Here is a 144,179-nt window from a genome sequence, read left to right as displayed (position 1 = left end):
TTTTTTGTCTCAAAAAAAAAAAACTCATTGGCGCCGAGCGTGAGGCCCCAATTGGTAGAAAAAAAACCCGCAACCCCTTGGGGTTATCCTGCACTTGGAAGAAGAAGTAGAAAAAGGAATAAATATAGTGATAATTTGATTCTTCATCGCCGTAGTAAATAAGAGAGAAAATCGAATTTGTTTCTTCGTCTTTACAAACAATAAAAATAGGAGGTAAATTCACTGTGGCACACTCATTAAAAAAAAATCCTTTTGTGGGAAACCAGGTCCAGTCCAGGGGACAAATCAATAAGAAATGCTATTTTCTTTGTAAGAAAAGAAGAAACTTGTATGAAAAGAGTTTCGCGGGAATTGTCTTGATCGTTGGATATCATTGAGAAATAGGAAGAAGTGTTATCGAACGATTTCCTAAAATTCTTCCCGAGTAAAAAAAAGTTCCTACAACAAACAAGTCTCGATCTATACAAAACGCACTGGGTTTTTGTCTTTGGTCGGGTCGTGTAGACGATCGCTGAGTATCAAATAATCGGGTGTCATTTAACGCACGCGCGCACTAGACGATTGTATAGCTTAACAAGCCTCATCACTTAGTTACTGATTATACGATAGCGAAGTAAATCGCGTGGTAAATCATTTACTTTTCGTGTGTTAAGCGATCGTTTAAACGATCATGCTTCACAACCTCATTGCCGTCTAAGCGATCGTTTAGCATTTGCGTCATCGTCTAGTGTGCGCTACACGATCGTTTACCTAGAGGCGTTTACTAAATGATAGAGCTTCGTCCGACGGTTCAAGACCCGGTTCGCCTATGAACTGGTTTACTCAGTGGAAAAATGTAATAAATGGTTTTTTTTTTCATTTTGGTTTTTGTGTTGGTTCATCCCGGTCCATTAATATGTTATATTATACATGAGATGTATGGTTTTAATTATATGTCATATGGTATGCACATATAGAAAAATCCAACTTTAGGTTATTGGTCATGCATCATCTCTTTATTATAAATGTTATGATTTAGAGAAGCATGATTTAAATTACGTAAGAGCATGCTCATGCATCATATAATATAAGAGTTATATTTATGCATGCATAAAGCATAGACATGCATCATCTTTATATTAAAATTGTTATAGTATAAGGGTGTATGAAAAGCATGTTTGCTTGGTTGTTGCTTGTATATAAAAGTTATGTATAGTAATAACCGGACATTGCATGAAGCATGACACATAGGTTAATTTATAAGCATTATAAATACCTTGTTATGTGGCAATGTGTTTTAGTTGTTTCTTTTTAAAGGTTAAAGATAAATTTGAACTAAAAGCTATAAGAAAGACATGCATGCTAACTTATGTTTAATTCATGGTTTTAAAATGTTTAAAACTTGGATGACATAGATCTAAGATCACGGTTCTAATGTGATTAGCAACCCTTAGGTTTTAATCTTTTAATTAGTTTAATAGGATTAAATTGACTAATAAAAGGTTAAAGTGTAGCAAATCTATCTATAAGGGACCTTTTGTCTAAGGCGGGTTCTGTCTAGGCTAGGGTATTTAAGTTGATGGAAATTTAACACCCCTACCTGGAAACCTACCTGGAAAGGTGAATTAGATAGATTTGATGTATGCATTCAATTTAAGGACAGTCCATTAAAGAGTTTAAATGTGACTACTTGAACTCATTCTATTTCAAAGACAAAAGTTGTTTTTTAGTGGATTTAATAAATGACTTAGACTAAAATCAGTAACCGGATTCTCTAGGTTAATGAACCCCTAGGTAGAACATTCAGTGGAAGGTACTTGAGGCATATGATGCTTCATTTAAACCTTTCACGTTTTTCCCTTATAGCCCACATCGTGAGATTTACCCTCGGCCTTGTGGCACCCTGGGAGTGTCCCCCACACGAACAACACGAACCCAACGAACAACCTCCAAACCTCGAACTCAGTCGAGTTGAGTGAGGACACCACCACAATGGTTACCTTGGTATTCTCAGTGTGAGAATTCAGGAGTTGCGGGCTCTATATGGACTTGGTTAGAGGAAGAGACTGGAGGAACAATTGTGTAGACGATTGAGCAAGTGGGAGATGACACAGTCTATCGTATAAACGATATGCTCAATTGTGTAGAAGATGGCAACCTATCATATAAACAATGCCCCGCGATCATTTAGCTACGACCAACTGATTGAACTATTGTATAGTGACACTCCACGATCTTTAGTCTCTCTATGAGCTATCGCTTAGTGAAACAATTTCACTTGATAGCATCACCGTGAGTTTCTTTCTGAAAGTAGCAACTCAAATTTTAGGAAAAACATTTTTTTTTATTTTACGGTTACCATAAAACCACCAATAACCTCCCACTCAATTGGTTATTAGAGAAAAAGAGATAATTATCAAATAATTAATATTATTATAAATAAATATGATAATCAACGTACCATTTTATATTTATAACCTATAGTTTTAATATTTCATCTCATGAAACATATAAACCATAGTTCTTTTTCTATTTTATGGTACTTAATGTAAATCATATTTACATTAATCCTCTACTTGATGTATCTCATACATCATACCAATTATATCATATATAATTGAATTTCCTCAATTTGAATATTTCAAATCAACTCTAAGAACTGATTCTCAACTTGAATCCACTGAGCTACAAAGAGGACCTTATGAACCTGTAGCTTGAAACTCCAACAGTACGTGAATAATTGACTAAACTCTTTAGTCATGGGATCCACCATCCGTTAACTACCAGGCACTCCACTAAAGACCGAAAACTGCACTCTTCTTACTACAAATATATTTTGTGTCCATACCAATCAATCAATAGCGTGATAACCCTTCACAGATCGCTCGTAAGTATAGCTGGCCAATTTACCGTTATGCCCCTATAGTTGCATCTAACTCCTTAAGTACCACTGATCCCTCTAATGAACATAAGTCATAGTTCTACTATGACAGAGTCCTCTCTTCCAAAAATCGGTTGTGGTCATTATGTTCAAGACCCAGAATCAGCCTTTAAGGGAGCAATCTATCAACTTACTTCTATTTCGGGGAAGGAGTGAATTCCATCTTGTTTAACTGAGTTCCCAGCTCCTCAATAAGATAAATCCTCAAAAAGGTAGGCTTGTTGAGTTGGCAATTTGGCCACTCTCACCCATACTAATCAAAGTACCGCCTTTAAAGGCAGGAGTTCCCAAAACACTTAGGATTAAGGTCATGTCACCTATGGTCGTTTAGGTGAGATGTAAGTTTCAAGTATCAACGACGTTATATAAAGAGACGAATCATCTCGTGATCCAGTCTTATACAAAATCTTTATATAAGACACCCCTACTAGCATATCTCTACATGAATGGTCAGGATCAACCATATGTAGTAGTTCACAATACTTGTAAACCTTTACAAAGCGAGCCATATCCGTAGTGTCACCAGGATCAGGTATCACTCCTTAATCTTTATGCTATAAACATTTTTAGGTTATCACTTAAGGCATGATCCACTTGTTTATTTCATATACATGCCTAAGTTTACATACAATAACCATGGAGCTTTGTTTATTGGATATGAGTTTACAAACTCATATCCAATAATCTCATATCATAGCAATGTGTACAGTTTACAAACTACGAGACTCCGAAAGAATTAGAACATTAATCCCAGCAATTTCCCACTTGTCCTAATGCCTCGGGAGACTAATGTACAATACATGAAAAATACAAGTACAATATACAATAAACTACGACATATTCTATACCCCAGTATCATTTCCCACTTGTGCTAGACAAGATACCGCATGTCCCGTAGACCCAAACTCTCCAAATGACCCTTAAACATTTTAGCCGTGAGAGCCTTTGTAAACGAATCAGCAATGTTGTGCTCCGACGTGATCTTCATGACTATCACATCATCATGATGCACAATCTCCCTGATTAAATGATATTTCTGTTCGATATGCTTATTGATAATGGGTAGAAATGCACGTTATTACAGCGCAAAGTTATAAAGCAATGCAGGATTGCAATGAAAAAAATATACAATATTGCGTCCAAAAGCATTAAATTCACAACATTGCGATCGCATGCGTTTATCACATTAAAACAGCTAACTTATGTATTTTTGTGCAGAAAATCTGTTGACGCAAGGTGGAAATGCAATCCAAAGAAATTAACGTCCAAGCGCGTTAAGAGATTGCATTAATGCAAGACTATGCGATCATTTGCCCTCGCGAATATATGCTCAAGAAGGTTGCCGCATAGAGCCGGTGCATCATGGTGGCGCATCTGGGTGAAAAGCGTAATAAATCACAATGGGATAGAAAGCTGATGACGGTTGATTCCGAATTAAGTTGACAAGCCGTTAACGACCTACTGTAGCAAGTACACTCACTTTTCAATGACAAATATTTGGTGCATCAGACAGAGAATTAATGTCATCTCATCAGTGCAATCATAAGAGAGAAGAAGCCTTTCACCCGAAAGCTCTATACATAACGAAGGCCACCTTCAGTAGAGGAGTTCAGTTAGTTCGTTCAATTAGTTAGTTTGCCCAGTCTTAGAGTTCTTGTTCTTAGTTTTCTTATACTTAGAAGGCGGAAGCGAGAGAGGGAAAAGACGCTGGAAGATCGTCTTGGTCAGCTCGAGAGAGAACCCAGGGGTGTGGAACAATAGAGAGAGGGTCGACTCTTGCGAGAGCAAGATTATCTTTTGAGCAAAGTAGAGAAGAATAATGTAACAACCTTGGGAAACAAGAAATTGCTACCAGGCTCTTTATTCTTATTTCGCATTATCATTATGTACTTCGATTATCTATTTATAAAATGGAACTTGCTTATCTATATCTGTTCACTCTCTTTAAAACACGCATGAGTAGCTAAATCCATCGAATGAGTTAAGAAGTACTTAGCTAACATGACCTAGGATCTTCATTGCATGCGATCATTTTGTTTTATGTTACGCCCAACACCCTTTAGAGCTACTTGAGAGAGAGTCTAAAGAAAGAACCTAAGACTTGAGAGAGCTAGGTTAGAATCTAGACTCGAGAGAGTAAGATTAGATCTGTATAAGCAAGAGATAGGGATTTAGAGATAAGCTCTCTTTGCCAACATGCATCACATACACCCTAGAGATAGGTTATGGTAATATGCGGTCGCCTTGTATGTGTGTGTGTCATTCGTCATCGCATAGACAAGAATAGAGGCTTATGTGTAAGTCCTATAGACATCATCGCATATATCACATGTGTTCTAAAGTTAGAAGACGTAGCATGCGCGTTGAGAGATGATTTGCTATTGTATGTGTGTAGCATGATCGCATAACATGAACACAATCCTAGAAAGTGTTAGCTACATCCCTTCTCAACCCGTTCCCCTGCATATTCATCGCATCTTCCGTATTATTAACTCTTTTCTCAAATCCGCCACATACATTTTTTACTGTAAATAACAAACCAACCAACTCTTTGATTTACTTGTTACCGCAAAGTGATCTAAAAATTACCATCGCATATTATTTTTCTTAGTCCCTGAGTACGACCCTGGGCGTACCAGGAAACTCAGTAGGATTTATACTTAGGTTTTGCAGAGAAAACTTGTTTGCATAATGCATTTTCCACCAACGCAATCCTTCCATTATTTCATCACATAAAACAACACATCATTTACCCCTATGATGACTCTGAGGTTCCTTTAAATTTGCCACAGCCCCATTGTTATCATAATAAAAAGTGATCGACAAATCCATATTTAGAACAACTTCCAAATCTGTAAGGAATTTCCTCAGCCAAACAGTCTTCTTATCTGCTTCACAAGCGGCTATGTATTCGGCTTCCATAGAGGAGTCTGTGATGCATCCTTGATTGATGCTTCGTCACACTACAACCCCTCCATTCAGAGTGAACACTGACCCTAATGTCGATTTACGAGAATCTCTATCAGTTCGAAAGTCAGAGTCTGTGTATCCTGTAAGGATCAAATCCTTATCTCCATACATGAGCATGTAGTCCCTCGTTCTCTAAAGATACTTAAGGATCATTTTGACCACCGTCTAGTGATCTAATCCTGGATTGGATTGATAATGACTGACAATCCCTACTGCATAGCAAATGTCGGGTCTGGTACACAACATTGCATACATTAAGCTCCCAACAGTTGAAGCATAGGGAATCGTCTCATCTCCTCAATCGCTTGAGGTGTCTTAGGACATTAATCCTTAGCCAATCTCTTGAACTCAATAGGTCTCTAATTTATAATCATCTCTAATCTACAAAAAATGCTTATAAGGGAAGGGGAGACCTTTAATTTCAACTTCCCTTTTTGCCCTTAAATATTTACATCATTCCCAATGATTAAGATATCATCCACACAGTACCAGGAAAGCTCTTGAGTTGTTGATGATCTTCTTGTAAACACAAGGCTCATCAACGTTCTGATTAAAGCCAAACAATTTGATTACACTGTCAAATCTAATGTTCCACGATCTAAACGCTTATTTCAGCCCATAAATGGACCTATTAAGCTTGCAAACTCTTTGCTCTTGATCTGGAACTACAAACCCCCCTGGTTGAGCCATGTATATGGTCTTCTCAAGCTTACCATTTAAGAAAGGTAGTATTGACATCCATTTTCCATATCTCATAATCATAAAATGTGGCTATGGACAAGAGTATCCTGATTGACTTCAACATGACAACAGGTAAGAAAGTTTCCTCATAGTCCACTTCTTCAACCAGGGTATAACCTTTTGCCACAAGTCTAGCCTTAAAGGTTTGCACATTTCCATCTACACCTCGTTTTCGCTTGTAGATCCACTACCCTATAGGTTTTATCCCATCAGGTTGATCCACAAGTTCCCAGACTTTATTGAAGTACATAGACTCTATTTCCTGGTTCATGGCCTTAATCAACTCATCTTTGTCAACATCCTTCATTGCTTGCTTAAAAGACAATGGATTCTCGACCCCATCATCAGAAATGATGTTCTGAACTTTAGTCAAACCCATGTAGTGTTCTGGTGGGTTCATAACCCTCCCACTATGTCGAGGCAGTCTCAACTTTTGAGATGGTTGACTAGATGAACCGACCTCAACAACTCTTGTTGATCTATCGGTCTGTTCAACAACTCTTGTTGAACCCTCAGTAGTCTTAGTCTCACTAGAAGTCTCACGTAAAACAAGCTTACTTCATGCTTTATGATCCCTGATGTGGACTTCTTCCAAGAAGATAGCATTTGTTGAAACAAACACTTTATTCTCACACGAATCATAGAGGTATCCACCCCTCGTTTCCCTGGGGTAGCCTACAAATAGGCAAACTTTCGAATGTGGTTCCAACTTCCTTGGGTTAGCCACAAACACATGGATCGGACACCCTCAAATTCTAAAATGGCATAAACTACCTTTACGGCCTCTCCACAGCTCAAAAGGTGTTTCAAAAACACTTTTTGAGGGAATATTGTTAAGAATGTTACATGTAGTCTCCACTGCAAAACCCTAAAACAAGTCTGAAAGATGAGCATAACTCATCGTCGACCGAACTATGTCCAACAAGGTTCTGTTTCTCCTTTTTGATACACCATTCTGCTGAGGTATACTTGGGGGCGAGAGTTGGGAAGTAATTCCATGTTCTATCATATAGTTCTGGAATTGGATGTCCATATACTCTCTATCACGATCAGATCGTAGTGTTTTTATCTTCTTACCTAATAAGTTTTCAACTTCAGCCTTATACTCCTTGAATTTGTCAAGGGCTTTAGACTTACGTTGCATTAGGTAGAGATACCTGTACCTTTAATAATCATCTATGACATAGATGAAATATTCATACCCATCTCAAGCCCTAACATTCATCGGACCACAAAGGTCTGAATGTACAAACTCCAAGGTTTCCTCGGCATTGTAACCTTTTCCAGTAAAAGGTTGTTTGGTCATCTTGCCTTCAACGATAGAGTTTTCTTCTAAACTCTTTAGATGTTCACACTTCACCAACTGCTCAATCCTATTGAGGTTGATGTGACCTAACCTTAGATGCCAAAGATGGGCGTTTTCCTTAGGAGAACCTTTGGTCTTTTAGCTGTTGTCGCCGTACTGAACATTTCAGTATTAAGTAAGGCTTTTATGACTAACGACCTTAGTACATACAAGTTATTTTCCATTGAACTAAAACTAATCTCCATACCATTCTTGAAATAAACACTTTACTCTCAGAAAAAGAGACGGTATAGCCTTGTTCAATGAGACAAGAAACCGAGATTAAGTTCCTCTTGATATGAGGAAGTACAAAAATATTATCTAGTAACAGATAACATTTCTTGTCCCAAAATAACTTTAGCTTGCTTACAACAATAGCTAAAACAACCTCACCAGTATCGACTTGAAGAGTCAACTCTCCCTGTGGCAACGTTTGCCAGTAACTAAATCCTTGGTAAAAGGAACTGACGTGGTTAGTAGCACCCGAATCAAGGATCCAGGCAGAATCATCATTCTCTACCAAACACGTCTCCAAGGCCAATAAATCACATTTACTGTCTTTAGACTTCCTTCTCTTTTGGAGAGTAGTGGGATAAGAATCAGAACCTAAATAAGCATGTTCTCAACCCTTCTCGTCTATAAACTTTAACAGAGTCAACAACACTGGCTTTCTCTTCTTGGAGATTAACTTGAGAACTGACACTAGTGGTTTCTTTGTCATCCATCCTTTTATGCTTGAAAAGTAAGAACTGACGTTCAAACAATTCTTGCAATGAGTCCATGATCTCATGTGCAATGACCATGTTCTTAACCCTTCTGGCCAAAGCATCAGGTATGCTAGCCAAAATGCGAAGTCAGGTCAATGAATTAGCCTTCATCCACAACTCATATGCATTATGAACACTTCACAGTGCATCAAGGGTTTGGACTTGAGGACACTCCTCAACCATGACAAACTCGAGGTCGTTTACTACGAAATACGTTTTAATGGACTCTTTCTACTATATGAAATCGGTCAAACTAGAGGCATTTAACGAAAAATCAAACATGTTGCTGAAAAAGAAACACATTGACATATGTTAGGTTTTAAGCAAATACTTGTTGAAAAACATACAACATCCAATACGGTTCAGCAAAAATAATATGAACCCCGTGTGACATTTAGTTTCACAATGATGCTTCAAAGGTTTAGGACAAAAAGCCGCCGAAGGGTGGTCTATTCATCCCTCCTCTGAATTGAGACATTCTCAACCATTCATTAATACCAAAACAACTCTTGCTTCTATAACGACTAGCCATCATTGATTTGGTCAAGAAATCATTTACTTACTTAACAATTATCCGTAAGTGTGACCCGTCATTTTAGACCCTAAAGTTCCACCCCAAACAGCCAATCCAAAGGGAAAACTTTGATTGGGGAAAAAACTAAAGTGGCCCTATCCATTTCTAGAGTCCACCTTGATATTGACCAACTGCACAAAACCCATCTGAAGGGGGATGCTCCCAGGACGCCACGAGGGAGTGCAAGAATGATCTCACGGTGCGAACCAATGAAGGAGACCGTAGGACATGTTGACACACACCCTTCACCCACTTACTATAAATACTCTCTCCGTCCACCTTGATATTGACTCATGCAAATACCATCTGAAGGGGGATGCTCCCAGGGCACCATGAGGCCAAGCATGAATCTCACGGCGTGAACATTCAGGGAGAAATGTGAGTGGAATCATTGACATATCATATATATCTCTTCCTCCCACTGAGTATTGTATAACCTAGGATTTTAACTAAGTGACTTTTTAGGTTTTCCCAAGAGTAACATTTACCTTGGAAAGTTGAACAACTTTTGATCATCATCCATTAAACTCTTTAACAAAGTCTTTGATCAATTGTCGCATGCTTGCAGAAAATTTATCTAATTCACCTTTCCAGGTAGGTTCCCAGGTAGGGGTGTTTCATTTCCGTTTGCTTGAATACTCCAGCCTAGACAGAACTCGCCTTAGACAAAAGGTCCATTATAGATAGATTTAATACAATTTTAATCTTTTATGTCAATTAATTTAATCCTATTAAACCGATTTAAAAAGATTAACTTAGGTTGCTAATCTCATTATAACCTTGAACTTAGGTCTATCTCAATTCAATTTTAAAACCCTTTTAAAACATGAGTTCGCCTAAGTCTGCATGCAACTTTTTCTTAATTTTAGTTCTAATTTCCATTATAATGCTTATAACAACCAAAACCATTCACAACGTGAAGTAAACACATACAAGGCATTCATAACTTTTACAAATTAGCCTAAATGTCATGCTCCATGCATTGTTTATTCGTTGTTACTTTTATATAACACTTATACAACCAAGCAATGAACCAAGCAAACATGAATATGCTTACTGCATGCATAAATATAACTCTTATTTCATGATACATGCACATGCTCTCTGGTAATTTCATCATGCCATATTATAACACTTATAATACATGATGCATAAATGATTGCATAACCTAAGGTGGGTTTCAAATCTATATGTCCCACACTATGATATATAAACCAAATACTTCTCATGTATATTAAACAAAAATTGATGAACCGGGATAATTAGCCTCAAATCCTCAAAAACAAAGCTAACAATTACAAATATCAAAGAGTCTCCGGTTCAAACAGGCGAACCGAGTCTTGAACTGTTCGGGCGAAGGAACGCGTCTCCACTGATCGTGTACCAAACTTCTTGTGATCCCCTACACGAAAGAGTAAACATTTTACTCAATCGTTTACCAACACTTCCTGAGCTAAACGATCATCTAGCAACGATCGTGTACCTTGACTATGCAATGAAGCATGAGGTATGTGATTGTGTAGCGCACAATGTACAATGAAAGCCTTAAACGATCATTTAAATGACAACGATGCGGTGAAGCACAATCGTTTAAACGATCGCTGAGCAAGCGTAAGGTATCGCATACCAGGTGATCGTGTAGTCAGTAACTATGCGATGAGGCATGCTAACTAATGATCATTAAGTGTGCATACCTTTTATTAAACGATGAACATCAAATGCTCCCACTCGATTGTTTACCTCTAGTGTCCACGCGATCGGGCAACCAACGCTATGAGATAAAGAAAACACTTTACCCGATCGTTTAGCTTTTGTTTAGTAAATACTACATGATTGCGTAAAAAAATCTACACGATCATTTAGCCAAATCTTAACAATCATTTTGTTGGGATTGGTGTCCTAATTCTCCCGGAGTCTCATAGTTTGTAATATATACACATTGTTATGAATAAAATAAGAGTTTTCATTCTGACATTTACTCATATCCAATAAACAAAGCTCCATGGTTATTGTATGTAAACTTAAACATGTATATGAGATATACAAGTGGATCATGCCTTAAGTGATAACCTAAATAGGTCTGTAGTATAAGGATTAAGGTGGTATACCTAATCCTTATGACACTACGAATACGACCTGCTTTATAGAGGTTTGCAAGTATTGTGAACTACTACATATGGTAGATCCTAATCATTCATGTGGAGACATGCGAGCGGGGGTGTCCTATACAAAGAATTTGTATAAGATCAAACCACAAGATAACTAGTCTCTGTATATAACGTCGCTGATACTTGAGACTTACATCTCACCTAAACGATCATAGGTGACATGACCTCAATCCTGAGTGTTTTGGGAACTTCTGCCTTTAAGGGCAATCCTTTGATTAGTATGGGTGAGAGTGGCTAAATTGCCACCTCAACAAGCCTAACTTTTCAGGGATTTATCTTATTGGGGAGCTGGGAACTCAGTTAAACAATATGGAATTCACGCATTCCTCGAAGCAGGAGTAAGTAGATAAATTGCTCCCTTAAGGGCTGATTCTGGGTCTTGAACATAGTGACCATAACCGATTTTTTGAAGAGAGGACTCAGTCATAGTAGATGTTCTTTAAAGGGATCAGTGGTACTTAAGGAGTTAGATGTAACTATAGGGGCATAACGGTAAATTGGCCCAGCTATACTTACGAGTGATCTGTGAAGGGTTATAGCGCTGTTGATTGATTGGTATGGACATAAAATATATCTATAGTAAGGAGAGTGCAGCTGTCGGTCTTTAGTAGAGTGTCCGACAGTTAACGGATGGTGGATCCCATGACTAAAGAGTTTAGTCAATTATTCACGTACTGTTGGAGCTTCAAGCTACAGGTTCATAAGGTCCCCTTGGTAGCTCAATGAATTCAAGTTGAGAATCAGTTCTTGGGGTTGATTTGAAATATTCAAATTGACAAGAGGAAATTCAATTATATATGATATAATTGGTATGATGTATGAGATACATCAAGTGGAGGATTAATGTAAATATGATTTACATTAAGTACCATAAAATAGAAAAAGAACTATGGTTTATATGTTTCATGAGATAAAATATTAAAACTATAGGTTATAAATATAATATGGTACGTTGATTATCTATTTATTTATAATAATATTAATTATTTGATAATTATCTGTTTTTCTCTAATAACTAATTGAGTGGGAGGTTATTGGTGATTTTATGGTAACCGTGAAATAAAAGAAAAAATATTTTTCCTAAAATTTGAGTTGCTACTTTCAGAAAGAAACTCACGGCGATGCTATCAAGTGAAATTGTTTAACTAAGCGATAGCTCATAGAGAGACTAAACGATCGTGGAATGTCACTATACAATAGTTCAATCAGTTGGTCGTAGCTAAACGATCACGGGGCATTGTTTATACGATAGGCTACCATCTTCTACACAATTGAGCATATCGTTTATACGATAAACTGTGTCATATCCCACTTGCTTAATTGTCTACACAATTGTTCCTCCAGTCTCTTCCTTTAACCAAGTCCATAGAGAGCCTGCAACTCCTGGATTCTCACACTGAGAATACCAAGGTAACCATTGTGGTGGTGTCCTCACTCAACTCGACTGAGTTTGAGGTTTGGAGGTTGTTCGTTGGGTTCATGTTATTCGTGTGGGGGACACTCCCAGGGTGCCATGAGGCCAAGGGTAGATCTCACGGTGTAGACTACAAGGGAAAAACGCGAAAGGTTTAAATGAAGCATCATATGCCTTAAGTACCTTCCACTGAATGTTCTACCTATGGGTTCATTAACCTAGACAATCCGGCTACTGATTTTAGTCTAAGTCATTTATTAAGTCCGCTAAAAAACAACTTTTGTCTTTGAAATAGAACGAGTTCAAGTAGTCACATTTAAATTCTTTAATGGACTGTCCTTAAATTGCATGCATGTATAATATCTATCTAATTCACCTTTCCAGGTAGGTTTTCAGGTAGGGGTGTTACGTTTTTGTCAACTTAAATACCCTAGCCTAGAAAGAACCCGCCTTAGACAAAAGGTCCCTTATAGATAGATTTGCTACACTTTAACCTTTTATTAGTCAATTTAATCCTATTAAACTGATTAAAAGATTAAAACCTAAAGGTTGCTAATCATATTAGAACCGTGATCTTAGGTCTATGTCATCCAAGTTTTAAACATTTTAAAATCATGAATTAAACCTAAGTTAATGTCTTTCTTATAGCTTTTAGTTCAAATTTCTCTTTAACCTTTCAGGGCGGTCTTTTGATTAATATGGGTGAGAGTGGCCAGATTGCCAACTCAACATACCTACCTTTTTTAGGATTTGTCTGATTTATGAGCTGGGAACTGAGTTACACAAGATGAAATTCACTCCTTCCTCGAAGCAGGGGTAAGTAGATACATTGTTCCCTCAAAGGCTGATTTTGGGTCTTGAACATAGTGGCCACAACTTCTCTTTGGAAGAGAGGACTCAGTTATAGTAGTACTATGACTTATGTTCATTAGAGAGATCAGTGGTACTTAAGAAGTTAGATGTAACTACAGGGGCATAACGGTTATTGGCCCAATTGTATTTACGAGAGATATGTGAAGGGTTATCGCATTGTTGATTAGCTGATATGGACACATAATATATCTTTAGTAAGGAGAGTTCAGCTGTCGTCTTTAGTGGAGTTCCTGGTAGTTAACGGATGGTGGATCTTCTGACTAAAGAGTTTAGTCAGTTATTCACATACCGTTGGAGCTTCGAGCTACAAGTCCATAAGGTCCCCTTGGTAGCTCAATGGGTTCAAGTTGAGAATCAGTTCTTGGTGTTGATTTGAAACTTCTATTCTCGGAAAGTTCTCACACAAATGCTTTCAAGTAAATACGATTTACTAAACGACAGCTGAAGAGAGACTAGCCGATCGTGGAGTGTTTCTATACAATAGTTACTCAGCTGGCCGATTAGCTAAACGATCGTACAGCTTTAGCTAAACGATCGCAAGACGTTTGTTAAACGATTGGACATTGTCTATACGATAGACTTGTCATCTCCCACTTGCTCAATCGTTTACATGATTGTTCCTCCAGTCTCTTCCTCTAACCAAGTCCACATAGAGCCCACACTTCTGGATTCTCACACCGAGAATACCAAGGTAGCCATTATAGTGGTGTCATTCTCAACTCGACATAGTCGAGGTTTTTTAAAGGTTGTTTGTTGAGTTCGTGGTGTTCGTGTGGTGGTTGTCGGGTGTTCGTGATCTTGGAGATCGCTGTGTTCGAGTTCGATATGATCGTGCAATGTTGCGGTCATGGTGTGCAAACATTCTTGTATTGTCATCTTGCTATGAATAAGTGTTCGTGATCAAGGATGTTGAAGATGAGTCTTCAAAGGTATGTTAATTTCTTCCCTTGATCTTAAGTAAAGCATATTGTAATTTCATTTTGTGCATAGCCTGTATGTTTCCGTTTGTGATTGTAATTGTGTTGTTCATATACGAATGAAATTTGGAACGATCATTCCGCTGCTCGTGGAAATCCCCATGTCCGATTTTCTTACGTTTACCTGAGGTTACAAGATACGACCAACCCTTGGTCTTCTTTCTCGCTGAGAACCGCATCTCCATGCTTCGAAACTTCATCACGAACGACTCAACCAACTCAAACACTTTGAATTACAGACTCGATGGTATGTTAATTATGCCCAAAATGTACAGATCCTTACAAATTAACACTTACAACTTCAAAGAAAGCTTTAAACAGAGGCAATTAACCCGTAAAAATTCATCAACATCCATCCATAAATGCATTTAACATTTAAATGCAATGTAGAAAACCCACCACGATTGTAAAAGATGTTCAAAACAGAAGTGAAATTTGGAATATCAAAACAACCTGACTCCGATACCAATTGAAGGAAATCAGACATGAGGATTTCTATGAGCAGCGTAAGGATCGTTCCAAATTTCATTCAAAATTGAACACAATCAATTACAGTACAAAACGGAAACTAACAGGTCATACAACAACACGATCAACAAGGAACACCACACGAACAACATGAACCCAACGAACGACCTCCAGAACCTCGAACTCAGTTGAGTTGAGTGAAGACACCACCATAATGGTTACCTTGGTATTCTCGGTGTGAGAATCCAGGAGTTGTGGGCTATGTATGAACTTGGTTAGAGGAAGAGACTGGAGGAATAATCATGTAGACGATTGAGTAAGTGGGAGATGACACAGTCTATCGTATAGACAATGTGCTCAATCGTGTAGAAGATGGCAACCTATCATATAGACAATGCCCTGCGATTGTTTAGCACCGACCAACTGAGTGAACTATCATATAGTGATACTCCACGATCGTTTAGTCTCTCTATGAGCTATCCCTTAGTGAAACAATTTCACTTGATAGCATCACCATGAGTTTCTTTCCGAATGTAGCAACTCAAATTTTAGGAAAAACATTTTTTCTTTTATCTCACAGTTACCATAAGACCACCAATAACCTCCCACTCAATTGGTTATTAGAGAAAAATATATAATTATCAAATAATTAATATTATTATAAATAAATATGATAACCAACGTACCATATTATATTTATAACCTATAGTTTTAATATTTCATCTCATGAAACATATAAATCATAGTTCTTTTTCTATTTTATGGTACTTAATGTAAATCATATTTACATAAATCTTCCATTTGATGTATCCCATACATCATACCAATTATATCATATATAATTGAATTTTCTCTTATCAATTTGAACATTTCAAATCAACCCCAAGAACTGATTCTTAACTTGAATCCATTGAACTACCAAGGGGACCTTATATGTTGGAACGTACCAATATGCAGCAGAAGCGACCAGGATTCATAAGCACTCTAATTCATTAATTTTGGCAGAAATAAAAACATGCTCTAGCAAAAATAGATTGGTTTCATGACATACCTTTCTAAAACTTCTTCAAAGCTTGAATCCAGCTGCAAATCTCCTCTGAATCTTGTTGTAGACCACCCCAAGATCTTTCCTACTATCTTCTTGATGCTCTAGATTGAGTTGTAGGACTCAAAATAAGTTGGAATCAAGGGAATTTGGAGACAAACTCACAGCAGCAACCTAATGAAGAACTCCTTCTTCTCACCAATTTTTCAGCAAAATTCTATCGGTTGCATTTCCTCAAAATCACTTCAATCTCTTCAATATATTGCAGATCATCATGCAACGAGTATGGCTACATGAGATGCAACTCATGCTTGGAGTAATTGAAGACCAAGATGGTTAGTTTAGTGTGAGCAACTTGAAGAAGACAATGGAAAAGCCAATTTTCCATTTTGTGTTTTTTCCTTCTTTTTCAACTTTTCATAAATTAATTTCATAAATCAATTTAATTTATAAAATTGAAAATATTATTAATTTTACAAAATTAATTTCATAAATTAATTTTCTCAATAAAAGTAATAAATAATTATTTAAACAATTTAAATAATTCTATTTAATTTAATATCAAATACTAAATTAATTTTACACAATTCCATCTTCATATATTTAAATTATATTTAAATATTAATTCTCCAATTTCGTTCAATCCTAATTTGAACGTTTCAAATTAACTTATCATGCTACTCTAGAGCTAATCCATTTATGAGCTAGTAGGGGGACCTTGCGGACCTACAGATCATGGGCTCCAACGATCCAAGATTAATCGACGAAACTCATTAGACCCAACTAACCCCCATTTGTCAACTAATGGGTGATTCCACTAAAGCCCATAGTTGAACTCCCCTCACTGTAGATATATTATGTCCACTTGATATAACCACGATTAGTAAGTTAACCCTTCACAGGTTGTTCGTAATAACGGTTGGGTCGAATCTCTGTTTTACCCTCGAAATTACCTCTTGTTTCTCGAGTCCCACTGATCCTCTGATGAACAATTGATTTGTGATCCAATCAACAAATCGAATCCTTCTTGGGCCAATGAGAGGGTGAGGCCTCTTGTTCAAGACCCAGAACCAGCACTTAAAGGTAACAACCTATCTACTAACCCTAATCGGGTAGGAATGGATTCTGTCTTGCACCCTATGTTCCCAGCTATCCATTCGGTTTTATCCCCAAAATGGGAGGCTTATTGAGCAGAGATGTTGGACTATTCTCACCGTTTACAGATTAAAGGATAATCCCGAATAAACAAGAGTTCATAGTTAGCTCAGGATTAAGGTCAAGTTACCTAGGTCATCGCTTTGAAATAGTCAGTCTTAAACAGTAAACAGCGTTATAAAGTAAGAATGACTAGTTCTGTGGTCTGATCTTGTACAAAACTCATTTGCACAGGACGCCCCCACTCCTCATGTCATAACATATACGAATTAGGATCACTTCGTTTGTAACATTTTACAACTCTTTGTAACAACTACAGAGTAGGCCGCATCCAATAGTATTACCAGAATAAGGCACCCAACCTTATTCATATGCTATAGATCATTTTTTACTATTTACTCAAACCTGATCCACTTGTATGTCTCCACATAAAGTTCAAGTACTCATGTAATAGTCAAGGGACTTTTAGGTTTATTGGATTTCTAAAAAAACAATATATTCAATAACAACTTATTGAATTTTCATAATAAGTTCTATTGTTTACAAATCACGAGTTTTAGGACATAAAACCCAACATCATATACATTCTTACAATAACCATGGAGTTTTGTTTATTGGATATGAGTAAATATAAAATAAAATAACTCTTATTTGATTCATAACAATGTGTACAGTTTTACAAGACTCCGGGAGAATTAGGACACCAATCCCAACAACACGACCATCCAAGCTCGATATGGAGCTGTCAATACTCTGCAGGTACGAATATATAAGAGGATCAACATTGGCTCCCTCACTGCGGCCCGAAACCTCAGGCTCAAAACGATCCTCCTCAGGGACAAAACGCTCCTTCGCAGGCTCAGGATGTGTGTCCCACCAGCACATCATGAAACATATCCTCACTGGGGGTGTAAGCAAACTGATGGATGTTTATGTCCTCATCAGATTCGTTGTCCCTCACACCGCCTTCTGAATTATCCTGCTCATCACCTTCCCCACCTTCAGAACTATCGTCTGAACTACTAGAGCTCTCTGAACTCTCGGTGTCGGAGTGTACTTGTCTTACAGCCCGTCTATTAATTGGAGTGTCTCGAAACTCCTTCTCAGCATCGCACATGACAAAACTCTCTTTGACTTTTGTCTGCATTAAGGATCCAACCTAGTAAGATGGTTAGAGTACATTTAATAACCGAATAAACATACTGTGGATAGATTACACTTACATTTTGAGACTAAAAAACGTCTCTCTCAAGTACTTTGAGTGACACCGAGTGGGAGCATGACCATCATAATATACGAGCCATAGTTACCTTGCTCTTTCGAGTGGCAACGTTCCGTGTTATCGACGATAGGATTTCATACATCCACACCTAAATATGAAACAACTCGTATTTATAACTACGTCAATGTTAAATCAAAGATAAAGTTAAGTTAAGTAACATCTATCTGGAATGCTTTGGGAAATCCACGGAGCAAGTACTTCACAACATAATTTTTATTTCCCCTCACCTTCTCCTTGTATAAACGAACCTTATCATTCAGTGCAGCCTTAAGGGTGTCGAGTGTCCTTTACCAAATATTATACCCCAGTCAAGACTGTTGTAATAGTCTATGTCTTCAACATCTTAAAAAAGAGTATGATCGACAACACTCCTTTGCTTATTTTTACCCATCATTAACCTTTGTGTAATATACTAGGGTGATTTTAACAGCATCATTGTCGTCTTCAAATACCACATTCTTGTATTCTTCTTCCAGTAAAATAGGGTGGAATGCATCTGAGGTCTACCGAATGCCAAAGTACCTCGTCACAAGTTCTTGTGAGGACTCCTCACTGTTGGATTTTATGTCCTAAAACTCGTAGTTTGTAATATCATATTCTTGTTCAATAAAGTTGTTATTGAAAATCTTTAGTAAATTTAAATTCTGTAATCTTGAATCCAATAAACTAAGGTTCTAAGGCTATTTAATGTACTTTGAACTTTATGTTGTGACATAAAGGTGGATCAAGTTCAAATATATAGCCAAAATGGTCTATAGTATATGAATAAGGTTGGACGCCTTATTCTGGGGACACTGTGGATGCAGCCCATTTTATAGTTAGTACAAACGATGTGGCCCTAAATCATTCATGTGGAGACATGAAAGTGGGGGCATCCTATGTAAAGAGTTTACATAAGATTGAACCATGAAATAGTCACTTTTTACGTTCTAAATGTCATTTTATGTATAAAACTGACTATTTCGTTATGACCTAGGTAACTTAATCTTAATCCTAAGCTAACTATGAACTCTTGTTCACTCGGAATTATTCTTAGATCTGCATCGGTAAGGGTAGCTCATTATCGCTGGCCCGATAAGCCTCCAATTTCAGGAGTAAGATCAGGTGAACAACTGGGAACATAGGGTGCAAGACGGAATTCACTCCTACCCGCTATAGGGATAGTAAATGGGTTATTCCCTTTAGTACTGAATCCAGGTCTTGAACAAGGGGCCCCACCCTCTCATTGGCCCAAGAGGGTTTGGTTTAAAGGTTGGACCTTAAACAAATTCTTTATTAGAGGATCAGTGGAACTTAAGGAACAAGATATAGTCTTGGGGGTAAAACGGTTTTTATGACCTAGCCGAGATTACGAACAACCTGTGAAGAATTAGCTTACCAATCATAGTTATATCATATGGCACAAATATATCTATAGTGAGGGGAGTGTAACTACGGGACTATAGTGGAATGACTTGTTAGTTAATGAATGTTGATTAGCTCCTCTAAAGAGTTTAGCTAGCTAATCTCGGATCTTTGGAGCCCATGATCTATAGGTCCATTAGGTTCCCCTACTAGCTCATATGGAATAAACTTAGAACAGTATGATAGAATGATTTGAATTGTTCGAATTAGGTAAAGAGAGAGAAGCCGACAAGTATATGTGATATAGTATTCGATTTTCAGTTAAGAGATACAGCTTTAATATTTAAATGTGATTTAAATATCAAGAATATGAATACATTTATTTTCAGATGCTCGGAAATAATGGAAATGGTCAAAGATGTAAAAAGTCAAAGAGTTGGCTTTTGACTTTGAAAAGTCAAACTTTGACCGACCTTATATTCAAATGTGATTTGAATTTCAAGAAAATGAATGCAGATTCATGCTTGAGAGTCAAAATTAGCCAATACGGAAAAGTCATAAAAAGTAAAATGTTGACTTTTCAGTGAAAGTTTGACTTTGACCAAATGACTATTTTGCCCTTTGACTAAAGTTAGTGGGAAAATCTAAACTTTTGTTGGATAATTTCACTAACAAAATAGTGGGCTAGGTGTTGGCTTATAGTGGAGACATTAAGCCCACTTAGATAGTGGATTCTAGTTGTTGGGTTTTTATGAAGTTATTTCATGCAATTTTGCATGGCCTTTTTCTATAAATATGGGCTTGTCATTTTGGATTAAAGACTTTTGAAAATTTTTCAAAATTAGTTTTTTAAAAATTGGGCTGAAAAAATCCAAACCCAACAAAAATTTCACTCTACTATTTCCTTCTTTTTTTCTCTCTCTCGGGTTCTTCATCCATCGAGTCCACAACCCGGTTCTGAGTCAAGAGGATAGTAGGTCAGCTCTAGTGGTTTTCCGGTTCGTGTTCGAGTGGAGATAGACGAATTTCGGGAGCTTCAAAGGTATTATTTCAAAATAACCCTAATTAATTCATTTGGGTTGCATGTTTAATTTGGGCAATTAGGGTAAAATCGATTCTCATATCTGTTGCGCATGCCGACTTTTCCATCATGTGGTATCAGAACATGTTTTAATTTTACTCAATTACATATAGTGGATATCAATTTATTAGATAAAATTGAGATTGGAAACTAAAATGGTTTTTAGGTTTTGGCAGTTAAATTAAGTTTTTTTTTTTGTAGTATTAATTTGTTATTGCTCACATGTTTATGAGCATTAATGTGTGAAAAAGGGTCTGTAAATTTGCTAGACTAGAGTTGAAATTAGGATGTAATTGCTCGATTCCAGGAAAGAGGACAACTTCAAAATGAAGGAAAAAAGCTCACAGACCCGTTTTTCCTTCCACACCTGACTCGGTTTCTTTACAACCTGCACGCGCTAGCTGTCAATGAGCATTTCGGCCCGCTCCGCGACCCGCCCATTTTTCGCACGACCCGCTCCACTTCGTATAACCTGCACGCCCGTGCACCCGCTCGCTCCAGCGCTTTCGTTGACTGCGCCAGCAAACGTTGACTAGCCGGTCCAGACGGTCTGGACCGGTTCAACCTGGTTTTTGGAGTTTTTTGGACCAGTTCAAGTGTTTGAAGCTGGTTCGAGAGCGGTTTTTTGTACTACACCAAATTATTATTGTAATAATTTAGTTGTTAGCTTAATTTAAGAGCCAAAACCAATCTATTTTAGGGTGTTTAATTAATTATGCATGTTGATGTATGTTTTAATTAAATTTTGAATCTTGTTGTGCATATAATATACAATATAAATTTAAAATCCCACCATAGGTAAACATGTACATGCATTTGATTTATGTTATAATTATTATAATGTATATAGTATGCATGTTATGTTTTTTTTTAATATAAAGAGTTATATTAAAGCATGATCATTAAGTATGAATGTATGTTATAGATGTATGATTCCAGGGTTATAATTGTTATAATTTTATTTTATAATTGTTATAAAATAACCTAGACTTTAAAATCTATAACAAAGGTAAAAGTTGCATGCTCACTTAGGATTAAATTGGTGTAATTTCAATCGGCTTTTCTAAAGAGTTAGAATAGATTGATTACTTGTTAAACAAAGAGTTATTTACTTACCCAGGGAGATCTTGTCTAAGGTTGGGGTGTTCTTAAGATGACGGTTTACGGAACACCTCCTACCTGGAGATCAAACTGGCGTCTAAGTCAAATAACCCTAGTTTTAATGAATATGCGTGAGAGATGTGAGGTAATAAAATTTGTTTATCACCTAGACATCATAGGTTAAAATCTAGTATAAGAGTTATACATGGATCTATCACTGTCACACCCCCTCCCAGATTACCCTTTTATTCTTGAAGAGGATATGATCGTGGTAGCTACTAGCCCTACTGCCAGCACTCACCACCCAAGCCTTCTAATCTAGATACCAACCTATTCATCTTATTAGTAATATACTCAAATAGCTAACCTCCCTTAAGTTCTTATGAAGGTTACATAATTACAAGCATACAGCCAAGACATTACTTTTATAGAAAAATATTCATAGGTGGCCCAAACATTCCTACAGAAACCCTAGTCCTTCACAAAACATGTGTACATAAACAAATTATCAACCTAAGTCTTTTAATAAGCCGAGTCTTTCGGTGGCAAGTAGCAGCAGGATCACCCTTGAGAAAACTGACCGCTACCTGAAAAGGAAAAACACAGAAATTCCGTGAGCTAAAAGCTCAGTGAGAGACTACAGAATCGTAAAGCAACAAGCGTAGCATCACTATAAACATGTAAATATACCAACGAGTAAACTCAAGCAATTGTCTCTATATATAGCTGTAAACCATTCTCAGACATCATTAAACATTATTATTCCCTAGTTGAGAACGAGCCTAAACGCTCTAGCTCCCAAATGTTTATTACCGACCAAGAAACCCATACTTCGGTCTCTCATTTATAACTACCTACGTGCACGTGGCCACACTAAGTACCATCATATTTTAGGTACTTTCGCTCAGATACCTTCTCAAATTTGTCCTTCAGTATCGAGCTACTATGATACCTTCTCATATGTCCTTCGGTATCAAATTGGCCAGATACATTCTCAAATGTCCTTCGGTATCAAATTGGCCAAGTACCTTCTCAAATGTCCTCCAGTACCTAATTAGTTAGATACCTTCTCAACGTCCTTCGATATCAAATTTGTATTTTGTAACATCAAATTAAGTTCCATTGCCTAGTATTTACACAAGAGTTGTTCCATTGCCATTCACTTACACAAGAACTCATTCTCTCATAGCCTTCCTCTAGGAAGCATATATCAAAATAAGAAACATAGCTTTTGTAATAGTTACACAACATACCTTGGCCTGTGTTATACACATACAAGCCGAAAAATATGCATTAAGTTATTCTCCAACCATTTGTTGCTTGAGGAAGTATAAATACTTCATTAATGTCACTATGCTTTACTTGATCATATATGCACGAGTATTGGAAACCTTAAGTTTATTGAGTCACTCACCGTTTGTCAAGCTCTTATTGGTTTATCCGCTTCCCCTAGCTCTTCTTGGCCTGAAAAGATATAATTCCCTATTAAACTTCTTAGAATTCCTAGTAAAATATCTCAAATAATTCATTTATTAAAGGAACTTCCATCAATACAGACAGCTTTACTGGCGAGATCCCCCTGAGCGATGCTAGCGAGATCCCCCCTGAGCGATGCTAGCGAGATCCTCTAGAGCGATGCTAGCGAGATCCTCTAGAGCGATGCAAGCGAGATCCTCTAGAGCGATACCAGCGAGATTCTCTAGAGCGAGATCAAGCTTTTCCTGTGAAATTCTTAGCGATACTCACCTCAATTCCTAGCGAGATTTCCCCCTAGAGCGAGATCTTCCTTACAAAATCAGCGAGATTTCCTTTATAAACGAGATCCTTATGACCAAATCTCGCTATAATTCTCCACGATGAACTGCTTGCTTGTTCCTCACAAGCAGTTGTTTGCTTATGCACCAATTCCCTATTATAACTTCAAAAATTCATAACTCAAAATCCAGAGCTCTTTTCAAAAAACTTCCTTCTACAAACTTGTTTAGATTTGAGTTAATTCCTTACTTTAAAATTTCAACCCATAATTCCTTATAGTTGGGTTTGGAACTTCCAAACTTCACCCCAGGCCCTGATTAATCTGTGGTTCTGCCTCTTCTGCAAATTCTCCACTTTAGTTCTTCTCCTCTTGCAATCTTTCTCCAGTAGGACAATCTTAAAAACTAGATTCTCCCAACTTTCAAATGGCATTGATTCGCTAAATTTGCTCTTGTAAAAACCATGCTTTTGAAATTTCACTTCCCTTTTTAATCTTTCTGCCGCTTCCTAAGTTCAAAGAATAAATTGCCACGTCACTCCACACTTAGTGCCTCCAGCCAGACTAATGATTGAGTTTTTTTGAATTTGATATATTTTCCTTCCCTTCCTTCATAATCCTATAAACAACATGAATTTATATTTAATAAATATGTAATATAACATTCCTTTGGCTAAACATGCTTATCTAGGGAACCTAAGTTCGGGGTTTACAATTACCTAGACTTAGGATATGTTTAATTTAGCTGAAATATATCTCTAATGCGCCTACATCGTGAGATTCCTATAATGCGCCTACATCTCTGCCCTGGAGCGACCTTTCCCTTTGGAGGGTTGTATTATAGGATTCGAAACACCGCGAACTCCAAATCTGGATAGGCTCTCTTATATCAATTTTCATATTGACTTTCCACTTTCGGAAGCATGTTGATTCTAGTTTCTGAAATCCAAAAATGGAAGATTACACTTACAAGAATTACTAAGATGTTAGTATATTCTCGACCAAAAAAGCAATAACTAAAGTGTTATAGGAATAAAGAGTTATTCTAGGGTTAACATCTAGTCAAGATTGTCTTGATTCAAAAGAGGAATAATCGACTGCCCTTCGGTGGAGGTTGCACTAAACTTTTGAAATATCGTTGCAAAATATAATAATAAAGGGTACATTATTAAGTTTTTGTTAAATTAAATTAGTTTCTTTGTGATTATAGATTTTTCTAAAAGAATATGTTTATCTTTTTCAGCATGAATAGCTCAATAATTCAACTTTTAGCTTCTGAGAAACTAAACGACGATAATTATTCGGCATGGAAATCAAATCTAAACACAATACTGATAGTTTACGATCTAAGATTTGTCTTAACTGAGGAAGGTCCTCAAGCCCAAGCCTCAAATGCTAATCGAACTATTCGGGAACATCAATGGGTCAAAGCTAATGAAAAGGCCCGTATTTACATTCTTGCCAGCATGTCTGATGTTTTGGCAAAGAAACATGAATCCTTAGCTACGACTAAAGAGATAATAGATTCATTAAGAGAAATATTTAGGCAACCTCATGGTCCCTTAGACACGAGGCAATTAAGCACATTTACACGGAGCGGATGAAGAAGGCGACCTCTGCTAAAGAACATGTCTTGGACATGATGATGTACTTCAATATCGCTGAAGTAAATGGCAGACCCATTGATGAGGCTAACCAAGTTAGCATTATCTTACAATCTCTTCCGAAGAGTTTTATACCTTTTGAGACAAATGCGTCTTTAAATAAGATAGAATTTAACCTCACTACCCTTCTTAACGAGCTCCAGCAATTCCAAAACCTTACTTTAGGTAAGGGAAAGGAAGTGGAAGCAAATGTTGCTACCACTAAAAAAAATTGTAAGAGGATCGTCCTCTAAAAATAAAGTTGGACCATCTAAAGCTCAAATGAAAAAGAAGGGAAAATGGCAGGCTCCTAAGATAAAAAAGGGAAAGAAGGATATAAATAAAGGAAAATGTTTCCACTGTAACCAAACACAGGCATTGAAAGAGAAATGATCTGAAGTACCTTGCAGAAAAGAAAGCTGAGGATACGACACAAGGTAAATATGATTTACTATTTGTTGAAACATGTTTAGTGGAATATGATACTTCAACCTAGATACTAGATTCAGGAGCCATTAATCATATTTGTTTCTCGTTTCAGGAAACTAGTTCTTGGAAAAAGCTTGAAAAAGGTGAGATAACCCTCAGAGTTGGAACATGAGAGGTTGTCTCAGCTGAAGCAGTGGGAGATCTGAAGTTGTTTTTTGAAGATAGATATCTAGTACTTAAAAATGTTTTGCATGCACCTCTTATGAAGAGGAATTTGATATCTATCGTTTGTATTATAGAAAAATTATATACAATATCTTTTAATATAAATGAAGCGTTCATTTTTTTGTAAAGGTATTCAAATTTATTCTGCTACACTTGAAGACAATTTATATAAGTTAAGACCAACTAGAGAAAATTTTGTTTTAAATACAGAAATGTTTAGAACATTAGAAACTCAAAATAAAAAACAAAAGGTTTCTTCCAACGTCTATCTATGGCACCTAAGACTTGGTCACATAAATCTCAATAGGATTGGAAGATTGGTAAAGAGTGGACTTTTAAGTCAGTTAGAAGATAACTCTTTACCTCCATGTGAATCTTGTCTTAAAGGAAAGATGACCAAGAGATCTTTTACTGGAAAAGGTCTCAGAGCCGAAGTACCTTTAGCTCGTACATGCGGACCTTTGTGGACCAATGAATGTCAAGGCTCAAGGTGGGTATGAATATTTCATCAGTTTTATTGATGATTATTCAAGGTATAGTCATGTTTACCTGTTTCATCACAAGTCTGATTCTCTTGAAAAGTTCAAAGAATATAAGGCTGAAGTTGAGAATGAATTAGGTAAAACAATAAAGATACTTCGATCAGATCGAGGTGGAGAGTATATGGACATACGATTCCAAGACTATTTGATAGAAAACGGGATCCAGTCACAACTCTATGCACCTAGTACGCCTCGACAGAACGGTGTATCAAAAAGAAGAAACCGAACCTTATTAGATATGGTTCGCTCTATGATGAGCTATGCTCAATTGCCTGATTCCTTTTGGGGATATGCACTTGAATCTGTTGTCCATATTTTGAACAACATTCCCTCTAAAAGTGTTTCAAAAACACCTTATGAGCTATGGAAAGGGCGTAAAAGTAGTTTACGTCACTTTAGAATTTGGGATTGTCCAGCACATGTATTGGTACAAAATCCCAAGAAATTGGAACATCGTTCAAAATTATGCCTATTTGTAGGTTATCCAAAGGAAACAAGGGGTGATCTGTTTTATCATCCTCAAGAGAATAAGGTATTTGTATCGATAAATGCCACATTTTTAGAGGAAGACCACATAAGAAATCATCAACCATGCAGTAAAATAGTGTTGAAAGAAATTTCAAAAGACGCTACAGATAGAGCTAGTTCATCTACTAAAATAGTAGATAAAACTAGTACATTTGGTCAGTCACACCCTTCCCAAGAGTTGAGAATGCCTCAACGTAGTGGGAGGGTTATTCATCAGCCTGACCGTTACTTGAGTTTAACAGAAACATAAGTCGTCATACTTGATGACGGCATAAAGGATCCATCAACCTATAAAAAGGCGATGAAAGATGTGAACCGTGATCGGTAGGTCAAAGCCATAGACCTCGAAATGGAGTTTATGTACTTCAATTCTATCTGGAAACTTGTAGATCAACCAAATGATATAAAACCAATTGGTTGTAAGTGGATCTACAAGAGAAAACGAGACCATGCCGATAAAGTACAGACTTTTAAGGCTCGACTTATGGCAAATGGTTATACCCAGAGAGAGAGCCCCTACAGGTATGGAATTATTTTGTCTAAGGAACAGCCTCCTAAGACACCTCAAGAGGTTGAGGAAATGAGATAGATTCCCTATGCTTCGGCTGTTGGAAGCCTTATGTATGCAATGTTATGTACTAGACCTAACATTTGTTACGCATTAGAGATTGTCAGTCGTTATTAGTCCAATCCAGGATTAGATCACTGGACGGCGGTCAAAATGATTCTCAAGTTTCTTCGGAGAACGAGAGACTATATGCTCATGTATGGAGATAAGGATTTAATCCTTACAGGATACACAGACTCTGACATAACCATATACTACAGACCATTTTGGTTTTCTCTTAAGACATGATCCACTTGTATGTCACCACATACATGCTTAAGTTACATAATGACAACCAGAGATTTTAGTTTATTGGTTTGTGATAAAGCAAATAAAACATCCAATATGCAAAGTCAAATAATGAAGAAAATATCATATATTATACATCACAAGAGTTCGTACAAACTTTGTTTACAAACTACAGGACATAAGACTTTAGGGCATCATCCCTAACAGTGGACGTAATGGAAGATGATCCAATCAACTTCCAACAAGCTCTACAAAGTTCTAACTCTCAAAAGTGCATAAATGCTGTGAAAGAGGAACTAAAATCCATGGAAGACAATGACGTTTGGGAACTTGTTTGTAAATGGATATTTAAAACCAAAAGGGATTAGCATGGTAATATCGAAAGACATAAGGCTCGTCTTGTTGCAAAAGATTTTACTCAAAAGGAAAGCATTGATTACAAAGAGACTTTTTCTTCTGGTTTCATCGTAAAGACTCTTCCAGGGTAATGAAAACGGGTAGAAATGCATGTTATTACAGCGCAAATAAGTAAAACAATGAAGGAATGCAACAGTAAAAATATATAAGATCATGTCCAAAAGCGTTAAACTGAGCATATTGTGATCGCATGCGCCCATCGCATAAAAACAGCTAATTTGCTTATTATGTGCAGGAAAAATGTGTTGGCGCAAGTAAAATTATGATCCAAGGAATTCGGCGTCCGCACGCATTGCAAGAGTGCAATCGCAAAATCATGGGATGAAAAGTTGATCGTATGCGCTCGCGAAAAGTTTCTCAAGAAGGTGGCCACATAAAGACGGCGCATCAAGGTGAAATCTTAATCAATCATGATGGGACGAAAAGTTGATGACGATCAAATCCGAATTTAGTTTGACAAGTCGTTAAGACACACTATAGCAAATACACTCAACTTTTCGGTGACCATTAATCGGCGCATCAGAGCATAAGACTTAATGATCGCCCACCATTGCAATCATTTAGAGAGAAAAGCTTCTTCACCTTGAGCTCTATAAATACCGAAGGTCATCATCACTAGAGGGTTTGCCATATATAGAAGATAAATCAAAAGTTGATGGTCGTTGGTCTATTATATTCTTATAATTAGAAGGCGGAGGCGAGCAAAGAGAAGAAGATGTCGAGAGGACTTTTCTGGACAACTCGAAAGACTGTCGAGAAGTGCTATAAAAGGAGAGAGGGCCAACACTTACAAAAGCAATGATATTCTTCTGGACAACGTTGGAGTGAAAAGACAGTGTAAAAGCCACGGGAAGTAAGACATTGCTACTGGGATTTTTATCCCTACTTTCCATTGTTGTTTTGTATTCTGCATTTTATTTATAGAAAATGGAATTCTCATTTCAATATCTGTTCAATCTCTGCACAATTCGCATGAGTAGCTAATTTTCTGAATGGGTTGACAAGTACTTAGCTAACATGATCTAAGTTTTTCACTTTATGCGATCATCTTGTCTTATGTATGCATTATTCGCCTTTTAGGGATACTTGAGAGAGTAGTCTAAAGAAAGAATCTAGACTTGAGAAAGTCATATTAGAATCTAGGCTTAAAAAAGTCAGATTAGAACTACATAAGCAAGAGATAGAAACTTAGACATAAGTTCTATTTGCTATTACGCATCGTATGCACCCTAGAAGTAGGATATGATAGCATGCGGTCACCTTGTGTATTTGCATATCATTCATCATCACATAGACAAGGATAGAGGCTTATACATAAGTCCTATCAACATTATCATATACATTGCATGCGTCCTAGAATTAGGAACTATGGCATTTGCATTGAGAGATGACAACGGCGATCTTGAAGAGAGTATCTATATGGCTCAACCAAAGGGGTTTATTGCACAGGGTCAAGAACAAAAGGTTTGTAAGCTTCAAAAATTCATTTATGGATTGAGAAAAGCTTCTAGATCTTGGAATATAAGGTTTGATACTGCGATCAAATCTTATGGCTTTGAACAGAATGTTGACGAGCCTTGTGTTTACAAGAAGATCGTCAATTCTACCATAGCATTCTTAGTTTTATATGTCGATGATATTCTACTCATTGGGAATGATGTAGGATATCTTACTGACGTCAAACAATGGCTAGATACACAAATCCAAATGAAAGATTTAGGAAATACGCAGTATATTCTTGGGATCCAAATTGTTCGAAATCGCAAGAATAGGACACTAGTCATGTCTCAAACATCTTATATAGACAAAATGTTGTCTAGATATAAAATGCAGAATTCCAAAAGGGGTCTGTTGCCTTTCGACATGGAATTTATCTGTCAAAAGGACAATGTCCTAAGACACCTCAAGAAATTGAGGATATGAGAAATATTCCCTATGCTTCCACAGTTGGAAGCCTGATGTATGCAATGTTATGTACTATACCTGACATATACTACTCAATAGGGATCGTCAATAGATACCAGTCTAATCCTGGACATGATCATTGGAGTGCCGTTAAGAACATCTTAAAGTATCTCAGGAGAACTAGGGACTACATGCTCGTGTATAGTGCTAAAGATCTGATCCTTACTGGATACACTGACTCTGATTTCCAAACTGATAAAGATGCTAGAAAATATACATCTGGATCAGTGTTCACACTTAACGGAGGAGTAGTAATGTGGAGAAGCGTAAAACATACTTGTATAGCTGACTCCACAATGGAAGCTGAATACGTAGCTGCTTGCGAAGCAGCAAAAGAAGCAGTATGGCTGAGGAAATTCTTGACAGATTTGGAAGTTGCTTCAAATATGTATCTACCCATCACCTTGTATTGTGACAACGGCGGTGCAGTTGCAAATTCAAAAGAACCTCGAAGCCACAAATGGGGAAAGCACATCAAACGCAAGTACCACCTTATCTGGGAAATCATATACCGTGGTGACGTTGTAGTGACCTAGATACCTTCTGAGCAAAACATTGCTGATCCTTTTACAAAAACCCTCACGGCTAAAGTTTTTTAGGGTCACCTACAGAGTTTAGGTCTACGGTGTTTGTAAACTAGGACAAGTGGGAGAACTTTTGGGTATATGCCCTAATTTATTGTATTCATATGTTTATTGTACTCATATGTAATATTAACTTCTCATAGTTAAATTCAACATCGTTTGATCCTACTAGGAGTTTTTGTCCAAGTGGGAGTTTGTTGGATTTTATGTCCTAAAACTCATTTGTAATATCATATTCTTGTTCAATAAAGCTGTTATTGAAAATCTTTAGTAAATTTAAATTCTGTAATCATGAATCCAATAAACTAAGGTCTTGAGGCTATTTAATGTAGTTTGAACTTTATGTTGTGACATAAAGGTGGATCAAGTTCAAATATATAGCCAAAATGGTCTATAGTATATGAATAAGGTTGGGCACCTTATTCTGGCGATATTATGGATGCGACCCATTTTGTAGTTAGTACTGTGATCCTAAATCGTTCGTGTGGAGACATGAAAGTTGGGGCATCCTATGTAAAGATTTTACATAAGACTGAACCATGAAATAGTCACTTTTTAGGTTCTAAATACTGTTTTATGTATAAAACTGACTATTTCGTTATTTGATGACCTAGGTAACTTAATCTTAATCCTGAGCTAACTATGAACTCTTGTTTATTCGGAATTATCCTTAGATCTGCATAGGTGAGGGCAACTCATTATCACTGGCCCGATAAGCCTCCCATTTTAGGGGTAAGATCAGGTGGATAGCTGAGAATATAGGGTGTAAGAAGAAATTCACTCCTATCCATTATAGGGATAATAGATAGGTTGTTCCCTTTAGTACTGAATTCAGGTCTTGAACAAGGGGCCCCACCCTCTCATTGGCCCGAGAGGGGTTCGGTTTAAAGGTTGGATCTTAAACCACTTCTTCATTAGAGGATCAATGGAACTTGAGGAACAAGATGTAGTCTCGGAGGTAAAATGGTTTTTATGACCCAGCCAAGATTACGAACAATCTGTGAAGGATTAGCTTACTAATCATGGTTATATCATATGGACACAAATATATCTATAGTGAGGGGAGTGCAACTACGGGACTATAGTGGAATGACCCATTAGTTAACGAATGTTGATTAGCTCCATCCAAAAAGTTTAGCTAGCTAATCTCGGATCGTTGGAGCCCATGATCTATAGGTCCATTAGGTTCTCCTACTAGCTCATATGGAATAAACTTAGAACAGTATGATAGAATGATTCTAATTGTTCGAATTAGGTGAAGAGAGAGAAACCGAGAAGTATATGTGATATAGTAGTCGGTTTTCAGTTTAGAGATACAGCTTTAATATTTAAATGTGATTTAAATATAAATAATATGAATACGTTCATATTCGGAGCTCGAAAATAATGGAAATGGTCAAAGATGTAAAAAGTCAAAGAGTTGACTTTTGACTTTGAAAAGTCAAACTTTGACCGACCTTATATTCAAATGTGATTTGAATTTCGAGAAAATGAATGCGGATTCATGCTCAGTAGGTCAAAATTAGTCAACACGAAAAAAATCATAAAAAAGTCAAAATGTTGACTTTTCAGTCAAAGTTTGACTTTGACAAAATAACTATTTTGCCCTTTGACTAAAGTTAGTGGGAAAATCCAAACTTTTGTTGGATAATTCCACTAACAAAATAGTGGGTTAGGTGTTGGCTTATAGTGGAGACATTAAGCCCAATTAGATAGTGGATTCTAGGTGTTGGGTTTTTATGAAGTTATTTCATACAATTTTGCATGGCCCTTTTCTATAAATATGGGCTTGTCATTTTAGATTAAAGACTTTTGAAAATTTTGCAAATTTAGTTTTTTAAAAATTGGGCTGAAAAAATCCAAACCCAATCCAAATTTCACTCTACTATTTCCATCTTTTTTCTCTCTCTCGGGTTCTTTATCCATCGGGTCCCACAACCCGGTTCTAAGTCCAGATGATAGTAGGTCAGCTCTAGTGGTTGTCTAGTTCGTGTTCGAGCGGAGATAGACGAATTTCGGGAGCTTCAAAGGTATTATTTCAAAATAACCCTAATTAATTCATTTGGGTTGCATGTTTAATTTGGGCAATTAGAGTAAAATCGATTCTCATTTTCGCTGCGCATGCCGACTTTTCCATCACTCATTCCGTACAACTCGCGTAGGGGACTGCCATAAACCAATGATCAATAAAAAATTGTCCTTCGAAAATGTGATGACCTTTCATCTGACAAGGAAACTAATCGAAGTTCGCTCCCTGCTTCTTCACTTCCCTTAATAACATATGATGGATAAGTGGGCTATTGAATACAAGTTCAATGTCTACAAATCGCCCAAAAACTGTTCTCTTGAACATCTCTAACTGCCTTTTGGTAAGCTTCTCCTTCACAATCTTGTTGACATTCGCAACGTGGGTCAAGCTCGTTACTTGCCTGGAAAACCTAACAGAATATTCAATTTATCAATTAACAGGTTCGTACTAAAAAATCACTAACAATACATACTGTTAAAGTCTTGCTCTCATCAATCTTGCTTAACTCGCTTATCTCGCTTTCGCCAATCTCGCTCATCTCACTCTCGCCAATCTTACTTATCTCGCTCTCGCAAAACTCGTTCTCTACCTTATCTAGCTCTAACTATACCTTCTTCATCCTCAACCAATGCAAAACACATCAAAACCCAAAATAAAAAATAGACGCGACCGATTAAACCTCGAAACCCACCTAAACAAACGAAGCCTAGAACTTCGCAAACGAAACCAACCTAAACAGACGCAACACTACATGCAAGACAAAAATTAAATTCACTTACCCAAGAACTTCGATTATGGCAGTAGATGGATGATGGTTTTGCAAAGCGATATTGAACGATACTACATGAGAATTTTGAGCAACTAGGACGACCATTGCGTTTGAGCACACAAGTATCGTATAGACTGGAGGGACATTTTTGTAATCTCATATCGACGTAAGCAGAAGGTCAATTGATAGTTTTTTATAAAAGTAGGTCAATTAGCCGCCGAAATATTAGGTCATCGGTCCAAATTTCTCCCTAAATTATGTATATAATCATTAACCTTTAAATAATAAGAAAAAAAAAACATCCATTCAATACAAAAGAAAAAAAGAAGTCTCCTTATTTGATTCGAATCCCATCTCTTTCCTCGTTTCTTCCACTGGTCTTCGGATTCCCGCCGCCGGACAGAGGTCCGAACTTCGAAGAAGATGACCGGAGGTTCCGAAAAACGCCGCTGATATTAGGAACTCGTCTTACAAATACGATTTACCAAGCTAAATTGCTTCAATATTCTCTACTGACCCTGACGTCGGAAATCAATCAATCTAGAGCGATTTCAAATAATCGTGTTTTAGCGTTTAGTAATAGAAGAGACGAACCGTGGGAGACGATTTTGTTCTGCTTCCGGAGTCCGATGTTCTTGATCTCATTGTGAATCTCTTCCCGCCAAAAAGTTTAATCATCCGAAAGTTTATCGGTAGATGTATAATTTTATTCCGTGTCCACAAATCTTCTTTCTCATTGTCTTGTTTCTGCATTGTGTAATTATCTGTTTTTTTTTTTTTTTGTCCTTTTTCTTTATCCTTCTAAGGAAACTAAATTTGTTTTTAGGATTTGAATTATCAATCAATGTTGTGATGGTTCATGGTTAATGGTCTGCAATAGATTTCGAGGACCCTTGGAAAAGCTTACAACAAGTTAATATTCAACTAGGGCATTTTAGGTGTATAGCCAATTGACTCAGACAGTGAGATAATATTTATTGTTGGGGTTTAGTTTAATATGCGTCCTGAAACTCTGCTGAAGATGAATCTGATTGGTTTGAATGCATGTGCTGAATTGTTTTAATTAAATTTATCATAACCTATCCACTTAAATTTTTGGATCAGTTGGTGATTCAATACGATTTCAGAACAGGAGATCATACGTTCAAATCCTTGTAACAATTTAAGTTTTTGGGTTAATCGGTAATTTAACAACATGAAAGGGACCCTTTGCTAAAGCAGTTTTGGTCCCAAGACTCTGAACTAAAAATGGTTTCAAACGAGCAAACTTTCGATTTGTTTAAGCTATTTGTGGCTGTAAGAGACAAGGGTGGTTATGATGTTGTATCGAGGAAGGATTTGTGGGATTTGGTAGCAGAAGAATCTGGTTTAGGTTCAATTATCTCCTCCACTCTGAAAGTGCTGTACGTTGAGTATTTGAATGTTTTAGAGAGATTGCTGGAAAGGGTTGTCGAGGATAGAGACTCCACAAATAGTTGCAGCAGTAATGGAGATGGTACAGGCTTTGGATTTAATGGCATGTCGCCGGATACTCAATTTTTGAAGAAGAATCGTGATTTGCACGAATCAAATTTTTTGGACTATGATGATATGATTGTGGTTCTGAAGATTGATAGGCACAAGAATATTGCTGGTTGTGAGGAAACTCTTTGCCAGTTAAATACGAGCCAGTGGGACATTTATGACACGAATGACTTGTATGAAGATGAAGACTCTAGCCTGGAATTAGCATCCAATGTGGCTGAGAATTTTGATGATTCTGAGAAATCCCATAGTCGAAACGTTCAAAAGGATGAAAGGGCGTTTGTGGACGGGGTAGAAAGCAATGTCGAGTTCTCTCACGACAGCGGAAAGTGCGATGGTTCTGATAGCAAGGAAGGAGTGATTACAGATTCCATCTCAGTTGAAGAAATTAATATTTGTCATGAGAAAAAGTGTGAATCCATGTCAGGAATGGTAAATTGGATAACAGAAATTGCAAAGAATCCATGTAACCCTGTTATTGGGTTATTACCTAAAAGTTCAAAGTGGAAGTCAAGTGGAAATGAAGAGATCTGGAAGCAAGTTCTGCTGACTCGAGAGGCAATGTTACTGAACGGACATATTAATTCTAAATTTGAACGGTCTGCTCAGCAGGTATATTTCTATGAAAACTCGGTCTTGCGAAAATCATTTACAAGAATATCATTCCATCCTACTTATAATCAAACATTCAGTCTGAAACAATTTTGTAAAAGTGATGTGCTGCATGTATAGTGTTGTGCACTCTCTTACGTATTTAAAAGTGTGAATATAGAATTCAGTGCTCTAGAACTTGTTGGCTGAGCTTTACAAGCACTTGGTTAGTTATATGTGAAAAATTAGCCGTGGAACAACCAACTGTGTAGTCCTTCCTTTCATTGTTTGAAATAATTGTTTGGCACATTTATTTAGTGTCTCTTCTGTTTTCTGCATTGGTAGATGTAAAATTTACAATAGAGGCTTATCGTTATGACTCGTGTCATCAACTGAGGCTATTAGATTTTATGGATAATCTTGTCTACCTGATGCAGCACCATCACATTCTCTGTTTGTGTTTGATTGCAATTAACGTTCTGACTTCTGTGTGACCATGAATATGCTAACGTATGAGATTGAAATACAAAGTTGTAGCAGGTAGCAGCTTAGCAATGCCTAATGTGAATCAAAATACATTTTATCTTGAGACTGCTAGTACGCTGAATCTTTTTTCTGCAATTTAGTATTCTGCATGTTTTGTTGGTATGACAATATGGCTTATGATGCTTGTGTTCTTCAAAGAATGCTTTTTTTATTTTAGTACATTAGATACGGAAATTCAAATTACACCTCTTGGTCGCTAACAAATCCACATGTCAGTTGAGCTATGTTCACTTTGGCTTCTTCAAAGAATGCTTAAAAATAGAAAAGTTGGCTACAGTAACTGATCTCTTTAGTTTGTAGTTATGCACGATAATGTTATTTTAAGCATTCGTCTTGTTATAATATCAGGGCATACATCCAAGCATGTTCGATGATCATCAAGGTTCCAGTTACAATCTAAGACAGAGGACAAAATCCAGTAAAATATTTCCTTGTGGGATGAGTCGTGGTCAAAGTCGTCTACCAAGTATGAAAGACCAACTAGACCAGGAGATTCTTGTAGCAACTGATTCCTGGATGCCAGATTACATGGGAAAATCTGCCTCAAAGCAAATACTTATAGGACCAGAATTTCAAGTTGAAGTACCAGAATGGAGCGGTATAACATCTGAAAGCGACTCTAAGTGGTTGGGGACCCTGGTTTGGCCTTTGGATAAAGAGAACAAAGCATTTCGCCGTAAACATGATCCCATTGGGAAGGGGCGGGACGATTTGTGTAAATGTCAGGTACGTGGTTCCATTGAATGCATTCAATATCATATTTTAAAGAAAAGATACAAAGTTAAGAGGGAAATAGGCTCTGCATTCTATAACTGGAAATTTGATAAAATGGGGGAGGAAGTAAGACTTCGTTGGACAGAGAAAGATGAGCAGAAGTTTAAGGGTGCTGTGAGGTCTAGTTCTGCGTCTTTTAAGCAGTCTTTTCGGACTCGTATTTACAAATATTTCCCTTATAAAAGCAGAGAAGATATACTATGCTACTACTTTAATGTCTTCTTATTGCATCATAGAGGATTTCAGAACAGATTCACTCCAGATAACATTTGCAGTGATGATGAATTGGAATATTTATGTAGGAGGAGAAAGCCTTATTGGTAGGCCCAGCATTGTGAGAGATGGGAATACCAGGAGGAGATTTTGTCTGTTTTTTTCTTTTCTTTTCCTTAGTTTCATATACACATTTGTTCACTTAAGGTTGGACACTGGATTCACTGCAAAATGCAGTCCATAATTTATACATCTGTGAAGTAATAACTGGAAGAGCTTTGTGTAGTTTTGGACATTCCTTTGGTGATTTTTGCTTGCATACATCACCACATTCATAGTTGCAACATTAAATTTCCTTGTTTTTAATAAGGAAAAAAAAAAACCAAAATTGAGTTAGTAAGAAAATATTTTTCTTATTATAGATTATTTGGAATATGACTTGTCTTAGTTGAATGTAAGCTTTTAGTGGCTAAAGCAAGCATAGCTTAGCTGGAGATTTGTGGTTCGAATCTTCCCCTCTCTATTGTACTTAACAAAAATAAAACGACGACAACTTTTAGTGGATTGTTGTGTATAATATTAGCATAGAATTATACTATTCTATGAAAAAAAAAAAATCTTTGTGAATGGTTGAGTTTCTTTTCATTTATATATATATTTTTGGGAGGATTTTCAAAAATAGAAAAATAAGAGAAATTATTTATACAAAATAGCAAAATTATAATCTTCTTTAATAAAGACTGATAGAGAGGAATAGAAGTCATCGGTATTTATCACAAATTTTTTTTTTTGTTATTTCTATAAATAGTTTGACATTTTTTTTATCTATAAAAAATTTTCATTCTTTCATTATTATTTATTAATTTATCCGCTTCCCTCATCTAAATCTGAAATAGGAATACTTTGGGTATCAAAGTAGGCTACTAGATCTCCACCGTCCATTCAATTTCTCTTGAAATTCTGGTTTTGAATTTCCATGTGCAACTTTCTTCATTTCCATCTTGAAATTTTCAAGAATTGGATGCTAAAAATATAGCTTTTGGCTAAAAAGCATCTGTTGCACCATTTCATTTATCTCAAAGTTCAACAATATAATGCATTTTTAAATTAATGATAAAAATGGAGTAGATGGGAAAGGATTTTTTAAAATAGGTGAGAATGAAAAGTATCGACAAAAATAGGGTAGTTTTTGGGAAGGGAAATCGTGTAACTCGTACACGATTAGGCTTTAATCCAATCAGCATCACGTCAGCACACTTGTGGATCAGGTTCACAATCCGGTCCACAATTTCTTTTTTTTTAATCAATTTAACCATTTTTTTTTCTAATTTTTAACTAACAAATTCCTTCATTACAAAAAATTGTGACTTCACTAAGTAGTACATCTCTCTACAAATAAATAAATAAATAAAAAGATCCCATGATACTAAAGAAGATTTACAATAGATTTACAATTAGGTCTTTAATTTGAATATAGAAGTTTACATGAAATTTAAATACGACCCCCTGGCCCTTACCCCACATGGGGTCGTCTTCGTGTGCCTCTAAATTAGCTTCGCCCTATTGTCGTTGTCGTATACGACGAATACGTCTTCGATCAGTGTCAACAATATTGAGTCGTCTTGTTTGTTGAACAATAGTTTCTATGTTGATCAATGTTTGGTCATACATTGAACCCAACTTTGGTAAATTGTGTTGTACTGAATATTGTTGTACTTCTTCGATAAAATTATTCTGTACGATGAAAAAATTAATATTAAACAATATTCATATCATATATTTGGGAAATATCTGATTTTAAATCTCTTACCATGCAGTAATAGTAAGCGTCGGTAGGTGTGATAAATAGCCTCGTGATTGAATCGTACCAGGAAAAGTAGTCATCTAATACAGCTAGTCCATTTGTTATTTCTCCTTGTGCACAACAGTCATGTCGTGCATGCTAATAGGATATATATTCCACATGAATTCGACGCCAGTCTTGGTCGTGCTTACCTCTCAAATCAATCTGGTATAGTGTTGGGAGTGTAGCACAACGAAGGTACTGTTTGTCGCAGACCGAACTGTCTCAACACACGATCTGAATGATGTTACTCTACTATATGGAAGCATATAAGAGGGCTAACGGTCAACCAGGTATCTTGACCATCACAACAGCAATCATTTAGTGATGACCAAATATCTTGCGTGAATAGTGTCCATTAATCTCACAAAAAAAAAAAAGAAGATAATTATACACCCAAAATGTTTTAAATATTCATTTATATATGTATTTGTTACCTGATTGTGCATCAGTCTATCAAATATTTTTCAGTATACTAGCAACATATTTGCTGACTGTTCAGAGACAGCTAATACACCACTCCATCAAAAATTGTAAAAAAAAATACAATTAATTTTTATTCTTACACAAAATGATAACGGAACAAAAAAAAGGAAATAATACATGCACTAAGTGGACGATGACCTGGGGCCTATAACTAGACTTGTGGTACTATAATTTGAAATCTATCATATAAGCCCATACCTGTAATAGTATCAGTGGCCCCGCTATTTCCAACGCTTGTGCATTGGTAGCCCGACAAAGTTCTCTATAAAGTCATGCAAGACAGGCACCACCCCACAAGTACGTATAAGTATGCTCGAAATCAGATAGTAGACGGAGAAACATAAGATGTACTAGAGTGTTCGACTTGTCAACAAACAAAAATCCTCCAATAAGCTGCATAATGTATGCTCGTGTACTTACAACCGCTGATGTTGTCGGCATCGGGAGGTAATTCTGGAAATTGGGATGCTAACCACGGGATACTCAATCTTGAGTCTTTCAGATCATCTGGTAGAACGCCCAAGAGCTCGTCACAAATAGTTTTCCAATTATACTGTAATGAACCTGTCAAAGGTTCTCCGTCCACTCGTATCCCAAACTGAATGGCAACATTTTGCAACGTAATCGTACATTCCCCACAAGGTAGGTGAAACGTGTGGGTTTCTAGTCTCCAACGTTCAACTAAAGCAATAATGAGGTGTCTATCAAGTTGGATAAACTTCATATGTGCAACCCAAGAAAACCAGCCGGTTCAACGTAGGGAATAATACGTGCATCAAATGAGATAGTATGTTGTGCAGATGTCTCCCTTCTCCGACAACCCAAAACTACCGTAGAAGAACTATCTCATATCGATTGTGAACAATGGGTATTTTGTTGATATAGTTATAGAGGATTAGAAGGACCAGACTTCATTACCTAAGAAGTTCAAATTACATTACATAACAAAATTTATTTCTTAAGAATGAATTAGATAAAATAAATTCATTACATAAAAGAATATGATTACATAAAAAAAATACAAGTACATAAAATATACAATTACATAAAAAAATACAATTACATAAAAAATACAATTACATTAAAAGTACAAGTACATAAAAAAAATACAAGTACATAAAAAATACCATTACATAAGAAATTTAATGGGTCGAAGAGAAAGCACCTAATGTACGTTGTGAACAAGTACGCTTATTATGTCTTTCTCCCTTGCAAATTGTACATCGAACTTTTTGGCTTGTCTTTCACCAATCCATTTTAATATAAATGCACGTACTTTTTGGCCGATCATATTCTCTTAGTAAATCTGCATTTGGACGAACTTCTATAAATGATAATTCTGGCCAATAATCTGGGTATTGTATTGGATGGAAGCGACCTTCATAACATCGCTTGAAATGGCACAATTTGTAGCATTCATCAATAAGAGGTATGTATGTCAAACGCATGTAATTACAAACTGCAATTACATGAGAGCATGAAATATGGAATGATTGTCACTTATTACAAGAACAAGTTCCTTCTTTCAAACTCAAAACTTGTGTGTTGTCCTTTATAGGGAGAAATCATACTTATGTCAGTTTGTACTTCAAAACTTTGAGTTTTCCTATCAATAGATGTCACTGTGTGTGCAGATGCTCGTTTTTTCCACCTCTTAAGCTTTCTCATGGCATATTCTATGTACATGTCCCCACAGTCGAGTGCTTCACCAATCTCTTATCTTCGACGTACAAAATACAGTATTATGCGATAGAATGTTAGTCTAGCCAAAGAAGTAATTGGTAACATTCTGGCATCTTTGAAAACACCATTCATACATTCAACTGCATTGCTTGCCATCCACCCATAGCGGTGCCCACCATCATGTGATTGGGTCCATTTTTTCAAGACGGGTTCAATTGTTTCAACTCTTTCATGCACTGAATGAATTTGCGCCTTTGGTTTTGACTTCCTGCCTTAAACACCAAATCTTTTAGTTGCTTTAATATCAATGGTACGCTCTATGTTCACTCCAACCAATTTTCTCATTATTAATTGTAGCAAGAATGCCCTTATGTCTATCAGAAATTAAACAAATACCATCTCGTTGGGTAACATATTCACGCAATACCCACAAAAATCATGACCAATTGGACGAATTTTCACCTTCAACAATAGCAAAAGCAAGGGAAAATATATGCCTGTTTGCATCAATAGATAAGGCGGTCAATAATTTCCTCTTAAATATTTGAACCCTTCTCTTGTAGGACTGAAGGACTAGAAAACTCGACCAGAAATAGTCGTACCTGACACATCAGACGAAGGAAATACCAATCCAATCGTGTTCCTGGATTGTAATTAACAAGAGCACTCAACCAATACGGAAGCTCTGAATATGATTTCTCCTGGTGATAACAATCAATGTTTTTCTCTTGGCTTGTCACACCTGACTATAATTAACATTATAGCCATATTGTTTTTTAATTGCTTCTTGGAGTAGGGCCACAGGTATCCCGGGCTCAGCTTTAACCAAATTTTGGATTTCGATACTCATAAAATTTGAATCAAGTTGTGAATGATCATGTGTCAGTTATGAATACAAACATGAGTGCTCCCTTCAAGTTTGGTGATTTGAACATCCCATGAGTTTTATACCGACATGCCTGTAACCTCCAATCACAACCATCATTCCACTATTTGCATCTCACATACCAAACATCTTAATTTGATTCCACTACAATAATCTTATAGTGTTCTATCACACAATATTTTTCTATACCAAATTGTAAATCTTCTTTAGTATAAATAATATTCCTTTCTGTTTTAAACTAGAATTATCTACACATAATATACTCCTTTCCTCCAAAGTTGACCATCGTTCACATGTTGAATTAGTAATTTCTCAATCTATTTAGGTGAACATATCCGGTATCAACTCAAGATCATGTTCCTCACTTCTATCGTTTCCAAATAATTCATAAGTTCAACATCAATATCACTATCTCCATCATTTTTAGATTCAAGAATGACTAAATCTTCAAGATGCATCGACATATTTATTCAAATTTTTTTAACTATTATAGTTGACAAAAAAAAATATAATAATACGACAAAAAAAATGTTTCTTCTTTTTTCTTAAATCAACCCAACAAAATCACCCAAAAAAATAGCCTAACGAAATCTATAAAGTATAGATTATAAAAATTCAACCGTCCAATTACAAAAAAAATAAATAAATAATCAACCCAAATCTAAGATCTATAAAATATACATTTAAATCCACCCAAATAAAAACAAAATAGTATATCCATGAATCATACATTTAAATAAGCCCAAATTAAAATCAAGCGATAAATCTATGAAACAATCTTTATTTTTATGAACAAATTCATATATTAGAAAAAAAAATTACCTAAGGCGGACGGTGACAAAGATTGAAGACGACAAGTGGTAGATCGACTCACAATGGCAGCAACAACATGATCGAAGACAGTGGACGGCGACGGAGTTGGTGACCGACAATAGTGAGGAGGAAGAAAGGGAGAAAGGTTTCGGATGGGAGGAAGAGGAAGGGGCCACAAATGGTTTAAGGGATCACTAAGTCGTGTACCCAGTACACAACTTAAGGTAATCATGGATCCTATCCACGATTACCTGGTCAACATTGCATGACTGTCCATGTGGCAGTCTGCACGTGCCAGGTCCCAAGTAGTCGTGTACCGGATACACAAGGTAATCATGTATCGGGTACACGATTTAAACACCTATTTTTGTCAATAGTCTCCACCCAAACATATTTTTGTTAATAATTATTAAAATAATATTATTTTAAAATATTAAAAAAAAAAAAAAAAAAAAAAAAAAAAAAAAAAACCTCTCACCTACCCTACCCATAAAGCCTTCTTTATGGAGATTTTTTTTTTCTAGTAAGTTTAGTATCCAAACTTTCAAGTTTGTCTCTATTTGATCCAATTTTTAATAAATATCTAGAAAGTTCTTGAATTTGTGCATTGTTTAATAGGTTTATCAACTTTTATTTTTGTGCCAAATAGGTTCTTGGCATGTAATATCAATAGATATATTTATGGGAGATTTTCAAAAATAGAAAAATATGAGAAACTATTTACACAAAATAGCAAAATTTTAATTTATTTGGTAGAGATTGATTGAGATTGATAAAATAGAGACGAATAGAAATCTATCAGTGTTTATCAATGTTTTTTTTTTTTTTTGTTATTTCTGTAAATAGTCTGACATTTTTTTCTATTTGTGAAAATTTTCCTATATCTCTAATGGGACATTGAATTTTCAATTCTTTTGTCCCATACGTTCTTGAATTTTATAAAATGTTGAATATATCATGGATCTATTGGATAAAAAAATATGAAAGCTTAAGAAATTATTAAATACTTTTTAAAGTTGGAAGACTTATTGGACACAAAATTGAAAGTTTGATATTTTTTTTTCTAACATTTTTAAAGCCAATGTAATGAGAGCCTGAAAATAGGTTGCAATATTTGAATTATTTTTTAAAATTGTCTTTCTATTCATTTAGTTTCATTTTATTAGTCCTCAATAAAAAAATAAAATAAATAAGTATTTCAAATTAACAGCTCAAAAATTGACTTTTTATTTTACTTCGTAAGAATTAACAAAAGAAAAAGAAAAAAAAAAGAGGAATTTTAATCAATTCTTGTCCGTTGCTTAAAAGTTATTCGATGTTATTGGTTCGGTTAACTCATCTTGTAGATGAAAATCTCTCAATCGATTCCATCACAAATGATTTAAACATTAGATTGAACTCAATTGTTTAGAACATTACCAGGGTTGGCAACGAGACTGGGATGGGACGGGGAGACTCCCTGTCCCCATCCTTTGGATATTTCCCCCCAACCCCGCCAATTGAAGGGGGGGACGGAAATGGAGATTCCCATCAAGGAAACGGGTCCCCGAGGGGACCCATCCCCGACTTTATATATATATATATTTATTTATTTATTTATTTATTTGTAAATGTATATATAATAAAAAAAATTAATCGGGGACGGGATGGGGCGAGGATACCTTTCTAGTCCCCGACCGAGGACCCAGTTAGGATCCTCGATTTAACCCCATCCCCAGTCAAATTGGTGATTCTCCACCCCGATCGGGATGGGAATATGTGGGAATTTTTGCCAACCCTAAACATTATTGTCCTTTTAAAAATCAGATGTTCATAAATTTTGTCAATTTAAACATAAAAAGCAACTTTACTACATGAAAAAAATAAAATAAAATCTTAATGCTTTCTCAACTACTTTGAAACTTTTTTCCACACATTTGATAAAAGAAAATTGGCATTGATATTTAACGTTTGGATGCAAATGTATTATCATCATCAATATTAGGGGTGTTCAAAAAATAAGATGATCTGACAAAACCGATCAATCCAACCCAATCTGTATGGTTTGGGTCGGGTTATCAACTCATCTGGGTTGGGTTGAGTTCAAATAAATGAAAATTTTATGGGTTGAGTCGGTTCATGGGTTCACCTAATATAACTCAAACCAACTTGAACCAACCCGAATTTATTATTAACTTTAAAATATATATTTTTTGTTACTTATAACACAATTATTTATATATATACTGATTTTAATTTTATTTAATTCTAATTTTTAATAATTTATTCTTCAACAACTCTTAAAAGTAGTTTTTTTGCACTTTAGAAAAAAAAAATTTTCACTATATAAATTGAAATTGAGTTATTAATCTTAATTCAATATATGAAAATAATTAAATTAGATTTTTACATATTTACTTTTGTTTCTTTTTAGAACAAAATTTTAAATAAATGATTCGATTTACTCAAACCAATTGAATTGAGTTGGGTTCATTTGTTTAATAAGGATTATTTGGATTGAAACAATGTGAATAATTGAGTTGGATCTAAAAAGTCTTTCAACTCAATCCAGTCCAACCCATGAACACCGCTATATAAATGACAAATTTTTGCATTATAAAGTATTTTGAAAATTACATATAAATGTAAGCACACACGTGATGGTGATAACAAATACTAACGGTGTGTTTTACACTAATCATCTCATTGAAATATTTTATTAAGAATAGTTAAATGAATATTAGGAACATTAGTGCTATGTTTTTAATGATAAAAAATGTGTATCAAATATATATTGCTGATATATAATTTATGATATAAATGACACATTTTAGGTTTTTCTAAAAGAAAATTTAACAAGTTAAATTACGAATTTAATAATTCATGCCTCATTTAGTAATCATTTTGTTTTTAAAAATTAAGTTTATAGACACTCTAAAATTCTTCCTTCGTTGTCTACTTTTCACCAATGATTTAAAAAATCAAACTAAATTTTGAGAACTAAAAAAAGTATCTTTCAAAAAGTTGTTTTTTTAAAAAAAAAATTGGTTAAGAATTCAACCATTGTAATTAAGAAATATGCAAATCATTGTAAGAAATGTGGATGATATATGGTTAATTTTTAAAAACAAAAATAAAAAACCAAATGATTACTAAATGAGACTTCAACTTTTAATTTTATATTCAATAGATCTCTAAACTTTTAACGATGTCTATCAAAAGGAAAATATAGAATTTGATAGGAAAAAAATCTATGTTATGTCAACCGTATTTAATTAGATAAGTTTATTTTCGACTATAGAGGATCAAATCTTTGTTGAATAAACAAAGCATTATATTTTCATCATACCTTTTAAAACAATCATATTGCCATAATAAGTTTATGGATTAAATACTACTTTGGTTCTGCTTTTGACATTAGTTCATTTTAATTATTGTATTTTTAAATGTTTATTTTGATCTTGCACTTTTAACTTTTGTTTATTTTTAGAAAAATATATTTGTAGTCTCTAAGTTTTAGATTTAGTTTCTATTTAGTCTTTAAATTTCAAAATGTTACACATTACATTTAGTCTTTTAAGTTTTGAGTCTTCCTTTAATTTAGTCCTTAAATTTCAAAATACTACAATTTACTCTTGACATTTGAGTTTTGCTTCAATTTGGTTTATATGTTTCAAATTTTACATTTTTTAATATCGATTTTTCACTAAATAATAACTTTCCATCTTTAGAGTTAAGTTAATAAATTAAACATCGTTAGAATTATAATTAATTAAATTCATTATTTTTATCACTTTTAAAATTAAATTTAAAATTTCACTTCATAATTATTTTTAATTAATTAATAGAAATTGATGTCAATAATTGGAAGTTAGTATTTAATAAAAAAAATTTGAAGTTAAAAATGTAAAATCTTGAAACCCAATGACCAACTTGAAATAAAATTCAAATCTCAATGATAAAGTTGTAACATTTTGAAACTTATGAACTAAATTGAAACAAAACCCAAAATTTAAGGATTAAATATATAACATTTGAAAATTTAGGGATCAAATAGAAACTAAAGCCAAAACCTAATGATAAAAACTTACTATTTCATCATGATCTTGGTACTTTTAAAATCTAGTACTATGAAACCTTCATCATGATCCTTGAATTTTTTTTAAAAAAGTGATCTTTTTGAATCCTTCATTTTTATTTTTATTTTATTTAGAGTGAAATAATTTATTTTTTAAATTACAGAAAAAACTAAAAGTTAATAATCTAAATAAACATTCTAAAAGTAGGATAATCAAATTGAAATAAAGTAGAAGGTATGAATATTAAAATAAACATTTTAAGAATACATGGTTCAAAAGAACCAAAATCAAACCCTACTAGACTAAAGTAAGCATTTAAATCTAAATTTATTTGTTCCATCGTATCTAATGGAACTTCACGACAAAACTAATTATATTTTTATAGGAAAGATTCAATCATTTCCAGAACAATGAATGAATGAATGAATACATAATATAGTGATTTAAGATCAGTTTTTGGCATATGATTACTCAATGTAGATCGAATCTTTCGAAGATAAATACCAAATTAGAGAGGAAGAAGAATCTATAAAGAAATTGAATATTTCTAAGGCTTGAGGCCAAGATTGGAGTGGGTATATATAATGACTGAGGAAGAATCTTGAAAGTACATTTCAATATTGCTCCATATTATTGTAAGCAATCACAAGGGTTCCCAATTGAAAATTCTCTCTCTCTCTCCTCTTTCTCTAGATTTCTCCTTGTTTCACTGCTTCATGTCTGAAGAGCCCTTGTAGCTTTTTCTCTTTCATTTCAAATTTCAAAGTGAAAATTTCCCATTTCTCTGTATTCAATCGACCCACCAAAGAAAAGAAAGAAACCATGTCTTCTCCAAGCAAACGCCGAGAGATGGACTTGATGAAACTGTTAATTCTCTAACAATAACCTCATTCCATTATGTTATTGATTCTTTTTTTGTACTTTTTTGTTTTGGGATTTGTTGACTTTGTTCTTTGAAATCTTTTGTTTGATGGGTGTTTTGGGTTTGACAGGATGATGAGTGATTACAAGGTGGAGATGATTAATGATGGGATGCAAGAGTTTTATGTAGATTTTCATGGACCCAGTGAAAGTAAATCTTCAAATCTTTGTTCTAAAAAGTTTTATTTAAACTTTCTTTTTTTGCTTGTTTCTTTATAAGTTTGGATCTCTCTGCTGCTTGTGTTTCCTCTATTTAGTGGTACCTTGTTGAAATCTGGATTTGATCTACTTGTTTTCACCTCAAAATCAGCAATTATATGGTCCTATCATTTCCTTTTGAGTGTTATGTTCACTTGTTTTTTAACATAAGAAGTTGTTTCTTGTCCCCCTTTTAGTTGCTTTAAGTTGATTGTGATCTAAATAATGTGAGAATCCCTTTTGTTTCTTCTTTGTGAACCTGTGTTCATAGTAGTAACAGATCGTTCAAAGTAATTTGAGGGACCTAACTTTTCCCATGTTCTTGGAGAATGCAAGGAAATTGATAAAGAAAAGTCACAATGTGATGAGTTTCTGGCAGGTCCTTATCATGGAGGCGTATGGAGGATAAGAGTCGAACTTCCGGACGTATACCCCTATAAATCTCCTTCAATAGGATTTGTTAACAAAATTTATCACCCCAATGTTGATGAGATGTGAGTTCAATATGTGTTCTTAACTTGAAATGAGTTGTAGGTTGTAGGTTTTATGCTCTGACTATAATGGTTTCCTGGTTGGTCTTCAATTCAGGTCTGGATCGGTTTGTTTAGACGTTATTAATCAAACTTGGAGTCCCATGTTTGGTAGGCAAACTTGTGTGTTTGTTATTTGTTTATTTTCATCCCACATTTTTCAGAATGATCATACATCTTTATATGCAATTACTTTCAGATCTGGTAAATGTTTTTGAAGTGTTCCTACCGCAACTTCTTTTGTATCCCAATCCGTCAGATCCTTTGAATGGAGAGGCTGCAGCCTTGATGATGCGTGACCGAGTTGCTTATGAACAAAGAGTAAAAGGTAATGATTTTCTCAATGTTTTCTCTAAGAAATGAATCTATTGTAAGCGGTAAGCGAGCTTTACAAATGATATTCTTGTTGTGTGCTGTCCATGACTATGCATTTATTTGGAAGTTGTGTGCCAAAAGTTTAAAACAAATTACCTAGGTTTATTGGTGTGTATTGTACAGGAATATTACTCTTGTGCTGTAATTTAACATCTTTGAGAAACATCATATTTGGAGAAATTTAGTTCCCCACCCCCTCTTTTTTCTTTGGAAATGCTGTTCTGTAAATTTGTAGAAATTCTGACAGGTTCATGTGATGCATGAAAACATTGCCAGAAAATAAAGAGAAAGTTATACATTTGCTGATTATCTTTAGTGATTACTTCAAATTGACTAAAAATTCAAATACCCGATGTACCCTTGCAGACATCCAATATAATTGAAACAATATAGTGAAGATTAGCATGACCCCTATGTAAGGATGACACGCTTAAATCAAGTGCTCGGCATCTTTTCAAGTGGATTACTATTAACTTGGAAAAGCTGCTTTTGGTTCCATTGGAATTTTATTATCAACTCGATCTTCTTCCATTACTGCAAGACATTCTTTGGCTTGGCTTCACCTTTATACATTTTGGGATAGGATACTTGTGTCTATGATGTTTGTTCTCCTATCCTACTAGCTGCCATTACTATGGGCGGTCCCTAGGCTCATGACTACTCTCAAGAAGTGCTTGATTGTCATTTCATGGTATCTTTCTTCCATGATCGTTTGAATACTTGGGGAGAGAATGAAAGGTAAAGACTTTTCTCAATGGGCCATTGCATTATCTTGTTGACAATTACAAAGGATGAAAGGAGAAAGACAAAGGAGTTACTCTCTTGGTAAAAAGACTTTCCAATTGATTGAGAAATTCTCTTGATAAAAGCTCTGAGTGGACAAGCAAAAGAAACTTAGATGACAACCTGATCTTCCCTTCTAACCAAATACCCTACCACATAGCTATTTGTCATTCACGTTACTTGATTCTGCTTGGTGTCGGGAGATCGAAACATGGTGTTGAGGTGAGGATATGTGTTATTCAAAAGAGAAAAAGGATATGATAATGATATTTGCCTTGTTTATGGTATCGCTGCTAGTCTACCACCGCCAGGCAGTGGTACTATCTTCGGCAGTGGCAGCATAATACGTGAATCGTAGAGTAGTGCGACGACAGTGATTGTTTTGGAGTAAGTTCCTTCACCAGAATTGGGTGAAATCTTTTTGTATCCTAGATTTTCAGGCTTTTGTTTTTCTGATCTGAGAGATCTTTTTTTATTCTGATGTGTGATAGTAATTAGATAGTTTCCGAGTCGAGTTGGATTACTCTTGCAGAAGAGTTGGTTCGAGGGGAAATGAAACATGTCCGTGCAGTCATTTCTTTGATGAAATCCTTATTGATCTTCTTTGTTGCTTTTTCACCTTGTGAACTTCATTGAACATGGCCATTGTAGCAATTCTTCCATCTCATCTTTTACAGAATACTGTGAAAGATATGCAAAGCCAGAAGACACAGTAGCTGCACCCGACGAATCAAGCGACGACGAAGAACTAAGTGAAGATGAATCTGACTCTGGCGATGAGCAAGTCGTGGGACAAGCGGACCTGTAAGGGTTCATTTCGAGTGTCTTTCACTGTACAAAGTGTCTCTGCTTGAATACTTTCTTCTGTTCTATCATGTATATATTTATTGGGGAAAAAAAGAAAAGAAAAAAGAGATGCTGGTTTATTGTTGCAATTACTCTATTGGCTATTGCTGGAAGATTATGTTAAGACTTTGTAATACTAATCTGGCTTTGCTTTGTTGAGATGATCAAATGTAACCATAAACTACTTCTACAATTGGAAATTGAAATCATTGTCTAAAATAACATATCCTAACACATTTGGCCTCGTTTGGTAACAATTTCGTTTTGGTTTTGATTTTGGTTTTTGAATCTCAATCCTATTTCTCTCTATTTTTTACCATGATTTACATCTTTCTTAGCCAAATTTAAAAAATAAAAGTAAATTTTTAAAAACTATTTTTTTAGTTTTCGAAATTTGGCTTAGTTTTTTAAACTATTAATAAAAAGTAAATAATAAATGAATAAATTTGAAGGTAGAAGTAGTATCTATAGGTGTAAGTTTTAAAAACAAAAAAAAAAAAAAAAATAGTTATCATTATTTGTTAAGTATAAGAGAAATAGTTGCCATCAAAATACAATATTGTTAAAAAAAAATAGATGTATTAAATTAATCAATTCAAAAAATTATGATGTACAATTTTGGAGTGTGAAAAATATACTAGATATATGGAAGAAAATTTGTGTTAAATGATAAAATTCCTTAAAATATTTTCAAATATAATAAAATATCACAGTTTGTCAGTGATAGTCTATCAGTGTCTATCCCTGATAGACTGATATTTTGCTATATTTGTAAATATTTGTTTGTTCATTTTTCTATATTTGAAAATAATCTTATATCGAATAAATAAATTGAAAATGGGTTAAAATTCACATCTACTTTAATTTAAAATATCATTTTGGTCCTTATACTTTGAAGTTTGTTCAATTTTAGTCTCAATACTTTCAAAAATCCAATTTAGTCTATGTGTTTTCAATAAATCTTAAATTTAGTCCCTACTACTAGTTTACTTTGGAGTTTTATTTTTTATTAGCATTTTTACTATAAATTTTGAAAACATATCTACATATTGTGTTTCTTCTTTACATAAAAATTATTGTGATTATTTAACCAATTTTGATATAAAAAAAAATCATTTTGAGGGACTAAATTTAAGATGCTAAAATTAAATAAATTTTAAAGTACATGACCAAATCGGTATTTTAATCTTTATTTGACTACTTTAAAACAGATTTTAAAAACAATATCAATGAATATGTATTTTCAAAAAGTGATTTCAATGGATTTAGTCATAATCAACTTTACCAAACATACAAATAAAAAAGCGACTAAGATTTTTCCTCGATCACTTTTACCAAACATAAAAATAAAAAAGCAACTAAAAAGCTATTAAGATTCTTCCTCAATGTTTTTACCAAACATAAAAATCAATGGTTGTTTTTTGTTGTACAAACAAAGTCAAGTTGTAATGATCTTTGAACCAAGAATCAATGAACAAGACAGAGAACATTTTGTAGTAAAGACTTATTTGAAGTTGGAGCTTTGCTCAAAAAAGAGTTTCAAGTCAAGTTGTACAGCCTCCTGCAGGCTGCACTCAATGAAAATTTGATACTTATAATTATTTTTTTATTTTTTATTTTTTATTTCTGTTATTTTTTATTTTTTATTTTTTATTTTTATTTTTATTTTTATTTTTTTTGTGGGTAAAGAAAGTGATTGCACTAAGTATTGCTCTTTTTCAATTACACAAAGGAAGATTCCAATAGTTACCCGCGTCTTTTTATAAAAGACCATTACGGCCACCAATCCAAATAATAATCCATGTACTTCAAAGAAGGTTAAATAAGATTTTTAATCCGTGAACTTTCGTAAAACTAAAAATTTAGTCCATGATCTTTAGTTAACGATTTAGTCATATATTTTCAAATTTTGTAACAATTTAGTTCTAGAATTTTAATACGTAACAATCTAGCCCTTGTACTTCATAATTTAGAAATCGTCAGAAATAGCACGTTTAGGTTTTCACTTTACAAAACTAGCACGTTTTTTTAAGACTCGTAAAGGTAGTTTTTCTCGGTCCATCTCGAGCAAAATCGACCACTGAGAATTAGTTAAGAAATCAATTTTTTCTAAGTCAACGATTGTTTTGGGCCTTCTCGACACATCTCGCCTGATTACACATCGAGATTTGCTATTTTTTTAAGTACTACTCATTATTTTCAAATTTTCTCTTAATTTGGTTATGTTTACTAAATATTATATCAAATTATTACGTAATTTTTCAAATCTTTAGCTTCTCACAATTATATGAATTTCCAAAATTACAAGTGGATTTTCCAATTAGCAAAATAGATTTTCCAAATTGATTCAACATTTTTAAATTTTGTGAAAGATGAAAATTTTCGAAAAATTAGGTAAGATTTGGGAAAGACTTAAGACATGTACTGAATCTCGGTGTTAATCATACTCGAGATTCTATCAAAAAAACTCAAATATATCAATTTCGGTGTTAATTATGTCCGAGATTTCACTGAAAGCTCAAATATATATAATCTTGGTAGATTAACAACGAGATGTATAAAAACTCGATGTATAATCTTGCGAGATGTATCGAGAAAGCCCCAAATAATCGATAAGTTGAAAAAAAATTGATTTGTAACTAAAATCTTATGGTCAATCTCGTCCGAGATAGACCGAGAAAAACTATTTTTACAAGTTTTCAAAAAAAAATGTTAGCTTTATAAGGTAAAAACTTAAACGTGTTATTTTTTACAATTTCACTCATAATTTGTAATGACTTATTACCCTATCGTGGAAATTTTTGTAAGATCTAACTACAAAAAAGTATAAAGGTTGATCAGTAAACAAATTCGAGATCAAATTTTTTTATAAACCATAGATGATAAGCTATTACGTAATCGAAACTAAGACTTAATTTTGAATTTCCTTTTTTTAAGGATAGAAACTAGAAAATCATAAATTTCAAAGTATTAAAAATTAAATTGTAATAAATTTGAAGGTACAAAAACTAAACAACTATAATTTATGAACTAAATTGTAACTTCTTAAAAAAATTCAAGGACCAAAATGTTTTTTCAATCAAAAATTTCCAAGCTCTACAATTGGCTTCAGTTTGGATACAATTCAAGAAGCAAAGTATCAAAATGGGCAGAACAATATTTCATCAAGCACTTCTGACTTAACTTATTATGCTAAACAAACTCCTACAAAACTCATTTAAGAATCAATCACACATAAACAAGACCTATGAATTTCAATATTCTTATTACACGTCCACTTGATTTTTTTTATATAAAAAAAAAAACAAAAAAAAACAAAAAACGTGTAGGGATCGATGGGTTGCTTGCTTTACTAAATAATAATAACAATGTTACTGCGAAAAGATATTAGGTGATTAAAGAGAAATGGATGAAATTGTATGGCCAATACAACTATTTTTTCCCCCTTTTTTTTTCAATATTTGCGCCAAAGAAACAGAGTTGCTATCAATCGGCATAATTGAATACAACAGTAACTTTGAAGGATATAGCCATTAGAGTACAGAGATCTAACTATAAGATGTAAAGATGTATTTCAATAATATAAAACATTGGAGGATCTATATATGTAATGCATTGAAGAGCAAAGACCTACATTATTAACACCACGAGCTGTCGGCACCTTTACAAAACGATAGGGGTCTCACCAGTATCCTCATCGCTTGAGCTCGATTTTTAAATCTCTATTTCATATACTAACCTATAGAGTCAGATATGGCTGGGCCTCCTCTTTCCAGCATCTGTTCTTAATCTCTTAACAGGATTTGCCCAACTGACAGGTCCACCGCTGCCGTTCGCAGATTGAGGCTGGTTGGGCCATCCTTGAGAATGTGCAGAGGGTTGAGATTGTTTGCTGTCTTTTGAAACTGAACCGGGACCTGGACTTCTAATGCCACGAGCAACACCAGGCGGCGAGACTGGGCCACCAGATCCAGTCCTTGGCTTAACTATTGATTTTTCCCTGTCTTTTCTTTTCTTCTTGCAGATAACTAGTTCCCCAGGATGAGTAAGAAGTGGGGGTTCTTCTATCTGATATTGATCCTTACTTCCACTTCCACTACCAAATCTTGATTCTTTTTGTGCCAACAAATGACCTCTCGTGGCCCTCGTTTCTTCCCCGGACATAGGTCCACGATGCAGTGATTTATGCGGCGGGCCCGAGTCGGTGTCCACATCATTTATCATCTTCTGTCTTTTGCTTTGGCTAGCAGGTCTCTCCCTCAAAGAAGCAGCAGCAGAAGACCCTGGGCTTGAGAATGACAGAGCATTTCGAGCTTCTCGAAAATCTGTGTCTGGAAATGCAATCTTCAGAATATCAAAGAAGAGGTCATGTACTTTTTTGGCTTCAAATCTTACCTGCACGTCAACATTAAAGGAACACAATTTCAAATTTTAATTGCAGTTGTCGGAGAATAAAAGAACTGAAAGTCAGCGTAGAGACATATAAGACGCGCCTATGCAAAAAGAGATGCAACTCAAGTTCTGATGAAAAAATGCTGAAGTATGATTATAAAATATTATACCGATTTACTAGCATATATTTTGGCCTCAGCGATTTGAACATACAGAATACACCCTTTTGTAAAATGTAAATGTTTCAATTTTGTTGATGTGGGAGCACATACTATGACGAACCAAACAAACACAACTAGCCAAAAATAGCACAAGTGTGGAGGAATCAATGCCAAAATGAGATCCAATGGAGACTTATCTCAAGGCCGAACAACATACTTTTCTAGTCTTTGCAAATACCGATCAAGAAATTGCACTTAGGGGGCTTGATAAAGTAGCATATCTACCATATTTCTTTTAGTTTGTTGGAGATTACTAAAATCAAAGCATATCCAAAGCTCGTGAACATTGAAAAATGAGGGTTAGTAGCCGTTAGCTAAGAATGACAGGCATCCAGATCCAAAGGAAAACAACCAGAAAACCACAAATCCACTCTTCGGCATTAGTTTCAATTATTTCAGAAAATTGCATTAAAATATACATATATACACATATATGTATATTTTAAAATCAAAGCATATCCAAAGCTCGTGAACATTGAAAAATGAGGGTTAGTAGCCGTTAGCTAAGAATGACAGGCATCCAGATCCAAAGGAAAACAACCAGAAAACCACAAATCCACTCTTCGGCATTAGTTTCAATTATTTCAGAAAATTGCATTAAAATATACATATATACACATATATGTATATTTTAAAATCAAAGCATATCCAAAGCTCGTGAACATTGAAAAATGAGGGTTAGTAGCCGTTAGCTAAGAATGACAGGCATCCAGATCCAAAGGAAAACAACCAGAAAACCACAAATCCACTCTTCGGCATTAGTTTCAATTATTTCAGAAAATTGCATTAAAATATACATATATACACATATATGTCACCGAGAATAGGAGGATTTAATGCGCACTCTAAGTAAGATGCCAAAGGGGAAAGAAAAAGACAATCCAACAGCAAGAATTTATGGGGAAAAAGGAATAGCTGCAAGCTACAGTTGCGGGATCCAATGGAAAGGAGGAAAAAGAATGATGTTTTACATGGTTTATTTAGATCTCGTCCATTTAAGTCTCAGAAAGTACAGCGAAATTTTGTCCAGACAAAAGCAAAACTAAACAATTAAAATCATACCTCATATGAGAACCCATGAAACTGCATAGCTCCCTTCAACATAAACTGAACATCAAATACCAACTCCATAACTCCATTGTACTCTAATCTGTCTATGCGTTGATCAATCTTCCGTAGATCCAAAATGTTATTACTGACCCCACTTGATAAACTAGAGTTCCCGATCCGTTTCCACAGATCTGTTAACAATGGCACAATTTGATGCCCTTCTTTGTCAATTCTACTCTGAAGCTTGCTGATAACATTTTTGCACTGAAAAATATTAAAAATTCAGGTAAGTTCAAAATAAAATTTACAACCATTAAAACTTAGAAAGGGGTCATCAAGTTCATCATAGGATGCAACAATTCCATACTAAATGTTGCAATATAACAATAAAACGCATGAAACTAAGTTTTCTCAGAGACTGCACTACATTGTAAGAAAAGGCAATTGCTAAGGAAACTTTCATCAAGACAGGATCTTCTAAAAGCATTATCAAGTATATTTCCATCCAAGTTGAACCCTATTTAGATTCTGATGCACAAAAAACACACAAAATTTATATACAAATGAGACCAAATCACATTACAATCGTGCATCTCTACTAGACCAAGCGCTTCATTATCTACCCAATAAAATGAAGACTTACAACAAACCCAAAGGCCTGAGAGACCCAAAGTAGAAGTAAATTATGTTAGTGATATAACTGAAAAGGACATGGACGGAGTAAGTGTAAACTTCAATTTGGAAAGGATGAGACAATATCCTATAGTCCAGTAGGTTGTCTAAGAATAAATAATGCACATAGAAATAATGGAAGAATATAGACAAATAATCATGTCCTTCCTTAAAGAGGATGTCTTTTTAAATTTATGGTACGTACCCTCCTCTGGATTATGTCAGGCATCTTAGAACCAAAAGCTGAATTTCCACCAGCATTCAATTGTTTACCATCCCAACTTTCTCTAGAATGTTCAACGGCATCATCTGCAGATCCGGTCAAAGAATTCAATCTGCTAGATTTAGGAGAAGAGTGCAATTTTGATGTAGGAGCCATCCTTCTAGCAGACAAATTACGCCGAGTCTTTGAAGATGATTCATTTTGTTCATGCTTCAAGGAATTCGAATCTCCATAAGGTTTAGCCTCGGGATCATTCTTAAATTTGGTAAATTTATGGTCTGCTAGGAACGGAGAAGGAGATGAAGAATCTCCATATTGAAGTGATTGGGACTCATTATATATCTTCTCTTCTCGCCTTTCAGCTGGAGGGCGCGGCCGAAGCCTGAGACTCCTCTTACGTTTTATCTTGGGTTGCAGTACCTGTTCCTCTTCCCCATCTTCACGATCATGAATCCAACTTTCAGATTGTTGGTTCTCCATGTGAGAATCGCCAGATATTGCAATTTCCCCTTCCTCTAATTCATCAGGCTGAAAAAAGTTAAAAAGCAAAAGAAAATGCATAAATATATATATATGACAAAGGCCAACATCCCAACATAAAACTACAAGTATAAAAGAGAAGAGAATAGTTTACCAGTCTCTTTGAAAGGGAACTAGGCCTTCCATCTAAGGCAGACAAGAAGCCAAATTTCTGAGAAGACACAGGAGACACCAACTGTGTCAACCTTCGACTGCTGGAAGAGGAGCCTGAAGAGCCAGCTTCTTCAAGCAAATGATTATTTCTAGCACTATCTGAAGCCCGAGGGTAATCATATCTAGCATCACAATCTGGACCATCTTCCATCTGATCCTTGTTAAGTTGTGTTGCCTCGATAGCTCTACTATATTCATCATCGTCAAACTCTGCAATTTCTCCCTCTTCTTCCTGGACAGAGTACCCATTTCTCTCATCGGAGCTTGCTTCTGAGAACTCTCCATTATCATCATCCATTTCCTTGTAATTGGGGATCTTCTTACCCTTTGGTCTCCCTCTTTTTCTTTCAGTTCTGAGGGATGAATCAGAGCCAAATTCACTGGATTCCAAGCCATACGTGCCACCAAACAATATATTTTTTGAAGGTTTTTTGGATAAATTAGCAATAGCATTGTTTACTTCTCTTGTACTTGCTCGAAGCCACTTAGGTATCTGATCATACCGTGTCATTTCCTCTGTCCAATCAAATTCTTCATCCATTTGATCAAACAGTTCAACCTCATCTTCACTTCTAGCAATCATCCGATTCACCTCCTGAAGGGAAGGTACATCATGGACAGTTTCTTGATATCGTTCTTCATCGTGCAACAATGTCTCTAAAGTCAGGCGCCTCTCTTCATGTGTTGTTCTCTGATCAAAACGCCCAGCATTGATGACCTCATCTGCCATATCTATCTTATACTGCTGGATGTTATTTCTTATAAGACTCTCAATAGATCCCATATATCGATCCTTACCAGCAAAATCATCTTCTAAATCACCTGACCCACCACTTCTTAGCTCATCTTCTTTCTGATTACTAGAGATCTTGTCAACCACTGCTTCCATGTAGATGACTTTGACTTCTCTTGTTTGTCCAATACGGTGTGCTCTAGCAACAGCTTGCTCCTCATTTTTAGGGTTAGGATCAGGATCATAGATAATAACTGTGTCCGCAGACTGAAGATTAAGACCACGACCTGCAGCCCGTATGCTCAGCAAGAATATAAAGCAGTCTGAGTCAGGACTATTGAAGTCCACTATGGCAGATTCACGATCCTCCAAACTAGTTGTTCCATCAATCCTTCTATATATGAGTCGCCGCCATTGCAAGTACTCCTCTAATATATCAAGTAGTTTTGTCATTGTACTAAAAAGCAGTACTCTATGCCCTGTCTTCTGAAGTTTTATGAGGATCCTATCCAGGATCCACAGTTTTCCACATGATCTTACCAGGAAGTCCCTGGAGAAGTCACCATAATATGGATAGTTAAGCAACGGGTGGTTACAAGTTTTCCTTAGTTCCATACATCTGTTATTCAATGTTTTATAAACCTTAGGCTGGTAATTCGGATTTTTCTGAACCCTCAGTCTCTCATCTTCTGGATCAACACGAAGAGTGCCAGTGGACTTAATCCAGTCATATATAGCACTCTGAAAGGCTGACATCCTACACCTCAACACTATGGAAACCTGAATTTCAACAAGGACATCATCATTAGTTGACCAAATTAAATGAAATGCAAACAGAAGAAGCAACAAAATCATACCTTCGGTGGAAGTGATCCTTCAACATCTTCAACACGACGACGGAGCATAAATGGCTCAAGAATTTGATGAAGTCGGTGGATAATAATAATTTTTTTCTCAGTCTCAAGCCAATCATCTTCAGCATTCGGTGTGGGGCCTTCCTTCTGAAAGGGTTTCGAGAACCAATCATGAAAAGCTTTTCGATTATCAAACACTTCTGGAAGAAGCAGATTAAGAAGCGACCAAAGTTCCTTCAAATCATTCTGCAAAATAAGATTCATGAAATGTTCGCTCAACAAAACTTATTTTAAAAAGTGAATGAATAAGTCACAAGTTCATAACAAGACATTACCCCCAGTACCCCAAATAAGATGCTTACTTCTCCATCAAGTTGAATTGAGTCTTAAAAAGTTTTCTAAATTACAAAACTAAAACTTAGATGTGTATCATCTTTACCACAGTAAACGATAGGAAGGCATAGTAGCAATTCTTCAAGAGATTTTATAATGGTAATACTAATCAGAATTTATGTCCACCCATCTGATGCAATAACACTTCTTTTATTTCTGTTTTGCATGCTTTTTCTAACGGTAGACCAGAGGAACAGAGATTTAATTTAAATGCAATAAATAATTTCTCAGCCGATATGTTGTGGAAGGTAAAATAATCATAACGCAATGCCTTGTCTGAACAGAAAATTTTCTTTTGGAGATTACACAGCCGACTCTCAAACAATATCTAAAACATGTTTTTTTTTTATATGAACAATATTTAAAACATGTTTGTACTCTCTACATATTTTCTAGGCCACAGGGAAGTCATTTATAGTAGAAATAATCAGAAAGCAACATACCCACACACCCAGCAGATCCAAATTATTCGATCATTGATCATTTTTTACTCTAGCGATACTAGAAAAGGCTACTATTGACATACAAGCTGCCACAAAGACTAATTTCTTGACAAACCTGTAATGGTGTCCCAGTTAGGAGCAGGCGCCTCTGACATCTGTACCTATCAAGGTCACGAGCTAGAACTGATTCCCTATCCTTCATTCTTTGTGCTTCATCAATTATAATATACTTCCAATCAATTTTTGAAAGCTTTGAGCGATCATACATGATAAACTCATAAGTTGTCACGAGAACATTAAATTTCAAGGCACAAACCTCCTGTACAACATAATGCAGAGAAGAAATTTCAGTCGCTTGACACCTCAATTATAAAGAAATAAGAAACAAAACATCTCTTACCTGAGAAAATAATTTTGACCGCTCATCCTTACCACCAACATAATAAATGCACGATACGGATGGTAGCCAAGTATGGAGCTCACTCTGCAAGATTTTCATTTACCAGTTCTTATTATAATTAAGCTCTTAATTGTAGTTGCCAAATGGTCAGGAAAAGATTACTGACCTTCCAGTTGACCAAAACAGCATTGGGGACAATTATAAGATGGGGGCCATAGTTCCCTTTAAATTCCATCAAATAAGCAATCAATGCCATTACCTGCAAAAGAAAGATAGAGAATAAAGTACCAGAAAGAGATCTTAATCTTATTAAGCTTTTTTTCTTTTTTAATAAAAGCTTTCATTTTTTTTCATAGGAACTACTGCTTTCATTGATAAAAAAAAAATGAAAGAATATAAGGACATAAAAAAAAAAAAAAAACCCCACAAAACCCCTTAGAGAAATGGCTTCCAACTAAGTAAAATGTTACCTAGGGAATAATTACAAAAAAATTTCGAGACTGAAGCCCAAAAAGAGACATCTAAGGACTACACATCACTAGGGTCTCCATCCCACGAAACACTTTGTTGTTTCTCTCCCCCCAAAGATCTGACAAAATAGCACACATCCCAACATCCCAAAGAAAGCGACCTTTCCCTTTGAAAGCCGGATGGAGGAGGGACTCCCTAATCATCAAACGAACATCCCTATGACGAGCGAGCACAAAACCAAACTCCAGAAAGAAGTCATTCCACACCGATCTTGCAAACTGACACTTCCAGAGAAAGTGATCAAGGTTTTCCTCCACCTTCCAACAACGGATGCAACACCAAGGGCCCATAAGCGAAAGCCTCTTTCTCAAAAACCTATCCGTAGTGTTCACGCGCCCAAGCAAAACTTGTCAAGAAAAGAACTTGATTTTCTTTGGAATTTTTATCCTCCATAACACGTCAAAGACCAATTCAACGGCAGGAGAGGGGTCCATACACGCACACCCTTCCTCCAACGTCAAAAACATAAAGAAAGACCTAGAAGAGAAGCCCTCCGAAGGGGAAGGACTCCACACACGCACATCCTTCCTCCCACGTCTAAAGTCAAAATTCTCAATCAAGGAAAGAAGAGAGGCCACTTCCATAATATAAGTTGTCATTGAGTAAGATGAAAGGATATACCGGCCACCAAAAAAAAAAAAAAAAAAACCAACCCCCACCCAGTTGAAGGGGTTCCTGATCGAAATGATGGTCAGCTGATAATTACAAAACACCCTATTATAAGTTGCCTATAAGAAAAATCCCAAATATCTTCCCCGACCTCTCTACTCTACGAAAAAATCTACGGTTCCTCTCAAGCCAAATGCCCCACAACAAAGAGAAGAAACAAAATTGTCAAAGAACCCTCCTTTTGTCATGGAAGGGGAGATTCAAGAGTGCCTTCTTAAACATCGAACAACACCCTCTATTACCCTCTATTACAAGCCAGCGCAACCCCAAAGATCTATAAGAACCGATTCCACAAAGAGCAAACAAAATCACAATCCCAAAGCAAATGATCAAGGTCCTCTTCCAGTCTCCTACAAAGAACACACCAATGAGGTAGTAACATCATGGAGGAAAGCCTCCCTATACAGTCTTGAGTATTCACTCTTCCAAGCAAAACTTGTCGGGCAAAGAATTTTCCTTCCTTAGGAATTATAACCATCCAAAGAGAGGAAAATGCCTCAAGTGGGAGAAGGGGGACAAAGATTCTGGGAGAAAACATTACTCGAAAAGTTGTGAGAGGGCTTCTGAACACATGATCTAAAATCTCTTCACCCCACACTAGTAAAATTATCAGAAATAACAAAAAGGAGATTGACCAATTATAGTCTACGAGTGGGCAGTGAAAACCCCGGGAAAGAGAGGAAGATCTATTGGAAGAAGGCATAATATAAGCCAATAAACCACCAAATGCAACCACCAATCTGACAAATGATAAAGATGAGGACAAAGCACACAAGGGTTTCTCTTCGACCCAAATATCCTCCCAGAAATAAGTATACAGCTCGTCCCCAATAGAGCACTTAACAAACTAAACACACATAGGAATGCCAGAAGCAATAGTAGACTTAGGGCCCTTGCAAGAACTCTTAAACCTACCACCTGAAACCAACTCAAAAGGGAGACGCCTACACATGCTCACAACCATTTCTTCAAGAGAGCCTCTTTACCTAAACACAGATTACTGATACCAAAATCCCCACTCTCTAATGACGTCAAACCAACCTCCCAATTTGCTGGACCCCTCCCCCTTGTCCACTTCTTCCCACAGAAACGGGGATCCTAAATGGGAAAGAAAGTAAAGCAAAAGCCCACTCAACATCGACGGAATCAAAGTCAGTTTTTCTCCTTTAGACAAGAAAGCCTTTTTCCACGACTACAACCATTTGTGAATCTTTTTTTTAATAGAAACGGCTGCTTTCGTCGAACTTTCTCCACCACCAAATTCCAAAAATGCACCGATTTCGGGCCATCTCCCAAAGGAAGGGCAAAGACAAGCACCCAAAAGCTGAGTGATGTTACAACCCACCAAGGAGGCCACATAATTTAATTTAGCAAGCTCACAGTTCACAGCCAAAAATAGTTTTTTGACAATTAATCATTATACCTGAGTTAGCTTCAAAGAAAGACAAAGCCATTAAGATTCCTAAAGGAGCTTCCTTATCATAACCCAAAAGAAGAAGAAGAAGAAGAAGAAGTGGAAGTGGAAGTGGAAGAAGAAGAAAGAAAAGGAAAAAGAAAAAGAAAAAGAAAAGAGTGCCATCAGCAAATTGAAGGTGTGACAACCAAACTCCATCGGAACCTAAGATAAAGCCCTCCACCACACCCTTCTCCACTCAGATAAACTAACTTGCTAAGAACGTTCGCCACCAAATTAAAAAGAAAGAATGGCCTAGGATCATCGTCCCTAAGACCTCTCATCACAAAAATCTTTCCCCTTGGCCTACCATTAACCAGAATGGAAATTTTGCTGACCTAACACAATTATAAATCAATCAAACATTAGCCGCCGTACATAAAGTTACCCCACACTACAAGGAATTAATATGTTCTCACTTCCACATTAACATTTCACAAAAATTGGAAGGATTACAATCGAACAAATGGAAAGTACCTGCACGGTCTTCCCAAGACCCATCTCATCTGCCAAGATTCCATTTAATTTATTGTTATACAGTGAAAGCATCCATTGTAACCCAACCTACAACATAACAAAAATTATTAAGACTGATCCAGAAAGATAAAAGGTGCTCTGAAATCCTAGAAAGAACCATTCTAATTGTGATGACCTACAAGCTGATAGTCTCTTAAGGTTCCAGCCCGTAACATTGAGGGCTGCCTCACGATTCTCTCATTCACAGCATGAGCAAGGTTATAGTACCTGAGAAAAATTAAAAGACAGATGAAAATAATTTACAGACAGTCCATGATACTGTAAGTGCTCTTCATCCAGAAAGAGTTAGATAAAAATTGTTCAGTGTGATAGCATTAAAAAGAAACGGACCCCTCTAGATCTAGCAAAAGGAAGAAGAGCAGAGAAAAATACAGAACTTGAAACAAAGCTGAAGCACAGAACCTCAGCAGCGAACCAAGCATTCATCATATTGTGAACCATACTAACATACATTATTGAGAACTTACTTGTTCACATATGAACTATCCTTGGGAGCATTCATTTCCATAAAACGGTTTCTTATCATAACTTCCTCTCCTGCACAAGCAGCTGCCGCCCTAACTTCTTCTTCTGAAAGACCCTAATTCAACAAAAAAGAACGCAGAATTGAGATGAACCTGCCAAATTAGCACTCAGCAGGTTGTATAGAACAAAGTTTCGTAGTTCCTCACAAGTTATGGCACTAAAAAAATAACCATTCTGATCGAAAGTGACCATCAAAAAGAGGGCACTTGCCTGCAATCGGGCAGCAGCTGCAGCAATATTTGCGGCCTCTGCCACTTCCTGCTGACTCTTGGCAGCAGTTATTTTGCTTCCTAGCTTATGAAGATATTCTTCAGTCTGAGTCAAAAATGATGACAGAACAGAATATCTCTCAGCAGCATCACCAGGCATGCTTGTCTGCTGCTCCAACAACATTTCTCTATATCTTTCAACATCATTATTCTTTAAAGCTTCCATCCTTCTGTTCCTATCATCATCTTTTCTTTTGGAGAACTCCCTCAACATTCTCTCGTGATATTTGGCAACTCCTCTGTTACGTGCAGTCCGAGCATCACGGATGGCCCAATGAGCCTCTAGAAGTTTTTTACGCCACTGAAAGACAGATTTCAGTTGCTTTTCTCTTATGGCTTTCTGAGAGGCTTGTACTTGTCGAGTTAGCTCCATACGTTGGCGCTCACATAAACGCACAAACTTCCTATACGGCCTATCAGGCATTGCCATTATCTCTTGTTGCTGTTGATCAATTTCATCCCTCAGACGTGCCTGTAGATCTAAAAGTCGGAGCTTCTTTTCTTCAATTTGCAATCGTACTACCAAATCAGGTCTGATTCTTTTCCTCTCTAAGTTGACAGCCAGCAAACCACCTATCTTCTTTAAGTTTTCTGTCCTCTTCTTATTGATAACTTCTAGACCTTCCTCAAAAAGAAGATCTTTTACATCATAAGCCAGCGTTAAATTGTTATTGTTATTAACTGCCATTGCTGAACCAAATGAGTCATGTTTCCTAGTGAAGTATGGGAAGTCAAAAAGGGGTCCATGATACTTCCTAGCAGCACTAACATCTTTTGACTGGGGTGTACTAGGTGGCGCAGGTTTTTTAGCTTGCGTAACATCTGGTACAGCAGCTTGGTTTGCAATAGCCTTTCCCCTTTCTACTGGAAAATCACTTTTACCAGGAGGCTTTTGACAACCACGATCAATTTCCTGATCTGATTTAACAGAGACCAATGTTTGTTGCTCTTCTTTTCCGGAAGATCCCAAAGGTACTGTTTCCTTCATTGCAAGGGGCATAGGTTGCACATCCGAAGTTGACAACTTTGATTTGTCGTCTCCAGTTGAAACTTCCTCTCTTGGAAATCTATGCCCATTACTCGACGCAAGAGCCAACGAGTCCTTCTCAGTAGCCTCAACATTCCCCATATCTTCCACAGTCTTTCCAGACGGTTTATCCTGACTAGTACCTCCAGGAGGTGGAAATTGCTGCTGCTGCTGCTGCACATCCAGGGGTGGAGGAGCAATAGCCCTTAGAAGTTCTTGTGGCAATGTACCTTCTCCTTTCTGTCAAGAAACAGAAATGAAAAGAACATAAAAACTCCATCCATCAAAAGATAAACCAAAAGGATCTATCATTAAGCTAGCAATGAAAAATATACATATTATGAAGAAGAGAGAACACCTTTAGTCGCCTAAATGCCAAAATTTGGGCTTTTAAGACATGTAATTGATTTTTGGTGAACCCAAATCGCTGTTGTGCTGTCTGATTAGAGTGTCCACTTAGTGGTAAGGTTGAATTGCTAGAACCCCCATCACTAGTAGGAAGAGCAGTTTGTGGAGATGATCGATTCACCTGCCTGACATACTGTGTTTGCAAATTCTCTTGGGTACCTAACGATGTCTTTCCTTGAAGGGAACGTTCAATGTTTTGGTTCACATTCCCAGAAGATTCAGAAGAATGTACTGGAGGTATTGTATTTCCAGAAACTGGTAATCTAGAAGGTAACTGGTTTTCCATGCCAGGAATGCTGAACTGCTGAATGTTGGCATGGTTAGTGTTGTTAACAACACTGGCATTCATGTTTTGACCAAAGGGGTTTGTCGAAGCTATCTGCCTGGCTTTCGTGCTGCTTGACTGTCCAGATACATCACTTAATGAATTAGCATGGGCAGAAGCCTCTTTCCCAGCAAACAGAGAATTGATCTGCTGTTTGGAGACAGCAGCAGGTGATGACTGTGGTCCCATATTGTTTTCAGCTTTTTGATGAGGAACCACCATTCTAGGCTGGAGCATTGGAAAAAGCTGTGAAACAATATTGACATTTGAAGGTAGTGAAAGATCAATATTGCGTTCTAGAGCCCATGCTTGCACCGCCTGCAACTGAGCCATGCCAAGCTGGTTGTTTGTCATGTTTATTATTCCCGGTTGACCTTGTGGTGCCTGCATAGGCCGTGTCATATTCACAGGCATCAAATTATCCATGGCAGGAAGCTGACTAGAAGATTTTGAATCAGCTCTCTGATCAGAAGTTGATGGTTGTCCCTGCTCCATTTGTTTTTCACCACGTACAAAATGATCTGATGAGTTTTTAGATAAAGATGTTGATGCTTGATTAGAGACCTGAGTGGGAATGAGTTCTTGAATTTTCTGATTTCCCATTCGCATCTCCTGGTCCTTAAAAGACTGAGGGTTCATAATTCCCATTTTGGCCTGATGCTGTGATTGCATTGCCATCGCAGACTTCTGCTGAGCAGCCAAAGCATATTGCAGATAAGCTTGATGCATGGGATGATTCAGTGCTTGCTGTTCAAGACCTTGGCTCCTGTTTTGGCCCTCTTGAGATGAACTATGATGCTGTTGAGCAAGATCAATGAATTTTCTCGCTTGCTGAGGCAAATGTGAGGAACCAGGTGACTGAGGAAAGTTGTTCCCAACTAATACTCCTTGGAGAGCACCAGCTTGATATGATAAAAGGGCTTCGTTTCCATCAGATTTCCTGAGTAATTGATGTTGTAGCGACTGAATAACATAAATCAAAATTGTCAAACGTGTCAGTAAAAAATTAATAATAAAATCATAAAACACCAGCTTGGCTTCGATGCTTGATCAACATGTGTGCACAATTTTTTTTAAAGCTACCAGCATTCATTGATGCAAATACCCTGGTTAAACAAAGAAAGAAACAGTGCAATCCCCTCCTCCCCAAAACCACCCCCAGAGGAAAAGAGATGGGAAAAAAAAGAAAGCCAATAAACTTCACAATTGATTGATTCGGCAAAATAACGAGCTAATGAAACAAAGTTAATTAAAGAACCTGCCGTCCAGGCGAAAGAATGCCTAAATTGAGAAATCCATTCCAAACCCATTACGAGAAACTGCTCATGGAGTAGCAACAATGCAGCAGCAAATCAAAGTAAATTAACCAAGTTCATACTTCACTTACACCACTAAGACGCTGGCAAATGGTAGCCAAAACCATAACACATCAAAAGAACTCAACTCAATTTTCAGAACCCAACTGAACAATCCGTCGAACACAATAAGAACACCAAACTAAAGAAATTGAACCAACTTTACCTGCCTAGACGCTAGCTGCTGCTGCTGCTGGTGTTGCTGCTGCTGCATTGAATCAAACCCCAAATGCGGCGTTGACACCGCCGATGAGGATGACGACGGCGACGCCGCAGCTGATGTCGTCGATGCCGCCCGTCCGGCCGGAAACCCCGGATTCCGGAGGGGGCCACCCCCACCCGATTGCATGCAAAATTAAACCAAAACTAAAACTATGAACACCACTTCTTTCTACTTCTATTACCAACAAACCCAAACAACGAAACAATCTCCCTTTCCTCTCACTTCCCGGGTAAAAAAAAAAAGGACAAAAATCAAAATAAAACGGGAAAGTTTAATAAATCAAAATCCCAAGAAAAATTCAACGGAAACCCTATATATACCCCCCGATCCCAATGTTCAAAACCCTTCATCCAAACAAAAAGAAGAAAAAAAAGGTAAGAAAAAATCTCTCTCTCTACAGCGAGATTTTTGGAAAATGGGCAACGGGATCGGACTTAGGGCTCAACCAGTAAAGCTCAGTTGACGCAATCACTGATTTGGCAATTTTCCTCCAAGGCGTTAAAAATTCTTTTCTTTTCTTTTTTTTCTTCCGATTTTTCAATCCCTCTCTCTCTATCTCTATCTCTATCTCAAGGGACGGTAACGGAGTTTATGGCTTTATGCGAAGAATGAGGTTTGAGTCTGGGTCAAATCCCTGCAGTTACATTTTTTTTTATTGCAACTATAGCTCTCGAAACTCTCCTATTTACAATTTTGTCCTATCAAATTTTGTTTTCGTATTTATATACTCATGAATCATAATGCATTTCGAGGGCATTATTATTTTAATTATTTATTGACTGACCCTCGCTTTCCCTATTTATCACGAATATATAAACATTTGAGAAAACTAAAGGTTTGAATGCGTGTTTGGTTTGGTTATTGAGTTTTGAAAAGGTACGAATTTTTTTAGGATCATTTGATATTTAAAATAGAGCCACAGGATGTACCTAAATCTCGGGTTTCTCTCTTTTTAAAGTTGGTAATATTCTATGGATCGAGTTCCATGGGTCTCACTCCGATCGGGATGAAGAATCCTCAGTTGATCGAGGATGGGTCAAATTGAGACCTCTTTAGAGTCCCCGTTTGGGAATGGAGAAAGTATCTCTGCTCGACCTCGACCCCAACTAGAATTTTATATTTTTTTTAATATATTAGGTATTTAACTTTTTATATTTAACCTATACTTTGATTTAGCCCAATTTAAGTCTAATTTTAGAAATTTAATATAAATCACATTTATAATAAATTTAATTATATAAATCTAATTCAAACCATTAATATTTGGATCATATTCAAATATTTAATTCCTCTCAAAATAAACGTTATATATCAAATACATTATATTAATTATATCACATATAATTATTTCCCTCAATTAACTTGAATAATTAAAATTAATCCAAAATTAATTCTCAGTAATCACAGTTGAGCTACAGAAGTGACCTTATGGACCACCTTATGAACCTATAAATTGAAGTTCTAAAGGTACTTGAATAATTAATTAAACTTCTTTAATTAAATTACTCAACATCCATCAATGGTCGGTCACTCTACTAAAGACTAACAGATGTACTATTCACATTACAGATTTATTTTTGTGTCCATTTGATATAACCAACCAACCGTATAATTACCCTTCACAAATTGCTCGTAAGTACAGTTGGGCCCTGGAATTACATCTAACTTATTAGGTACTATCGATCTCTCTAATGAACAATAAACCACAGTTCAACTATGACCAAACCCCTCTCAGGTCAATAGAGGGTGTGACGTCACATTGTTCAAGCCTGGGAATCAACCCTTAATTGAGCAATTTATCTATTTACCCCGACATTAAAGAATGAGTGAATTTTCATATTGTGTAGCTGTGTTCCCAACACCTCAATCAGACGAATCCCCAAAATGGTAGGCATATTAAGTCGGCGATCTGACCACTTTCAACCATACAGATTAAAGGACCACCTTCATAGGCAAGAGTTCACAACTCACTCAGGATTCGTGTCATGTCACCTATGGTCATCCTGGTGAAATGTAAGTCTCTATTATTAACGGCGTTATATAATGAGACTATTCATTACGTGGTCCGATCTTATACAAACCCTTTTATATAGAACACTCTGCTTACACGTCTCTATGTGAGTGATTATGATCATATCATTTATAGAACTTTACGACAAGTGTAACATCTATAAAGCGGGTCGTATTCATAGTGTCACAAGGATAAAGTACTCAACTGTATCCATCTACTACAGACCATTTAGGTTATCACTTAAATGTGATCCACCTATATGTCTCTACATACATATTTAAGCTACAGAATATAACTCTGGATGTTAGTTTATTGGTTTTGTGGGTTAATGCTACTAAATCTTTAATAAAATAACTTATATTTTATGAAATAAATATATTGTTTGTACATTACAATTACAAACTACATGACCCTCGAAATGTAAGGCATCAACCCCAACAATCTCTCACTTGTCCTAAATCTAGTGAGATATACATCGTAAAAGTCATATTAATACAAAAGTACACAAGACAGAAAAACTAGGGCATAATACGCGCTCAATACAAAATCTTCCACTTGCCCTAGACTAGATGTGGCATGTCCCGTAGACTCACACTCTGTAGGTGACCTCAAACACCTTAGCTGTGAGGGCCTTTGTAAATCGATCAACAATGTTGTGCACCGAAGCTATCTGCGTGACGATCACGTCCCTTCGATGCACCATCTCTCAAATGAGATGATACTTCCGCTCTACATGCTTCCTGCGTTTGTGACTCTTAGGCTCTCGAGAATTAGCCACAACACTACTATTATCACAATAAAGAGTGATAAGCTTTGACATGTCTGAAACCACTTCTAAATCAGTCATAAACTTATTGAACCATATAGCTTCCTTGGCAGTTTCACAAGTTGCTACATACTCATAATCCATAGTGGAGTCAACAATGCACCCTTGCTTGGTGCTCCTCCAAACTATTGCTCACCCATTAAGAGTGAACACTGATCCTGATATGGGTTTCCTAGAATCCTTATCAGTCTAGAAATCAAAGTTCGTTGATCCTGTAAGGATCAAATCCTTAGAACCATACACGAGCATGTTATCCCTCGTTCTCCGAAGATATTTGAGGATGTTCTTAACGGTGGTTTAGTGATCAAATCATGGATTAGACTAATATCTATTGACTATCCCACTGCATAGCAGATATCAGATCTAGTACATGACATTACATACATCAGGCTACAATCAGCTGATTCGTCTAATTTCCTCAACTTTTTTAGGTGTCTTAGGACACTGTTCCTTAGACAAAATAACTTCATGTCTAAAATGGGCAAGCCTCATTTGAAGTTATGCATCAAAATTTTGACAAGCATCTTATCGATGTTTTTCAGGTAAGAGCAATGATACTCGAGCGATTGACAAGAGGAATTTGTGACCCTGCCAATAGGACTAAAAACCGTTTCTGCATTTGAGTTCATATGTTTTTTTTCACGTTTTACAGTTTCCTTTTCATGAACTTATTTTCGACAAAATATAGGTGTCAAGGATTTTCATTTTTGGTTAATTTTCCAATTTATGTTTTAAATATACCTCGAATTAAACGGTTTGAATTATTGAGATTAATCTTTTTTAAATTCTCTATTTAAAAAAAAACAGTCCAATTTTGTTTCTTCTTATTTTCAATGTAAATATTTATGCATGCATTTAGTAACGACCCTATGAGATGTCTTAGAAAGTCGGGTCATTACAGTTGGTATTAGAGTTCATATTTTAGGTTTTGTAAATTGATTTACCAGGTAAGTCCAGATCGTCCCTTTTGGCCATCTACGGATTCTTCGTCATCGAGATATCTTAGAAAGTCGGGTTGTTACAGTTGGTATCAGAGTCCATGTTTTAGGTTTTGTAGAATGATTTACCAGGTAAGTCCAAATTGTCCCTTTTGGCCATCTACAAATTCTTCGTCATTGTCGGGTATGTCCCTTAAGAAAAAATTTCAAAATATCATGTACTTTCATATTAAGTTTATAATCATGATTGGTATATTTTATTGATAAAGAAACTGTTAAAAATTGGTTACAGACGATTGCCAGAAAATGGTACGTGTTAGGGAAATAGGCAGTCACGTGATTGCCAGAAGGTAGCGAGATCTTGAAGGACAGAATCTGATGGTTCAAGATCAGGATCCACATGATGGGGATCCATAAATTCAAGGTTCACAAGTTGAGAATCCTCTAGTACGAGAGGATCCTTTGCTACATAGAGACCCCTCTAGGTTAGAGTGGCAGAGAACCCTGACACGAAGTCAAGCCTAGAACATGACTATGCTTTTGAAAACACTGATTCCCTCATTCGTCTCGACGGAGTTCATTGATTTGGCAGCAACTATAGGGGAAGCAGTCATATCAACGATGCAAAGTAGGGGAAAATGTTGGACGAGCGAATGGCCCAGTTTGCCCAGTTCCAACAATTACCACCCTCGTAGGTTCAGACGCCGCAAGTTCAGACTCATAACTTAACCTAGAACCAAAGCATATCAGACTTTTCAATAGAGGCCAAATACTTGTGGGATTTCAAGAAATACAACATCAGTACCTTCAACGGGTCATTGAAAAACCCTATTAATGCAGAGTTATGGTTCTCAATTTTTTAGACAATTTCCCATTATATAAATGCCCAGAAGATTAGAAAGTGTAGTGTGTCATCTTTATGCTTACTGATAAAACACAAATTTGGTGGCAGTCGACAGAAGGATGATAAGTGCAGGAGGTGAACCAGTGACGTGGGAGCAATTCAAGGAGCGTTTCTATGCAAAGTACTTCTTTGTTAACTTGAGGTACAATAAGCAGGGGCACATGTCTGTGGAGGAGTATGACAATGAGTTGAACACATTGTCCTGTTTTGCTCTGGAATTGGTTGCTACAGAGAACACGAGAGCAAAAAGATTTGTTCAGGGTTTGAAGGACGATATACAGGGTATTATGCGAGCCTTTAAACTGACCACTCACGTTGAAGCACTTCGTTTGGCGGTTGAGATGGACTTTTCAGTTGGTGAATAAGCACTTAAGGGCTTTTGGCGTAGGACCTTCCTCGGGTCAGAAGAGGAAGATAGATCAGAAAGCTTTCGAGCCTCATTTTCAGTGGAAGAGCCAGAACAGACAGACAGTTTCGACACTTTAAGCAACAGGCCGCCGAGTTAAGAATGGTAGAAAGAAGTTGGCTAGTGTGTAACACATGTGGAAGACGTCACTGAATACGATATTTGGTTGGCTCCAGAGTCTGTTTTCATTGCAAGTAGGAGAGGCGCATAGTTGATAAATGCCCTAATAGAAACACACCAGGTTACGGGAGTCAGTCTGCAAGTCATGGACAGGGATTCGAGTAGACACCACCAACAAAAAAGTCGTGTTTATTTGACCACCAGATAAGAGGCCGATAAGTCAGACAGTATTGTGATAGGTATGCTTTCTAATCTTGGGACACTATGTGTTAGTGTTGTTTGATTATGGAACATCTAATTCATTTACGCCGTCGGTATTTGTTAAGCATGTTATATTAGAGTTAGATCCTTTACACTATGTTTTATCAGTTTCTACCCCGTTTGGATAAATTATGTTAGTGAAATAAAAGATAAAAGCATGTCAGACTGAATTAGTGAACCGTATGCTAGATGTGACTTTAAAAGTCTTGGACATGCATGATTTTGATGTGATATTGGGCATGTTGGGGTCAATGCCTTAAATCTCGTAAGGTCTTATAGTTTGTAAATGTATTGAACGAACTCATTGTTCATTTAATATAATATATGATATTTTATTCAAACTCATTGTCTATTTAAATAAAATATATGATATTTTATTCTATTTTTTAGTTGCATTAACTACAAACCAATAAATTGACATCCAAAGTTATCTTGTAGCTTAAACATATATGTAAAGACATACGGGTGGATCATGTTTAAGTGATAACCTAAATGGTTTGTAGTAGATGGATAAGGTTGAGTATCTTATCTTAGTGACACTACGAGTATGACCCGTTTTGTAGGTGTTATGATTGTTGTAAAGTGCTACAAATGATCTGATCATGATCATTCGTGTATATACATGTGAACGGGGATATTTTATACAAAAAAGTTTGTATAAGACCGTACCACGAAATGTTTAGTCTCATTATATAACACCATTCATAATAAAGACTTACATTTCACTAGGATGACCATAGGTAACATGACCTAAGTCTTGAGTTAGTTGCGAACTTGTGGCTATGAGGGTGGTCCTTTTATTTGTATAGGTGAGAGTGGTCAGATCGCCGACTCAACAAGCCTAACATTTTAGGGTTTCGTCTGATTGGGGAGATGGGAACACAGCTACATAAGAAGGAATTCATTCTTTCCTCAAGGCTGGGGTGAGTAGATAAGTTGCTCCCTTAACGGCTGATCCCGAGACTTGAACAATGTGACGCCACACCTTCTCTTGGCCCGATAAGATCTAGTCAGAGTTGGACTATGATCTATCATTCATTAAAGGGATCAGTGGTACTTACGAAGTTAGATGTAACTACAAAGGAAAAACTAGTCGTACTTACGAGCAATTTGTGAATGGTCATCGTATTGTTGATTGGTTACATCAAATGGACACAGAAATATATATGTAGTGTGAAGAGTGCAACTGTCGGTCTTTAGTGGAGTGCCCGATAATTAACGGATGATGAATAATTTAATTAAAGAGTTTGGTTAATTATTCATGTACTGTTGAAGCTTCAAGTTATAGGTCCATGAGGTCTCATTGGTAACTCAATAGGATTAAACGAGAATCGATTTTTGGATTAATTTGAATTGTTCAAACTTATAGAGGGATTTAATTATATATGATATAATTGAGTTATTTTAATTATACGTGATATAATTATTGTAATGTATTCGATACGTTATAAATTAATTGAGATGATATAAATATTTGAATAAGAATCAACTATCATTAATATAAATTAGATTCACAATTGTTAAATTTAATATAAATGTCATATAAGTGAGAAAAGAAACTATAGATTATATTATAAATGATATAATATTAAAACTATAGGTTATATGTTATATTATAACATATAATTTAATATACATATGATATGATAAGTTAGTTATCATATTTATATTTATATTAAATGTCATTTGTTTATTTTAAATAAAAATGAGAGAGGGAGTACAACTCCCTTCCCCCCTTTTTTTTTTTCTCTCAACCCACGTAAGTGGGTGGTTGTTATATTTAGCATTCTAAAAAGAAAACTTTCTCTTACGACTTTTGATCATCAAATTTGACAGTGAGGAAAAGAGACTTATGTGAGTTATTGGATTTGTTGGCGAACAATTTCAATACTTCATCTTCTCTATTAAAATCTCCCTCTTTCCAAAATAGTCAGAGTTCACCACTCACGGGTTATCTACAATAGAATACTGAGGAAACCATTGTGGTTGTGTTCTCGTTCTTGATCGAGATTTTCTTGAAGAAAGTCTTCAAGGCGTTCATGTACTGTTCGAGTGATCCTTGAAGAAAAGTATTCAAAGGTAAGATTTCTAAAACGAATTATATAGCATCCTGTAATTTACATAAATGCATATCTTGTTCATAATTTACTGTAAAATTTACATTCAATGAAAAATGGGATTTGGGACGATCTTTCTTCCGCTCACGGTTCCCTTCAATTATGGATCCTTAAAAAATTATGAGCAGATTGAATTTATATGATATGTCATGATTTATGTTGCGGGATCATTCATGAGATTTATGTATGTGTTGCATGATTATACCTGCAGGGGCTATTTACCATCTCGTCTTGACGCACGTTTTATTCCAGTGGACCGACGAGTTTGGTTTTATGTTTTGACAATGCGCCATCAAGCCACTAGACATGCATAAACTGACAAGTTCATTTGCGAGTTACACCTTCGCGAATCGACAGGTTCACTTTCATGTTCTATTTGACGATGTGCCATTAGGCCACTAGGCATGCGAGCAGAGCGAGACAAGTTACCCCCCTTAGTTAGCCATTTCAGAATAGTTGCAATATGATTATCCCAATAGCCCAGATATTCACATACAGCCTGATCCCGGTAATGGGGATCGCTTACTAGGTATTTTATACTCATTCTTTATGTTTACATGTTTTTCGGGTAAGTGCAAGGATACTCAAACAATTGACAAGAGGAATTCGTGACAGTGCCAATGGGACTAGAAACCGCTTTCGCATTTGAGTTCATATGTCTTTTTCATGTTTTACAATTTTCTTTCCATGAACTTGTTTTTTAACATAATCTAGGTGTCAGAGATTTTTATTTTCAGTTAATTTCACTTATTTTAAAATTTATATTTTAGGGGTACCCTAAATTAAATGGTATGAATTATTGAGATGATTTTTTTGAATTCTTTATTTTTAAAAACAGTCCATTTTGTTTTCTTATTTTCAATTTAAATATTTATGCACGCATTTAGTAATGACCCTATGAGATGTCTTAAAAAGTCGGGTCGTTACGTCCCTATACAAATCATTAAGTTCACTTTGTTTTCATTTTGTTAATTGTAATCAATGCATCTACGTGTGTCGATACAAGCATAATATAGCTATTTAAAAGATAGATATTCTTGGTCAAAATATTAGAGTTTTGAATCCACTATATTCTCCTGACGTTGAACTTTTAGAGAACAAAAGATGGATTTGTGTGATCATATAAATGATGAAAAACATTGTATGCATCTAGCACATCTTTCTTGTTGGATTTTCTACCATAGTTCTCATTTTAACCATTAATTGAAGTTTTTCACATAGTTGAATAGTAGTCAGCATGTACTAAGTCTATTGAAGTCAAAGGTACAAATCTCTCTATTTTTTTATTACACCAAAAGAAAAAAAAAGAGTAAAATACAAAAAATCAAATCCCTAACACAAAAGGGAGGAGTATATATATGAACTAAAATTGTAGTGTATGGATATGATAGGTTATATATATGAAAATTCATGATCTGACGATGAAAATATGTTCGAAAGAACCGTCACGTCATTTACCTCACTACATCTATTAAGGTCTTAGTGTTTACACAACAAAATCGTATATTGAATCATGTATAGTCTAGTGTGGAGATATGTTTAAACGGATAATCACATGCATTCATCTTTAAATTTTTATAAATTTATATTTTATCTTTCTCTACAAACAATATTTATAACTATTTAGGTGAAAACTGTAAAATACTGCTTTTAAAAACTTGTTTCCATTTACTAAAATAAATTACCAATTTAATATTATGGACTAGCATATATAAATAAAATAATAAAAAAAAAGTATGCATATACAATATTTCTTTATGATAAAATATGTAACCTTGAAATTGTTAATACAAATTATCGTTCCTTGATTTATGCTCATTGCAAGTCACAACATATTTTATGTATATTTAATCAAAATAGTCCACGCAAAACAAATGTTCCTGCGTAGCCTCTGCTATTTCTGTTAATTCTATTTGTTTTTTTTTTAATTTATTTTTTCAGACTAAAAAACCATGAGAATTTGCTTCTCACGTTCTTCTCGACCCGTATTCATTCTCATCGTCCTCGCCGCCGGCATTTTCAAGGACGCCGGATTCAATCGCTTCGCCGACGGTGGCCAACGAAGAATCCACATTACAGATGATCTCGACGACGTGGTTGATGATGAGGAGGACGAATCTTGGAAGGAATGGGGCAAGAAAAAGTCCGCCTCCAGCGATTTCGACCTCCCGCCGGCCGATTTATCGAATATGGAGTTTCAGGAGATTCAGGCTGAGATGACGAATCGGCATTTTGGTCCAACTATGGGATTTGTCAAGCTTCGGCTCGGCGTTCGGCGGACTCCGGTTAGAAATTTCGCTATTCTCCGTTACTGAGATGTTAATTAATTACATATGCCGGAAAGTGATGAACAACCTAATTGCTACTGGTCGAATTGGTTCCGGCTTCTTTACTGAAGTGATTTTTGAATTCGAATACAAGTCGAATCTGGACTTTGCGACAGGGAATTGGTGTAATCAGATGCTAATTTGAAACCAAAAACCTTGAAAATCTCGATGAACCTGTGTGTTTTCTGTTAATTGGAAGAATATTCGGATCCTAATCGATAAATTCGTTGACTAACATCTTTATATGCTCACTTCTTACCAGCATTTATCGCTCTTGATTTTAGGATATGGTGGCTGAGATTGCTATGCAATGGACGAAAGTTCTGAAAACTGGATCCGTTGAGGCAAAATTTATGGCGGTAGACCTTAATACACTCATGTTCACAATGGAGAGAGGACGAGACTTGAATGAGGTACGCTTTAACTATCCGATTCTGGAACCGAGACTTCTTAATTGCTCTCCAATTTGTTTGAACAATAGATTTCGCACTGAATTTCGGTTTCTGGGATGCAATTCAATAGGCCTAGCCCCAATTCCGGTTATGTATATAGTTCAAGTTGAACAGTTTTGGACCATTCTAATATTGTCGTTGAAGTTTGATCCTAAATTTTTTGAAATTTTGATAGTGTTGTTGAGGATCCTATCCTGGAAGAATCAAGATATTATCTTTATTTTATATGATACATAAACTACTTCTCTCAGTGTGAATTAGTTTTGTGATGAAACTCATGTAATCTAATATGGTATCAGAGTCCATGAAGCTCAAACCGATATTTGGTTCAAATGAGATATGGAGATCCGGTCCAAGAATGGTAAACCTAAAGGCACACTATTTATCAACTTTTTAGAAATATTCTATAACCCATGAGAAAAAAAATCAAATTAGAATATAAGTAGAGCTCAATATTGTTTCTCTAGATCTATAATCTGTTTAATAAATAAAGTATAAAAGTCCACCATATGAAGTTGTACTATATTCAAAATTAAGCTGTTTGTTAAGAACTTGCTTCTTAAATATACTCTTATTCAGAGAACTCGTTGGATAGAACAGCTTTTTCTTTAAACAAAAAACTCTTTTTAAATTTGGAAACGAAACGCCTTTTGTTTTTGTTCTTAAATGCTCTTTTTCTTTTAAAATTACTCTTTATGTGCAAAACTATAGTGATTCTCAATGTATATAACTCAAACTTTTATGACATCACAAACTAATAAAAATGAAAATGTTGTACCAAGAACATCATCCCTCACACCCAGTTTTGATCAAACTTGTTATGGGTTGTTCCTCTGTTTTCATTTCCTAGTAGAAAAGACAGTTCAATTTTTTCAACATATCTTGTATCACATGATATTAGCTTTTGAAATTCAGTTTGTTTGTTTGTTTCTTTTAAATATTCTTTTCGAGAGCAGTTGAAGGAGTTTGTGTTGAGCCAATCACAATCATACGAGATCAAAATTGGGGACCAAGTATTTCGAAGACCTGGAGATCCTCCTCTAGAAGAAGTCATTGAGTTGCTCCAAAAAGAGAAGAACAAAGCTGGTGGCACCGGTTCTTCAGAAAAGGCTGAGCCATTACATCAGGAACTGTAGAACTAATATGGTACCAATCTGCAACTTGAAACTGAGTTTTTCGGCTTTGTTCATTTGTTTATCTTGTGAATCTCGTGAATCTCGTGGTAGCTGTCAGTGATATATAATTAAATTTATCTTTATCTATCAATTTAAGTTTTTGAGTCAATTGGTGATTTAATATGATATCAGAGCAGGTTGCTTCAATGTTATTTCTTTTGGGTCAATTGATCAAATCATCTCTTGTCCCTTTAATATATACAAATTTGTTGTTAAATTATTTCTTATCCGATGAGGCTATCATGATCATAGTCGACAATTTTTCATCGTTGGATGTATGGAAAAAGCTTTGAATAATTTTTTCATACTCTTGGATACTGTAGAGTAAATGTTCTGCTGTCAGTGGACTTTTTAATTTAAATTATAATTATAATTTAATAGAAAAATAGGGGAGTTTGAAAAGCAGGGTAGTTTTAACACGTCAATTGAATGATGTTGAAAGCATCTGTAAGCAGAACTTTTGTTTTTGTTTTTGTTTCCCATCTTTTGTTAATAATTAATAAATAAAATTGTTTGTCGTGGGTTTAACTTATTAATAGACTTGTCCTCTCCTGTCAATGGGGGAAAAAATATACCATATTGATTTTAAACAAATTAAATATGATTATGGTTCCTATATATATATATAACTTTTGGACGAAATCGAGTTTTAAATTTCTAGAAACCACACGATTATAGAGTCAAAGGGAATACGCTACGTCTAAAAATCAAACTCACAAAAAAGAGATAGTCATGACGAAATATGTGAAACTGACTTTCTTAAGAGAAGAGAGTGATGAATCCATGAGATAAAAGACTTAAGCACCACTTGTCACATCATCACGACTTTGGCCACAAAGTCCTATCAAAAGAGGAGAAAAAGGGGTTTAGATTTTAAACAAATTAAATATGATTATGGTTCCTAAAAATAATGTATGAACAAACTTGTTTTATTGTTGATTATAGCATTGATATAAGGTTGTTTTCAAATAAAATAAAATGAGCCAACTTATTTATAAATATAAGAAAATGATGTTGTCTCCCTATGATAGACCGTGGTTTATCGCACTAATATTTTCAACAGTCAATTAAAATAATTATTGTTTAATATATTATTCAATTAAAAAAATGATGAGGACGAATAGGCGGGGTTGATTTATTTTGTTTTATTTTAGGATAAAAATAAGGAAAGAGAACTACAGAATATGGACGTATATGAAGGATAGGAGGGGTTGGTTAAGGATGAGAAAGAGAAGTGAGATTTTGTTAACAAATTATGAGCTAATTGAAATGGACGAAATTAAAAGTGAAGAAACTTTATAATTCGGTTTGGTAACTGTTTTATTTTTTATTTTTGATTTTCGAATATTAAGCATATTTTTTATCATTTTTTTTAATAATTTGCACATTTCTTAAATATAATTGTTAAATTTTTAGCCAAATTCTAAAAACAAAAATACGTTTTTAAAAGTTACTTTTTATAGTTTTCAAATTTTGATTTGATTTTTTAAACCATTGATAAAATGTAGATAACAAATGAATAAATTTAGAGGTACAAATAGTGTTTATAAACTTAATTTTCAAAAACAAAAAACTAAAAATCAAATGATTTTCAAATAAGGTCTATACAAGTGAAATTATTATATCCTCAAACTACTTAAAATAAAATACACATTGCACGTATATTTGAAAAATTAGCTTTTGAGTCGTGAACTTTCAAGAATATATTAAAAAATAAGGAAAATTATTTTAAATAACAAGAATCATCAAAATTTTGTTATATTTTATAAATATTTTGGTTCATTTTCTTACATTTGAAAACAATCCTTCAAATAATTAATTAAAAGATGCAAGTGATTTTTTAAAATTTATTTTTAATAATTATATGACCTTTTATAAATAAATAATTTTGGAGAACAAGAACAATACACATATCATGCTTGGAATACCAAAATGTTGATCAAGATATAATTAGAACATATTTGAATGAAACTTAAAGATAAAAAAAATATTTTAATGAAACTCAAAATACCAACAATAATATTTAGGTGAAAAACACAATAAAAATAACAAAAATAATGTCATGTAAGAACCACAATCAGAGAATAATAATTATAACGAACTGAAAATAACATAAAATATAATAGTCTATATGTCTGGTAAATATTTTGGAAAATTTTCTGGAAAAAAGAAAGGAGAAATATAACTGTTATCAAACGTTTTTATTCTTAAAAAATAAAACATAAGAAATAAAAATATACATGTATTATCGACGACAACTATGGTATCAAATTTCTATAGATGTCGATATTTTCATATTTTCGTGAATTGATATTGATATGAGGGGTACTGATATTTCTATTTCATCACAAAAACACGTGAGATATGAGAAATAATAATAAAAAAATATCTATGAATATATATATATATATATATATAAACTAATTAATAAGCTTTTTAACTTATTTTAAAAATGGTATAAAAATTATTTACTAATTATTTTTTTATATCTTGTTTTTATAATTTGTCCAAAAATATCTATCGATATTTGTATTGAACTATTCGTAAAATCGAGTCATCAATATTTTAAGTCCAATGTCAGCTCTAAAACTTTCAATTTAACCAACAAATTAAAACGATAAGGAAGAAAATCTCCATAAATTATATCTCGAATATCAAACTTGACCTCAAAATAATACATAGCTCAATTGACATACGAACATATTAATCAAGAGGTATGTTGTTCGACGGGTAATACTTGGTTGCATCCCATGATGCACCTACCTTTATGCATCCCTCACATCATTCACACCATAAAATCAATTAAAATATTTGAGAAGGGGAATAAGAAGAATTTACTACATGACAAATTATGATTGGACTTTTTTTTTTTGTGGTATGCACAAAGTTAGGTGTTACTCGAGATGCACCCATGGTTTAAAATATCCACCCAAATCATTTTGATGGCCTCGAAATTTTGATTGGAGAAAATGTTGGACAAAATTTCAAAATTTCTTGAAATTTCGAGAATATTCTAATTCCCCAATTTCGACGAAATTTTGAGATTTATATAAAATTTCGAGAATTTTTTACGTTTGGAGAAAATTTCAATTTTTTTTTTAATTAACGACATTAGCTCAATTCAAGTTTTTCAATTTTATGATTTGATCACACACAATCTTATAGTCTTCACACGTAAATGCCATTTTTGAAAAAGGATTAAGCCTTTTTTATATGTTACTTTTTTTAATTTTAAACTTTTCTCAACATCTAACTTTACCTTCCACCCAAAAGTTTCACTTCTAAAGAAATTGAATTTGAAAAACCATAAAAAACCATAAATAACATATATTTTTTTTCAGTGTCTTTCAAACCTTTTTTTTAAATTAAAATTTCACATAATTCACTAATTCACCTTAAGATATTTATAAACTTTATATTATTTTATAATTATTTTTTTATTTTTGTATTTATACTATCGCATTGACCTCTACATAGACATTTAAATATTATCTTATATCATAAAAATTGTAATTAAAAATGGTCAATTATAGTTTCATTAAATCACAATTAAAATTTTATTATTGAATCATAATAATTTCTATCAACATCCCTAATTCTTTTTAAAAAATTATCGATATCGATATTTCATAAAATTGATAATATGATATTTTCATCGATATCAATATTGGATGCACCCAAATATTTTCGTGGTTGGGATCTCTCTTACCATATTTAAAAAAGAAGAAAAAGAAAAATGAAACTCGAACCTGCTACAGCAGTTACGCTATCAGTTTTGAAAATCAATTGTCACCGGTAACCGCCGGTTTCCATCATTGCTTGGCGGAGATTATTACTTTGCCCCACACATTCACGTCTCACTCCTAATCTCTTCTCTATTTCCCGAGGCAACTTTCATCCTTATCGTCACCTCGCCGCCGTTCGTCGCAATCTCCGGTCGCCTCTTCTCTCCTCCGGTTCGTCTCTTCTTCTGTTACTCTTCTCTGCAACCCTTTGATTGTTTCTTTTCTGTCTTTCTTGTTGGGTCGAGAAGTCGTGTCGGTGATTCTTAATTTTTGACCTATTTGATGGATGATCCGCTCTTTCTTGTGGTTTTGATCCGTGGCGATCTTTGTTGTTGCCTATTGGTACGGTGTTAGATCCGTTTGTTGTTTGATCTCGAATTATTGAGTGGACGAATATACGACCTAGATATGGTTGCGTGTATGTATGTGCTAGATTGGTAATTTATCGCTTTGCAGGTCTTCTCTTGATTAGATTGAATTGAGTTTTCTTGTTGTAAATTAGATTGGTGTACGATTTATTGCTCAGTTTCATAAATAAAAATGAAATCAATCATTTGAGATAGTTGAACATGAACTTGCATCTGGGGTTGTGTTTTTCTCTTCTTCACTCTTCTTTTTAATCGAGCTGTTAAGATATGTTTTCCGTTGCCAGATTTCGGTGAGGTTGGAATACACAAGGAGTCCCATAGAATGGCAGATAATGATGGAGAAAAGAATAACTCTCGTGGAAATGAATGGGAAGTTGTTTCACTCACTGCATCGGCATATGAAGCTGCTCCGAATGTGAAGGAAGATGAATCGACTGATGAAAATAACAGCAATTTGTACGAAGCAGAAACTTCTCGTGCTCTTTTTATGTCTAGGCACTTCGTATTTCCACCGAGTCAGCACGAGAATTTGCCATTGGAACCCGATAATAGTGAGATTCACAACGATCAAGGAGGGAAGGAGAATGTGGTCTCTGATTCTGCTGCCGTAGATGGTGGAAAACCTAGTAGAAAGAATGAAGATAGCTTGAATTTGGAAGGGTTGGGTGAGACAGATGAGTTTTCAGGGATTGATAAAACTACGGAGAAAGGCAGCAAGCTGTCTTTTCATGGTGATGATTTTAGTGAAAATACTACCTTGCCAGATTTGAGCCTGGTTGACAAGGAGCAGGATCCCTTTGGTGCTCCTACCTATAGTTCCTTTCATGGCGAAACTGATCTTAGTTCAATGAATTTTGATGAAATTCCTCCATTGGAATCTAATGATCAAGTCTCAAGTCCAGAAAGCTTAGAAACTCCCAAGCTTGATAACAAAAGCAATAAGTCCAGTCTTCCTTGTGGTGCTTGGTGGAAGAGAAGAGCTGCTAATTTATACTCTCATGCAAAAGATGCGAATGCATTTTGGTCCATTTTCATTGCAGCAGCTGTTATGGGACTCGTAATACTTGGGCAACGCTGGCAGCAGGAAAGTTGGCAGACTCTGCAGCTGAAATGGCATAGTAGTGTGAATGATCAGGTATGTTGATTACTGTTGCTTCCGTTTATGGCATTCTGTTTATCTTTCAGCTCTTCGCTATCATTTTGCATGCATCTATTCTGTTATGTACTTTGAATTTTGAGGTCCAGCTATCGGTCTCAAAAGTAGATTAAGAACAGGGGATTCAAGTTCAATTTCATCAAGAGCCATGGTGCTGACAGTGACAACTAGGATCTTAAAATAGTACCCATGTACATGTTGAGTGAAAATATTTTACTTGTTTATCTTTGTTTACACCTGTCATCCAAATTGGAGATTAAATTTTGAGATTTCCTGCATACCCTGCTATCTTTGAAGATGCATCCATATATAGACCGTGCGATCAAGTACACGTTCATTAACAACTATGTTCTAAGCCTCATCTTTTCAGCTGTTGAGGAACTATATGGAGAAATCTATGTTAAAGTTTCAAGTTTAAGCTTTTAGAGAATTAAAACCGATATATTCATGATGGTAGCTATCTGTTCTGTTTCAAGTCATCATTTTCAAGTGGTGTCAGAGTTAGAATTTTTAGGGTGGTCTGCTTATTGGCTTCTTGACATGGCAACCATATATAGACCGTGCGATCAAGTACACGTTCATTAACAACTTGCTTCTATTATTCTCATGTTAGTAGCAATGTAATATTTTCATCTCAAAGCTACTTGGTTGCTAGCCGCATAGCGGTATTATTTGCAAATTGCAATTGCAATCGTTACTCGCATCATGATTATAGAAATGGCACTCTCATGCGTATTTTAGAAGATACGTTTGCTTCCCTTTTCACTTTGCTGTCATCTGGCATAATTTTCACTATACTGCTACAATTGCAGAAGACTAACCGAGTGCTGGGACCAATAACTCGGCTTAAAGATGTGATCGTGGGTGGCCAACGCCGTGGTTCGTCTATCAAGTTTAGCCCCAGTGAGTTATAAGATGATGACGATAAGTGTAGCAAAGGAAGAAACAACGTGGAAGGAAGAGGTTCGTAAGTCAAATACTTGAGCGTGTATGGCTGTCTTTCAAAATTTACACAAGTACTTTGGGAAACATGTTGAAGTTTGATTGTTTAAATTATATCTTTTTTCTTGGTGGTATAGTACCATATTGCATTGTACATTAGCTTAATCAATTGGGTGAAATGTAAGTTTCAAAGGTCATACTTATATCCCGAGGGGCTCATTTTATTTCGACTTCGTCGAGAAATGACCCTGCAAATCAGATTGAATGACACCAAGATCATCCTGTTCGTTTATTTGAGTGTGTAATAGTTTGGCTAAAATCCAAAGAAACCAGTTCAACTGTTCTAATCAAATTGGTTTGCTGGTTGAACTGTTGATTGATTACTTTTTTTTTTTTTACAAAATACAAAAAATGCATCTCAAGTGATTAGGTGGGGACATGATTTGAACATGCAAGTCCCCAGGTCATAGGCCTAACTTGAATAAGAAACAAAAAAAAAAAATATCATTAATGAAATGAAAAGAGAGACTAATTCTCAGTAGATACAAATCTTCACAAAAGAGAGAAAGAAGCAAGCAAGCAGAAGAATAAGTTGATTGGTTTACTTTTTAAATAGTTGGTTAGTGGCGCTGGTTTTCCTTTTTGTTTTGTTTTTTTTTTAAAAAAATCTAGATTGTACAATCGTATCCATCAAATCTAAAAGTATCATCTTTTAAAATTTGATATCAACATTCTTCTTTCTTAACGCAGTGCGAGAGATTTGAACAATGCCCTAAGATGACAAATAACAATTAAATTTTTCTTCTACTCGTGTAGTTTTATGCCAAACACTATCAAGGGGAATAAACAACTTCATTATACAAAGACAAAGACAGTAAAAAGTGGAAGAGTGGGATAATTTGTATGTGGATTTTTTTTTCTTTATCCATCTTTTTTTTTTTCTTTTTTTCTTTTGCCTCCCTTTTTTGAAGGGAACACAGGAAGCTGTCGCCATGGCATCAGCGACTTTATGGAAAAAGAAAAATGGGTAAGCTGTGGAGGGTGGGTTTTCTTTTCTGTTGTTCAGACTTGCCTGTTTTCTATTCCATTAAATTTACCATAGAAGATGGGTTCTGTTTATTAGCATAGAAGAAAGCATTCCTCTTGTTTTGCCTTCTACAAAATCCTCCCCTTTTAATCAAGAACTTTTTCCCCGGTTGCAAAGATATTCCAGACTAATGTGCCTATGATATACAATGCAACTGCCACCTTGAATACATCGTCCCATGACCCTGCACCAGCCCAAAATCGAAATTGCTTAAATAAAGTTAAAATTGCAAATTTAGATCACAATCTTCATGTTTTTGTTCAATTTGATTGACCTCATTAAATGATTAGGTGACGTATCTCTATTGGATGTGCCAGTTTTTTTTTTTTATTATTTTTTTTTTAAAAAAATTTAAGAAAACTTTTGCAAAAAAAGAAAAATATTAAATTACAAATTTAGTCAATGAGACCATGTTTAGTAACCATTTGGTTTTTTATTTTTGTTTTTGAAAATTAAGTTTATAGACACCATTTCCACATCCAAAATTCTTCCTTTGTCATCTATTTTTTACCAATGGTTTAAAAAACTAAGTCAATTTTTTTAAAACTAAAAACAATAGCTTTTAAAATTTTATTTTTCTTTTTGAAATTTGGCTAAGAATTCAAAGATGCAAGTCATTGTAAGAAAATAGGTTTAATTTTCGAAAATCAAATACAAAAAACGAAATGGTTATCAGATGGAGTCTAAACTTTCGAGATTGTATATGTTTGGTTCTAATTTTTTTAAAGTATATAACAAGATTTGTGTCTATTTAATCTTCAAATGTAATTTTAAAAAAAAGGGTCAGTCTAATCCATTGTTAAACTGTCAATTTTGCGTTTAATAAGCCCTAAAGTTTATTGACCTATTAGACACAAAATTGAGAGTTCAGGATTAAAAGATCAATTGTTTTTTTTTTTTTTTTATAACTTTTTTATAATATGTTAGGGAAGACACAAAACTGAAAAATTGAAGGTTTATTAGACATTTTAAAGTTAGATTAATTTGACAGAAGTTGGGAACTTCTTAAACATTTTTTAGAATACAAGAAGAATAGAAGTGAAATGTTTTATATCTAACCTCGTTGGAGTATGTATCCAGTTGCAGCTGTACCGAAGACACCAGCGAGCACGCCGGCGGTGTTTGATAATCCTAACAATACTCCCTGTATATGAAAATAATCTTTTTTTAAAAGGGCATGATATGATGATTAAAACTACGAGTGGAAAGCACGATCAATCATTGTCGTTTGTCAAAATACTAAACATTCACGATTACTCATGCAATACGCATCTCGCCAATTGTTTTAAAATTCAGGGGCAATAATACTGCACAAATACGAGATACAATAATTCCGATTTAGCTGCATTTTGTCAACTCACAGCATATCGTGGTCCAATGTCTTGGTGATTGGAGTAGAGTCCGGATTGTGAAAATGCATCAGATCCCTGTGAAGAAAAGTTTACTAATCAAACCAAGCATTTACAGTGATTTCCCCCACATAATTACAAGGAAATTACAAAATGTTTAAGGTTTATATGAAGAATAAGGAAGGGAAAAAAATAAACTCAATTGAAAATTAGGGTACTCGCATTCACAAGAGAATCAAAACGGGCGAATGCTAGGACATGATTGGATTTGACTTTCTAAGTGATTAAAAAGCGGTTTTGAAGCACACAAAAAAACAATCCAAACATGTCCCAAGTCTTAACTCTTATCTCGACCTTATGTTGTCAGCTTATCTTCACCTGATGGCCTTTCTGTCTCTATAAAGCAATTTTTTCAACTATTAATTTATCTTCAACTTGATGATTGTTGATCCTATAGGAAAAAGGCCAAAACTTAAAGGAGCTACCAGATCCATATTTTGGTGGATTTGGAGGGAAAGGAATGCCAGAATTTTTTGTGGTAGACCCTGGGAAATGGGGAGGTGTGGGATTTATCCTTTTCATGTTGCCTTCTTTGTCAGCTAATTCCGACAGTTTTAAGTAATTGTACTTTCTTTATAATATTTGATCAATCAAAGCTTAAGATATTTTGCTTCCTGTGTAAGAAAATGCGAATACCTGACTGCATGCCATGCATAATACTGCCATAGCAGGTGTTCTAACATGGCTCAGCTGAGTAAGGAAGAAAGCTGGTCCCAGAAATCCAATAGATTGCATGATCTGCATCCAAGAACATTCTCCACCGTAATTATTTACCACATGGACTAAGTAGAAAGTTCATTCATAAACCTGAGTGACTAGGCTAAAATTCATGTATTTTATGGCATAGAAATACAACCTAGAACTCCAGTAAGGCACAAATTTATTTGCACAAGGAGAAAATATAGTTAATGCAGGTGTAGACAGTGGACAAAATGCAGTGCATCTTGTACTATATTCGTCTATTTGAAACAGATTACCCAGCGAAATTTACATTGGATACTTGTACAAACGAATTAACATCTAGCAGATAACAGGGCAGATTAAATGTGTAAACCCTTCTGAAGAAATAACTCATAAAATTGAGAACCAGAGCATAATCCCTACCATCATGCAATTACTTGACACACAATTAAGCTGGAAAGAATCTTGCCTTTCGAACTGTAGTGATGGAGAAACCTCTGCTCACTAGTGTGTCTGCAATCCATCCTCCGATATTTGCAAAAACAGCCATGGTCAACCATGGCAGAACACAGAAGAGTCCAGATTCGGTGAGGTTGAACTTCAAAACCTGAGACAGCAACCAATAGTTCAATTGAAATGTTATGATGTCTGTTTCTGAATGCTGAACTTACAATCTTCGTTAACATAATTATCATAAGTACGGAAAACCTTTGATTGTCCAATAAACTGGAGTCTGGAAGTGCAATTTGCTTAAGCTAAGCTTTTGTCATCCAGGATCAAAATTTTTGCTATTGAGACTTCATTCGGGCTTCAGTAGAATCAATTGATTAAATGCATGTTTGGTAAAACTACTTAACTTGGTACATAACTCATGCACCAGAACTACGAGCGAACCTTTTTACAACCTGATTATTCATTTCTACAGTTATTTTCTGGTATGTCTAGATGTAAGTGCATCATTAACTAGAGATAAATGCTGAAACTCCTGAATTACCTGATTATAGTATGTGGGCATCCACGTCAACAGAATGAAGGTTCCCCAATTATGGCAGAAATGGGAGATTATAAGAGCCCAAACAGGTGCTTTTGATAAAATTAATTTCCACGGAATAACTTCCACAGGTTCCTTTGAAATGCTTCCATCAAAGATAATCTTCTTTTCCTTTGCACTGAGACCTGGATCTTCTTTTGGGGAGCTATATGCCTGGAAATAAACAAGGATGAGAAGATAGGAGAGCCTTTTTTTTTCTTTCTTTTATTAACATCTTCCTCTTTTTTGGGACGGCAAATTGAAAGTTCTCATTGAAAAGACTATGAAAGATAATGATAAAGGCAAAAGGAGAGACCTTCTATTCGACAAAGTGATATGAAAAGAGCAAGAGCAACTCAACGTTTCTGTTTTTTCCTATAACCTAATTTTCTTTCAACGATTAATTATGCCCAAATAACATGAAGAATTGAGTGGCCATATATTTAATGATAACTCATCATTTTTTTTTTCTCACTGCCTAGATCTTCTCTTCGTGATGATATGAAATGAGCAAGTGCATCTCAACGGCATATTTCTTTTCTCACTGCCTAGATCTGGCTACATAAATTCGATTTTCTCTAGTGGAGTGAAGAACTATCTACTTGCATGTTTAAAATTGTCTATTTTAATACGCGGGGTTAAAATTATAATTTAAATGCAGAAGAAGTGAAAATTACTTTTGTTAGCCACAGTGCAAACCATATACTTCCGAGAGAACCAAATGAGTAAAACACAGATGGCCATCCAAATTTGTGAATTAACATAGGTGAGAAAGCCAATCCTGTTACTGAACCGAGATACATGCCACTGTACACTAGTGCAAGTGATCTGCTTCTCTCTGATACGGGAATCCACTTTGATATAATATTGTTCATTGCAGGCATAGCAACACCCTGCAAAGAAGGCACATGACACAAATAGAGAGTTCTATAAGATATAAACTCAAAAAATAGTCTTTTGAGATGATGTGATCCACCTGACGCCAAATGGTTTGGTTAAAAAAGGAAAAAAAAGAACAAAGGCGCTTGTTGATACTCATGATGATCAGAATATGTTAGTTGAACACATGAACAAAAGTAGAGCACAAAGCCTACCTCACCAATTCCCATAAAAGCACGCATCGTAAGCAGAAAAGGAAGCCCAATTCTTGCAGCAATTGGTGTCAATATAGTTGCTATTGACCACCACACTACTCCAAAACCCAACACAAGCTTCCCACCAATTTTGTCTGCCCATATCCCCCCAACAATCTAACCAATCAAACACAAACACGTTATATTTGGTACACTTGCTCTATCTCCAAGTCCAATGCACTAAATTAACAAAAAGAATAAGTTATGTCAGGAATAACTGTGATAATCTAATCAAACCTGCGTTAGAAGATAGCCCCAGAAAAAAGATGACTGGATCAAGCCAACTGTTGCACTGTTCCAATTAAATTCTTTCGACATTGGGAGTATGGCAATACTCATGTTCACCTACAGAAAATTTGTTCATACATTTAGCTCACAAAGCAAGTACATTGATATTGCTCATGGCAGCATATTGAAGAAATTGTAAAATTGCTCCTTTACAAGGATACCATTTTTTCTGCAAACAAAAATGTACACACGTGCTTTAATTGACTGACTATTGTAGTTGATCATTAGTCACTATCTAAACAGAAAATATACATTGCTCAAGCAAGCCTTAAATACACAAGTCATTGCTGTGCACTGACATTACATTTTTATTCTGAATTAGAACATCATAACAAATTACACAGTTGCTGATTGGTGACTGACATTATATTTTTATTCTGAATTAGAACATCTTAACATGATACACAGTCACTGATTGGACATGAACCACCGATTCTAAAGGAAGTAATGACAAAGCAATTGAAAGAATGTTCAATGGTTCCATGTTCTCAGATTAAAAACAAATGACTTTGATTCAAGGTAAGTGTCAACAGGAAAGGTATAGTACTCACACGATCCATATTGCATAGTAGAAAGGAGAAAAAACAAAGCAATACAATCACCCAACGCTTTGGAAAACTCTCCCACCAAGGCGATACTATCTGCTCATTGCCTTCGATAAAAAGTGCATCACCTGACCCCTCTGCCAATGCCAACGCATCCACATCTCCTTTCGTTATATCAAAGTCATTTGACTTGTAATTAGCAGAAGTTCGATCGACCTTAACATGCCGAGACTTTTGGCACTGCAGCCAACTAGGTCCACTGGTTAGAATGCAAGCACTAGTACACTGAGGATAACATCTGCATTTTCTTCTTGACCAAGTGATGGTACTTTTGACAAATGGCAATCTTGGTCCAGAAGTTTCATCTGTGCAAATTCCCAGTGGCTTGAAAAGCTTCCCATCTTGAGTAATAGCATGAAGAAATGTGGAACACGAGATCTTAGGAGAAGAACTATTTAATCTCCAACCAAGTGACTTTCTAAAAAACAAGTTTGGCCGTCCTTGTCCATAGTGAGCTGCAAAAATAACTGAACGTTCTACCGCGTGGTGAGAAGAAGCTTTCTCTGTCTTGCACACCCTTCCTGCAAAAACAAGGGTAGACAATCAAATGTGTTTCCTTAAGAGTGGCCATTGAATCCAAATCGAAATTTTAAAGACAGAGAAAAAATTAAATAACTAACAGAACTAGTGGTAATTAATTTAAGAAAACTTAAGAACGGAAAAGTAGATTAAAGGGAAGATTTAACAGATGCCATTTTCAGAAAGGTAGCAATTGCCATCAGAACATTTTCTCCATAAATAATCAATTTAATTGAAAACCAAAATAACAAAGTCGATGCAACATAATTGGCAATAAGAAATCAGAAAGTGTGAATAAATAGCAACATTTTGGTCCAAGGAAGTATCCAATACTCCTTAACTATAATACACAACAAAATTAGACACATACCACGAAACACAATACTCCTAAAATTCACATAACGGTAGAGCAGACAACGAAAATAACCGAATTAAGAACAACTATCTGCAAGAAAAATCAACAGAAAACCAACTGTCACAGAAAATATCCTCATCTACAAGAAAGTTCGCGGGAAATTAAGCCCAATTCCATTCTACGACAAGCGAAACACTTCCGAACGTCACTCACTCGAAATCAAACCTCGAATAAACGAAATGCAGAAGAACAAAATGCAGGTACAACAGCAAACAAGCATTGAATTACAAAGTATACACAAAACGCATGAACCAAACTACCGGTTCGATTTCGAATAAGAAGCATCCAAAATAAGACGATAATTACAGAAAAATTACCTGAGCCGTCGAAGGAACCAAAGTTCCGATTAGAAACCAAGCTGCCGATGGCCATTTCCAACAGAAAATGAGCTGCAGTAAGCTACTCGAACTCAAGAAAAACACTGTTGTAGACGAAAAACAGAGCACATGGTTGAGCTACAGCGCAAAAGATTATCGAAAAATCCGCCGCTCAACCTGTAGCCTGCAAGTATCTGACGTTCTTCGAACTGTAGAAGATAAAGCAGTGGTTTCTGATTTTAGAGATTCATAATATTCCTTTCTGTTTCTATTTCTCCCTCCTCATTTTTCTCTTCTCTCTCAACAAGCGCGAAGAAATTTGTTGTGAAGTGACAAAATTAAGGGATTCAGAGATGGACACGTGGCAGATCACCCTCCGCGTTATGGAAGGGCTGTTTTTTATGGGTAGAAAATGACTAAAATGCCCTTAAAGACAGGTTTCGCTTGAGACGCTACTTGACTCTCTCTCTTGCACGAGTTCGCCTCTACCTGACTTATTTGTCAATTGCCACTTTGGTTTTTATTTTATTTTTTTTTCAATTTGTTTTGAAAATATTTAAATTAAGATTTTAAAAGTTTAAATTCAACCGGTTCACAAAATTTATATTTTTCGATTTTCTATTATTTTGTGTAATAAAATACTCAAAATTAGTGAAATTTTCAAAATAAATTTAATTTTTTTTGGTTCTTTTTAGTTCAGCGATGCAGTGATGTATAGGTCTGAGAGAATTTACGACCTTTAATTTTAACTAGTTGAGCTATGTTCGATTTGAACAGCAAAAGTAGATTTAAAGATTTTTAATTTGATTAGTCTGATAATAGTTGTCTCCTTTTAATTATTGAATGTATGGTCTGACTACAACTTTTAATATCTCTCATAGATATTTAATAATGCTAAATTATCGTTTGTCAATACTATCATCTATAATATTCATTCATTTTAATTAATATAAAAGTCAAAAGAAAACTTGTGTGTGTGAACCAACATTGTTATTATTGATTCATGAGTAACTCCACTAGTCAGAACATTATTATGTCAACGATCAAGAGATCAAAGGTTCAAATCTCTCCACTCTCATATGTTGTTGAACATAGAAGAAAAAAAATATTGTCATTCTTATCCACCTCTCGAGATATTTGAGGTGGCTTTATATTATTAAAAACACATATATCATATAATATTGCCAGAAAATATCTGAAAAGTATTTAAAAAAAAAAAAGTGAACAAAAGAACATTGCAAATAATACAAATTAAGAGATGTAAACACCTCTCTCTATTGCACCTCATTAAACTTGTCTCCCCAAATATCCAGTTGTGATTTGGACAAAGCCCTAGCTTGAGATGGCAAGTTTTTTCCACTTTATGTTAGTTGATTTATGTTTGTTGTAGCACACAATATGGCTACTTTATGAGTTTAAATTTGATAAAATGATTGAAAAATTTAGCTAGTTCAAACTTATTTCAATCCCTTAACATAGTTTGTCCGCTTTTTAACTTTAGTCCATTTTTATTTTCATATTATCGAAACATCTACTTTGAAATTGATTTTGATCCTTACTTTGATTATTGCTCTTTTAACATGTGACTATTTTAATTTCTATTATATAGAGAGTAGGAATTCATTACAAAACTATTTTTTAAAAAGGGAAATTGTTATAAGTTAAAAAAAAAAAAAATCACAAACTATTTACACACACATATATATATATAAAAAAAATAGAGAGAGTTACGTAAGTGTGATTTTATTTTTTGAAAATTCCCAGCATACCTTTTTACATTTGAAATTCGCATGTATTCATCGGCAATTTCGCTCTTCATCCATCTTCGATTGTTCGTCGGTGGTCTAAGATCGTTCATCTATGAAACACGGATACTTCAAAAGGTGCAGAGAATCGGTATAAATATGTATCTAATACTGATATGTCTAGATACATGGTAGATACGTGTCAAAAACGCAAAATAAAGTATCTGTTTTTTTTATTATTATTACAATTTTGGATACGTGTATCTCCTTCAAGATACGTGAAGGGGATACGCCGCCGAGTTAAAATTTCTTTGTTCTCGGCTAAATTTAAAATAATCCACTTAGTTTTATGTTTTTATTAATATAATTATTGAATTATAATTTATAATATTATTATAAATTAAAAACAAAAAGTAAAACTAAAAAAGAAGTCCCTAAAACTAAAATTTTAGTTCTCTTCCTCTTTTTTAGCACTTCGCTTCTTCAGTTCTTCAGCCTAGCCGATGACACAACTCTTCGTCTCTTCCTCATTCTTCGTTCTTCAATCCTCAGTTCAAATTGGTTCTTCGTTCACTCTTCAGCTCACCATCAACCAGACTTCCGCCGTCGACGCTTCGTTCGTTCTTCAGTTCGTCGTCGACCAGACTTCCGCTATCGACGCTTCGTTCGTTCTTCAGTTCGCCATCGACGCCTGAAAGCAAAGGCTCGTTCGTCAGCTCACCATCAATTGTAACGTTCGTTCTTCTTCTTCAGTTTGTTCTTCAATTCAAATTTTGATTTCCATTTCTTTTTAATCTTAAGTTTTGAACTTTTCATTTTCCATCTCTGAAATTTCCATTTCCTTTAAATCTTTTATTTTAGGTTTTTAATTTTAATTTTTAACAGTAGTAAGTTAAAATTTTAATTTCCATTTCCATTTCTTTTCATTTCTTGTTTATCGTACAACTTCTGGCTCTGTTCTTGTTTAAATATTCTTACTTCTCAGGAAATTATTTGCCCCCATATTTCTGATTCTTATAATGGATCTCTATCGTGAAATCCATTTTTGGCATGGCTGCAGATTTATGTCGATTTGGAATGAACTGTCTAATAAGATATCATGACAAACCATCAAATATGGCATCTTCGTCATGCCAAAGTTAATCATCAAATCCTTCCATAAACTCATCTTCCTCCATTGTTAAAAATGATACGAAATCTTTTGAAAATATGTGACCAAAATTCAAAAATTAGACGATGGGTGGAAATTTCTATTGGCAATGTAACCTTTGTAAATATTTCAAAGAAAAGCTCTTATACACGGGTTAGAGCTCATTTATTGAAGATAAGTGGTCAAGGAATTGGACCTTGTTTAAAAGTCACTTCTTCCATTTTAAGTAAAATGAAAAAATTGGAAGAAGAAGTAAAGGCTCGCCTAGAAAGAAAAGATCCAAAGAATGTTCCCTTACCACCTCCGGTCATAACAATTGGTGGTGTTAATGTCAGTAATTCTCCTATTACAAACAAATTGGACTTTGAGAAGAAGAGAAAGTATAATAGTAATGATACAAGTGCAATTGAAAAATCATTCAACAATACATCACGAGATCAATTACATTCACTAATTGCCCGAATATTTTATTCAGCTGGTTTGCCATTTCATTTAGCGAGAAATCCACACTTTAAAGGAGCATTTGCTTATATTGTAAATCATTTGTCAGGATATTTGTCTCCTAGATATAATATGTTGATGATGACTCTTCTTCAGAAAGAAAAGACAAATATTGTATGGTTATTGATTCCAATTAGAGATAGATGGCGTACTAAAAGGGTGAATATTATGAGTGATGGATGGAGTGACTCACAAAGGAGGGCTTTGATCAATTTTATGGCAATTTCAGAAGGACAACCTATGTTTCTAAAGTCAATGGATTGTTCTGGCGAGACTAAAGATAAGTACTTCATTACAAATTTGATTAAAGAAGTTATTAACGAAATTGGGCATATCACTGCTCCTAATAGAAAAGCCGCAGGACAAATTATCGAATCACAATTTCCCACGATTGTATGGACACCATGTGTAGTGCATATCTTGAACCTTGCTTTGAAGAATATATGTGCTGCTAAGAATGTTGAAAACAACCCACTTGTGTATAAGGAGTGCAGTTGGTTCTCTGATTGCTAGTGAAGTCAGGTTTGTGAAATTTTTTATTATGAATCATTCGATACGGCTTGCCATGTTTAATGAATTTATATCTCTGAAATTGTTTTCTGTGGTTGAAACATGTTTTTCATCTATTATCATCATGCTTAAAAGGTTTAAACTTATTAAAGGTGGTTTACAAGCCATGATCATTAGTGATAAATGCGCAAATTATATGGAAGGTGATGTGGTAAAGACAAAGCGTGTGAAGGATTTGGTGCTTAACGACTTATGGTGGGACAAAATTGATTACATTCTTGCCTTCACTGCACCTATCTATGACATGATTAGAGCTTGTGATACAGATGCACTTTGTCTATATTTGGTGTATGATGGGATGAAATGATTGTAAAGGTGAAGACAACTATTTATAAGCATGAAGGATTGAAACCAACTAAACCTAGTGACTTTTTCTCTTTTTATGACGTGGTGTATAAAATTCTCATTGATCGTTGGACTAAAAACAATACTCCACTTCATTGTTTAGCACACTCCTTAAATCCGAGGTACTTAATTACACTATCTTGTTTATCTTATATATTTTTTTATTTATCTTATATTCTAACCTTATAGATTATATTTTGTAAGAGTTTTAACGTTCTTTAAAACTTCTATTTAGGTACTATAGTGAAGAATGGCTTTTAGAGTTCCCTAATCGAGTGACCTCATACCAAGATACAAACTATCGAGAGAGAGGATAAAGTGTTTTAAGAAATATTTTAGTGACCCTGGGGATCGTGCAAAAGTGAACATTTGCAAACTTTTCTACCAAATCTAGAGATTTCAATGATCTTGATTCCATAGCTCAAAGATGTATCATTGATCCTATAAGTTGGTGGACCACTCATGGGGTCTAATGCCCCAATGCCTCGACCAATTGCATTGAAAATACTCAGGAAACCTTCTTCCTCTTTCTGTTGTGAGAGAAATTGGAGCACGTACTCTTTTATTAACTTTCTCAAAAGGAACAAGTTGACACCTCGACGTGCAAAAGATGTGGTATATATTCAAAACAATCTACGCGTTTTGTCAAGGGGTACTTCAAAATATTCAAGAGGAGAGATTAAAGCATGGGACATTGCTGGAGATAGTTTTGATTCTTTTGAAGATGTTGGTATGTTGGAAGTAGCCAATTTATCTTTAGGTGAACCAGAGTTAGAGACTGATGTTTTGGGAGATCATGGTGGTGGTGAAAGTGATAATGATGTTGATGATGATGATGTTATGGAGATTTAAGATTTGGGTGTTTCAAGTTTCTCTATTTTCTAGTCTTCATGTTAATTTTTATGTTACTAATTTGGTTTGTACTAAGAACTTTGTGGTGGGACAAAGTGATAATGTTTCAAGTTTCTCTAGTTTGTACTAAGAACTTTGTAATATGTATTTCGTTGATTAATTTTTATGCTATTAATTTGGTATTTTATGTTTTGGTGGATTACACTTTAGTATCTTTCTTTATGGTTAAATTTATGTTAAATTTAAAATCGGGTTACCTAAGTCATCGAATTGAAATAGTCAGTTTTAATAATAAAGTAAAAAATGTCTGATCTTATGCAAACTCATTGCATAGGACACCTCCACTCGCATGTCTCTATATGAACGATTCAGGATCACGTCATTTGTATCAAATACAAAGTGTGTTGCATCCATAGTATACCCAAGTTAAGGTACCCAGTCTTATCCCTATACTATAGAACGCTTTGGCTATATATACGAACTTGATTAACTTTTATGTCTCCACATATAATTCAAGTATTCATGTTATAGGGAAGGAAAAAAGAATGAAAATTATTATTAAAAAAAAAAAAAGGAAGAAGCAAAAACTGGACAAATGAAATAAAACAAAAAAAGAGAGAGAAGAAACAAAAATTGGAGAAAGAAAAGAAAATAAAAAATAAAAAGAAGAAGAAGAAAGTGTGCAACAAGACAAGACAATGAAGGGTGAAATTGAGAATTAGAAAAAAACTCAAAGATTGACTAGTCAACACTTCTATGTTTGCGAATATTTTAAAATGTGATATAATTTTAGATTTTTTTCCCTCGTTTTATTATCTACTACAAATATCCAAAAAGACTACAAAGTAAAAACGAATTACATAAATGAAAATGGACATTAAGAGAGAGAGAGTACAAAAATCAAAATAAGAACTTGGTTTTGAACTATAGTTACCAGTGAGTAAAGTTTAGTAGTACAACTGACTTTTACTCCTTATCAGGTTGGAGGAGTTTAGATCCACATAATCTCATTAGTTGTATTTTTCAATTCGTAAAGTGGATTTGTCCTAAATTGTACATGAATCAGCAAAGAAATTCACCAAGACAGAGACATCAGAAGCTAGAGTATTGACGAAAATCAGATTATATTGAAACTGTGGTACATAGAGAACCCTCTAAAGATGAAGAGACTCATTCAAACAAATAGAACCAGCATATTGAACAGGCAATCGTGTTGCATCAGGCAATATGATAGTGGAATTAATAGGAAAAAAGGAATTAAAAATGGCAGCATTAAAACATATGTGTGTCGATGCTCCTGAGTCGATTATCCAAGAGGAATTAGAAGTGGGTATGGTAGGACAAATACCTACTAGATAAGATGTAGTAACATCCGACTCTATTTTAACTGCAGTTAGCTTAGATTGCAATATATTGAGAATCTCATGACATTGTGCAAGAATGGCATCATAAGATTGGGAAGCAGTAGCCACAACATTGACCACATTTGAAACATGACTAATCGAAGCATTGGCAACAACATTTATGGATAGAGGAGCTGAACTGTTACCAGATTGTGAAGACTATTGTCGTTGGCCTCCTTTAGTGCGATATCCAGGAGGATAATCGTGGATTTTGTAACACCGACCCACAGTGCGTCCTAAGATTCCATAATAAACCGAACGATCTTTACGTTGTTGATTTGAGCCAAAGCTAGAGGATTCTTGTGAAGAAACTTTCGAAGTAGCAATAGCGTTATTGACAAAAAGACTAATCGCAGGAGAAGATGACAAAAGAAGAACAGATCTTTGTTGTTGTTCTTGTGTGATCAGGTAAACTACATTATTTATGGAAGGAGGAGGATAAATCAATAAGATTTGAGATCGGGAACGACCGTAGGTCTCATTGAAGCCCATGAGAAAGTTGAGAAGATACTCATCCTGAACAAACACATCAAGATGTCCACTGGTACAAGTAGGTTGATAGGTAACATATTGATCCCAAATGCTCTTCATATTGGAGAAATACATCATAACAGAATGCTAATCTGGAGTCAAAGTAGGAAGATCACGCTTCAATTGAAAAATGTGATTATTAAGAAATCTCTTTAGATACGGAATTCAAGATCCAAACAGTCACAACGTGATTATTAAGAATGGATCCATCGATAAACCCTAAATTATTTCGAATTGAAAGAACTAGCAGCATTGATTGACTCCAAGTAACATAGTTGTGATCAATGAAAAGATCGGACACCAACACCAGATTTGATGTATCACAATGATGAAGATAATAGGAATTTTGTGTAGATTCGGAGGAGGTGATTCAAGGAAAAATTGAAGAAAATTTCCTCGTTTACCACACTCCAACTAATGTCACGAAACACCCATCTGACCCAACAACCTACAACCTGTAGGATACTATTGATTGAATCATAGTTCTACTATTATTATTATTTTCAGTAAAGCAAGGAAACATAAGAGGCAAAAATCCATGCGTTGTTATATACAAATGGCACGCAGCTTAGTGTCTTCTTAATCACAAATAAATATCCAAACAGATAGCATTTTTTACGTATCCGCTAAACTGTATAAGCTATAAAAAACACACTAAAATATTAACTCACTACTAAAGGAAAACAGAAGAGGGGGAGCAATATGAAAGAAGAATAGTTGCAGATACCGTGACTTCCTCCCAGTCCCCCTCTTTTTTTTTCCTTTCCTCACATTCTTCATATTTGGTGACCGACAAATGGGAACGTTTCAGTTCCGTTGAAGCCACTCCTGGATAGCAGAGCGAAGAGCACGGTTTGGGACAAGGTTCCCGTGCTCGAGCCTAAGATTCGTCATTGGCGAAGTATCGTGTCCACTGTCTAGCCATCCTCTCAGAGCCTCCGCTTCATATGTAAAACCATCCGCAGCCACATGTGGATCTTGCATGACTTCCTTTGGATTTACATGTGGGAAAAACAAACCAAGCCTTGAAGATTAGAGACTTCTAGTTCATAACTAAGAAGCAGTAAAGTGAAACCAAAATGCTGAAAACACGGGCAGAAGATTGAAACTCAAACGCACAAGGGGCAGAATGATTTACCTGAAAGATGGGGCAGATAAAATAAGGGGGAGGTTGCGAGTGTTCGGCAGAACCGAGCTGGACAGACAATGGGCCTCCACAGGAAGCCCTCATTGGTCCAAGCACCCTCCAGACATCAGTAATGAGATCGGGGCGGCTCTTTCGCTTCAAATCACAACACCTCAATGCCAATCGAGCGAGCTGTTCGGCCTGAACAAATGGCCAATCTCCTGCTAAAGGATCCAAAATGGATTCTAACTTTCCATTTCCTATTGCATATTGCACTTCCTTTGATATCCCCATTGCAGACCTACCGGTCAATAACCGCAAAAGTATTATCCCAAATGAATAAACATCTGACTTTGTTGTTAGCTCTCCAGATGAAAGGAATTCAGGATCCATGTAAGCAAAAGTCCCCTTGGGATTGTCAGTTCTCCAAACAAGGGTTTCGCTGTTTAGCATTTCATCTCGAGACAATAAGCGACAAATTCCAAAGTCGCCAAGCTTGCATGAAAGATTTGCATCAAGTAATACATTTGCAGGTTTCAAGTCACCATGAATGATGCTGTGGGGCTTACTTGAGTGAAGAAACATAAGGGCTGAGCATAACTCGGTGGCAATGCGTATTCGTGTTTGCCAAGATAAAGGTGGAGTATTATCCTTGCAGCTTAGCCTATCTTCAAGGCTTCCATTACAGAGGTATTCATAGATGAGAACCCAAGCTTCAGGACAGGCACCAATGAGCATGACAAGATTGGGATGCCTCATCTTACTCAATACATTAACCTGATAAACCAGATAATACAGAGAAACGAACACCAAATACCAAAATCAAAATATGAATATTTTATTTTATTAAAGAATAAATATGAACATATAAAAAAATTCCTCCTCTCCCAAAGATAACATATATACAATGATTTATGACATCTAAACAAAAAATGAAGAGAGAAGATTCACCTCCTGTTGAAATTCAGACGGGCCTTGAGAACTATCAGGATGAAGGATTTTTATAGCCACCATAGTATGACGCAAGTTACCTCGGAATATACTTCCATATCCCCCTTCTCCAATCTTCAGGGAGGGATCAAAGTTATTAGTTGCTTCCTCGATCTCCCGAAAAGGGAACTCAGTAAAGAACCGTGGAAGGTATCGGTCTGTGGATTGGTTTTTTCTAAACTCCTCTGCTTCTCTAAGTGCATTGTCGCGTTGAATCTGCAATTCCTCTCGCTCTCTTTTGTAACTCTGTAACAATTCAACAGCAGAAAGAAACTTTTGCTCCAACTCCTTTGCGGCTAGATCAGATTCTAAAAGATCTCTCTCTAGACTTGCCTTCTGATCTTGTGCAACCAAGAGCTCTTCCATCTCTTTATTTAGTTGTGTCTTTATACTTTCAAGTTTTGCCTTTTCCTTCGCTAACTCTTGTTCAACCTTCTTCCTTTGTTTCAGTTCTTCGGCATATAACCCTTCTGCAGCTCTAACCTGTACATTTATCAATGCAAGAGCAAATTATGTTGGGATTATACTGATCAAGTAGATTGATGTAACACATTAGAAAGGATTAAGATATACTTCCAATGGATAACAGCTTCTACCAACTATTTAAGAACAAGAGATTACTAAGCAGAATATTGGTAGGCCCCACTCCTTCTAATATGCTCATGGCCCACCTTACTGATCTTTGTGATACAACAAAAATTGTACATAATAAAAGTTCGGGGCGAACTGCAAGCATCAAAAGCCCACATCTCAAATGTAATTGATAGGATTAGGAGAATACTTGGCAGAAATGGGCCTATATTTCAAAAGCAAAAGCATTTTCGTATTTTGAGCATCAAAGACATGCAAAGAACATGTAATCATGAATCAACATCGCAACTTAAAAAGATAAATGTTCTCATTAAATATATCAACCTCACCCTGTGTAGAGCTTTAACAGTCTCTTTCTCGGATTTTCTACATGCAATTGCCCCTAAAAATGCGTCATGCCTTGCATTTGCAGCCTCCATCATCACACATTCACATTGATTGTAAAGGTTATCACTGATCTTCCCATACTGCTAAAATTGGAGAGAAATTTGTTGGCTGTTTTTACTTGGGGTTAAAGAGGGTGGATTGTAGAAGAGAACAAAATAGGATGAACCACTAAATAGAGAAGTCAACAAACTAATATTGCTTTTCATCATGAAGACATGTGACTGGTAATTCTTGCCGGCATATTGCAATGACAAGAAGTAAATTACACACATGCTTTAAGTTTCAAGAAAAGTAGTTACCTCGAGCCCTGCACATAACTCAACCATACAAAGTGGTGACGAAGCCATATCAATCACACCACAAGGAGAGCATATGGAATTGTCTGACCTTTCAGAAGGACTTTTCCTTAATGAACCCCATTCATCCATAGCCTCGTTAACATCCAAGTTTCTTGCAGTATGAACCCCATTCATTATATCTGGAGAAGAAGGATCTAGTATGCTCCTTCTAAAATGGTCAACAAGCAATAATCTCCCTCTAGAACGTAAATTGGAAGATGAACTTCCAATTTCCCTGCTATTAACCTGTCCCAGTGGCAGAGACTGAGATCTCCGGTGGGTAATTTCTAAGGATACAGCGTCTGGACTTGATTGTGGTGATGTGATGATGGTTTCTACTTGGGCTTCATCTGATCTACCCTCCCTATACTTGCATTATTAATCAGATTGTCAATTCTAAGATTTTAACAAATGTCAAGACAGACTATTTGGAGCTCCACGCCAATCTCAAGCAATATATTTAGATAAAAACATCAACTATATAGCAGTGAAAGAGAAGTTGAAACTTTTTCTTCGGGAATTAAGATGATCAGTACGTAGTTAAGGCGGGCACGACGTGTCCAAATATCTAAATAAATCTTCAAGGCAGCAAGCAGAAATTAACCTGGCGCAGATGAGGTTCCCCTTGCAAATGAACTCAATGTGACAGAAAGCCGGTGCATGTGAACGCACGTAGATGGCTTTCTTAGACTTCAGATCCACCATTCTCCTACAATATACATCATTATGTTAGCAATTCAAGTTTAAATGTTCATGAAGCCATGAACCAATAAATCTCTACGTTAGTTGATTTCAACTAAACAACAAAATGTCAAAGGAAAGTGATGAAAGTTAACCCTACAATACATATATACATAAGAATGTCTTGTCAACCAGTTTCGAAATATTAGCAACAGCAACCAAAACACCAAAAAATTAAGTCTTCAGAAGGAATTGCATTTAGAAATCTCTCATCTTTATTAATCAATCAAAGCCATCACCTGCCGAACTGAACAATGATAACGGTGTTGGTGCATAAAAGCCTCATTACAAGCCAGAAATTTTTCAACGTGTTGGTGAAACACTCATTCTAATTGCTATACCATACATTCTATAACTATAAATGTGGTATGGAAAACGCCCCTTGAGGACTAGCAGCATTTACTTGCCCTTCTTTGCATAAAACATATTTAAGAACTATTTTGTCTGAACATAGCAGTGTTGGTAAAATGAACAAAAACAGTGTAAATGCATGAAACACAGGGCAATTCTAGAGAAGTAATATGATCCTATGTTACAGTTAATGTCCAACCAAGAAATAAAACGTAACAGTTGGAGATCTAGATGAATGTATATCAATCTAAAATGGCTATGAGTTGGCTTGCACCTTGAATAACACTTGTCTACAGCTGCTCCCATAACAAGCTTATTAACCCTGTGCAGGGAGATCATATCAACTATTCCCTTTTCAATACACTCAGCTTCACCACATAATTTATCAGCATGAACCTGTTTAATATAAATTTTACATTTGAAAATAAGGAGGTATAAAATTAAGAACAAATTGATGGCAAGGCCAGCAACACACCACATGCCTGAGATGAAACAGGGGACTGAATTTAATTTTTAATGATGCATTATGTAAGAGTAAAGAAAATTTCGTTTAATATATAAATAGGCCAACAAGAAAATTAGATTGAAGAATACATACCCCTTCTTGAAGACAGTACAGAATATACTCATTCATGACCCTAGGCAAATTTTGCTTCTCAAACTCGTGATATGCTCTCACCTCCTCTTTCTCCAATGAGTTTGCTGGAAACTTGGTTCCCACTGGCCAATGAAAACAAGTTCAATCACGTAGTCAATGTTTGATGCAAACATCCAAGTATAAGGTTTTCACACAATCCCTATCGTATTCAGATCATACTCCTATCGCACGAATCCAGAAAAGCAGCAATATTCATGCACAGTTCTCTGTGTAAAGGTAGACTTACTTAACGGAATCATCTGTGCGGGGACATGAACATGGAGGAGGCAGATCTTCTTCCCACGTGAGGATTTTAGTGCATATCTCAAAACTGATAAGCACTCTTTCACATCTTTCCCGACAGCAACACAAATTTTATCTTCACTAATAGCTTCCACGGGCTCTTCTTCGATCTCTCTGCTTGAGCTGATCATAATTGGTGAAGCTTCAGCATAATTAATTGGACCAGCTCGAGGTGTAGTTGCTTGCATAGCACTCGCAACCGCCATGATATGGTACAGACAGTAAAACTACTTTTGCTTTTGTACCGAAAGTATGAACCTCTTTCTTTTCCCAACCCCCTCCCTCAATCCCTCTCTGGCTCTCTCTTTATCGCTCTCTCGCCAGTTTCACGATGCTCGTGAACAATATGAACTCAACCAATAAAAATCAAGTGACCCAGTACACTAAAACGAGTACAATTGCAGAAAACAAGCACGGATAGACTAGAAATTGACGGGAAAAATATTCAAAATTCACAACTCGATTTTCATTTGTTGAGCATTGAACGGGTATTTATACAGTTTTTAGCAGGCATTTGGAAGGTCAAAGGGTGTCCAAATTAAATGCGTGGCCTATGAATTTTGATGCCCTGGATGTGTACTTGAACCAAAGTCTTTTGGAGTTCTCCAATTATTGCAGTTTCAGTTACAAAAGATCGAGAATTATGACAACTTTTGAAATTCTAGGCTTTACTACCAAATAATTTTGTTTTTTTTTAATCAATTTGCTCGAAATAGGGAACATAATGGGGTGAAAGAGAAGGGAAGCCCCTTTCAGAATTCAACTGACAGTTCTAATTCCGGTTACTTCGGTCAAAAGCGTCGTTTGTCTTTGGCGCCAATGAATCAGCGATGAGAACAAAGAGAATAGTGGTCTCGAATTTACAATGCAAATGAAAAGAAAGCGAAAGCAAATATACAATATTTCATCCATTTTCTTACACTGCACCGATCTGTCTTGAGCTCTCTGTATTGCCAATTGACGCGATTCGCTGATTCATTGAAGGAAAAACTTCGTGGAACTGAAGAAGAAGCCAACTCCTCCAAATTTTGTTGAAATGGAAGTTCAAATAGGACTGATTCTGGAAGCAGTCTCTCATTTTCCAACATCGCTCTTTACTGAATTTTGCAATAAACTAGTCAAAGTCTGGAGGATGCGAACAGATTGGGGGATGAAAAATACACGTCATTGCATGTAATTTTCGGTGATTTTATTCTGGAAAACAATTAAATTATTATAATTTTTCTATTATTCTTTGAGAAAACAATCAAATTATATTTACTTTTACTCAACACTTTTAAATTGTAATTAAATAAATAATAAATAAAAATAGAACGTTTTTAAAAGAAATTAAATTAACCAAGAACAAATTAAATGCAAAGATAGTCCTCTCATAAAACACAGCGCAGTCTATTCATCCCAAAAAAAAAAATCTTCAACTCCCTCACGGGAGGAGGAATTTAAGATGAATAAAAATATAATAGAAAAAAATACTCTTCCGTCCCTAAATTTTAAAAAAAAATTGAGTGCATTTGGTCTATATTTTAAGATAGTTAGTTTAGTAATTGTGTTTTAAATATTAGGTTTAAAATATCTCTCTACAAATAAATTCATTAAATTTAAATAGAAAATTTATTAAATGATTTACGTGGCAAGATGACTTGAAAACAAAAAATTGATCTCTGGCTTGCTTAGATGAGCTCTATAGGCTCTCATGTCCCTCTCATTATAGTGAAATGTCAATTAGTTTGACTCACAAAAATCACCATGATTCATATCTTTAGTACATTTTAATGGCTCACCATGGAGGATTTCTAATACAAAGTTACGGTTTTATGAGCATAAAATACGAAACTCTCAGTATGAAGAACTCGAGCAAGACTCAAATTTGGTGAGGAAATTAGAAAACCATAAATGTGTATTAAATAGAAACGTTATAAACGATCCACTATGAGTTTTTGTGTTATTTTTTGAAGCTGTTTTTTTTTATTATGATAAAAAACAAGCTAAACATACCACGTGATTATAAAAACAGATCGTCGTATCGTCCCGAACCTTTGAGACAATCAGTGTGCTTAGGAGAAGTTGGTTTTTTTTTTCAGTTCTTTCTAAAGATTTTGGAATGGAGAGGGGAGAGGGAGAACAATGGAGGGAGGAGAGAAATATTAAAAATATATATTTATTTTCCAAGTCATCTGGCCACATAACATTTAATAAATCGAAATTTACCATGGGTGACAATTTAAAAATATAATATTGCAAGCATGTCTGCTATATTTTCTATTTTGTACATATGACATTTTTTTTTAAAATTCAATTTTCAATTTATCTATATTCCCGAATTGCCAAATTATTTTGCAGTCGCAAACTTCATCCAATAAATCCATTTAGGGGTGTACACGGGTTTGGTTGGATTGGGCTGGATTGGGTTGAACGGGTTTTTAGGACTAACCCGAAATCGGGTTGGTTAGGTTGGCAACCCAAATGACTCAAATAAAGTTTCTAGCCTAACCCAACCAGGTTGTCGGGTTATAACTTTTTTGCCTTCTTAATTAAAAATATGTAAATTTATACAATTAATAACTAAAATCTCATAAAGTTCAAATGCTAAACACCAAATATCTATGATATTTATTGCATGCAAATATTATAACAAAATTTAAAAGAAAATATTAAAAAATCATAAATTAATTAATACAAACTAATCAAGTTTTAAACAAGGATGTATATATATTATTAATATGTATAAAATTCGGATTGGGTTGGGTCAACTCAAAACTTTTTTTAGCCAACCCACGATCCAATCCAATCCAATAAAAATAGAAAAAAATTGAACCCAACCCAACCCAAGAATAAAAGTAACCGAACCCTTATATTTTGGGTTGGATAGTCCAATTGTTCAGATTGTCGGGTTATTTGAACACCCCTATATTCATTCATTTCTTATTTCCTTCATTTTCAAGCCCGTAGACCTACCCCACCACAAAATTATTTTGCAACATATGCTTTTTAGGAGAAAAAAAAAAACCTTTTGATTTATTCTAACTTAGTCTGTCAAGTTTTTTTTTTTTTTTTTTAAACTTAGATAAATATATATCAATTGAATGATATACCTAATGTTTTGTATGTCATTTAATTGACACACTTTTATAGCAATATGATAGTTTTAATTAGAGTTTTAATAGCATCTAATTTTGAGTAATAATGAATCGTTAGCTTAAGGTTCCAAGAGATATCCTATTCAAGTATATCGAGAGTTTATCAAATATAAATGAAGTTTTAAGTAAATAGTATATCAACAGTACATCACATATCAAGCAACTTTTTTTTTTTTTTTTTAAGGAAATCAAACAACTCTTGTGTATAATAGATATCAAATAACTTATAAGTATACATCAATAGTATATCGGTTGTATATTATTACATAACAAATAACTTTCAAAATTATCGATAGTATGTAAGTAGTATATCACGTGCCAATCAACTTTTAAGTGTATCAACATTATATCAACAATGTATCAATACATATCAATCAACGTTCAAGAATGTCAATAGTGTATCAACAATATATCATATACCATTCAACTTTCAATATCATTAATGGTATATTAATAGTATATCAAATATCAAACCACTTTCAACTTTGTATTAGATTATAATACATGGTCGTGTCAAATATCAAGAAGAGGGTATGTGAAGTAAGACTTACACTAATAAAGATTCAAAACTATCGAGTATCAATAGTATATCTAACTCCAATCAATATTCATTTCCTAACTTATTTTGAAGTAAAACACGCGTATTTCATTCTATAAGCATTAAATTCTAAGTTGATCAACAATATATCAGATATAAGATATAAGTGTATCATACATCAATCGGTTAATACTTGAAGTAAGATCACATGAGTGTGTCAGTAATAAACTCTAGCAACAATCAACATTCCAAGCGTATTAAAAGTATATATAACAACAATTAACATTCATTTAGTAACTTATTTTAAATTAAAGCAAATATGTTTCATTTTATAAATACATACCCAAGTGATTAGTAGTATATCAAATATAAGACTTGAGTGTATTGGACATCAATTAGTAAATACTTGAAGCAAGACATAAGTATGTGAATATTATATTTAACATCAATAAATATCAAGTCCATTATCAGTATATCTAATAGCAATTATGCACATTAACTGTGAGAGGCGTTATGGGTTTTACCTATTTCATTTAGGATGATTTTGTCAATTTTGTTATTTTTACGAACTTAGAATTGTCGAGGTGCATGCGAGCTTAACTTTCATATTGTGTATTGCTTTTATGGGCTTAATTCATTTAAAGTATATGGTATATCAATAATATATCAATACTCATTAAAAATAAAATTTCAAATATATTATTAGTGTATTGATAGTATGCCATTAAGATTATTACCTAAAGTGAAGTATATCAATATTAGAAGGGTATTTTGGACTTTTAGTGTTTGAGTGAGCCGTCGTTTTGCTTAAATTGTAAAAGGTAAGTTGTTGAAACACGTCTGCAATTTCTTTTTTATTTTTTTTGTTCTATTCATACAATCATCCCTTAATAAATTTATATTTAAATTTAATGAATTTATTTGTAGAAGAACCTTTTAAACTTATCATTTAAAATTTAGGGACTAAACTGATTATTTTGAAATATGAGGAACAAAATACACCTATTCTTTAAAACTTTGAGATCTAAACGGTATTTTTTCCAAATATGATTTAGGATGAAGTCCAACCAAATTTTGAGGTTGATTAATAAATTAAAATATTGATGTGTCATGAATTTATAGGTTCTGACTTGAATACTAACGATTATTAATTTTGCAGATATACCAGCTTCAACAAATAGCAAAGGGGGGTGATTGTAATAATTTATAAATTACGGGCGTAATTGACAGAATTAGAAGTTCAATAGCGTCATCCTACCAAAATGTTGGAGGATAAATCTTGGCCAATCAAATTTTGTCAACTCATCATTATGAAAGTTAATTTTATTACATCTCGAGGTAATAAAAAACTAATATGTGCCTCTAAATTAAAAGTTGGGGACAAATAAAAGACAAACTAAATAGTGTCATGTTCCTTATTTATAGCCACTTGGTTGAGTTCAACAACAATTAAGTATGGACCGCGATCGATAAATTTGCCTAGTAGCTTTAATTGGGCATAAAACCGTGAATTGGTTTGGACCGAATAATGTAAGTTACTCAAGTCCAAAGTACAATCCAATTCAAGTCTATGATAAAAAATTTGGTCAAATAAAAGATTGGGCTTAGGTCCAATATGTTGGCCCATAAACAACTAGACCCAAACCCATGCAAGGCTTATGAAAATCTATATAATAAATGTCTTACCCTTCATTTTTTCTAGGAGATTAGGGTAACTCAAGCTTTTGAGCCCTAAATCTCTGCAACTCTGAAGACTGAAGCTCCCAATCTCCACGACATCTTTGAAGGTCAAAGCTCTTAAGCTCTAAAGAACGGTCAAAACCTAAGAACTATAGCTCCGAGAACAAGTTGCAAATCCCATAACACTTGTTGTAGCTTACAGCTGGAAGTTGAGACAACTTGACTTCAATAATGTCTTCCCCAATGGCAAACTCTAAGAAGACGTAAACATGAGCCAACCATCAGGGTATGTTGATCCTCGTCACCCTCATCATGTGTGTAAACTGGATGGAGCCATCTATGACCTTAAACAAGCCCCAAAAGCCTAGAACAACACTCTCTAAGAAGAACTACTGTCATGGGGATTTCACAATGCAAGGTCAGATATTTTTTTATTTATCTTTAAAACAGGTCAAACTATTGTGCTGCTGTTAGTATATGTTGATGATGTAATATTGACTGGAAATGATGCTCCCCTTATAAAAAAGCTAGTTGGCATGCTAGATAATTGTTTTGTCTTAAAGGATCTCGGACCTCCTCACTACTTCCTTGGTGTACAGATTCATTATTTAGAACAAGGAGTCCTACTTAGTCAAGAAAAGTATGTTGAAGATCTTTTAGCTAAGTTGAATATGTATGATCTCAAGGCTGCCCCTTCACCTAGTGTAATGAATAGGCAGTCGTCTTTCAACAATGGAACACCCTATAGAAGTACCGTCGGGGCTCTCCAATACCTCACCAATACTCGGCCTAATATCACTTTTATTGTAAATCAACTCAGTCAATTTCTAAAATACCCCACTGATAGTCATTGGTCTGCTGTCAAACAACTTCTTCGGTATATCAGTTGCACCAAACACTTTGGCCTTTACATACAGTCAAACTCTGATCTATCCATTTCAGCATTCTCCGATGTCGACTGGGCTGCGAACATAGATGACCGCAAGTCAATTGCGGCCCATTTCATATTTCTTGGCAGCACACTTGTATCTTGGCCTTCAAAAAATCAATGATCAAACACCGAATCTGAGTATAAGGCACTTGCACATGTCTCGCCTGAGATAATCTGGCTTCAACAGCTTCTTGGAGAGATCAGTGTTGCACAACGCAGCAAGCCCCTCCTATGGTGTGACAATTTAAGTGTTGATGCGTTGGCTGTCAACCCGATTTTTCATGCCAGGACAAAACACATTGAGATAGACATTCATTTTGTAAGAGATCGAGTTCTCAAAGGCCTCCTAGATGTTCAATATGTCCCTTCGGTTGATCAAGTGGCTGATTGTCTTACCAAAATACTCACACATAGTCAGTTATTCACTATTCGGGACAAACTCGGAATCGTTGCACTCTTACCTCGTTTGAGGGGGGGATATTGAGGAAAAGAAAGAAAAAGTCCACGTCAGCAAAGTAAATACCACAGTGGAGTCACATAGGAATACAATCAATAGGTGATTAGGTTGATTCCCACTCAACATAATTTGTTAGGATGCTTTATAATTGGTCTAAGGATCACTAACAAATTGCTTACACCTGCACACAAATTATTCTTTATTCATTCATTATTTTGCCCTCTTTTCCCAGGGCTTTGTACATATAAATGTAAGGGATTTGATTGAACAAATATCAATAGAGGAAATTATAATAGTAGGCTATCTTTTGAGCTCCCTTGCCTTTTCATCTTCTCTATCTCTTTATTTCATTTTCCAGCTTTACGTTAATTGTGACTAAACCTATATGTATCTGTTTTAGGTTAATTTAAAATAAAATGAGTTAGACATAACTGAAAAAAGATACTTTTCATTCAGTTAAATTACTAATATATTCGACCGTGAATTTTAAAAGGGTGAAAAAGATAGAAATGAGAAAAAAAACGATGAATAAAACTAAAATACATATGATGTAATTGAAATAACAGTTACAAACTACCATTTATAAAGGAGTAGCACAATGAAATATTACACATATTGTTTGTTTTGTTTGTTTTTTTTACAAACTTAAATAACTTAGAAAATTAATATAACTAAAAAATAAAATGGTACAAAATGAGCAGTTAGTAAATAATTATATATTTTTAAAGAAAAAATAATATTTTAAATTATTATTGAAAGAACCAGGTTCTTAAGCCAGAGCGAGATTATCCCAATTTCATTTTTACAAAATAAAAATTACAATACATAGAAATTATGTATCAAATAGGAAATTATAGCATACTAAAACAGATGAATTATGGTAGAGAATACAACTTATTCTCGAAGAACAATATATTCATGAAATCCCTCAAACTAATCACGAACTCTCTTTATATTTTGGAAAGAGAGATAAGTTCTGAGAGGATAACTTTACAAAATAATACTTCTTCAAAATCACATGAACACTCTTCTATCACTCTTTTGTGAGGAAGATGGAGAAGAACGTAAAAACCGAAAACTCCTTCCACATTTGATCAAGGAGGGAAAATATGAGAGGAAGTTTCCTAAGTTAAATTAAAAAAATAATAATAATTTAATAAAAGTCACACACACAACTAACTTATCATGTAGTATATATTAAACTATATGTTATATCAAATATAATATAATCTATCGTTTGAATTCTCTCAATCAATCATGGTATTTAACATAAATAAAATTTATATTAAATTTAATTATATGAATCCAATCCATATAATTAATCATATTCAAAATTTTTAATTCATATAAAAATAAACTTTATATTATAATGTATTAAATATATTATATTAATTACACCACGTATAATTAATTTAAATTAATTATATCATATATGATTAATTATCTTGATTAATTTAAATTTTTCAAATTAATGTACTTGAATAATTAATTAAACTATTTTAATCAAATTACTCAATATCCATGGCGGTTCCTCCATTAAAGGAGAACAGCGATCTCTACTAAAGGAGAATAACGACTGTCATTGGATATATCTAGTAGAGCACCAAAATTACCAGTATTTAGCCAATCTCTCTAATAAACATCCAACTATGACCAGATTCAACTATTCATATTCATTTCGTGGTCGTCTTTACATGAATGATCAAAGCGGGTCGTATTCGTATGGTAACAAGATAACCATGGATGTATAATCTACGAGATTTAAGACATCAATTAAAGGTTTTATCTTCCTAAAACAAAAAATAATATTGGTTTAGATTCACCGATTTGTATTCATTATTGAAAATATAAAATCTTAATTTAGATTCAAATCTAAAAATAAAATTGGTTTGGATGCACCCTATTTTATTCTTCAAATCCAAAAGAAAAGATTTGTTTGGATACCCTATTTGAAAAAAAATAAAAAAACAAGGTTTTATCAAATAGAATTATTTAGTCATAAAAAATACACCATATTTTCTTCTTCAAATCTAAAAGAAAAAGATTTGTTTAGATACCCTACTTGGAAAAAAAAAAAAAAACCAAGGTTGTTATCAAATAGAATTATTTAGACGTAAAATCTTATTTTTAAGTTTTGAATACTGATAAAATGTAAAAAAAAATAAATAATAGCCACATTCAATTAAATCTCGCCAAATTTAAATTCAATAATACAAAAAATAAAATCTGATTTTATATTGCACCCAAATCTTCAAAAATACATTTAGTAATTAGAAAAATACATACAAAATAATACGCAAAAAACACAAAAATGTGGATATCAAAATAAAATAATAAACTGAATTTGTAAAATTATCGATTGTAGCTCAAATTTAGGCACATCACAATACTTACAAAAGATAGAAATAATACTAAAGAAAAAAGGAAAGAGAAAGAAAAAAAAAATTTCCTTATTTGATAATACATTTGTTACTGTCAAAACTTGAAAAAAAAAATGATTAAAAACAAATGTATATCGACAATTTTTAAATAAATAGAATTGTTTAGATATAAAATCTTGTTGATAAACAATTTCAACTAAATCCCTCCGGATTTGAATTCAATAATACTCAAAATAAAACTCTTTGATTCTATGTTCTCTCAAATTTCAACTCCAACTAAATCTCTCTCCTAATTTGAATTCAATAATATTTAGAATATAAATCCTTTGATACTACATTTAATACAAAAAAAAGAAAAGAAAAGAAAAGCAATTGGGGTGTTCTACTTTCCAACCCAACAAAATGTTTATATCGAAATAAAACAACACAAAAGAATGGTAAAATTATTGATTATAGATGAGGAACAATACTTAAAAAAGGAACAAAAAAAAGAGAGCAACAAAAAAAGAAAAAAAAAAGAAAAGAGAACATACTTTTTTTCTTTAAATAATAAATTTATCAGGGTCAAATCTTAAAAAAGAAATACATAATGATTAAGAGAGACATACAGAAGAATAAACTTAGTGTTATGGAACATTATGAGACATTTTAATGTAAACAAACGTAGATCGTAATAAAATAAATTTATAAAATTATTGATTGTAAAATTTCTTAAGAAAAATAAATCTACACATCATAATATGTTCAAAGAGATGAAAAATCGGTATAAAAAAATATAATTAACATATCTTCTTCAATGATAAGTTTATACTTGATTGAAATGTGTTTTTGAACCATTGAAATACTCCTTAAATAGGAGTTGAGAGTAAGATGGGAATAAATTAAAAATGAAGGGCAAAAAATGAAAAGTAAAAGATATTCCCATTTTATCTCTTTTTTTATATAGTATAGAATAGATAGATATATATAAAGGTATTTTGTTGAGAAGATTGTCTATATTCGTTAGATTAACAATTTATCCTGCACTCGTTTTATTTTTTGTTTATTTAAATTTAATTTTGATATTGATGATTGGAATTCGATTTTTTTCCTCCCCCACCACCACCCTTCTGGGGAACTCAAAGCGAAACGGTAACCGATCGGATCGGTTTGTAGGTTTATGGTATAATTAAAAACCGAACCGATATGGTCGGTTCGGTCCACGTTCGACCGACCCACCTACTAGCCATTAGGATTTCATTCGGCTGCTATGTTTCCACTTTCTTCATTCGTATTCGCCGTCGGCTGCTACTCTCTCTCTCAGTCTTCTTTCGCCATCGTTCTTTCTTCACCGCCACTCGCGCCGTCGCGGTTCGACGGCGCATTCCACATCTGTCTCTCTTCTCTGCCGTCCGCCGTCCGCCGTCGGAGCTGGTTTCGCTCGATCTCAGTCAACCCACTTATCTCAGGTTCGTCTTCTTCATTCTCTGAGCTACCGAATACTCTGGCTATTTTTTCCTTTTGGGATTGTGGATTATGGGTTCTTATTGGGCGATTGTGGATTTTGGGTGTTTTTTTTGGCTATTCTGGTTTTCGCGTTCGTCGGAGCTGGTCAAACAAGAATTAGACTTCTATTCCCGCCTGCAAGCTCCACTATACATCATTCAATAAAAGCGATTCAAGAATTAGATTCCCGCACCCCCCCTCCCCCCCGAAAGTTCCCAAATTTATTCAATTCGAGGATTACTTTATCGTGTCATTATTGTTGGTAAAGTATTTTGTAGCTCCTAATGCGTTGTGTCCCAATTTTTTTTTTGAAATCGTCGTGTGTCGTGTTTGTGCTTCTTAAGCACTTAACAAGGTGGTCTATTGACAGTGCCATGGACTAATGATGTTTCTGCATTAGTTCATGTTTTAAAACTTTTTTCGTGTTTTTATTAAAGTTCTAGAACTAGCAATTTTGCTCTCATTTTGATAATAATGTCTTTTAAATGTTTCTTCGTGATCAAATAGAACATTTACTTTAGTTTGAACAAATGGTTTCAATGATGTTCTTCATATTTACTCATGTTTTCTCTAAACCAACCATTTTCTTTTTCAGTTGGTATTGAGTTTGAATGATCATTCATGAAGAAATGACTCCACTTATTTATCTTTTTTGAATTTCTTTCTAAATATTTTGTTCACTCGTTTTTATGTTTCAGGTTTGAACCTCGTCCTGCCCAGGCCTCATTTTGGCAATAGGATCTCAATAGGGGTTGGGCATTAATTATGGGGGCAGAATTCGAAAATGGTCAAGCTCAGTTGCACGATATGGAGGATGTTAATCTCACAGATGCCCAGTTAGTTGATTTCATCAGGGGGTTTCTTAGTTCAGTGTCGCTGGTATTGTTCTCTTAACGTCATTATTGGTCTTTACTTGAAAAAGAGATTATATAGCATTCGATTTTTGAATTGCATCCTGTTAGTTTATTATTTGGGTTGGATATGCTTCTGAGTTCTCACTGCGAATCAAGTTGTTTTTTGAGGAATAACTGTAGTAACCTTACAAAAACTCTTCCATTGGTGTAGGGAGATAATGATGGGTATAACCAGCTTATTGGTGTTATACACCACAAGGATCGACTATCCCCAGATGAGATTGCCTTGCTTGTGGTATGTCCTTTACATCACATCTGTTTTTGATTAATGATACGAGCCTCTTTTCATTATATCAATAAAAAGTTTGTTTATGTATCTTCTTCTTCTTCTTCTTCTTCTTCTTCTTCTTCTTCTTCTTAATAACTATTATTATTATTATTAAAAAAAAATCTAATTCTTAACTCACTTGACATGCTTAACAGACATGTTTGAAGGCACTATCTGGAGCAGTTTCTTGTATAGATATCATTCTCCATGAATCTCTTCTTTCAGCAGTAAGTTCATCACTAAACTCTGAATCATTATCCTGCAATTTTGTTGTTGTAATGGAAGTTCTTTCTCAGATTTTTAAAATGAGCTTGTGGGATTATGGACCTAACGTAATGGATGCCCTGATTGAACTAATAATATCCCTGGTATGAACATCTATGATAATAGAACCCTCACACTCTTTCTCAAGGTTCACCTGATAGTTCCAAGATCTTCTGACTTTTTGTCTATTCCATGTTACAGGCTGTTTCAAGTGGAAATTATGTGGATTCGTGCTTGGATATGCTTGTAAATAATTTCATGCCGCCCTATTCCTACAAGGATTTCCTGAAGAAACCACATGGCCTTACTAGAAAGGATGAAGTTCTTTCTCGAGTGCACACAGCTTTAAAAGACATCTCAGACTTGGTGCCTCTTGCACCCTTGAGATTAGAGCAGATAGTTGTCCATAAAATGCAGAGAGTCTTTTTCAAAGAATCTGTGAGTTGAATTTTCATGGGCTAAAAGTTGCCGAAGAGAAATTTAAGTATACATTGTGTTTATTTCTCACTGACTATTTTATCTTTGTAATGTTTTCTAAAAGAGAATATTGCTAATTCTGGTTTTTTTTTAAAAATTTTTGTACCATCTTTTTCTTTTTCACGACCATCAATTCAATGACTATTGGAAGTTTGGTGTGAAGTTGAAAGCCCATTAATTGTTTGTATGCTTTGGCACGCTGAAGTATTAGATGGCAAGATTTATATCATCAAAATACCCTACCCGATATAATTCAATCTAGAACAATGCTTCATTACAATTTATAAATTAAATGCAGTGTACATTCAGTAGATGGTACATTTGTGCAATCTTTGAACCTACAAACTTCTCTTAAATTTTGTGAATAAATGTATTCATACGATCCAGATCTGTAGGTCATTTAAAAATTTAAAGGTCAGGTACCATAATGATGGTTACATTTTCAAAAGCCCCAACCTTGAAATTTTTTACAGATGCTTCTTGCTTGCTTAGAAGAGAGAGATTGCTTTGATTTCTTTTCGAAACATATTTTAAAAACTCATTGTCTATTTCACCTTCAAAACATTTGCACTCTTTTAGGCATTTGTTTTATGATTGTATCTTCTTCTTACATCTGTTTAACCTCTCTGTAGTTGACCACGATATATGTGGAAAACATGTTGAGGTTGGAAAAGGGTGCAATGAGTGAATTTGTTGGGAGAAAGATCTTAACTGCGCTGGTGGATAAGCTTTTAGATTTGGATGTAAGTCAAAACAAATATTTTATTGTGCTGACATTTGTTTATGTGATTACTTTATCATTAATCTTAATGAGTTCTAACCTTCTGGTAGGTGGAGATTGGGTGGGATGATATCCTACAAGACGATTTCAGTAAAGGAATTTTTGAGATGGAACTTGAAGATGATGATGAAACTGCAGATGATAGTAATGAGGATTCTAGTGAGGTATGCTATTCAATATCTAGCCTGGATTAAGAAGGATATTTCTTCAACTAAGTTGTAATGGCATTTAATCTCTTTCTTAGCTTTTCTTCGTTTTGTTTTGGAAAATTATGGTTGACAATCAATGATTTAAAAAGCTATCGTGGCTTATGCCTTGAGGCTCACCTCTAGGCAAGACTCACTTTTAGCCTCAAGATTTACATATTCATTTAACTAGAAGAGGCTTACCCCTTGGGAACGCATGGAGATTTAAAATTTCTACTCCTCGTGTAATGATTAGAAGAATGGTATTGATCTGTGTAATTCTTTAAAAATATAGAGGTTTGACTTTGACAATTTGGACTATTACTGCTTTTTGAACTGTTGATGTTATATATATCCTTTAAAAATATCTTGTTTAAGTGGAAATTGACGGGTGAACTTTTTATACTCTTATATGACCATTATGTTTAACAATACTTGGTCATACCAATTTTAGATTTGTAAAATGTTTTTAATTAAATTTAAGGCTTATACCTTGCCTCTTCAAGGGAAAGGCCTCAAGACTACTTTTAGTCTTTTAAAGCAATTTGGCATTTGATTCTTTCTACGCTTTCATGTTTAGATTCTAGTCTTCTAGTTTATGAAGTAATGGATCTGAAGTATTCCTTGGGTTGAAGCTAATTGTCTTTTGGGTCTACAAAGTTTATACTCTAGCTGAGTCAGGTTTTTAAAATTATATGCAACTTTTATTGAAAAATTACTTACATTTTGACTTTTCTGCCATACATCTCGATGCTTCTTTTAATTCATGCCGTTATTTGCTTGGCTGAATTTAAGTTTATTTTGCTAGCTTCCAAGAGAACTAAGTCGTAAGAGCTTAGGTGGAAATGTAATTGCTGAAACGTTAGATAGCTTGATTGTTCTAACATTTGAACATCTTGAATCATGTGAACGTGATGGACGATTGAATGAGGTACCGTGTGTAGTTTATACCATTTTCCTCTTTTTGTTCTCAATTTCTTTGTTTTATTCTGCACATGAGAATTTTTTCCATGTTTCTTTAATGTGGAGGTTAGGTTTTTGACATTTTACTCCTGTCATTCCAAAGAACTGTTCTGACTGCTTACAAGTCTAAATTTGCCCAGGTAATTAACATGCACCATAATTCTCAATATTTGCTTTTTACTCTGGTTTAGTGGGCTCTCATTTTAGATCATTTTTCTTGTTTATAGAGACTGAATGGCTTGCTTTTGATGCTTTTTCTTGGCAGTTTGTCATATTCTATGCTTGTGCATTATATCCGGAAGTTTGTGGTGAGAGATTTGCCGTTTCACTAGCAGATATGTTTGTTTCCTGCAATGATCCTCCGCTTACCAGGTATTAGCAATTCATTAGAAATCTCTCTCTCTCTCTCTCTGGTAAGAAACAAATTTCGTTAGTTAATTTTGCCTTTGAAAGCTATGTTTCACTAGCATGGTATGTCTTGCCCATTTAGTGTCCATTTAAATTGAATCTCATTTGCAAGGCCTTACTCATCTAAGAAATCTACAACTAACAAGTGTAGCCTGCATTTTTAAATAGAAAAATTTGCACCTGCATGTATCAAACTTGTACTCCCGTAGAGGTTTAAATGTTCCTGATTTGAGATGGGAAGAAAGCAATTAGTTACCTAGGAATTCTATCTGATTTATGTCAATAGCTTAGTAGCGTTGTACATGAAAAATAATTTTACAAGTCACACCGTCTCACACACTAGTTGTCCCAGTTTGAACCTGGGTTCAAGCACACGTTTTCATTTTTTTAAATATAAAAATGAAATTAAATAATATATTTTTGTGGTATTGTGCAGGATGAGTGCTGTTTCATATCTTGCGAGTTATTTGTCTCGCGGGAAGTTTTTGTCAACCTCTTTGGTTACTTCTATATTGAAAAGGTTAACTTGTCAAACTTTAACTATGTTTCTGTGATGAAAGATATGAAACGGATAAAATTGGAGTAGGGAGGTCAAATATTTGTGGCTCTAAGTCTATTTTTGCTTCTCATTTTTTTCCCAGATTGGTGGATTGGTGTTTAGAATATGGCAAAACACTCGATGTTGAGCCGAACCCAAAGGCTCATAAAGTATTTTATTCTGGTTGCCAGGTATACAATACTCGAACTCCTTTTTGCTAGACTAAGGCACGTGGGATTTGTTGAAAAACGGGATAATAATGTATGTTTCTGGAAGTGGTGTTGTTTGTACTTTTCAGTTATGATTATGGTAACTTAGATTTTGTTTTATTAAAACTAGGAAACAGATTTTACTGATATTAATAAAATTCTCAAGCCATTTATGGAATTATTTGAAGGCAATCCAATTGGGAGGATAAACTCTACAAGGAAGTGTAAAAAGGAGGAATAGTCATAATGCCTGACAGACTCCAACACCATGACCATGGCATGGTCTCCCTGAAACTCCTTTATTTCTTTATAATCAAATGTTTCAAAAAAAGGCTCTAAATGCATTAGACCGGATTTTCTTTTTCCATATATGTTTTTTTTAATTGTGCACCACGTAGGGAAGAGAAAATAAATCTTGATGAAGCCATTTTTTTCCCATCGCTTCCAATTGGACAGCTCTCACTAACCATTTAGTGGAAGTATTTGGCTTATGGTTTAGATTTGTGTGGCTTGAGGATAATAATATATATTATCTGGTGAAGGGCTTGCTTATCCTAGATTATGTATTTTTTGCTAGTTTTACAGGTGTGGATCCACCTTTTATACTTCATTTTTTAAAATAAGAGTTAATACTTTCATAGAGCAAATGGAAGAATATACAAATAAAAAAACAACTCGTCTCATATGAAAATACAAGTGATCACAAAAGGAGCCAAAACAAAAATAACATAGGTTGAAGCCAAAAATGATAGCAAGCATTTAGTAAAAGGCTCCAATTATTGTAGAAAATAGACGAGGATAGAAATGCATTCTTCGGTTCTTGCGAGCACTCCCTCATACTATTTTTTGATTTTCTCTTGCCCTACTCACGTGACATTGGAGAAGGTGGTTAGGAATTTCTTTTGGATAGTAGCTAGGAGCTTGGTGCTGTCAATCTTGTTAATCGAGAGACTGCTTCTCTTTCGACTGATATGGGAGGGTTGGGCATCTATGACTTTGCCACTAATAATCGTGTTCTTTTAGCCAAATGAGGTTGGAGATTTCTCACGAGAAAGATGCTTTATGGAGGCAAGTGATTGCGTGTAAATACAAGTGGAATGGGATTCATTGTGGTGGACCAATGGTCTTCTATGAAAGGATCTCGTTTGTTTAAAGGCTTTCGGCCCCAACTCATGAAAAACATCCTCACTTCAGAGGAATGGTACAATACAAAGTTAGAGTGAGTTGTGGAGATAAAACTCGGTTTTGGAAGGACAAATGGTTGGTTGATTTGCCTCTTTATTTCAAATTTCTTAGGCTTTTCAGACTTGTGATTGCCAAGGTTTCTTTGATTTGTCAGTGTTGGTCTGATTCTCTTTATGCGTGGGATCTAAAGTTCAAAAGTTGATGCTGAATTTGATGATTGAGTTGCTCTTTTGATTAAGAGCCGATTATTATTTATTTATTTTTTGAAAAAATCCATTTGGTTGGAATAGGGTAGTATTTTTCTCCGTACTTTCCCTCTCCAACGCCACTACACAGGAAATAAATAAATAAATAAAGTCTGAGAATATTGTTATCTAATTCTCCCCCACGTATATTCATGAAAAAGTGAGGAGTCAACTGGCGAACCTTGAAATGGTTTTTTAATTATTTTATTTTGTTATTATCATTTTAAATTCGCCCTCTTTGAACCTTTAAGAAATAGAACTGCACTTTGAAAAATATTGATTCAATTATGTTCTGACACTTTGAATTGCTTCTTGGAGGATGAATTTCATGGATATTTTGGTCAATTAGAAAATCTGGCGTACTAGCAGTTTTTTGTTTACAAGATTTAGAACCTTTTTTTTTATGATTTCTTTTCCACAGGCCATAATGTATGTGCTTTGCTTCCGGATGAGGTCCATTTTGGAGATTCCACGCCTGAAGTCACAACTTCTTCTTATGCCTATAGGTCCAGTCTTGACACATAGATTAAGCCCACTGAAGGTGGGTAATTGGTTGACCCCTTGATCTTTGGTGGTTTTTGTTTTGTTATAAATATTCCTGTTAGTTGTTTTTTGTCCTTGAATTCAATGTTTATGTTCTGAAAACCAAGTAACCATATGGGACTCTGAGGGGTCTGAAGCATCAAATTCGAAGCTTCATTACTTTTCAATTGATCTGATAAAAACATGAATCCTCATGGACATCTTACCATGCATTAATTTACAAATGTTAGTTCACATTTTGGCCTTGGAGCTTGACATCTTTAATTTGTAATTGCAACTCCTCACCAATGCCTCATAATATTGAATCGACAAATCTGGGATTTCTACTATAGTTTTGAGTTGTGTCATTTAACCTCCAAAATGATTTGATTACTATCTGAAGCTCTGGTCTGTTCAATTTTCTTATATGAATTTTATCTTAATGCGTTTTTGTTTAACAGGTTTGCCTACCATCTATTGTTGAGGAATTTCTTCGGCAGGCAAAAGTTGCTAATTTATTTACGCCATCAGAGACTTATGTATTCAATGGTTTGCTGGAGTCTGACTATTCAAGAACTTTTGGTGGGATAGAAAGGCTCGACATGTTTTTTCCGTTTGATCCTTGCTTATTGAAAAAATGTGACAGGTATATACGCTTAGTCTGGATCTTCTTTATTTCCTTCTCAAGATAACCAATGATAGATAGACAAAACCATTATAAATATGGATACACGCAGAAGAATTATAGAAGGCTACATAGAATTGCAAGTTAAAACCATTCTGCCGGCTTATTGTGGATAAATTGCTTTATTTCAAAATGATTGATTGGAATGAGTGAGAACATTTGAGAACTTGAAGGTGTAAGCATGTTTTGTTTGATTCATTTTTTTTTGAATTATTAACTCATGCTTTGTTATTCCCCTTTGTTTATGAAGATACCTACGGCCACATTTCGTATATTGGTCGATGGTCAGACCTACCTATGATGAAGAAGAAGGAGATGGAGGTAGCAGCGATGAAGATGTTGCAGAGGTTTTTCCAGATAGAATCGAGGAAAACCTTATGGACGATGAAGCAATGGCAAGAAGCTACGACGACCAGGATTTTGATCTTGATGAATTTGATTCTGCATTAAACAATATGTCCATCACACCAAGAAATTCTCTTCAGTACCGGCGAGATTTTGTTCAAATGCCCTCGCGAATCCGACCCTCGATGAGTCCAGAATCTTTTTGATAAAAGATCTCAGTTTGAATAGTTGGCTGGAATGCAAGTGAGAATGGCTGGGCTGGCATATTTCCATGAAGATAGTGATTGCAAATCTAGGTTGGGGCCTTGGGGTTTGTCTTGTTTATTTAAAATGTATACTAAATAGGTGAGTTGGAATTGGTGTTCTTGGGGTTCAGTTTTGTTTTCTCATTCCTTTTTCTAGCTTTGCATCGTTTTGATTATTGCCCTTGCTATTCCTTACGCTCCAGGCTTGTAATAGTTGCAGTAAGTGATCAAATACAGCCAAAATTTTGTACACGTCTGAATGATATATATGAGTAAAAGTTTTTATCCTAATTCAAACCAACCCAACCCGATATGGTTGGATTCAGTTCTTGGTTTGTCTGAAGCAGCTAAATTAATTTTTGAATTAGGGTTTCTTGCTCATTCAGTGGTCTCTTTCCATGCTTCACTCTACATTCTTCAATTTACAATGTTGTAACTCTCCCTGTCTGAGTCGGTTTCACGTCATTTGTTGTCGCTCTTGCACTCGAGCGTTGAAGGGTCGGTGGAAGCGAGACTTTTAAACAAAGTCATTCTAATGTCTATATAGAAATATGACACATTGACTAAGGATTTCCTTTCGTCGTGAAATGTAGTGTTTTAAAGAAAAGCCAAACATTTGAAAATTAAAACAAATAATTTTAAAAAACTTGTTTTTTCTTTAAAAAAAAATGACTAAGCACTTTAAGAAATATGAAAACTATTCAAATTGTTATGACAATTTTTCAAAATAAAAAAAAATAGAAAATAAAAGATTAAATGGTTGTCAAACAACCACAGAATTGTATAACATTGTTTAATTAAAAGCTTAAGGTAAATCATGCAAAATGACATTAAAGTTATTTTTTTTTTTTTGCCAAGATTTTTGGAAAAATTGTAGAAACGGCCTCTTTTGAGGGGCCAAAATGAGACTTGACATGAATTTTAAAAATGTCAGAATAATGGCTTTTTGCTTATGTTAGACATGTGAAATTAAACATATGTTCCCAAAACGTGCACGAAGCCTGACGCTCTCACGAATCCTCGTTCATTCCTCTCTTTGGGTTTCCTTTTTTTTTTGGTCTTTTCCTATGGTGTCTTCTTCTTCTTCGTATGTCATTTTGCGGTTTCTTCTTTTGCCTTCCTCCTTCCTCCTCTTCGCTTCTTCTTCTTCTTCCTCTTCTTCTTCTTCTTCTTCTTCTTCCTCTTCTTCTTCTTCTTCCTCTTCTTCCTCCTCCTCCTCCTCTTAATTATCAAAACCAAGAAGCAAGAAGTGGGAGGAAGAAGTTAGAAGAACAATTCAAACGAAGGGAAAAATCAAATGAAAAACTGTAGTTGTGCCTGATAAGGAACAAGAGGAAGAAGCTAGAGGAAGAAGCAAAAGGAAAAATTCAAACGAAGGGAAAAAACCATGGAAAAAAATTTGCAGATGTGTCTAATAAGAAACAAGAGGAAGAAGCGAGAGGAAGGAATGGGGAGTGAGAGGAAGAAATGAGAATTCATTTGAGTGTCGGGTGTCACAATTGCAGACTTTCAAATACGGGACGGGCGATTGTGTGACACTTGCTTTAATCCGGCGAGTAAGTTAGTTGTGTAAAAATGAAAGGTCGTGGACAACGTCGGTATATGATGTAGCCTCTGTTCACGTTTTGAGAGAAAATGATTTTATAAAACGTGAGAGAGAAAAGCATTGAAAACATCATTAAGGAATGCATTGAAGACTAACAGTTGCAAGAAAGTTTTGATTGCAAAGAGTACACCAATACATTGGTCGGGGAGTTGACTAGTGGATTTTCCCTATGGTACATTCTAAGCAATTTCTAATATTCCTAGTTTGCATATCAAAAGTAGCGAGCAGTCACTCACATTGAAAACAACATGAAATAAAAAACAACTTGCTAAACTAATTACAATGCTCAAAGATAGGATGGTTGAGGATAGTTTGGACATGCGGCCATGGGCTAACATTACCCTGGACGAGCATGCCCAAGAAAATTCTCCCCCACTTTAACAATTGTCATCTTTATCGACTCGCGTAGCTTGAACCAACGATCTTCTGCCTCTAAGCTTTTAAAACTTCGACATGTTCCCAAGTTGTTTCTTCCACAAGGAGGTTCTTCCACTTAACCAGCTATTCATGGACTCTCTGAGTAGGTCTTCTAACCTTTCTAACTTTGTCGGCAAGGATCTCTTCTTCTTCCTTGTCTTCCTGCTGCTTCAAGTCAATGATTGGTCGGACAATCATATTACGACGATCATTTTCAGGATCAGGATGCTAGGGCTTTAAGTCGCTTACATGAAGTATTGGGTGAATTTTCATCCATGCAGGCAATGCCACCTTATATGAGGTATTCTTAATCTTCTTAAGAATTTCCACTGGACCCACGTACTTTCTGACGAGACGTTAGTCCTCACGACTTCAAAATAGGATCTATTTTGGTCTTAACTTTACGAGGACCTGGTCTTCTGCTCAAAATTCGAGAGGGTGATGCTTCTTATCACCCCACTTCCTCATATGTTTGGAGGCTTTCTCCAAGTATGCCCGAGTGATGTTGGTAGTCTGCTTCCACTCTTTCATAAAGTTGTGGGCTTGAGGATTTTTCCCTGTATAAGGATTATCAACAATATGAGGTAGCAAAGGTTTCCTCCCACTTACAACTTCAAAGGGGCTATTTCTTGTTGACGAGCTTGTTTGATAATTGAAACAAACCTGGGCTACGTCAAGTAATTGGACCCGATTCTTCTAGTCGGCATCGACAAAGTGGGGTAAATATTCCTCCAGCAGGCAATTGAATCTCTCTGTTTGGTCGTCAGTTTGTGGATAGTAACTTGAGGATATGTTCAGACTTGTTCCCATGAATGCAAAGAGTTTGGTCTAAAACGTGCTAATGAATCTGCCATCTCTATCGCTAACAATAGTCGTTGGAATGTCTGAAGAACAGTTGAGTTGTCAGCTCAGCGAAATCGCTTCAGATTAGGTATAAAGGTGGCATATTTCGAGAACCGATCAATGATAACCAAGATCGTCTCATGATCGCTCACCTTTGGGGGATGGGTAATAAAATCCATGTATACACTTTCCTACGGTCTGGTCAATACAAGTAGGGGCTTTAGGAACCCAAAAAATTTCACTTTCTCGACCTTTTCTTACTAACTGATAAGACAAGTCTTGGTATACTTTATGATGTTGTTTTTCATTTTGGGCTAAAAATAGCCTTTCTTCAACAATGCATAAGTTCTCTGCCAACCCGGGTGACTGATCCATAAGATATCGTGGCACGTGTAACAACTTCTTCCTTAAGTTTCCTGCTCTCGGAACAAAAAATTGATTCCCTTCTGTCAATGGCAAATCTCTCTCAACTCAGAACTGTCTGGTTTACTAACTTTAGCTAGAGCAATGACAACTTGGGCAGAGGAGTCTTTCCGTAAGAACTATTTGATGATGTCCCGCATTGACCTGTTGACCTTACTTGCATGAATATGGGCTAACATGCACAGGCCCACTTGTTCACCCTTCCGACTCAAAGCGCCAGCTGTTTGGTTTCTTGTCTCTTTTTTGTGTCCAAACTTAAAATCGAATTCAGTCAGGAACTCTTGCCATCACGCCTACTTAAAAGTCAGCTTGAACTGTTCGAAGAAGTAACAGATGGCATTGTTATCGGTATTCACTACGAAGGAGAATCCCAATAGATACTATCTCTAGGCTCTCAGATAATGGACCACGACCAACATTTCCTTCTCATAGACTGTATATATCCTCTCGGTGTTGTTCAGTTTTCCGCTTCCATTGGCCACAGGATGGCCTTCTAGCATGAGAACACCTCCGAAGGCATACTCTGATGCATCCGTCTCTACCTCAAACGACTTTGACACGTCAACTAGACCAAGGACAGGATCCCTTGTCATGGTTGCCTTTAACTCTTCAAATCCGTTCTGGCATTCTACCGACCACTGCCAAACTGTGCCTTTTTTCAACAACTTGGTCAGTGGAGCAGCTCTTCTTGAAAACCCTTCGATGAACTGACTATAATAGCTAGCCAATCCTAAGAAGGAACATAACTCGGTCACAGTTACGTTCCAAGGTGGGGGCTCACCACTCCTATATAGCTTGTAACTTCTCGTCATTCATTCCAATCTTTTCGTATTCAATTACGTGTCCCAAGAAGTTTATTCTGTTGGGTTGTATGTCCTAAAGCTCACAATTTGTAATACTAAATATTTTCAATTATCAATAAAGATGTTATTGACGCTTATTCAATAAAATTGTTGTTGAATATGTAAATTGCACTTATAAAGACTAAATCCAATAAATTAAAGATCCATAGTTGTTATATGAATACTTGAACTTTATGTGAATAAGGTCGGTTGTCTTATTCTGGTAACACTATTGGATGCGGCTCACTTTGTAGCTGTTACAATTTGTTGTAAAGTGCTACAAACGAAGTGATCTCAATTCTTTCGTGTAGTATACATAAGGAGCGAGGGTGTCCTATGTAATGAGTTTGCATAAGATCGAACCAAGAAATAAGTCACTCTTACTTTATAATGTTGTTTACTGTTTAAGACTGACTGTTTCAAATCGATGACCTAGGTAACTCGATCTTAATCCTAAGCTAACTATGAACTCCTGTTTATTCAGGATTATCCTTAGATTTGCATAGGTGAGGGTTGATTCAACAACGCTGACTTACTAAACCACTCATTTCAGGGATAGAATCGGGTAGATAGCTGGGGATATAAGGTGCAAGATGAAATTCATACCTACCTGATTTAGGGATAGTAGAGAGGTTGTTCTCTTAAGTACTAAATCCAAGTCTTGAACAAGGGGATCCATCCTCTCATTGGCTTGAGAGGGACTCTATTTAGTGAATGGATCACAATCCAATTGTTTATTAGAGGATCAGTGGGACTTAAGGAGCAAAATGTAATTTCAGGGGTAAAACAACAATTGACCCAACCGTGATTACAAACAACTAGTGAAGGGTCAACTTACTGATTATGGTTAAATCAAGTGGATATAAATATATCTAGTGAGGAGAGTGCAAGTACTGAGCTATAGTGGTGTGTCTTGGTAAACAAATATTGATTGATTCGATTTAAAGAGTTTAGCCAATTAATCTCAAATCGTTGGAGCTCATGATCAGGTCCATTAGATCCCTCTACTAGCTCGTAAATCTTGGATTAGTATATTGAGTGAATTTGAAGCGTTCAAATTTTAAATTAAGATTTGAATTTGAATTGTTCAATTTCAAATTAGGGTTTGGATAATTATATTCGATATAATTAACATTTAATTTATTGAAATTAAACGTAATTGGAGAGTTTAATAATATTTAAATAATGATTTAAATATTAATTACATGAATAGGATTCATGTATAAAATAGGTGTTTTATTAATTTAATATTTGATATCAAATTATTATTTATTTAATTAATTAAAATAAATCAATTTCGATTTAAAAAATTGAATTTTGTTTAATTTAATTAAATCGAAAATTATTTAATTTAATTAAATTTGTTAATTTATTTTTGAGAAAAATCAATTAAATTAGAAATTGATTTGAATTAGTAGAAATTTCCAAGATTTTTGAAATCATGGTGAATTCAACACAAATTAGACACCTAGACCACTCCTTAATGCTCTTTGATGTGTCAATGAGCTAAATCTCCTAGTGCTTGCATGTATTAGTTACATAAAAAGCTCAAATTTCTCAGATTGAAGGGAAGGATTTATGGAATTCATGAAATTATGCAAAAACTCTCATTTTCTTAAAAACCCTATCCATTCCCTCACTCAATTGTTTTTTAATTCTGAGTTCCACCATTCAAATTCAAGTTGGAGAATTGTAGAGAAGACATTCTTGGTGGTCTGCTATTGATTTGAAAGTCAAATTCGTGGAGAACAACTTGGATTTGGAGGAATTCTTCAAAGGTATAAATTTTGAAACCCTCTTCTTTGAAATTCTTTTAATGCATGCTTTTAGAACTCATATAAAATGTAATTAGAGTGCTTATTGATTCTGACTGCTTTTGTTATATGCTTATACTTTCCATCAATTGGAATCAGAGCATGATTTAAGCACTCCATTAATGTTAATTTGAGTTCGGTGGGTGAATTTCTATAGATGCATGTTCGGTTGACTGATATGGTTGAAATTCAACTTTGGCATTAGATTTCTCTTTGATTTAATTGGCTCTTGATTGAAGAGCTCATATGCTCTAGATTTTGTAATTTTATTGGAATCAATAGAGTTGAAATTAGGCTGTAATCGAAGATAGAAACAAGCATGGTCAGCTGCAGAAACTGGAAGTTCAGCTACTACCCTTGTAGCATCGCGACGCTATTCATAGAGCATCATAACGCTGTTCATCAGGGAGCCCGAAGCGTTGTAACATTGGGATGCAACGTTGTGACACTGTTCATCCCAGCACAGAAAGGCGCGCATTCTGAGCCAGTTTGCGGGGGTGAAGCTGGTTCAACCAATTTTGTTGGTTTCTGGTTCGGTTCAGCCTCTTTTGGTCCAGTTTAGCCTCATTTGGAGCCTTAAATAGCCGATCCGAGCAGTTTGGGTCCGGTTCGAGTTAGATCGAGTGGTACATATTCAAGTTGAAGCTGTTTTTTAATTATTTAAGTAATATTTAGTTATTAATGCTTGCTTAGGATGCCAAAGTTGAACCATATTAGTGTTGTTTAAATATTTATGTATGTGATGTATGTTTTATTTAAATTAAAACATGTATGTGCATAATGTATGCCATGTAGATTTAAAATCCCATCATAGGAAGCATGTTACATGCATTGAAAATATATTATAAAGAGTTATAATATACCGTATTCATGTTTAGGGTTTCTATAATTTAATATAAGTGTTATATTAAAGTATGAATGCCTTTGAAATATGTTATGGATATAAAACATGTCTATTATTTAATAAGTTATTATAAAATTGGATTAGACATTAAAATCCATAACAAAGATAAGTTACATGCTCATGTAGGTTAACCACTTCTTTTAATAGTTAAAATAGGCCGTTATCTTATAAAACTACAGTTACAAACTCAACCAGCATATAATCCTTTTTAAGGCTAGGGGTACTTAAGTTAATGATCTACGGAACACCTCCTACCTGAGGATTATGACCAAATAACTGAACTTTGTTAACCTCCTACCTAGTGTGAAGTGTTAAAATTGGTTTATCACCTAGACATCGTAGGTTAAATTCCAATTATAAACGTTATACTTGGATAAACCACATAGACTTAGGTTGTTTAATTAACCGGAATAAACCTAAGTAAAAGTATATCCAAACAAGTAGAACACTTTAGTGGAAGATGAATGTTAATATACATGATATGTTGTTAGAACAATTCAGTGGGAGATGAATTACATATATGATATGTTGTTAGAACATTTCAGTTGGAGATTAATAACATATATGGTATGTTTTTCTTAGCTCTCATATCCTTAAGAGTTCATACTGTGAGATTCATGCTTGGCTTTATGTCATCCTGGGAGTGACCTTCATTTGGAAAATATTTGCATGGTTCAATAGCAAAGTGAAGAGGGGAAGTAGTTCATGGTACTATTAAATATATACGATATATTGATCTTAGCTCTCACATCCCTAAGAGTTCACACCGTGACATTCACGCTTGATTCGTGTCAACCTGGAAGTGACTTTCATTTGAAAAGTGTTTGCATGAGTCAATAGCAAGGTGAATGAGGGAAATAGTTCATAGTAAGTGGGTAAAGGATATGTGTCAACGTATCCTACGGTCTCTTCCATTAGTTTGGACTGTGAGATTCCTATGTTGCACCACTGTTGCCGATTTTAGGCGGCATTAGCTAGTCGCTAACCATGGCTATCCCCTCGGAGGTTTGTAACATAAGATTTACAATAACTTAAACTCCATAAATGGATAGTTTCTTAGGTTCATTCCTAACCTTGACTATCCCATTCGGTAGCATCGTTGGGACCGACTTCTGAAGTCTAAAAATGGAGGATTACACTTATAGAATTACTAAGTGTTAGTAAGTTCTTTACCGAAAACGGTAACTAAATGACTATAGGAATAATAGTTATTCTGGAGATAGTATTTAGTTAAGAACGTCTTGCTTTAGTGAAGTAGTGTTTAACTGCCCCTCGGTAGCACTTATTCTGACTCACTATAGTATCGTTGCAAATAAAGTGAATTTTGGATATATTATTACTTTTTGCTAAAGTTAAATTGGATTTAAAAGCAATTTACTAATTATAATTTATTTAAAATTTTAGCATGTTGAATTCTTCAAATTACACGCTTCCAGTTTAATTAACAGTAATTCAACATGAAAATCAAATATACTAGTAGACGATGATTTTTGAAATTTGTTTTAACAGAGAAATGTCCTTTATCTCCCAATTTATCTTCAAATAAAAAAGTTTTGAACTTCATCGATGAGGATACGAAACTCGAACGATAAGGTAAATATGATTTACTTGTCACTGAGACGTTCTTAGTGGAAAATGATAAAAAGACCTGGATAATAGATTCTGGTGCCGCTAATCATATCTGTGCTTTCACTAAAAAAACTAGTTCTTGGAGACAGTTTACAGAAGGCGAAGCAACCTTTAAGGTAGGGACCGAAGAGGTTGTTTCAGCTAAAGTAGTGGGAGATATGAAATTATTTATTAGAGGTAGATACATTTAACTTGAAAATGTTTATCATATTCCTTCTATGAAAAGAAATTTAATTTATGTCTCGTGTTTGCTAGAACGTAATTATAAAGTTTATTTTGAAAATATTGAAGTGTTGATTATTTCGAAAGGTCTTAAGATATGTTATGTAAATTTGGAAAATAACTTATATGTGTTAAAACTGACTGAGGTAAAAGATGTTTTGAATATAGAGATTTTTAAAATAGTTGAAACTCATAATAAGAAAAGGAAAATTTCTCCAAATGCCTATCTTTAGCACTTAAGACTAGAGCACAACAATCTCAATAGGATTGAAAGATTGGTTAGGAGTGGACTTCTAAACTAGTTAGAAGATAACTCCTTACCTTTATGTGAATCTTTTCTTGAGGGTAAGATGACCAAAATATCTTTTACTGCAAAAGGTCTTAGAGCCAAATAACTCTTAGAGCTAGTACATTCAAACCTTTGTGGCCCGATGAATGTTAAAGCAAGAGAAGGGTATGAATATTTCGTCAGCTTCATCGATGATTATTCAAGATATGGCTACATTTACCTACTACATCATAAGTCCAAAACACTTGAAAAGTTCAAGAAATATAAGGCAGAGGTTAAGAACGAATTAGGTAAAAAAAAAAAAAAAAGATTAAAACACTTTGTTCAGATCGAGGTGGTGAGTATATGAACTTAAAATTCTAGGACTATTTGATAGAACATGGAATTCAGTCACAACTCACAACACCTGACATACCTCAACAGAATGGTTTAATAGAAAGGAGAAATAGAACCCTGTTGGACATGGTTTGTTTTATGATGAGTTATGCTTAGTTGCCAAATTCTTTTTGGGGTCATGCAGTAGAGACTGCAGTGTATGTATTGAACTTGGTTCCCTTGAAAAGTGTTTTAGAAACATCTTACGAGTTATGGAGAGGATGCAAAGGTAGTTTACGTCACTTCAGGATATGGGGATGTCCAACACATGTGTTGGTGCAAAATCCAAAGAAGCCGGAACGCCGTTCAAAAGCATGCCTATTTGTAGGCTATCCTAAAGAGACAAAAGATGGCTATTTTTATGATCCTCAGGAAGATAACTTGTTTGTATCGACAAATACGACATTACTAGAGGAAGACCACATGAAAAATCATCAACCTCACAGTAAGCTAGTATTAAGTGAGATGTCTAGAGAAACTACAGATAGATCAACAAGAGTTAGAGGATCATCATACCTAATGATGAATTAGAGGATCCATTAACTTTCAAACAAGCAATGGAAGATGTGGATAAAGGCCAGTGGATAAAAGTTATAGACCTCGAAATCGAGTCAATGTACTTCAATTCAGTCTGGGATCTTGTAGATCAACCAGAAAAGGTAAAACCCATTGGTTGCAAATGGATCTACAAAAGAAAGCGAGACCAAGCTGGTGAGGTACAGACCTACAAAGCTAGACTCGTGGCAAAAGGGGTTTACCCAAAGAGAAGGGGTGGACTATGAAGAAACCTTCTCTTCGGTTGCCATGATCAAGTCTATTAGGATACTCTTATCCATTGCCATTTTTTATGATTATGAAATCTGGAAAATGGATGTCAAGATAACTTTTTTGAATGGCTATCTTGAAGAGAGTATCTATATGTCTCAAGCAGAGGAGTTTATTGAACAGAGTCAAAAGCAAAATATTAGTAATCTTAATCCATTTGTGGGCTAAAACAAGCGCCTTGATCCTGAAATATGAGATTTGATACTGCGATCAAATTTTATGGTTTTGAATAGAATGTTGACGAACCTTGTGTTTACACGAAGATTGTCAACAAAACTGTAGCTTTTCTAGTTCTGTATGTTGATGATATTCTACTCATAGGAAATGAAATAGAATTTCTGGCTGACGTTAAGAGATGGCTTGCTACATAATACCACATGAAGGATTTGGGAGAAACACAATATGTTCTTGGGATCCAAATAGTTCGAAACCGCAAGAACAAAACTTAGCATTATCTTAAGCATCTTATATAGACAAAATGTTGTCTAGATATAAAAGGCAGAATTCTAAGAAAGGTATATTATCTTTTAGGCATGAAATTTGTTTATCTAAAGAACAGTGTCCTAAGACATCTCAAGAGGTTGAGGTAATGAAACGAATTTCGTATGCATCAACTGTAGGGATTTAATGTATGTTATGTTGTATACTCGTCCCAACATATGCTATGTAGAGTCAGCAGATATCAATCTAATCCTAGATATGGTCATTGGACTGTCGTTAAAAACATCCTCAAGTATCATAAAAAAAATGAGGGACTATATGCTCGTGTATGGTGCTAAGGATTTAATCCTTACTAAATAAACTGATTCTGACTTTCAGACTGATATAGATTCTAGGAAATCTACTTCGGGGTCAGTATTCACTCTAAACGGATGAGCTATAGTGTGGAGGAGTATAAAGCAAAGTTGTGTTGCTAACTCCACTATGGAAGCTGAGTATGGAGCTGCATGTGAAGCAGCCAAAGAAGTAGTGTGGCTTAGAAAGTTCCTGACTAATTTGGAAGTAGTTCCAAATATGCATTTGCCGATCACTTTGTATTGTGATAACAATGGAGTAGTTGCCAACTCAAAGGAACCTAGAAGCCATAAGCGCAGAAAACACATCGAGCGCAAGTACCATCTCATTAGGGAGATCTTACACCAAGGAGATATGATTGTCACGTAAATTACCTCTGAAGAAAACTTAGCTGATCCATTTACAAAGACCATCTCAGCTAAAGTGTTCAAGGGTCACTTAGCGGGACTAGGACTATGAGATAGATCGAACTAGGGCAAGTGAGAGAAGTACTGGGTATCTGATGCCCTAGTTTATTGTATTTATTCTCTCATTACTCAACATTATATGTATATATGTATGTACGTACGTATGTGTGTATATATATATATATATATATATATATATACACATTATACATATGTATATATGTGTATACATTATGAAGGAAATCAAACATGAGGATTTCCATGAGCAACGGAAGGATCGCTCCAAATTCCATTCGAAATTGAACAATAACAATTACAGTCAAGAAACAGAAACTAACAGGTCATGCAACAATTAGAAATTACAGCATGCTGACAAGATAATCAAGGGATAGAATATACATACCTTTGAAGACTTATTCTTCAAACTCTCTAAATCACTCCAATGCGTCCAAGAACAGCACCTTAGCCCTCAAACACAACGACCGGAACAACAGCACGATCACAACAAACACGAACCCAACGAACGTCCTCCAAAACCTTGATATCAATCGAGTTGAGTAAGGATACCACCACAATGGTTACCTTGGTATTTTTGATATGAGAATGCAGGAGTTGTGGGCTCTGTATGATCTTGGTTAGAGGAAGAGATGGGAGGAACACTAATCGTGTAGACGATTAAGCAAGTGGGAGATGACACAGTCTATCGTATAGACGATTAAGCAAGTGGGAGATGACACAGTCTATCGTATAGACGATGTGCTCAATCGTGTAGAAGATGGCAGCCTATCGTATAGACAATGCCACGCGATCATTTAGCTATGACCAGCTGAGTGAACTATCGTATAATTTTAGTCCACGATTTTTTAGTCTCTCTACTAGCCATCACTTAGTGAAACATTTTCACTTGATATCTTTACTGTGAGTTTCTTTTCGAATCAAGTAACTACAAATTTTAGGAAAACATTTTTTCTTTTATCTCACGGTTACCATAAAACCACCAATAACCTCTCATCAATTGGTTATTAGAGAAAAATAGATAATTATCAAATAATTAATATTATTATAAATATATATGATAACCAACTTACCATATTATATGATAATCTATAGTCTTAATATTTCATCTCATGAAACATATAAACCATAATTCTTTTTCTATTTTATGGTACTTAAAGTAAATCATATTTGTAACGCCCGGATCCTTACACATTATGATCCGACCACTACGACATGCATACTTAGACTTTTCTATCATGAGATGAGTTTGGTGAAAATTTCAAAGAACATATCTCAATTTTATTAATTAGATAGAAAACTATATAAAAAAGTTTATTTATCAAAACACCAGGATCCATAAAACAATAGCGTGGTGGTACAAAATGCATATGCCTATAATAGTGAGTTTGATGGTTGGCCATTTGAGCGACGCCCAATTCTGCCATCTACGTTGTGTCCTTACCTACAAATTCTGTAAAAATATAGGATGAGTATATAATATACCCAGTAATTAGTTCTCACGTAGGGTAGTGACCAAATGCACAATCACAAGCAACATGTCATGAAAACATATGGTTGGAACCGAAAACGTATAATAACATGTGGTGGTCGGTTATGCTTCCAACATAAATCTCTCCGCCCTGATAGGAAGATGAGGACCTAAGCAAAAACTAACCCATCTGATGATTAGTGGGTCATGCAGACAGTAGGGCTAGAGTCGCATCCAACATCAACCATTAGCATAAACGTAATATTGGACTAGAGGGGTGCAACCATACATACCCTGCTAGTCCCTAGCATAAACATAACGTAAGATTAGGCCTGGAGGGGTGCAACCATACATGTCTTGCCAGCCCTGGAAGCATAAAATTTCTCCGCTCTGATAGAAAGATGAGAACTTAAACGGAAACTAACTCAAAGATGAGGACTTAAGCGAAAACTAACTCATCTGATGATTAGCGGGTCATGTAGTCAGTAGGGCCAGAGTCGCATCCAACATCAACCATTAACATAAACGTAAGATTAGACTAGAAGCATAACTTACACCTAATTAAAACTCGATTTTAACATAATCGTGAACAAACATAATGCATGGGGTCATTTGTAGAGAAACGTGTTCTAAACATGTAATGCAATATAACAATTAACATAACCATGCAACATAATAAAGGTACACTACCATAGAACATTTAAAGAGAGGGTGAGATAAACTACTTACTGTGATCTAGTTATTCCTTATTATTCTTTATGATTTGATCAGTAGAGCTTTCCCTTTTTAAACTAGAAGGAAATTTGGGCAGCACCTTACCCGAGCTTTTCTCTTTTAGCCTCACAGAACTTCCTCACTCACACTTACTCTTTCACACGATTCTTTGTTACGGAGATTTGTTTAAGAATGGGTAAAATCTTCGGCAAAAGGGTCCTATTTATAGTAGTTTTCAGCTTTTCTTAGTGTGACAAATCATCCTACAGGTGGCTTCTTTAAAATTACTTAGGGTTTAAGGATTCCTCTCAATAAGACACCTAATTTTGGCTAACGTTTGCCCTTACGTCATCATTCTTTGTTTGTATTCAATTTTAGGGTTTTTCTATGTATATCTATATGATCGTGGCCAAATTCAACGCATAATTTGTGCTTCTGTCCAAATCTCGCTCACTTTGCTCTCAGAATCTCCTCTCTCCAGTTTTCTCGCTAGGAATTCGCTCTGTTCACTCTTGCTTTGTCCAAATCTCGCTCTCGCTCTCTCCAGCTTTCTCGCTACAATTCTCGCTCTCTCCAGCTTTCTCGCTACAATTCTCGCTCTCTCTGATTTTCCTTCAATCTCGCTCTCTCTACTCTCGCCAGCCTCAATCTCGCTAGCATCGCTCGCTGGGGTTTCTCGCTCTCCAATTCTCTCTTCAATCGCGTAGCTCTCTTCTCAAAATCTTATTTTCTCCAGTTTTCTCGCTGGTGTGGCTCTCGCTCTCTCCCACTTTTTCGCTGCAAATCTCGCTTTCTTCAATCTCGCTCTCTCCAGCTTTCTCGCTACAATTCTCGCTCTTTCCAATTTTCCTTAAATCTCGCTCTCACTCTCGCTTTCTCCAATTTTCTCTTTAATCTCGCTCTCTCCAGGAATCTCGTTCTCTCCACTCTCGCTTTCTCCAATTTTCTCTTATTTACTTATTTATTTATTTATCATTAAATTAGAGTCTCGCTCTCTCCACCTTCGTTCTTTCCAATTTTCTTTTATTTTTATTTTTATTTATTTATTTATATTAATATTAATATTAATATTAATATTTTATTTTATTTATTATTATTATTATTTTTAATTGTTTCTCTGCTTCCTAAATTAAGGTTAGGGTATTTATATTTATCATGCAATAAATTTCAACATTTAATTTCGTGTAGGCGTACAAATCTGGGTCGTTATAATATTTACACTAATCCTCTACTTGATGTATCTCATACATCATACTAATTATATCATATATAATTGAATTTCTTCTTGTCAATTTGAACATTTCAAATCAACCCTAAGAACTGATTCTCAACTTGAATCCATTGAGCTACCAAAAGGACCTTATGAACCTGTAGCTTGAAGCTTCAACGGTACGTGAATAACTGACTAAACTCTTTAGTCACGGGATCCACCATCCGTTAACTGTCGAGCACTCCACTAAGGACCGACAGCTGCACTTTCCTTACTATAGATATATTTTATGTCCATATCAACCAATCAACAGTGCGATAACCCTTCACAAATCGCTCGTAAGTACAGCTGGGCCAATTTACCGTTATGCCTTATAGTTACATCTAACTTCTTAAGTACCACTGATCCCTTTAATGAACATAAGTCATAGTCCTACTTAAGGGAGCAATCTATCTACTTACCCCTGCTTCGGGGAAGGAGTGAATTCAATATTGTGTAATTGAGTTCCCAGCTCTGAAATTAGACAAATCCCTAAAAAGGTAGGCTTGTTAAGTTGGCAATCTGGCCATTCTCAACTATACTAATCAAAAGGACCGTCCTCAAAGGCAGGAGTTCCTAAAACACTTAGGATTAAGGTCATGTCACCTATGGTCGTTGGTGAGATGTAAGTTTTAAGTATCAACGACGTTATATAAAGAGATGAATCATCTCGTGGTCCGGTCTTCTTATACAAATTCTTTGTATAGGACACCCCGCTCGCATGTCTCCACATGAATGGTTAGGATCAACCATCTGTAGTAGTTCACAATACTTGTAAACCTCTACAAAGTAGATCGTATCCGTAGTGTTACCAGGATAAGGTATCATGCCTTTAATCTTTATACTACAGACTTTTTTAGGTTATCACTTAAGGCATGATCCACTTGTATATCTCATATACATGCTTAAGTTTACATACAATAACCATGAAGATTTGTTTATTGGATATGAGTACATGCAAAATAAAATAACTCTTATTTTATTCATAACAATGTGTACAATGTTTACAAACTACGAGACTCCGGGAGAATTAGGACACCAAACCCAACACATTATACATATGTATATATATACACACATCATATATATACATTTGTATGTGTGTATATATATATATATGTATGTATGTATATATGTATGTATATACATATTTGTATATATGTAAAATCACTAGAGTTTTTAGTCCAAGTGGGAGTTTGTTGGGTTGTATGTTCTAAAACTCGTAGTTTGTAATGTTAAACATTTTCTATATCAATAAAGATGTTATTGATATTTATTCAATAAAACTATTGTTGAATATGCAAATTGCACTTGTAAAGACTAAATCCAATAAATAGAAGATTCATGGCTGTTATATGAATACTTGAACTTTAGATGGCAACATAAAGATGGATCAACATCAAGTAAATAACCAAAACGGTTTATAGTATATAAATACGGTTGGGTGCCCTATTTTGGTAACACTATTGGATGTGACCCACTCTGTAGTTGTTACAATTTGTTGTAAAGTGTTACAAATAAAGTGATCCTGATTCGTTCATGTAGTGACATGAAGAGCGAGGGCGTCCTATGTAATAAGTTTGCATAAGATCATACCAAGAAATAAGTCACTCGTACTTTATAATGCTATTTACTGTTTAAGACTGACTGTTTCAAATCAATGACCTATGTAACTCGACCTTAATCCTGAGCTAACTATGAACTCCTATTTATTCAGGATTATCCTTAGATTTACATAGGTGAGGGTTGGCTCAACAGCGCCAGCTTAGTAAGCCTCCCGTTTCGGGATAAGACCGAGTAGCTAGCTAGAGACATAGGGTGCAAGATGGAATTCACATCTACCTGATTTAGGGATAATAGGTCGTTCTCTTAAGTACCGAATCCAAGTCTTGAACAAGAAGCCCCACCCTCTCATTGGCCCGAGAGGAGTTCGGTTTAATGAATGGATCACAAACCAATTGTTCATTAGATGACCAGTGGGACTTAAGGAGCAAGATGTAATTTCGGAGTAAAATAGCAATTGACTCGGCCATGATTACGAACAAGCTATGAAAGGTCGACTTACTGATTATGATTAAATCAAATGGACAGAAATATATCTACAGTGAGGAGAGTGCAACTATTGAGCTATAGTGGTGTGTCTCGGTAGTTAACGAATATTGATTAATTCAGTTTAAGGAGTTTAGCCAATTAATCTCAAATTGTTGGAGCTTATGATCTGTAGATTCATAAGATCTCTCTACTAGCTCGTAAATCTTGGATTAGTATATTGAATGAATTTGAAGTGTTCAAATTTAAGTTGGAAATTAAATTTGAAGTGTTCAAATTTTAAATTAAGATTTGAATTTGAATTGTTCAATTTCAAATTAGGGTTTGAATAATTATATTCAATATAATTAACATTTAATTTATTGAAATTAAATGTAATTGGAGAGTTTAATAATATTTAAATGATGATTTAAATATATTACATGAATAGAATTCATGTATAAAATAGGTGTTTTATTAATTTAATATTTTATATTAAATTATTGTTGATTTAATTAATTAAAATAAATCAATTTCAAATTAAGAAATTTAATTTTGGAAATTGAATTTTTTTAATTTAATTAAATCGAATTTTTTTTTATTTAATTAAAATTTTTAATTGCTTTTTGAGAAAAATCAATTAAATTAGAAATTGATTTGAGTTGGTGGAAATTTCCAAGATTTTGAAATCTTGGTGGATTCAACACAAATTAGACACCTAGACCACTCCTTAATGCTCTTTGATGTGCCAATGAGCTAAATCTCCTAGTGCTTGCATGTATTAGTTACGTAAAAAACTCAAATTTCTCACATTGAAGGGAAGGATTTTTGGAATTTTTGAAATTCTATAGAAACTCTCTTTTTCATAAAAACCCTTTCCATTCCTTCACTCAATTGTTTTTAGTTATGAGACTCACCACTCAAATCTAAGTTGGAGAATAGTAGAGAAGACACTCTTGGTGGTCTATTGTTGATTTGAAAGTCAAATTCGTGGAGTACAACTTAGATTCGGAGGAATTCTTCAAAGGTATAAATTTTGAAACTCTCTTATTTGAAATTATTTTCATGCATGCTTTTAGAACTCAAATTAAGTGTAATTAGAGTGTTTATTGATTCTGATTGTTTCCGCCTGCTTATACTTTCCATCATATTCTCTGTTGCGTGAAAGCACATTTCTCTTTCTTGACATACAATTGATTCTATCGCAACTTATCAAAGACTAATCGGAGGGGAACTTGGTGTTCTTCCAGGGTAGGACTGTAGACAACTATGCCATCAAGATAAACCACCACAAACTGGTCGAGATACTCGTGAAAAACTTGGTTCATCATGGTACAGAACATCGCATGAGGCATTCGTCAGACCGAATGGCATCATAAGAAATTCAAAGGCTTCGTATCTTGTCACATAAGTGGTCTTCGATTCGTTGCCTTGTGCTATGTGAACTTGATAATAATCTGTTTGGAGGTCAAGCGTCGTAAAATATCGAACTGAAGGAATCGAATTTCCGTAGAAACGTGTAAACGCCTTGCATTTAGACATTTGTTTTTATGGAAAACAAAAACAGTAAAATAAAAAATGCATTTGTAGGAGAAACATTCAAACAAAACCATAAGCATGCTAGAAAAGTGGAAGAAGAGAAGAAATAAAAACTCACATTTGATGATTCCTCTAGCTTTCCTCTTCCACCGTTATCAACGATCTTGAACTTCTCCAATAAAAAAGGACACCACTAACAAAGTGAAGGAACTCTAAATATAGAGGACCTGTGAGCGGAAGCGGATCATTCCAAATTCCATTGTGAAAGAACCCAAACATTTACAATCATACATAAACGATAATGCATTAAAGAATAAATTACAACATGCTTCTTAATTAAATACAAGGGATTGAGTAAACAGTACCTTTGAAGAACTCTTTCTTCACGTATTTCCTCGATCGGTCACCAACGCGTTGAACAGCATGAACGCAACGAGCAATTAGAACTTCCTTGATCACCAGTAAGTAAACTCGATCCTCGGACAGAACTAGACACCACCACAAGATTACCTTGGTATTCTCGATGTGAGAATCCAAGAGTTGTGGGCTCTCTATGATTTTGGATCGAGGGAAGGATTCGAATGAACGAGCAAACAATCGAGTAAACGATGATGCAATCATGTGGAAGATAAAGGTCTATCACATAGACTCGACGCTCGATCGTT

At 35.0% G+C, this 144,179-nt stretch overlaps 8 protein-coding genes, 1 long non-coding RNA gene, 1 other non-coding gene and 1 pseudogene across 20 annotated transcripts; 8 read left to right on the top strand and 3 right to left on the bottom strand.

Moving 5' to 3' along the window:
- The first annotated feature begins 34,271 nt into the window (after positions 1-34,271).
- On the top strand, positions 34,272-37,906 carry LOC120070946 (AT-rich interactive domain-containing protein 1-like). Of its 2 annotated transcripts, none has more exons than XM_039022884.2 (3): positions 34,272-34,663; positions 35,070-36,101; positions 36,975-37,906. In XM_039022884.2, exons 2-3 carry the CDS (start codon positions 35,214-35,216, stop codon positions 37,722-37,724), a joined length of 1,638 nt encoding a protein of 545 aa, XP_038878812.2. In that variant the 5' UTR covers positions 34,272-34,663; positions 35,070-35,213; the 3' UTR covers positions 37,725-37,906. The 2 variants fall into 2 exon arrangements, with proteins under 2 accessions (XP_038878812.2, XP_038878805.2); XM_039022877.2 differs by having other exon boundaries at positions 34,792-36,101.
- A 9,775-nt stretch (positions 37,907-47,681) lies between these two features.
- Positions 47,682-51,269, top strand: UBC6 (ubiquitin-conjugating enzyme 6). 5 transcript variants are annotated; one of them, XM_039020327.2, is made up of 6 exons: positions 47,682-48,248; positions 48,375-48,454; positions 48,881-48,995; positions 49,090-49,142; positions 49,231-49,359; positions 50,867-51,269. In XM_039020327.2, exons 1-6 carry the CDS (start codon positions 48,205-48,207, stop codon positions 50,995-50,997), a joined length of 552 nt encoding a protein of 183 aa, XP_038876255.1. In that variant the 5' UTR covers positions 47,682-48,204; the 3' UTR covers positions 50,998-51,269. The 5 variants fall into 5 exon arrangements, with proteins under 5 accessions (XP_038876255.1, XP_038876263.1, XP_038876246.1 ...); XM_039020335.2 differs by having other exon boundaries at positions 47,795-48,017; XM_039020318.2 differs by having other exon boundaries at positions 47,891-48,017; positions 48,830-48,995.
- On the top strand, positions 49,761-49,862 carry LOC120070446 (U6 spliceosomal RNA). The gene has a single exon (XR_005479942.1). It is a non-coding gene; the product is annotated as a U6 spliceosomal RNA (small nuclear RNA).
- Positions 51,270-54,450: 3,181 nt separating the features above from the next.
- On the bottom strand, positions 54,451-69,114 carry BRM (transcription regulatory protein SNF2). Its single transcript, XM_039028235.2, has 14 exons — positions 68,375-69,114; positions 66,479-67,816; positions 65,035-66,360; positions 64,767-64,879; positions 64,419-64,506; positions 64,240-64,326; positions 61,276-61,368; positions 61,110-61,193; positions 60,825-61,028; positions 59,877-60,119; positions 58,228-59,799; positions 57,576-58,121; positions 56,711-56,962; positions 54,451-55,430 (listed from the first exon to the last, which is right to left on the bottom strand). Exons 1-14 carry the CDS (start codon positions 68,555-68,557, stop codon positions 54,783-54,785), a joined length of 6,777 nt encoding a protein of 2,258 aa, XP_038884163.2. The 5' UTR covers positions 68,558-69,114; the 3' UTR covers positions 54,451-54,782.
- An 8,693-nt stretch (positions 69,115-77,807) lies between these two features.
- LOC120089088 (LDL receptor wingless signaling/trafficking chaperone) lies at positions 77,808-80,144 on the top strand. Its single transcript, XM_039046516.2, has 3 exons — positions 77,808-78,299; positions 78,626-78,754; positions 79,750-80,144. The coding sequence occupies exons 1-3, from the start codon at positions 77,967-77,969 to the stop codon at positions 79,927-79,929; spliced, it is 642 nt and encodes a 213-aa protein (XP_038902444.1). The 5' UTR covers positions 77,808-77,966; the 3' UTR covers positions 79,930-80,144.
- A 3,484-nt stretch (positions 80,145-83,628) lies between these two features.
- On the top strand, positions 83,629-86,511 carry ATI1 (mesoderm induction early response protein). Its single transcript, XM_039025511.2, has 3 exons — positions 83,629-83,924; positions 84,406-85,256; positions 86,090-86,511. Exons 2-3 carry the CDS (start codon positions 84,444-84,446, stop codon positions 86,189-86,191), a joined length of 915 nt encoding a protein of 304 aa, XP_038881439.1. The 5' UTR covers positions 83,629-83,924; positions 84,406-84,443; the 3' UTR covers positions 86,192-86,511.
- Positions 86,512-86,997: 486 nt separating this feature from the next.
- Positions 86,998-94,043, bottom strand: ANTR2 (Major facilitator superfamily protein). Its single transcript, XM_039025501.2, has 11 exons — positions 93,704-94,043; positions 92,399-92,973; positions 91,797-91,904; positions 91,521-91,676; positions 91,104-91,319; positions 90,391-90,600; positions 89,866-90,003; positions 89,352-89,453; positions 88,668-88,733; positions 88,366-88,450; positions 86,998-87,490 (listed from the first exon to the last, which is right to left on the bottom strand). Exons 1-11 carry the CDS (start codon positions 93,756-93,758, stop codon positions 87,393-87,395), a joined length of 1,809 nt encoding a protein of 602 aa, XP_038881429.1. The 5' UTR covers positions 93,759-94,043; the 3' UTR covers positions 86,998-87,392.
- A 1,837-nt stretch (positions 94,044-95,880) lies between these two features.
- Positions 95,881-98,150, top strand: LOC120093028 (uncharacterized). 2 transcript variants are annotated; one of them, XR_016524016.1, is made up of 3 exons: positions 95,881-96,182; positions 97,149-97,621; positions 97,813-98,094. It is a non-coding gene; the product is annotated as an uncharacterized LOC120093028 (long non-coding RNA). The 2 variants fall into 2 exon arrangements; XR_016524006.1 differs by having other exon boundaries at positions 95,899-96,177; positions 97,762-98,150.
- Positions 98,151-98,315: 165 nt separating this feature from the next.
- On the top strand, positions 98,316-99,053 carry LOC150038202 (uncharacterized; annotated as a pseudogene). Its single transcript, XR_016523974.1, has one exon. The product of XR_016523974.1 is annotated as an uncharacterized LOC150038202 (transcript).
- A 2,215-nt stretch (positions 99,054-101,268) lies between these two features.
- LOC120083047 (U-box domain-containing protein kinase family protein) lies at positions 101,269-107,397 on the bottom strand. Of its 4 annotated transcripts, none has more exons than XM_039038569.2 (10): positions 107,185-107,397; positions 106,209-106,387; positions 105,923-106,044; positions 105,599-105,720; positions 104,837-104,941; positions 104,194-104,596; positions 103,837-103,977; positions 102,878-103,399; positions 101,939-102,703; positions 101,269-101,790 (listed from the first exon to the last, which is right to left on the bottom strand). In XM_039038569.2, the coding sequence occupies exons 1-10, from the start codon at positions 107,340-107,342 to the stop codon at positions 101,608-101,610; spliced, it is 2,700 nt and encodes an 899-aa protein (XP_038894497.2). In that variant the 5' UTR covers positions 107,343-107,397; the 3' UTR covers positions 101,269-101,607. The 4 variants fall into 4 exon arrangements, with proteins under 4 accessions (XP_038894497.2, XP_038894505.2, XP_090166619.1 ...); XM_039038577.2 differs by having other exon boundaries at positions 103,837-103,974; positions 107,185-107,396; XM_090310493.1 differs by lacking the exon at positions 107,185-107,397 and having other exon boundaries at positions 103,837-103,974; positions 106,209-106,861.
- Positions 107,398-116,370: 8,973 nt separating this feature from the next.
- Positions 116,371-125,398, top strand: LOC120084932 (uncharacterized). The gene is made up of 16 exons (XM_039040745.2): positions 116,371-116,836; positions 117,572-117,752; positions 117,939-118,022; positions 118,211-118,282; positions 118,352-118,423; positions 118,521-118,757; positions 119,429-119,539; positions 119,628-119,741; positions 120,571-120,693; positions 120,797-120,865; positions 120,991-121,097; positions 121,570-121,653; positions 121,775-121,862; positions 123,732-123,851; positions 124,294-124,478; positions 124,768-125,398. Exons 2-16 carry the CDS (start codon positions 117,639-117,641, stop codon positions 125,066-125,068), a joined length of 1,881 nt encoding a protein of 626 aa, XP_038896673.1. The 5' UTR covers positions 116,371-116,836; positions 117,572-117,638; the 3' UTR covers positions 125,069-125,398.
- Positions 125,399-144,179: the final 18,781 nt, after the last annotated feature.

Source organism: Benincasa hispida, chromosome 1 (assembly GCF_027475165.1).
Source record: "Benincasa hispida cultivar pf3 chromosome 1, pf3_genome.v1.1, whole genome shotgun sequence".
Lineage (NCBI taxonomy): Eukaryota > Viridiplantae > Streptophyta > Magnoliopsida > Cucurbitales > Cucurbitaceae > Benincasa > Benincasa hispida.
Note: the sequence above shows the minus strand (reverse complement) of the source record. Positions and strands in the feature narration are given on the sequence as shown.

Bases quoted from the DNA above. Each gene is read 5' to 3' on its own strand.
- LOC120083047 (XM_039038569.2), bottom strand. From the start codon at position 107,342: ATGAGAGACTGCTTCCAGAATCAGTCCTATTTGAACTTCCATTTCAAC. The intron at 106,045-106,208 runs GTAAGTCTACCT...TTCATTGGCCAG, and splicing joins CGCACAGATGATTCCGTTAA to TGGGAACCAAGTTTCCAGCA. The intron at 104,942-105,598 runs GTGCAAGCCAAC...TGTATATTGTAG, and splicing joins GTAGACAAGTGTTATTCAAG to GAGAATGGTGGATCTGAAGT.
- LOC120070946 (XM_039022884.2), top strand. From the start codon at position 35,214: ATGGTTTCAAACGAGCAAACTTTCGATTTGTTTAAGCTATTTGTGGCT. The intron at 36,102-36,974 runs GTATATTTCTAT...TTATAATATCAG, and splicing joins TTGAACGGTCTGCTCAGCAG to GGCATACATCCAAGCATGTT.
- LOC120089088 (XM_039046516.2), top strand. From the start codon at position 77,967: ATGAGAATTTGCTTCTCACGTTCTTCTCGACCCGTATTCATTCTCATC. The intron at 78,300-78,625 runs GTTAGAAATTTC...TCTTGATTTTAG, and splicing joins TCGGCGTTCGGCGGACTCCG to GATATGGTGGCTGAGATTGC. The intron at 78,755-79,749 runs GTACGCTTTAAC...TTTCGAGAGCAG, and splicing joins GAGGACGAGACTTGAATGAG to TTGAAGGAGTTTGTGTTGAG.
- ANTR2 (XM_039025501.2), bottom strand. From the start codon at position 93,758: ATGGCCATCGGCAGCTTGGTTTCTAATCGGAACTTTGGTTCCTTCGAC. The intron at 90,004-90,390 runs GTAATTCAGGAG...TTGCTGTCTCAG, and splicing joins TGCCCACATACTATAATCAG to GTTTTGAAGTTCAACCTCAC. The intron at 88,734-89,351 runs GTATTCGCATTT...TTTTCTTCACAG, and splicing joins TATGCATGGCATGCAGTCAG to GGATCTGATGCATTTTCACA.
- UBC6 (XM_039020312.2), top strand. From the start codon at position 48,205: ATGTCTTCTCCAAGCAAACGCCGAGAGATGGACTTGATGAAACT. The intron at 48,455-48,829 runs GTAAATCTTCAA...ATGTTCTTGGAG, and splicing joins TTTTCATGGACCCAGTGAAA to AATGCAAGGAAATTGATAAA. The intron at 48,996-49,089 runs GTGAGTTCAATA...TCTTCAATTCAG, and splicing joins CACCCCAATGTTGATGAGAT to GTCTGGATCGGTTTGTTTAG.
- ATI1 (XM_039025511.2), top strand. From the start codon at position 84,444: ATGGCAGATAATGATGGAGAAAAGAATAACTCTCGTGGAAATGAATGG. The intron at 85,257-86,089 runs GTATGTTGATTA...CTACAATTGCAG, and splicing joins ATAGTAGTGTGAATGATCAG to AAGACTAACCGAGTGCTGGG.
- LOC120084932 (XM_039040745.2), top strand. From the start codon at position 117,639: ATGGGGGCAGAATTCGAAAATGGTCAAGCTCAGTTGCACGATATGGAG. The intron at 120,694-120,796 runs GTACCGTGTGTA...TGTGGAGGTTAG, and splicing joins GTGATGGACGATTGAATGAG to GTTTTTGACATTTTACTCCT. The intron at 123,852-124,293 runs GTGGGTAATTGG...TTTGTTTAACAG, and splicing joins ATAGATTAAGCCCACTGAAG to GTTTGCCTACCATCTATTGT.
- BRM (XM_039028235.2), bottom strand. From the start codon at position 68,557: ATGCAATCGGGTGGGGGTGGCCCCCTCCGGAATCCGGGGTTTCCGGCC. The intron at 66,361-66,478 runs GTGTTCTCTCTT...GTTTCTTGACAG, and splicing joins TGGCATTTAGGCGACTAAAG to AAAGGAGAAGGTACATTGCC. The intron at 61,029-61,109 runs GTAAGAGATGTT...TATGTTGTACAG, and splicing joins GGTCAAAATTATTTTCTCAG to GAGGTTTGTGCCTTGAAATT.